We start from the raw sequence: 144179 nt of genomic DNA, 5'->3' as shown, positions 1-144179 counted from the left end.
AGAGTACTTAAAACTTGGCCCCAGCTTGACGGAACAAGACCAAGAATCACCAAAAGATTGGCAAAACCTAGGGAACCTGGCCTGAGACTGTAACAAAAGCCAAAGCCCAGAGACGTTCACATTGACAAGTTGTCAGTGTGTTTTAATGCCACCGAGACAGTGACTGCCCCCGCACCATACTTGCTTTCTATAACCGACTGTAACTTGTATACAACTGGAAAATATTAATGGAAAAGGATTGCTGAATGTTATCATAAAATGTATTGTTTATTCAAAACAGAGTAAAAACGTTCATATGATAAAAATAGGGTTTGTTGCAGTTGTGATTATTTTGGTTACAATTGAAAGTACCATTTTTGGAATGACAAGAAAACACAGCACATCTGGAATCTGAGTTAATTCTCTGTGCACAGCACTTTTAATAGAAGTTCTGGTTCTGTCAGTTCCCACAACTACTTCTGCACATGCCTCTGAGTGACAGCAAAGCCCAAAGCAGCTGCCTGCTGCAAATCAGGTGACTTGGACATGGAAATCTCGTCTTATGTAGGTGTGAATTCTGTTAATCAGGTGCTTGCATTACTAACCTATTAAGCAGGTCATGAAGACATAGTGTAGCTTTAGTAGTGACTGGGTCAGATGGTGTCTAGAGTATCTAGCAATTAAACGGCATTTTTTAATTCTTAGATTAGAAAAGAATCATAGATGAGCACACCGATTTTAGATGGATGAGAGAAAAGTAAACATGACAGAGTAATTCCAGAGTGGAAATCTAACCAGAATCTCTGAAGTTGAAGTCATGCACTAATGGAAATGGCCTGGGTGGGGATATTTTGAGAAAAGTATATATATGTAAGCAGAGATTCACTTTAAAACAGCCCAGTAGTCAGAAGACTGGCTGGCCAAAAGTCCCACTAATTTAGAAAAGGGGTGGAGTCACAGTCATTTAGCATGTGTTATTATCATAAAGGGCGTCATCATCTTCACCGCCCCATCATGACATGTTGCACAGCTTTGAACAAAGATAGGAAGTCAGTTTAACACAAGAAGAGATGACATAGTGTCTTCAGTTTGCACAGAGATAAAAAAAAAGGGAGATGTGCTAGAAGTCTATAAAAATATGAAATATGTGGAGAAACTGAATAGAGTTCACTGTTTTCCTTACTATAATAATCAGCGAGTACCCAATTTATTTAGCAGGCAGAAAGTTTAAAACAAACAAAGGAAGTCACTTTTCACACAGAATTAAATCTCGTGCAAAATTAAATTGAGAACTCACTATCACAGGATGTTGTAGAGGTCAGAAGTCCAAAAGGTTCCAAAAGGCATTAAAAAATTATCATGGAGAATAGATCCATCAGAGACTACATAGCATGACAGTCCAGATGAGAACCCACAGTTCAGAAAATGTTTATAATTGCTGATTGTCATAAACGAAGAACTCATTCCAGGGAAGTGAACAGGTAAAGCATACTCTGTTTCTTTTAAATTTGTATTGTGTCTGCTACTGGTCACCGCAAGGCACAAAATAGCAGGCATGATGGACAAATTATCTGATTCAGTATGGCATTACTTATGTTCTTGTCTGCTTGTTATTTAAATGAATGAAAAGTAAAAACTGAGTGACTGCCATTTTGACTTGGTAATGTTAAACATAAATTGAATTAGATAAAAGACAATACAAGATGTATAGTAATGATCATGTGTTCCCTGGAGCACCATGACTTGAATAGTGAAGAGTTCCAGTTTTCCTCTTAGTTCCAGTTTTCCTGTTAGTTCAGAATTCAAGAGGAAAAAGCTATGTTCCTTTAATGCTCCTCAAAAGCAGTAATGACCTTTGTACTTCTCTGCCTAATTCCACATAATCAGCTTCCAAAATTATTGTCTGTATTTTTCTCTCTGGTAGTAAGGATCTGACAAGTTATCTATATCATTATGGATTGCATCATCCAAATAATTTTCTTTAAAAGCAAGTTTTACTCAAAGATGACATTTATGAAATACTGACACATTAGAGACCACCAAAAAAATCAAAGAAACAGACTTTGCTGTGTATTGCTAGTATTTCAACTACTATATTTATATTTAGTATATTTATAATTACATGTTTAAAAAAGACCGTGTATGTGAACTTAGAGCACATCATGTCAAAATACAGCCCAAGGTTATAATTATATGCCTTAGTAAGGAAATTTCCAGTTCTCCTTACCATGTTTACAGAAAGAAGTGTTACGCTTTAACATTAGGCAGAAAAGTAAGTTTCCATAGGCAATGACCGTAGCAAGTAACAAGATGCATTTTGGTAGCCAGCACATGTGGTAGTTCTATTAGCTTAGAGTTTTCAAGTACAGATCCCCAAAGATCAGCTGTGCACAGGAGCTGCTTAATTTTGTGTCAGCTACATGTACTTTTTTCCAACTCAGCAAACTACAAATAATTTGGCTAGAAATTAGACAGTTCCTGGCAATTCTAAGTGCTTGGAAGAACATATGCTAAGCAACTTTCTAGTTTGTTTTGCCCCCAACTTATTTGAACAAGAAAAAAAAAAAAAAAGAGGAAAAGTAGGAAAGATTAGAATACGGCAATAAAATAATCTTCAATGTGATAGCTAATAAACCAATTCTGATGAGTAAGGTTATTTACAAGTTTTGAGGACTTGGATGAATATAATGGTGTTCTGAGATGTCCTTTTAATTTTCATAGACTTATGACATTGCCTTGTTCCTTCATGGTTCATTTGGAATTTCCAAGATGGAACTACACTACAATGTAAATTCTTGCAAAACAGTTAGGATTCACTTTGGTTAATAATTAAAGGTATCAAAAGAAACCCAAAAATGTTTGCTGTCATGTCACCAGGAAACAGTTTTACTATTAGGAAACTAGCTATTGGTTTGGACAACAGTAGCTATTAGTTTCAGAAGTAAAGCTGAGTATCCACTATATTTTCATGTATTTCGTGTCCTGATCTGACAACAACAAAGCTAAGGTAGAGGGGAACTAACTGTACAGAATTCAATGCAACCAAAAGCATAACTGGATCAACCAGCATCAAACATGAACATGCTCCAAATGAGTTTGTACAAGCTTACAAATTGTACATTTCTGGTGGATTGCATACCCCAAGGCTGTTTTGATGCACATTTTGTCCAGGAATGTGTGGTGTGTATGGAATCATTCTAGTTTATTTACTACTTGCCCAGGGCTAGGCTCCGTCTAGCCCTTCCTATTATCCTCTTCTCTCCCCTGCCTCAAGAATACCACAGCTAGGAAATTAGATTTGTATGAAGGAAGTGCACCCTGTAACAATGCAAAATGTCAATAAAGGGAACCTTTTCCAATCTATTGTCTCCATGACTTCTGCCTTGATTGGTGCACTGGTGATGAGTGGTTTTATAACAATAACTCAGCTTTTCTGTTCCTGCTCTTGTCTGTTGCTCCTGGGCATCTTCTCTGCTTTGGTTTCTCGTCCCTTCTACATCATGCCTTTAACATATCCAGTATTGCAGTCTCCATTAAATGACAGGAATCTGGATCTATAAAACATACATAAAAATATACTTTTTGGGTACAGAAGATTAATAGAAAGTAATAACTTCTGCCATCACATGAAATAGGAGGCATTGTCTGTAACTAGGCACTAATAAAAGTGCTGATCTTCTGGATTAGCAGCTTGATCTTTACTTCAAAGTTGGCCTTTCTTTGCCCTTTTTTGAGTAGAGAGAGCAGATGACTTCCAGAGGTCCTTTCTAATCTGAACTATTCTATATTTCTCTGTTCTGCAAAGAGATCCTAGCTACTAACATTCACTAAAACTCCAAAGGAGAGATCCTTTTATAACAACCTGTTATTTGTATGCATTTCCATAATCAGTGTCTTGTAGGAACATACTCTAGGCTCCAATGAGCATTTGCCTCTCTAAGCCACCTAAAGAACACCATGTTTTTTCCAAAGGAACGTGAAGAAGTAGCTGCAGAGGAGTTTCCTGGCAAAGTCACAGAACAGGAAAATGACAATCACAATAATATGCAAGGACAAAAATTATGCGTCCTCAATCTTTCATAGCAGGCATGCCCTTGGCAGATCTTCCATTCCTTCTGTGAAAGCTGTGTGCAAACAGGGATTCAAATAATTATGAGCATGCACTGATCAGGATTTTTTTAAAGACTGGGTCTTACATTCACTGAAAGTCAGGAAGGAAAAGAAAATGAAAAAGTCCATTACAAGAGCTGTTGTTAGTAGACACTCTCAAGAAGAGCAGGAACGTTTGAAAAGGAAGTGGGAAGGTTGAAACATGAGAAACAAATATTTCATGAAGAAGATGATCTAGAAGCATGAAAACTCAAAGTCACCTAGGGACTCTGAAGCTACTTCACCAAGAGAGAAAGAATGTGGCTGCTCCTTGGACAGGAGCTGCTTGCTTAGCCCCAGCAGCCAAGGCCAATAACAGATTGCTATATTGGTCCTAAATGTCCTAAGGACTCTGCTGCTTCTTTGTAGTGCTGCTTATACATTTCAAAGAGCAGCTCTTCTGGGACTCAGTGCTGAGGAAGCTGGAAGAATGGATCTGCTGACTTGTGAGTTATCAAAGTGCCACTGCAGAGGGCTCCAAACCCGCTACAGAAAAGCTGCCATGGTTCATCTGAATCACAGACTACACCACATTACTAACCCACATGTGCACTGATGGTTTCTTTGGGACTAAAAGTGAGCAGATCAGAAAGGACTAGAGTCAGAGGCTCAGATGAGATTCTGCTCAATTCTTTCATGTGGATGAAAAAGCTAGACATGACTGACCTCTTTTGGATAATACGATGTATACACATGCTTTCAGGATAGAAGGACAAAAGAAAAACAGCAAAGGAAACAGAAAATATACCCTGTTTATGTGCATACCTATTCTGGTAGCACTTTGTCTTCCTTTTCTATGCTGAAAAGAGACTGCTGCATAGAGATGGCATGACACCCAAAAAAGAAAGGAAAGAAACTTTTTGGATACAGTCATCTGAAAGTCTTGAAGAAATTTGAGTCATTGAGGATTATCGTTTAAGGTGGCATGAGAACCAGGAAAAAAAAAAAAAAAAAAAGTACTTTAATGAAAAACAGAAACACACATCGTGAGCCTGGACTTTGTGAAGCCCAGCCTGGACTTTATACCACACAGCACAAGGGGCTGCCTTCCCCATTAACAGCACCAGAGAGATGGAACATGTCTGACATATCAGAAAGTGCAAATCCTTGTCAAGAAGAAGATAAGCAACATGTGACTTTTAACCTCTCTAATATCCTGAGTGGACCACACGATCAGCAAAGACCTTTACACATTGCCTGGCCTCACAGGTGGGAACATGACAAAGATCCTGAAACTTTCTTTAAAGTCCTGCTGAAACTGAAAGAGAAAGACCTACCTTTTCACATGTCTGTCTTTGGAGAGGCTTTCATTGAAATTCCAGGTATCTTTTCAGAAGCCAAAAGAGTCACTTGTCAAGTTGCTAAACACCTTACATGGCTTCATCCTAAAGAAAAGTGTTAGCAAAACCTGTAAACCTTCATATCATCAAAGTTATGACCTGATCTGAATAACAGAGATTTATTGGGTACAGCTTTCACAAATTTCACTGTTCAGAACTAAAATACAGTAAGGAGAAGATTTAGATGTTACCTGTAAATCATGGCTATATGTAGGATTTAGGGTAGAGGGAAATAGTGGCCACACTCTTGGTAAGGATAACAGTGGTTGTCCATAGACACGTAAAAGAGTAAGAAGTGGAAAAAAGCTTTTGTGAGGGCATTCAGTGTAAGTATTCAAAGCACAAGAACTGGTACTAATGGGAACTCTAAAACAGAAAGGGGATATTAACACTGCTGTACTAGTAAACTAATGATTTATTAACTTTTACAGTCAAACGAGTTAGCAAATTCCCCAGGCAGCAAGGTCAACCGGTATGGAGTTGGCTATCTGACAAAGTCGCTTGGCATCTAAACCATTGTGCCTACATCTTCAGGGCTTAGTGAGAAAGTCTTGAGTGTTTTCACTTCTGAACTGTACCTGGCAATTATTTGAGAGAAAATCAGTCATCATGCCAGGGAGTTTTCCAGAAATTCCCTGACACAAAATTATTCACTGGTAGAGCTTCTCTTTCTAGTACAGATTCAGCCAGAGAGAAGGATTCATCTCTCCTGTTTTTAATATACCTCCAATGTAGATGCTGTTCCCAACATAGTAACCCTTAGTATTCAGTAAATGAAAATAAACTTTTAGAAAGGATTTAATCAAGCCTAATTTGGACATTTACTTTAAAAAGAGAAAAAAATCACAGCCTATTTTTCTCTCCTGACCATGGATTACAAGTTCAGATAAAAATATCTGCAATGTTTATTTCTAGATATGGTCAGATGAATTTCACACAGAGGAGAATTGATTGAAGTGTAATGAGCAATTCTTGGATACAAAAAAGAATGATTGATCTCTTATATCGGATTCCTAAAACAGGCAGAACCGAGTCAAGGATAAGAAGCTAGAAAGCAACCATGAAGTTACCAAGTCATCACTCGTGCTACTGTTTTCAGACTATTCTTGCAATTTAGCAATGCTAACGTGAATTGCAGTCATGTTTTCCTTAATCTGTGCCAGTTGGCTGCCTTCTGCAAACATCTTGTTTTCCTCCAGTGCCAAGTACAGGTCACACATGAAAATTTCGAAGGGCACTGTCCCCAGGGGAGGCTGGTTTCACCTCACCGATATGCCACCTTAAAATCCAGCTACCAGAAACATTTTGACTACAGGTCTTTGTACAGTTTTGTATCCACCCCAGAGCCAGCCATACTTCCTAATGCATACTTGTTCGTGACAGTCCACTGTGGGGCAGACCAAAATCCTACATAAGACAAGTTGCATCATAAATGCTGTTTCCTGCTTCCTGGAGTACTTGCTCTATCAAGGAAGGATATTGAAATTGTTTGAGAAGACGTTTTCTTGACAAGCAATGATTTGCATTTTTATCAATTTACTATTTTCTCAGAAAATAGGTCCCCCACAAAACTACTTTTCCTTCCATGTTAAATGTAATTTCTTTACCTTTTGCCATTTCTCAAGGGTTCCCTAGCCCTCCATGAGTTCCCCAAGAACAGCGCAATGATTCAGAAATGGCTTCACCTTGTTCCCTAAGTAAACTCTATAGTGTCATATCATGCTATATTAATTTATCTAAATATTCACTAGCCAACCTTTCTCCTTTCATGTCCCATACTCTTATTAACATTCATGGTAATAAGAATCATAATAAAACATCTAGTTTTACTCAAACTTTCTATTAACCTAAGTTTTCTTTTTTGTCTCTTAATAATTTTAAATCTATTTGAATCGTCACCTTTCTGATTTTACACATGCACACTCATATCTCACACTTATGACCCTTTTTAGAGCATAGAAATACATCTTCTGCTGCTTTCAGTGGAATTCCTTCAACTTTGAAGTCATTGAAGAATACTTTATATTTCTTGTATCTTACTGTATTTCCCTTTTTCCCCTGCATCAGAATATTATTAGGCATATCTTCAAAGCCCAGAGAAAACTGCTTATATTTAGAGATAAAACTGACATGCCTTAAATATATTATTTAAGGTATTACATGCTGCACATTAAAATACAGAAGAAATATGAAAGGTTTATTGTTTAAAGATGTTCTCTGAGACGCAATGCATTTGACTTGGATGCTAACATTAATACTTTATTGTACATGTGGACTGTGTAACCCAGAAGTCTCAAAGTACTCCGAGGAGAAAATCTTGTTTACTATTTTCATGCTTTCAACAAGTTTCTAGGACTTAAAGCATGTTTTGGGGAGGAAATAGAAAAAATATGAAATTTCAAGCAAAACAAGTTACGACTATGTGACTGCCAAAATCAGAAAATCCATAAAAAATAACTGTGAAGTTTCCTGGGTAATTAACAGGGCAAAAATAAAAATGCAGCTACAGAAAAATGTAACAAGCACAATGTATATTCAGCATCCTTGTAGAATGGAAAAATCCCTCTCTTCTTCCCCCACACCTCCTTCTACTTTAACTTTCTTAAGGAGAACAATTAAACAGGAGGACTCATTAAAAAATATAAAATAAATGCTTAAAAAAGTTTGCAGGTATGATGGAGACATTTCAAACACCAAGTTAGATCTTAGCAAAAGAAAAAAATATTTATAGAAAAATAGCAGAAAAAAATAAAAATACTTAAAGTAAGAGAACAGTTTAAATCATTAAATCAACTTTCAACCAGATGGGAAAATATTAAAACTGTAAATATAACACCAGGGAAAGACAATCAAAAATTAATAAGAATGCAGGTAAGGTTGATCATTAAATTGCCTGAAGATGAAAGCCACTATCCAGTAAGTGAAACACAATGTATGCGGGGGGGGGGGGGGCGGGGGGGGCGGGGGGGGGCGGGGGGGATTCTAAGCACAGATACAGGAAGGTGTGTGAATTTCTTACTTCTCAAAGACCTCAGAGTTATTTTGAATATATTTGTGAATATATTCGAAATATATTCACACTCAGCCACAGTCAAAAGTCAAATATAATTTGGAATTACTAAAATTAAAGAAGAAAATACATCAGAAAATGGTAAACATAATACAGAAAACATAAAACACTAGATCATGCCATGACATCATGCCTTTTGGGATGTCACACAAATAGGAAAAGCTCAGGGAGGAAGGCAAGAAGGATGATGTGGAAAGACTCCAGTACAAAAGACCATTAAGTAGATTAGTACCTGAAAAAGAGATCTCTGAGGAAGAACGTGGTAATGATCTACAAAATCATGAAGATTATGGAAAAGTTGAGCAATTTAACTCACAGATTTTAGAAAAGATAAGTTCAGTGAGGAATCCATATCCAGTCTGGAGGAAATCTGGAAGATGGATGAGGGAATGAAACAGCTGAGTGAGAAATCAGATACAAGTAAAACACTCTGCAGTTTCCATCATAGAAATTATGTGTTTCATTATTATATGTCTCCTGTTTTGCCAAAAAAAAAAAGGGGGGGGGGGGGAAGACAAAAAAAAGGGGGAGTGGGAAGAAAAAGGGGGGGGGGGAGTTGGAGGGAGAGAGAGAAAATAGCAACCCCATCCAACTACTAAACCCAACTGTTTTGTAGATTGATTTCATGTAGATTGTCTCATAATTAAATGATAAGTAATAATTAAGTATTTATCTATGTAATTTCTCAGCCAGTTTTTTGTGCTATCTTATTTAACAAAAATTTTTGCTGAAGCAGAAAATAGGTCTTTGGGCCTTCTAACTGCCTTTTTAAATATCTCCTGATTGAATACACATATGCATTTTATTTGTTTGATTGTAATGGGTTTATCTGCCTTGTTGGCTTTTTTCCTCCACCTTTTCTTTATCTTTTTTAAAAGCTTTGTTTGATTTTTCAGGAATGAAAAGACATACCAGGTTGTGAACCAGAGGAAACATAACAATTTAATAGTCCTTCAGGATGGAACCATAGGAGGAATTTTATAGCAGGACAGTTACAAACTTTGGGTGGAGGCTTTTGTCTTTTATATGTATAGTACTTCAGCTCATTGAGGCCCAGGCCCAGGGCTGGAACTGGCCAAACCCACAAAACTAATTGAATGTTTCAGCTGAAGCCCACAATCCTGAAATCCCCCTTAGCCAGCCCCTGCCTGCCACAGGAGCAGCCCAGCCCCGGCGCTGCCGCACCTTCTCCCTTGAAGTTACCCAGGCATTTGGACAGTGGTGATACTGCTTCTTAAAAGCAGATGTGAAGCTGGTCTGCTGCTCAAGTTCAAGCCCTACCTTCACCGTCCTTGTGTGGGCATACCAAGAAGAAGGTTTTGACACAAAACTGCCTTGTTGGCCCTGCAGCAGCATCAGTGCCTGGCCCAGCTGCCTCCAAGCACCTCTGGTGCCTCTGTGAGAGCACATGCCCCCACAGCTCCCCACTCTGCCCCAGGATGGGGACAGAAACTCCCTGCCTTGACGACATGTGCTCTCAGGTCAGATTCTGGTTGTGTGTGGGGATAAGAAGGTAGCGGGCTCAGCCCAGAAGGACTCAGCAGGCTCCAGGGAGCAGGGCAGTAGCGGCAGAGGACATGTCAGGAGCCCTCTCGCACCGGCAAAGCAGAGAAACTCAGCAACTACTGCCATCAGGTCTTTTTTCAAAACCCATTTCTGTACACAATGAACATTCAAACGTGTGTAAACTTCTCTGGGAGCAAGAGTATGCTTTCCACTTTCCCACACACAGCTCTGGGCAGCCCATAGCCTGGGCTGGACGGTAACGCTCTCCCTTCTGCTCCTTGCAACCCAATTGAACCCTTCAGTCTCAAGCAGGAACCATATTATCTCACCGATATTTTGGATGAATGATTTCAAAGCTAGCCCACTTTATAGGAAAGGGAAATCACAATCATATTGGTATGCACGAAGAGAAAATCTTCACATGCCTAACTTCAGATGTGGCTAACAGGATGGATGCTTTGTTCCTCTCCTCAGCACTGAGTGAGATGCCTCCAGGGCAGAATCCAAGGCTGATGCCTTCCTAAACCTATCCTTCTCAGCTCATTCTCAACAGATATTTACTAGTTCAGGAAATTCAGGTACCTCACCCAGGGCTCTGAAGGCAGCTGTAGAGGCCACTGGCTATTCTGGATCTGGCTCAGTTCCCTTCCACCCCTTAAACCACTTCATGTCAGCTCCCTGAGCAATTATACGCACTCTCAGAATGGCGTGGTCAGTGAGTCCAGAGAATTTTCGGTGCTGCTGTTTTCCTGAGTGCTCAGTATCATGATGAGAGGAAGTTCCAGCCTTGTCTTCAGTCAGTCTGGAAGAAGTCTGTCTCCAAAATTAAAGCCAACCCCTGCTTTGTTTTAGTTAAAGCATCTGATTCACTAATTAAGGACTGAGATTTGTACATTTGCTCTCAGCATGAAAAGATCGATTCTTATTCTAAAGAATTAGGAAATACCTGGTTATTGATTTGTGCCCTCCCCTAATTTGAAGAAAAAACAGTTAGAAAACCAGCACAACAGCTTCATCCAGAAAGGCAAGTATCCTTACAGACCTGAACTTACTCTTTCCTTAATGAACAGACACTTGTTCTAATGAGGAACACGGGAACTATGCCTGCAGTATTCCTCTAGCTGTAACTCTGGAAACACTTGGAGCTCTGCTGCTTCTGAATAGCTTTTAGCCTATGCTTTTCCTCTCCAAATTCTGGTTTATTTTTTAATATGAAAGGATACACTCAGACCTCCTAAACAACACGGAATGATAAATTGCTACTGTGTTTCAGCTCACATGATTTTGCGTGCATTGATTGGATCATCATCTTGTGTTAAAGAAGGTTTCAAATGAGAAAGATACTGCAGAGAGAACTGCCGAGAGAACTTGGTCATTCATACCAGCACTGAATATATACTTTTTAGATCTGAATGAACATTGCTGAACCGCTCAGAAATGTTTGCACTTTAAATTAATGAGCTGCATGTGGTTTCTCTCCTGAATGAAATGAACACTTAGATAAAGCACAAACACAAAATACTGTCTTTGACTTCTGTGCAGGACTGAACTTCGATTATCATAAAGAGTTTGAGAAGTAAATTTCACAGCAAAGCACATAGTTCACTGAATATTCACAAAAAGGTGAACTTTTAATAGAGTTGAAGCTGAGCTATTCGTTCACTACCTCAAGCACGGTAAAGAGGAGACAGACATGAGGTCCATCTTGTCAAATAACATTTTTAGGCAGTGTGTACAAGTGCTCTTCATGGTACCAAAGTCTCTTGAATTAAATGTTTTCTGAACATATTGTAGAACAGAATATCACGTGTTAGATTATGAAGAAATTTCTCCCACAATCAGATTGTGAGCACTGTTGGGAGAAGGGGAAAGATCTCACCTCTGTCTTGCATGGAAAATGGTTCTTTAGAAAGTTGTTCCTAGCTTTATGTAGTAATGTCATCAAACAAATTTGCAGCTCCTTCAGACAACTAAATCACTAATCACACTTACTTAACCATCCCATTTTTTTTCTTTTGCTGTGACTATTGGTCTGCAACATTAAGGCTAAGGCAGAATGAGAAAGTAAAAAAAGATGGCATTAAAATGTAGTACTAATGGCTGCATTGGAATGTTTTCCTTTGTTTTAGAAATGTTGTGGTAAAGCAAATTCAGTCCTTTAGTTTTGAGTAACTTGTCAAACACAATGTCAGCAGTTTATGAACAAAATTCTTCACAAAATCCCAAAACCAGTGCTTCCAGCAGAAAATGTATTTCCAATTTTCTAAGTTCTTTTTTTCAATTATTTTTTTGATTCTTCGTTCTAACGTACAAGATGTTATTTTTCTTTAAAAGTTAGCACGTAAGTATGGTAAGAAGTAAACGATGGTTAAAGGTGGAGGCATTCCCAAAATTGTTTGTTTCTTTTGTATTCAATACTTGTTTCAGAAACCTTGTCTGGAACCCCACCGATGTCTGATGAATTTATAGTTCTTTACCACTGAAATCCTGTTATTAAGCACCATGTGGTTTGGTTCACTAGGAATATGACAGTGACTGCTTTTTCCTCATAAAAGTTTGAATAATTTTGTCCCAGTTGTTGTTTCAAAGCAAAATTTGGGAAAAAAAACCCAAACAAAACCAACCAATAAAAAACAAACAAACAAACAAACAAACCAGTAAAAGTTTACATTAACAGTTAACAAATGAGTATATGAGATCAGCTCCTCATGTCCTAGGTCACAATTATTACCTCTGTAAAAGTTGGAAGCATTTGAAAATGCTTCATTTTCAGAATTATTTATTTTTCTGTTACTAATCTAAGTAACCTCCATATTGACCAGAAGTTCAGGATGTTAGGTTTGTTGGTTTTTCTTTCTTTCCCTTTAGAAAAGGACCTTGGACTGAGCTGCACTGTCTAAATTGATATTTTGAAAACAAATATCTTTTCATGCAAAATATGATATCTCAGCTATATCTGTAATTAAACATTTTTACATAAAGAAAGGCCTATATATGGGTAGGATATAATTTGTTAGTGAAGACTACATTAATTTTACCCCAGCACAGAAGTTTGTAAGTTTGACAAAGCTGTTATTAAACACTGCTTCCTATGTACAGCTCTTGGCAATATTTATTCTGCTACTTAGAAAGCCACAAATAAGTAAAGCACTTACGTCTAGTTTGAAGCCTACAAGTACTTCCAGGTCTAATAGTCCCTAGGAGTTTACTCATCTACTTGCCTGTACACATGTGGTTCACCAACTCAGTGGTCTGACTGGTAAGCAATAATGAAAATAAGGAAAGGGAGCTGTCCTGGTTTCAGCTGGGACAGAGTTAATTTTCCTCTTAGTAGCTGGTGCAGTGCTGTGGTTTGGATTTGGTGAGAGAGCAATGCTGACAGCACACTGATGGTTTTGGGTGTTGCTGGGTGATGTTTATACTAAGTCAAGGGCTTTTCAGTTTCTCAGGCCCTGCCAGCGAGAGGGCTGGAGGGGCACGGGAATGGGGAGGGGACACAGCCAGGACAGGTGACCTGAATGAGCCGAAGGGGTATGCCATATCAAATGATGTCATGCTGAGTATATAAGCTGGGGGAAAAAGAAGGAAGGGGGAAACATTCGAAGTGATGTCATTTGTCTTCCCCAGTAACCGCTACATGTGCTGGAGCCCGGCTTTCCTGGGGCTGGCTGAACACCTGCCGGCCAGTGGGAAGCGGTGAATGAATTCCTTGGTTTGCTTTGCTTGCGTGTGTGGCTTTTGCTTTACCTATTAAACTGTCTTTATTCCAACTCATGAGTTTTCTCACTTTTACTCTTCTGATCATCTCGGCTACCCCACTGTGGGGAGAGTGAGTGAGCAGCTGCATGGTGCTTAGGCGCCAGCCAGGGTTAAACCACAACAGAAGTAACTTCTGAGGGCTCACATATCTGAAATATCTCAGTGACAGAAGACCTTATTCCAGCTTCTCGCACAAGCTGCACACTGGCCAAGATTCAGGTATCGGCACGCCAGCCATATACCACACCCATATAGGCATTGTATGTGGGTAAGTGAATTGAGCCTCAGGTGGGTCATGGTTTACATGGCTTTCTGAATCTAAATGGATGTGAAAGACATCCTGGAGGCTGGGCTGGTGTGCTCCACACACACAAGAATTGCAAAACCGAAGTTAAGGCTGACAGAGAAGAGAGATCCACCAACCCTACTTGTAATGCAGATGTGAAAGTAGAGAAATCCTTCATTTAACTTGGAATTTCTGCCACAGTCTTAAGGCAAGTGACTCCAGAAAGACCCTGAAGAACTGGGGCAGGGGGAAAGTGAAGGAAATATCCCCTTGCTATTATATGTACAAGGCAAATTAGCAGAAAAGGTTGTCTGAAATCAATATGCCAAAGTGCACAAGCACATGTCTGTCTTTTGATGATCCACAATGGCAAACGAGATTACTGACCATCAGTGATATGCTGGTACACCTCCTATAGCTATAAAATAATTCCATTAGTATATTTGCTATAAAAATGAATTTCCACTTGCCAACACCTAGTGCCCAGGGCTCTCAGGGCACTTTACCAGATGAAAATTTGTTTAAACATTTGTTTTAAGCATTTAGATGGAGGAACATTTTGTTATGTATGTATAAAGTTCTGCAGAATCCAATTTTTTTACTGGAAATTAAAATTTTACTTCTTCCAAACACAGTGTTTCTTTACTTGGCTTATGGGCACACCAGATAGAGTAAATATAAGGAATTGCTATAACACTGAGAAAATGTTCTTCTCAATTTTGAAGAGTTTGGAACTGATGTTAAGATTTTCCTGCTTGACTTCCTTAAGTCAATGGTTTGTAAATACCGCTAATGCATACATTGCATAATCTTGCAAGAAATAGATGTTCATATCACCTCCATCGATGTATAACAGAGCACTCTCCAGACAGAATGAAAGTTTCTCCTTCCAAGGCATTTCAGAATTAGAACAAACTACTAAGCTTGACCTATAGAATTCTCTAACCTGGAACCTCCACTCAGGTTATCTATCATTCCCATGGTAATAACCTCTCCTTTTGAGTAGCTTGACACAGTGACTTTTTAATTTGAGGATAAGAAAAGGAACCACCACCCCACTGTCTCTTAGATAATCCATATTATATGCAAGGCATCTGCATAACCAGAAATAACAGCATTTTAGGATTACACTCCTAAAGATTTTTTTTAAAAGCAGCAGAACTTAAGAATAGAATTGTGTGGAAAATGTTTTTAATTTCACAGAGATGTAATATTTCAAAACCAAATCGTTTCATTTTCAGGATGACATGTTCACAAGTTGAAAGCACCAACCTTTTTCTACTGCAGCCTCATCAGTGCTACAGGAACTGGCATGGAGAAGCAGAGAAGACCTTGCACCAGCTGAATATCACCAGCCATTTCAACAACTTACATGAGAACTCAGTTCCCACACAGCTGGGAGTTGCTGGCACTCACACACACACAGAGGAACACCACCGCTCTTCATTCAACTGGTGAAGACCTTCCCATTCAGTTTCCATTTTGACAACAGATCTTATTTGAACAAACCAAAAAAAAAATGTTTCACTCAAAAATATTTGCCTACCTCTGTTGGGTGTTCACTTTGGTACAGCTGGGTTAACAAATATTAGTAGAAGAAATTCTACACATACAGAACAAAATGTGCAAGTTCTGGAGAAAAGCAGTAGAAGTATTTGTATATGTAACCACAGGACTTATTCAAAGAGCTACAAGGAATTAGTAGGAACATGACATACAGTCCTGGGTTTGTTGCAGGCATTTGTGGATCCATAAGCAGTGTTATCACAAGAACAGTTGTATATGTGGAGCTGGTGGCTGCCATAGGGTTTTCTGCCTCACAGATGAAAAGCTGTTGTCATTCTCCATTTACTTTCCATTGCAATTACCTGTGGTCAGATTATACCCAACTGCTTGTATGGTAACGTTGCCCTTTGATGTAAATATTTTTTCCCCTCCCTATTGTTTACCCCATCATATTTATAGAGGGCAACTACAGCCCTTTGCACAATCTGTTTTGTTACACTAGATAGGCAAGTCAAAGTCTTTAGATGTGAAGGGATAAAGAGACGTTTTATACATCACAATCCATTAAATGGCACCTAGTTACCTCTTTAGCCAACTAACCTGTTTAATAAAAGAAACAGCCTCAATTTTTAAGCAGTAAAGGAAGGGATACACAGTAAAGGTTTTGAGCTGCTTCTGTATGCACAATCTAGGAAGACAGGCAAGAATTTTATTCCTGAGAGTAACTATTTTTACTACCAGATTTTTCCAGCTCTGGTAACAGCTGCAAAGTGGAAAGGAGCAGTGCTCCCAGAAAGGTGATTTCCCCTGTCAATACCTCAGAGTTCCTTCCCACCACACAGTTAAAGATCCCCTACAACGCTGGACGTGTGAGTGCTTCTTGCTAGCAGATAAGTTCAGCACCTGTCACCTCTTCCAAGTAGTCCTCTCCCTCTCACGCAACTCAGCAACCCGATGAGTCACAGGGAGAACGATCAGTAGCAGTAATGGTATATGCACGCAGATCTCAACAGCCATGCCACAGCCTGCGCATCTTCAAGTAACTCATTCATACCTCAAGGCCCAAGGAGATACTTGGCTGTTGTACCTCCTATTCACAGGAGCATTGCAAGCACAGCGGCAGACTGAAAGGGAAGGAAAACATGGGTAAAGACACAGACAATACACAGCTTAAAGAAAGTGAGATTAAAAAAAACTCATTTGCAGATATAGGAAAAAACCAGAACAAGTAGAAGTACCTATCACATTAATGAAAAAATATATTGTAGGGATCCCATGAATGGGCAAATTATATGTGTGCCAAAGTAGATAGGCCATGGATGTGACCTGGGGGAGGAGAACAGAAGGGAAGAGAGAGAAAGCCGATAAAAATAATGAAAATTCTATGGATTACGCTTTGCAGGAGATCACCATACAGATACCATCTGGTTTTCAAATTGTAAAAAGCAAAAAAAACCCCAACCCCAAATGCAAACTGTATCTCCATTTTCTTAGACATCACACTGTAACAGTATTAACTGTATAAAATTTATAATTTAAGTGGAGTTTGCCTCTCATTTTAACATTGTCCCTACTGCCTTCTACTCTGCTTAAAAGCTGAGTGAATCTCTGAAAGAGATGATCTAGGTATCAGTTCTTTTATATCACAATGCTTCTTCTCTAATCATATTCCTATGCCACATGTAACGAGGAGAGGAGAGGAGAAGGCTTTGCTTATTTCTTTCTCCAGTTGATTCTGGTCAGCAGGACATACACAAGATATTTTTTCCTGGCTAGATGGCTGCACAGCACTCCCACAGATAGACAGCCTATACTGTTCCAGCTGCATGTATACATAAAATACTCTATACAAAGTCCACAGGCAGGCAGAAAGACAGCCACCATTTATTAGCTGTAAGGTCTAAATATGTATATTTATTACAGACCGTTTATTAGTCTGTAAGGTCAAGTAGTTTTCTAACAACTCCAGTGAAAACTAACTCTTCCACAAAGAGAACACTTGTTGAAGACAAACCTGTCATAAGCCAAGTATGCATCAAAATTCTCCATGCGTAGTCTTGTCTCAGAGTCGTTCTTTGTTTTCATAAGCTTTTAACATCCTGAAATGCTTTGTTCTGACACCTATTTACCAGTTTACTGCTTTCTCCCTTTTTCCACCATAGCTGTGAACTTAGTTCAGCTGCATTACATTCGACAGCAACACCCCTCAATCTGCTGGGAACTGATCTCTCACGATTCTCACCATGTGCAGGCTCGGTAGGGGCTCCAGCTCATGACAGACAGGAGCTGGAGTCTCCCTCCCAGGAGTCACCAGAACATTTACAGACATTATTGCACTCCCTTACCAAGCACAGCTCCAAGTAACTTGTCAGCTGATTACCAAGTAGACATTAAATATTTGCTTACTCACTCTTCATCCAGTTTTTAATAACAGAACAGTGGTCAGGGCTATGCTATCAACTTCTCAACCAGTAAAACTTACTATGATGATTCACTAGCGAGTTACTATCAAGCTTTTGCCAGTATGTACACAATGCAAAGGCTTCCTTAAAGCAATGATGTACTTGTGAGGAAATATATTCATCTAACTTCTATGTCAAGCGTTCTAAAATTCACCTTCTCATGGCAGACCCTGCCCAAGTTTATCCACCAAAAAAGTGAATTTTCCTAATAATTATCTACTACATCTACCTGTTACAGATCACTGATAGTAACTTTTAATAGCTATTTACTTTTGCCAGTTGGTACTTTGCAGGCACCACCAGCGGCTGCCTACATATCAGCTCAGAGGTATGTATATATGCCTGTTGGTATATAGCAGGAGCTTCCAGCAAACACTACTGTGCACAGAAGGTCTGATTCATAAACTAGCAGCAATCTGCTCACAGTGACTGCTGTCAATGAATCCTGACCTCTGTGTTTCTGTTAGCTTGCCTAAGAGTGAACTTCCTTTGAGAAAGCTGCTGGATTCCGGGGTGTAACAGACACTCTGGTGCAGGGGCAAAAAAGAAAGTATGGGGGATTTTATGAATGTCAGTTCAGCCTCTTCCTCATGATAGTAAACTAGTCTAGCACTCGCACATGGCTTTGGCTGTTCAGTACAAGATTTCTGTGACTACAGCACGCAAAGCCAGATTCTTTTTCCTCAGTTCCAGGTTTGTTTTTTCTTTTTTTCCTAAGCAGCATTGTAAAGGGACTCATTGTGTATATATATAAAAAAAAACCTCTTTAAACTTTCATAACACGAACACTGCTAAGTACTAGCATTTTCTTGCCAATTTCCAGAGCAGGAGCTAGATAATATCAGGGTGGGACAGCTGTTATAATATCTTGAGTTCTCATCCAGAACTTTGGTCCTGACTGCCAGAGATTTCTGGGTCTCAGCACTGGCGCATTTGTCTTGAGCTTTCACTTCTGGGAGGTCCGTCAAGTCATATCAAGAGGGTGTTATATCCACAGTGTACTTTCTCATAATTATTTTTTTTTTGAGGAGGACAAAGAGAAGCACAACGCATTCAAAACATATTATATTAGAATGGGTGAATAAAGTGAATGACCTTTTCTTTCTCCTTCATTTGCTACTGTGCTGCTTAAGCCAGTTTTTTTCTTCAGGCTTTCTCTTGTCTACATAAAGGTAACATTCACTCCCACATCAATAAGAGCTTCACATACCTTGAAGAATCATGCCCTTGCCAGAAGAGAGGTTTTTTTTCCCCTTCATCTCTTAGGCAGCATTATATTTTTCAACTGTTCAATAAAGTCACTTCTGTGAAACACAGTTTCTAGTCGTTATCACCTTTTTTGCATGATATTTAATATGTGATTTCAATGTGTCACAAAGATATCATGATTTTTTTTCATGCTTTAGAAAACGAAAAGCTGAAAACAACAAATGGAACACTCTGGATTTTATGAGGTTCCAACATGAGAAAGATACTTTTTGCAGGCAGTATGAACATACGGTGCCATAACAGTCACATGGCTGAACCTCCTGCTGAATTCTCACCCACCTTTTCCTTAAGTGGAAGAATACTATGTACTTTCACCAGTGACTAGAGGAAAGTTGTCAAAAAGTGTCAGAATATCAATACAGAGCACTTAAATAGTTCTTTAAGCCTATGGCAGACAACCAAGGAGCCTCCAGCCTGCCAATATACCTTCTGGAGAGCTAGCTGAGTGGCCAAACACCACTTCTGGAAAAACACCTTCTAACACTTGCATCTTTTGCCAAGAAAGGAAAGAATAACACAGAAACATACAATATACTGGAACATCACCAAAATGTTTCTTTGTTACCAAAATGCTCGTTATGCGAATATAGTAAATAATGAGAGGGATAAGATGCCTGTAAAGGAAAACTCAGGAATCAAATTAGTAATGATTTCCCCATTGTTAAACCCAGACTTGGATTCTCCAGGATACACAGATGATGTCCCTCTATGAGAAGATTTTGCTTATCAACTCAGAAATATTTTTTACATTAATTCAAGTTGTAAACATTTCAACAGCGTCTCAGAAGGCAATAGCTCTTAAAATGGTTTACTGTCTCTGCTGAATATGGATTAATAAGATGTATTTTGAGTTATCATGTGTGTTTTCCCCCTACAAGAAAATATTAGTCTCTTTTCACAGGGGTTTGATTCAATCTGTGTGAACTATAATGACAGATCCCGATAGCATGCACTGCCAGGACATTCAGATGCACTGATAAGAAATTTCTTTTTAATGCACCTTGAATTTTCTGAGAAATTAGATACTCCAGTTCTGAAATATGCATAGCTAACAATTCTCAGCTCCTCCTCCAAAAGACCAACCAGCCTTGGACTATACTGGCTACACCTGAAGCTCACAATGATGCCTTGGCTCTGAAGCAGTAGCAGGACTGTGATAGTTCAGTTCTTACAGGAAGACTAGATTTTATTCCTTTACTTTGTCATTTATAATTGGAAAACTATGATAGCTTTCAGTTAAACAAATGAAGTACTTAGAACCATACATATACACATATATATGTATAAAATATATACATATAAATACACACACACCATATATACATATATATATATATATATATAAACTCACCAAATAAATCTACACATGTGGAAGCCATCTGTGACATCTGGTCTTTTATTACATTTATGTATATATAGGCACATCACTCCGTATGTATTTACTCCAATCTCCCCTAAGCAGATCATGATTCTCAGAGGTGCAAATTGCTGAGCTCCGTGTACCACTAAGATTTCACCAAGAAATTCAGTTTCCACAGTAATACTCTGTAACTCTGCATCTTTATGTCCAAGTACGGGCCTCAGTATCTAAGAGGCAACAGCAATCCAGTTTCAATGACCATAGTAAGGTGGTAAATTTAAAATCCATTGTACACACAGAGAGTTACAAGTTGAAGCCATATTAAAAGTCTAGTATAGTGAATTGTTGTTCCTCTACTGACACCAACAGGCACTAGACCAACCAGGGAGGGTATTTTTTAGCTCAAGCTCACACAGCAAGATTCTACTAAAAAAAGTCCAGAAATTCTTTTTGCATTTTACCCTTAAAAAAAAATATGCTTAAAATTTAGACTAAGATCCAGTTTTAAAGACTACCATCAGGACAGTAAGTAAATTTTAGTTAACAGTTTCTTTACTGTTTCCAGACAATATCTGGTTGTTAGATGGTAACATGTTTGACAGTGATTTTTGTCAACAGCTTCTGATTGCAGTTCAACACCCACAAGAAACTCATATAGTTGGCATGAAAAGTAAACTTTTCCTGTGGATCGTTAATCTGATAATACTCCAGTTTATACCATTTGTTTAACCTCTTATTTTAGGATTAGCTGAAGATCTGAGAAGAATGTTCATATTCTCAGTTAAAGGCTTCAATCAAGATATGATCTTGAACATACCTACATGTACGTATATTCCCACTATATCAAATGAAGCCAGCAAATTAAATGATTGTGAAGTCAGCTCAATTCTGGCTTGATAAAATCTTACACGAAGCAATAATCTAAATCACAGGTTCCTAGGCTACAATGTATGCATTTCAATGGGATGCAAGCCACTTGCTAATAGTTTCTGGCTATTTAATCATATAGAACTAGGTTTTCAAAGTGCTTGTCTTCATTTAAAGAAACTACACTCTTATTACCTTTCAGAGGGACCTGCACAGGTTAGGTCATTAGCATTTCCTCTGGAAAATTCCAACTTGGGAAAACCACATCCTTTTTGTAGAAATGTGACAGACTCAAATTCAGAGCAAAATACCAAAGATACAGCAGTACTGAAGCTCAAAGCATCCAAACAGCTCAGCAGTTAAGGCCATCAAACAGATTCAGCTTCAAACATCCTCCTTTTACAGATTGTTTGAAGTTTGTTTAAACTTCAAAGTAAACAGTAAAGCTTCTTAATTACTTAGTTTTCAGTCAGTCTTTCTTACTGTCTTAATATACAAAGTGAAATAGCTCCAACATGAGACTTTGCTTTAAAGCTGTAACAAAGACATGCAGTAGCTGAGATTGTTCTCTTTGAGCAGCACCATATAGAAATACTCATAGTAGGCCAGACAGAGCTACCTTTGATACCAGAAGGAGTAGAGGAAAAGTAAAAGTCTCTTTCTTACTTGCATAGACAAAAAAAACCCAACCAAACAAACAAACAACAAAAAAAGACCAATGTTCCCTAGTTGCCTCCCAAGATAAGAACCAGAAGACTAAGCACCTATGGATGTGTAGGAATACCAATGCACGCAGCCTGGGGAACAAACAGGAGAAACGGGAGCTCCGCTTCACTCCAGAAAGTTATGTTTTCTGGATGCTTATGAGAGTAACTGCAACATGGTGAGACAACTCACATGTCTGGAGGATCACAATGGGTGGCTATAAGCTGTTTCATAAAGACAGGCAAAGAAGAAAAGGAGAAGGAGTTGTGTAAGTACTCTTTCTGAAATCTGTGCAGGCTTTTCCTGCTTGCTCCTGAGCCCTGGATGTGGAGATAAAGAAAAAGCTTTGCTCATTGTCAGGGTGCCAGGTTGCAGAACAATTATGCCTTAAAACGTGGTGAGGAAACAACCAGCACTAAAGTGGCTCTCTGAGCTCACCTGCAAATCTGTTCTGTGCTCACCTGTCTGCAATGAGGGGCTGCCCAAAGCCTCCCACACTTAAGTACTGGGGAAGAGGAGCCCTCCTCAGATGAGCCTGGAGGGAGCAAATGGCTTGGTGGGGTGTGAACTGGCTCAAAGGTGCTTTGCTGCACAGAGGTGTACTCCAGGGCAGAATTGGGTGGATAAGTGATTGTGTATAACTAGCACTGATGTGTGCAATAAAGGATCTCACTTGGGGTCTGTGCTTTCATATGCCACAAATGGCACCTGAACAGAGGCTTGAGGAAAGGAGAAAAAAAACAAAAAACCAAGCTGGCAGCATAGCCCAGCTGAACCAGAGATGATGGATACGTGAAGGTGGATATGTGAGTGCTCTCATCACCGAGTGGCTGGAACCATGGGACAATCATTAATGTGGGAATAGAAAAATAAGGAACAGAAAAATCATAATGATGTTTTGGACTGAAACAGCTGCAATTGCTTCTACCCACAGATTCTGCATTTTTGGGCAAAACCAAAGGAGTTGTCACATTCTGGTGAGTTGTCTGGGATTATAGTCTTTGGAAACAAACATTTCCTTAGTAATCATGTTTATCTTCTTGCAACAGTAGGATATCATGTCCAGTAGAGGCTGCATAGATTTCAGTTACGTATTTGCAGCAAGGAGCAAGAGGAAAAACCTGAATCTTTTCTGGGCTGTTTTGCAACTGTGACTAGATCTGTAGATTTAAATGGCACTATGCATTTTTTTTTTTTTTTTTTACAAAGCCCTGAAAAGAGACTTGAGCTGTAGCACTTGAGAAAGAGTATATTACAGTGCAGAAAGGAGGCTGTGCAAAAGGGAGCCATGGAATTATTCAGTGCATTCCCTGTCTGATACCAGGTAACCAGCTGTGTGAGAGCAACTCCTGTATGAAGCTGTAAAAGAACTCAGATGCTCAGTTAAAGATTTTTGGAATCGGATGGGCATTTACCATGAACTTGTACGCTGCCATTGCAGAAGGATATGTAATGACCCTATATGATTGTGAAGTGCTGTGTTGTATGATGCTTACCTCTAGGCAGTATACAGTTTGATAACGGAGTACTAGGACCAAGTTACTGCGCAGACAATGTATAATTTAATGAACATGAAAAATACAGACCGAGGGCCTCAGTGGATTCCTGCTCGGCTGGTTCAACCAGCTGATCACAGACCTCTACTTGTCTGATGAGCCAGATAAGCCAGAATAATGTGGATCTTTCTGTTGCTTCTTTCCTTGCACTTAGCCAGAATAACGTGGATATTCCTGCTGTTTCTTTCCTTACACCTCATGTTGCCACTGCACAATCTTTAACCACAGTGAATAAGTTAGGATGTGATATGAAAAATATTGATGAGTGGGTTTGTTATATTGCTAGGGTTTTGGGCTGTTCATTGTGTTTGATGAACCTGATATGAGCCATGATACAGAGGGCTGTCCATCAAGCTATGATGGTTCAGGTTTGCACAACCTTCGCCTTATTCTACTTAACAAACTAAAAAGGGTGAATTGTAAGGGCTCTTTCTGAAATCTGTGCAGGCTTTTCCTGCTCACTCCCAAGCCCTGGATGTGGAGATAAAGAAAAAGCTTTGTTCATTGTCAGGGTGCCAGGTTGCAGACTATGCCTTAGAATGTGGTGAGGAAAAAACTAGCACTAAAGTGGCCCTCTGAGCTCACCTGCAAATCCGTTCTGTGCTCACCTGTCTGCAATGAGGGGCTGCCCAAAGCCTCCCACAGCTTAAATCCTGATGTGGGAAGAAAAGACCTCCTCAGATGAGCCTGGAGGGAGTAACCAGCTTGGTGGGGTGTGAACTGGCTCCAAAGGTGCTTTGCTGTGCAGAGGCATATTCCAGGGCAGAATTGGGTGGATAAGTGATTGTGTATAACCCGCACTTACGTATACAATAAAGGGTCTCACCTGGGGTCCGTGCCTTCATATGCCACAGAGTTGCACTCTATGTTAAGGAGAACCCTGAATACATAGAAGTCAAGTATGGTGATTGTGGAAGCCCTATCAAATGCCTCTGGGTCAACATCACAGGGGTGATCTCCAAGGGGAATCATACAGTGGACATCTCCTACCAACCTCCAAACCAAGTCAATAAGGCCAACAAAGAAGTATTTGGGTCACTTAAGCTTTGTGTTGTGTCAACAGAACCTGGTTCTTATAGGTGACTTCAGCTACCCAGACATTTGTTGAAAGTACAATACAGCAGCTCACATGTCATCCGTCAAGTTTCTGGAATGCGTAGAGGACTGCTTCCACATACAAATGTTAAATGAGCCAACCAGGAATGAGGGATTGCTGGAACTGCTGCTCACAAAGCAAGAAAATCTGCTTTGTAGTATCTCAGCTAGCGTTAGCCTTGGCTGCAGTGATCACAATATCGTGGAGATTGGGATCCTGCTGAGCACACTGAAGGTTAGTACTAGGACAAAGGTTATAGAACTTAGAAAAGCAAACTCCAGCTTGCTCAGAGCTCAGTTGGGAGGGATTCGGTGGGAAGCTTCCATGGAGCATAAAGGAGCCAGCAAGTGCTGTGAGTTTTTTTCTAGAATGCCATCTGGGAAGCACAAAGCCAGTTCTTCCCCTTTAAAGGGAAGGGAAGCAGGTAGAGCAAGAGATCCCACTGGCTTAACTGCAAGTTTCTGAGCCTACTCAATACCAAAAGAAAAGAGTACCAGAGATGGAAAAGCAGATGAATACCCATTGAGAACTACAAGGGCATTGCCAGGGCATGCTGAGATCCAGTGAAAAAAGCAAAAGCTCAGCTCAAATGGAAATTGGCCAGAGATGTAAAAAAAACTACAATAAAGGGTTCTTTGGGTGTGTAAATAACAAGCAAAACCAGAAGGAACATACTGGTCCTCTGTTAGTGACTAATTCACCACTCCTGTCTAACAATACTGAAAAGGCAGAGGGTTCTCAACACTTTCTTCACCTCTGTCTTTACCACTACTGTTGAGCCCCAGGCCTTGGTAACAAAAATCCAGGTTGATGCAAACAAAGACCTGTCAGTGAAGGAGGAGTTAGTATGTGATCTGTTACAGGAGCTTGGCCCCTACAGATCAACGGGCCCTGACAATATCCTCAAAATGTGTTAAGAGAGCTGGTGACATCATTGCAAGGCTGCTCCCCATAGTCTTTGAAAAGCCATGGTGATCAGGAAACACCTCAGAAGAATGGAATAAGGCTAATGGCACCCCCATTTACCAGAAGAGCTGAAAGGAGGGTCCAGAAAATTGTAGGCTGATCAATCTTACTTCAGTTTCTGGGAAAGTTATGGAATGAATCTTCCTGGGACCTATCACAAGTCAAATGAAGCACATGATTGGGAAAAGCCACTATGGATTTACCATAGGTGAATTGTGCTTGATAAACACAACTGCCTTCTAGGACAAATTAACCTGCTCCGTTGATGTGGGGCGAGCAGCGGACATTGTCTACCTGGATTTCTCCAAGGCTTTCAATATGGTTTCCCACAGCCTCCTCCTAGAGAAACTGATGTGCTACAGCCTGGACAAGTGCTCTGGCGATGGGTGGGGAACTGGCTGGCCGGCAGTGCCCAGAGGGGGGTGGTGAACAGCTCCTTTTCAAACTGGCAGCTTGTCACAACTCGGGTCCCCAGGGATCGGTAGTGGGCCTAACACCGTTAAATATCTGCATAAGTTATTGGGTGGTGGGATCAAGTGCACCCAAATGAAGTTTGCCAATGATACCTAACCGAGTGGGCAAGTGAGAGCCACCCTGCAGGAAGACCTGCACAGGCTGGAGGAGTGAGCTAACAAGAACCTTAAGAAGTTCAACAAAGACAGATCTAAGGTCTTGCACCTGGGAAAACATAATCCAGGAGTGCAGTGCAGGCTGGGGTCTACCTGACTGGGGAGCAGCTCTGTGGAAAGGGACCTGGGGGTCCTGGGGGACAACAAGCTCCATACGAGTGAACAGTGTGCTGCCGGGGCAAAGAGAGCAACAGGATGCTGGGTTGTGTCAACAAGGGCATCACCAGCAGAGATAAAGAAGTCAGTATCCCACCCTACTCAGCACTTGCCAGGCCACACCTGGAATACCATGTTCAGTTTTGGTCCCTGCCATACAGAAAAGATGTGGACAGGCTGGAGAGGGTCCAGAGAAGGGCCACAGAGATGATCCAAGGACTGGGAAGCCTGCCGCATGAGGAAAGGCTGAAAGAACTGGGTTTGTTCAGCCTTGAGAAAAAAAGGCTTACAGGAGACCTTATCACCATGTTCAGTATTTAAAGTGTGGCTGCAAAGAAGATGGAAACTCCCTTTTTACAAGGAGTCACATGGAAGAGATGAGGGATAATGGGTACAAGTTACTCCTGGGGAGACTCTGATTGGACACAAGAATAAATTTTTTCTCAATGGAAATACACATTTCCAATTAAGGGAACAATAAAATTAATATGAAAATAAGGTGGATGAGAGGTATTAAATGAAAATATTGGCATAGGCAACTGGCTTTTGGATTAACAACACTGTTTTCTGTAGTAACCTTGACAAAAAAAGCAGGAGCATGCTAATGAAGACTGGCTCAAAAAACCACAGAATGAGAGCAGAAGAATTTGTTTGAAGCTCATACAATAAAGAACTAATAAGCACAGCTACTTAAAGTTGAGGTCCTCTCCACTCTGATTTGCCCTATCCTACAGGAGCTCATCAGCTACATGATTGGAAAAAGCCACTATGGAGTTACCACAGGTAAAAAATAGAAGAAGGAATATATCTGGATAATACTAATTCATCAGAGAAGACCTACATGACTAGTGCATAACTTACCCAAGAATTAAGAAGACGAGAAGCTGAACAGAGCTACATGCTTTGAATAAGTATCAGCACTACCAAGGTATGACTGAGGTTCCTTACCTAGAATTACGGACATATTTCTAGAATCCCCCTCAAAAAAGTGAAGCAGAGAACTATAAGGATAAACAGGGAGTGGAGAGCCTTTCAAAGAGGTGGAAAACAACAGGTTTGCTTGTCTAACCTTGCAGATGAAAGGCTGCCAGGGAACACTGGTTTTCTAAAAAACGCCAAAAGAAAAGGAGTACACAAGCCAAAGACAATGTTAGCATAAGAACAAAAGTATATAAAATGGCTATTAATAGATGCAAAGTGGAAATTACATATAGATCCTCAGAGTTATTCAGAAATGACCCTTTAGTAGGACTAATGGGGTGACAAAACCACCACTACTTTTAAAATTGAAGCTTGTGTGGATTTGATCAAATGAAATCGTAACCTAAGCTACCAATCAGACTGGCTGATAAAGCAAGACTTTTTTCCTGTCAAATGCACTACATCAAAATTTTTCTTCCTTTTGATAAAACTGAAATGTTTGGCTGTAGGAGAAAATGTTTTGCCTAAATGAATGCAAAAAAAAAAAAAAAAGAGTGGAATATTAGAAGTGTCCAACTTTTCCACCATGCTTCTGGTATGAAAGAATATATGTGTCTTATTTTAAATTATAAAGTAAACAAATACTGGGTTTTTCTACAAGTAAGGAATTTTTGTTTGTATTTGCTGCAGCTCTTTTTTTGTTTCTTTTTGCTTCCTGTGAGGCTTGCAGTCACACCATCATGTATCTTACTGAGAAAGAGGTCTTAAATGTGGATTTAAATTGGCATGCAGTGTGGACACTCGGAAAGGTTCTGCAAACATGCTGGGATCCTGATTCCTTCCTGATCTAGCGCCATATTTCACCTCCAGCTCTCAAAAAATAAGTGTGAGACTGAATGCAACAAAATAAGAGGTTTCTAGATTCTTTCTTCCACAGATTCTATCAATGCTTGTTCACATGAGCGAAGTCCTACAGTGTGTAGTGAGGAGCACTCCTCTGGGGAGAAAACTTCATGCCTAGCTTCATTTCTCAGGTCCATGTCAGTTATCTTTCAAGAATTGTCTTGGAGGTTTTTAGACTAGGTTTTATGAGATGCTAATGATTGCAGTCCGCTATAACCAAGACTGGGGTTTGGCTGAACTACTCAGTGCAAGCACCCTTCCGCAGGCCTCCGTGCTGGGTGGGCAGCAGCCACTGCGCACAGTGCAGCTGGCTGCTCCAGCACACCCTGCCCCGCAGGCGGCGGGAGCCCAGTGGGAAAGTGCTGCTCCCAGGGATGGTGCTTTCTCCAGAAGAAATGGAAGGACATTGGGGGGAAAAAAGCACAGATGTAAGGTGGAACTATCCCTCCAGGTATTACAGGCATCACTCTTTTCTGCAACGCAAGACACAGGCGACTCTTGAGATCACTCATTAAACTACCACTAGTTCTTTACAAAATTTTATTATACCTTGAATGTCAAGCATATTACCCATCTCTGATAGTAGGACAACAGAAAACCAACACATTAGAAAAAGCCACTTATAAAGCATTGGTTAAGTTCAATACAAGACTCTGCCTTAATTTAAGAAACAGGTTTTAAGTTCTTATGGGAACTGTGCCTTTCTTCCTTATGCAAAAACAAGCAATACACCTCATTAGCAAAGCATACAATGAGAATTACACATAGCTTGCTTAAAATGAAAAAAGAAACAGCATAACAAACATTGCAGCTAGTCAGCCAGCAGTTAGACCTTTCTCCTTGTAAACCTGCTTCTTCAGTTTGACAACTGCAGTCCTTGGGGAGAAACAGCAAAGGGTATATAACTTAATTACACAGAACTGTTACAATGGGGTTGTGTAAACATTTTTTAATTTTTATTTTTGTCAGATCATAGCTGCAAGCCAGCTATACCAGTTTTTTCTTATTTTTTAAATGCTATTTTCATATAAGCTGAATTGCCCACATGGAACCTTTTGACCTTCTGTAGCTGACAGTACAACCTGCAATAAAACCTTGGCTCTTCTTGAACCAGTAGTTCTACCCTTGCATTTCACGTTGGTTTTAAGCAAAGAATCACAAGGCAAAAAAGATCATATTATTTCCAGATTTTTCTCTTAATTTTATAGAAATCTGATATATGCTTTTGCTCACAGAACACTTGGAGCTATGACATATGAAATGTACACAAGCCAATGAGATTCACACACACGTGAAGTCAAAGCCAGCCACATTCTTTCAAAATCAAATATGGTATGTGTTGGCTGCATGTGAAAAATTTCACAGTAATTTATACCTGACCAATACCATTTAAGGCCTAATCCTGCTTCCAGTGGCATCTCCAGCAATTTTGCAGAAGACTTCAGTGGTAACAGGAGTATGATAGGACACTTAAATACTGAATATTGTATATTACAGTTAATCTTATTCCTATTAAAACTGATGATCTCTAAAATCACTTCAGGTTCAATCAATGCAAGTTATAAAAAAATTATTGGAGTTTCTTTTCTAAAGGAATGTGTAACCTTTGGGATCGTTATTCATAATATCAGAGGTACTTTTGTTCCTGCTTATGGGATTATTGCTGGTCACCTTCCTGAGACTTGAAAGACCACAAAAGACAAGCACCATACCTATTCCTCTAAAGAACTGTATCACAAATTAGTAATTTGGTCCCTTTCTAAATGGATCTCTCCCCACAATTACACTAAAACATAGTGATGGGTCACAAATTCCAGGGGGTCCAACCGGTCCTGGCATTCCTGGACTGCCACGATCTCCATCTTTACCAGGCTGCCCACGCTCTCCAGGACGTCCTTCCTTACTCATACCAGGTGGACCTTCAGGACCTTAATGGCACACAAGCAATAAACAAATACATTACAGAGTGTTCTTACTGAAATGAAAACAAGAGCAAGTAAGGACACACAAACTCCCTGCTCTTTGGTGAAGTATGCAGATAAAACTTCATTTTCTGAAAAAGACACTTCTTGTCTCATACTGCGTGCATATTTATATAAACCACATGGTACCTTATTAAGATTAAAAGGAAATATAAAAAATCTACTTTAGTATATTGTTTTACTTTATCATATAAACACAAACCACCATGGCATGAATCAGAGTCCTCCTCTTTCTATTCACTTCTCTTGCTTTGGATCAAGCCCTAATAGCTCTTCCAAAAGCTCAGCTTTGCGTTTTGCATGAATACGCTGCTGTTCAGAAAAATATTTTCCTTCACTAAGCAATGCTTACAAGTCACATGATTATATTAGGGCTCAGTTTTCAGTTAATGGTTGACTTGAAGATCTATCTATCAAGAAACAGCAGTCTCAGGTACCAATCTCTACAAGACCTGTCTTATAAAACAATGTATTATATGACATTTTACAAGGCATGCAAGAGACAGGCATTAGCCAGAAGACATACATGGTAATTAAGATGTGTAAAAACTATCTACATTTTTCCAAATTATATCAATATTTTTCCTAAACCACAGTTTTTTAGAAATTATTAGAATGTACTGAATCTGCATAGCTGAACCATCCCTCACCTGGAGGTCCTGGGGGGCCTTGGATGCCAGGAACCCCAATTCCTTGATTGCCTTTTGCACCATTTTTTCCTGGAAGTCCTGTGAATTAGCAAACATAAGTATATCTTTGCACACTAAGAAAAGAATATTTTCATCCAATGAATTAGGAATTCTACATCTGATAATATTTATTGAATAAAAAAATTTAATGCTTCAAAAGCAAATAATGGCATGTAAAAGAAGCATTTCCTTGTAACCTGCACAGAGTAGCAGGATTCTAAATTATCCCCATTTTTACTGAATTAAGAGCTGATGTAGCACCTGTTAAGCAGACAGCTACTATGATTTGTGGGAATAGATGATGGACAATTAAGAAATTTACTGTCATTACCTTTCCATTGGCAAAATTTTTAAGTTGTATGAAGGAAGTGTAAGTATTCACCACAGTTCCCATGTAATACAGAATAATAGACAATCTTCCGCAACATACGGCAGAACTACATCTCTACCAAAGAAATACTGAGAGGGGCAAGGTATGTGCTCTCTTACACTAGTAAAACCCAATAAATTCAGTTTCTTCATAGAAACAAGTATCTATTTTTCCAGCTCTTACAGAATAGCTGGAAAGGTTAATGTCCTCTCCAGAGTAAAACTGCACGTTCTTCTATTGGAGATGAAATTATAAAAGCACTATAGACAAATCATCATTACATCCAGAACAGATTTGATGTGCTAGGTCACAGTCAGTAAGTCACAAAGAAAATAAATATTTACCAATCGTTTGCCTACCTACCTACCCCTGGCAAGTTACCTATATTTCATACAGCTTTCCTGATTATTTTGATGCTATAGTTAACGGGCACTGCTGGAAGTAATTACCAAATTGTGGACTTCACCCAGTCTCTTGGTCTAGTTCCAGACCATATATACATACTTAGGTGTGCAAATACATCACAGAAATCAGTTGGAATGCTTAGGTGGATGAGTTACCTGAAAGCATAAATCTTAGCTTGCCTAGAATGAAACCAGAATGTTTAAGAAAAGCATAAAAAAAAGAAGAAGCAAAAATCCTTACGAGATAAAAACAAAAGGAGAAAACCCTAGGAAATCAGAGGGAGTATAGAGGTTATCACATTCCAAAAATAAGCCTAGAGGGTGGTAGATTGTAAATAGCCAGTGAATAAATACTGTTCTTCAAAACAGCAGAAACAAAGTTTGGAAGAAAAGAAACCACAAAACATATAAATACATTGAAATCCAGGCCTAAGCATATTTGATCTAAAAAAAAATAATAATAAAATGCAGTTAAAAACATTTACATGAGACTAAGAACTCTCTAAAAAGATCAAACTGAAGTTTGACTACAGTAGAACTGAACACTAGCTGTCTTGCCGTGCTCCTGTATTTTCTCTTCTTCTGACATGGATTCCTCATAAGCAGGGAAATATTCACGTTGCACCGTGTCCCCAATTACACTCTGAGATACAAACCCAGCTATTCCCTTACTCCACCTGCACTGATCCCATTCAAAACTGGAAGCAGAAAACGAAGCCATAAAAGCCATTAGCATTGTGACAAACGCACGCAGTACCTCTTGTCCCACGAGCCCCAGGGCGACCGGGGATGCCTGTCAGCCCCGGAATGCCATCATTTCCTGGTAAACCAGGAAACCCTCTTGGGCCTTCAGGGCCTCTTGGACCTGGTGGTCCTGGAAGTCCTGGGGAAGCGCTTTGGGATTGACAGTGGTTACAGTTTTGTAGCCTTCCACTCTGGAGGATGGCAGGCAACTGGGCTGGGAGAATTCAAACAAAAAATTGTTTAGAGTGTTATAACAATAAAATAGAAAAATATTGCCCCCTAGCCACTAATACAAAAACTAACAAAAAAATATTCTTTAGAGAATATTATAACCTTTAGGAAAGAAGTTGGTAAAGTATGGAACCTTTTTGATGAAAGAAATAAATAAACATGGAAATACATTTCCACACCTGTAGGTGATAAATCAGCAACATCAATCTCGCTTTCAAGAAAGCATCTTTATAACTATCAAGAAACTTCTTTAGCACTTTAAACAAGGAAAGAACAGTCTAAAGAGGCTTTCAAACTTACTTCTCAGTACATCTGAACACACCTGTCGAATAAATTCTTCTGAAAATTCTCGAGCCTGAATTGAACAGAGAACAATTAAAAGAACAGAGAACATGCATTTGTTTGGGGTTTTTAAAGTACCCAAAATGACAAGTTTGAGGTCCTATACATACAGGTTTTCCATCTGATCCAGGTGGTCCTGGGGGTCCTCTATCTCCTGGCTGACCTCTGAGACCAGGAGGTCCAACCAAACCCTGGATACCGGATTCTCCTTTTTGCCCACTGATGCCTCGAATGCCCGGATCTCCTTTCTCACCTTTCTGGAATGAAAACCAATGAAAAACCAATTGTTTCTTCACAGCCAGTTTGGAAGCTGGGTAGCACCAAGTAAACATGTTCTGAGAAAATCTTCACTGATGATTTTCATAAAATGAATAGAAGTTGTCACTGAAAATTAACTTGATACTAATGAGGCCGATTTTACTAAAATATCCTGGAATTTTCAGGATTTCTTCTTTAGTAACTGTTTCCAGATACGATTATTTACCAAATATAATTAGAAATAAATTAGCTTTTTTTTTCTCTTTTAAACTTTAAGGACCCATTTTACTTATAATTAATAAAAAACAAAATAACCTTCCTTATTAAAATATGGAAGGAAAGGCTTTATTCACTTTTTTCAGGAGAATTTAATGATCTGTTACAGTACATTAAAACCCTTAGAAGGCTGGAAAAATTAGAAGTGAAATCCTGTCATCACTGAGGTTCGTGGCAAGCTTCTTATAATAATCAAGGCTTTTACCCTGTGTCTGTAGTGTAGAACACAAAGGAAAAAAATAGTTTGATTTCAGTTAAGATTTTTTTTTGGGGGGGTGGGGGTGGGGGTGTCGTATGATTGATAAGAAGTGTATTCCATTTGTTTTACTGGAAATGGTTAAAACAATACTGGAAAATACTTTGACATATCTTCATCAAAGCAACGGTTCTTCTATGTATGGAATTATCTACTCCATTAGTTCATGTGGAACTTTTCCTATGCTGGAGCCAACAAAACATCACTACAATGCAATTTGGTGCGTGCCCAGGATTGAAGTATACTGTTTGCACCCTGATGAGCCTTTCCTTCCATTTTTGCACAGCTTCTGGATAATTTCACCAGTTGCTTCAAAATTTTCTTTTACTCTTTCCAACCGTTTTAGATGGAATTATGAAAACAAGGCAGCAGAATTACTATATATGACAAAACTTACTGGAGAAAATAATGCAAGTTTAGGAAGCACTCAGGCATACAGTCTTCATAGACTTACACTGAATTTTAAAGTATGGTTATTTATATTACTTTTTATCATTTTATATACTACTTACCAAAATTCTTTACAGCAAAAAAATTCAAAGCTGTCTGGCTTGGTCTGAAGCAGTAACACTGCCCAGAGCTCTCCACATGAATTATTAGAGTAGCAACCTTCAAATTCAGTATTGGATTACTCAGTTTGATGCAGGGGTTACTTGGTTGTATGCAGAGAGCCAGACACTAAAATGAGGCAGGTAGTTTTTCCTCTTAAAAAAGCCAGAGGAATTAGACAAAATGTGACAGATGTCTGTCAGGTGCCTAAGAGTACTGCTGGAAAGATGGTCCACCAGTAAGATGTCATGCGTGAACTGAACAGCAGTCCATACCCTCTTCCCACTTGAAAAGTTATACACCAATTCAGAACTGACTTTTTCCAAGGTTGTAATTGTATTTTATTTTCCAGATACTGTCAACTTGAACGTTGTAGACACTGAGAACTGATACTTAGTTACACCAGGTAGACTTGTACTTGTTAATTTCTATTACATAATTACAAAAGTGGGGTTTTTTTTCATTAAATAGGGTCAGCAAAGCTCAGAGATAAATATACGGAGCGTGTGTAGCTGCCTGTGGCTATACTAGCAGCTCTGTGTGCTGGGATCTGAGAATCATGCTGTTTGTTCTCATAGCTAGAAGTTATTTGTTTCAGTTTTAATTACTTTTGCAGCTATGGGCTGTGTTTACTTGTGAGTTGATTTATTTGGACTAGATGTTAAAGGGGCTAGAAAGCATTAAGAACCAGTGAAATATTGGGAAAATGGCATCTACTGTAGGAAAACATCACAGGCAAGAAGCCAGTATGAAAACACCAGGACAAAACTATGGAAGCATCAGCACAACTGCCTGCAGAACATGCCAAAAAGCAAATGAAACTGCTGATGGAACATTTTCTGCTGTATATCTTGGTTTTGTAATGCTTAGCCACATCCCATGTGTGGCCTTGTTTGTAGACACTTGCTGTTGGAAAAGAAAATAATAAAAAATAAAAAAAAAAAAAGGAAAAGAGCTTAATAAGTGCTGAGAATTACAGACTGAAAGGATTTTTTCTTGAGGACATAGTCTAACAAAAGACAACATATTTTATAAAAATAGAAAATAAACTAATTTTATAGGTCTGATAAGTGAACACAATAACATCACTATATCTTAGCATATAACAAAAATATTATTAAAAGGATTTTCCAGAAGAAATATATGATGACCATGATGTACAATATTTAAAAAGGCTAGTTCAATAGTGTACAAGGAAGCTTTTGCCAATTTTGGCAATGATTTAGGAAAACACCTATAAGCCAAACTGTAGATTTAAGTATTTCATAGAACCACAGCAGCATATAGGGTGATTTATATGCATAAATATGTAAAGTTATTTAATTATCAGAATTGAGCTTCCAACTAATATGTCCAGTTACTGATATGCAACAATGCTTTCATGAAAAAGGGCTGAACAAAGAAATCTCTAGATAAAGTTGAAATATGTTAATGGGATGGTGTATACCCTGATTTAACAAAATATTGGGATAAAAAAAATAGCTGACAAAGTTAATCTTTTAAATGCCAATTTTTAAACTACATGCAACACAAAAATTAAAAGGTTTGGTCATAAAGGTATCTACGTTTGCCAAACACAAGGGGAAAAAAAAAAAAAAAGACGGGACTTCTAAAAATATCAGAGAGTAACAAATGTGCAGCTTCTGACAGACCATGAGCAGTCCAAGCAGGCTTCCCTTTATGCCCAAGTTTCAGGCTGAGTTGAATTATTTCTGTATAAACTTAGTAGTAGAAAGAATGCTGCCTTGCATTTTCTGAGTCAGTCTCAAAGACAGAATTGTCTAACAAATTTTTTTTTATAAAGGCTTCACTACATTCCTTTTCATTAGCTTTGAACTAAAGGCACACAAAGAAATCTTACTGGTGAATGTTAAAACACACAACAGTTCAGCTGTGGAAGTCCTTCCTACAAACTTTTATGGAAGCTGAAAGTACAGTGTATCAACACAGTTCAAAAGGAATTAGGCAAATTCAAGATTGACATTAAATGTGAGGGTCTTATCTCCAGCTTAAATGCCCCTTATTTCTTGACTGCGAAAAAAAGCAAAGGATTACAAGATCAAGGATCTTTTTTGTATATCCTGTTACATTTGTATCCTACCCTGCTATTACTGGCTGCTGCTGAACAACACAAAATTTTCTTATCAAGTATTCTGTATCTTTCCATTAATATATTTTTACTTTTCAATGAACTTAGAACCTCTAGATTTCTTTTATTTGCTCTCCAACCAGTTCCTTCCTTTGTTGGTTTTTTTTTTTCTTTACTTTGGTTTGTTGTTTTTTTAAATTCTCTTAAAGTATATACTTGGCTTTAATCTTTTTTTTTAAATCTTTCATTTCATGAAATATATATTTTCCTATGTCCCTAACTAAAACCAATACTTCTTTCTCTTTTCTGATGTTTCTTAAGTAACTTCTTTTCTGTTTCTTATAGATATGCGTAGAGAAATAAGACTATAAATACACATTTTACAGATCACATAATTTGCAGAAGCAGATGGAATAATTTTGTAATACTATACTTGCCATTACAAATTACTTACCTCTCCTTGTTCTCCACTCAATCCTTCTACTCCCTTCAGAAATTAATATGAAAAAAAAATTTAAAAAAGCAAGTTGAGCCAAATTACTTGGAATCAAAAGTTAATATTTTCAACCTTTGTTTCCAATAATTAATTACAAATGTAAACATTTAAATATTCTCTGATTGCTAATTGTACAAAAAAACAAACGGCATATAAGGATGAAAATTGTGTATCACGGAGAATTAACACTTTAATAATACTTTTAATATCATATACTGAAAGGGTAAGTTGGGAATATATAATGAATATTAGAAACCTTAAATTTATTATAGACATATACACAAAACTGTATTCACTCTACAAAAGACAAAAGACATAAAATTTTATGTTCTAGCAAAAGGAAACTCCTGATTCTACCTGTTTAATACTGTCTTACTAGACAGAAATCAAGTTCAGAACCTTTGAAATACAAATTCAGTTTGTAAGCCAGACCTTGCATGTTGGCAAATGGTTTCAGTTTCATTTCTGCCAAATGGTTCAATGGTTTTATATTGATTAAGTTCCATGGCAAGATGGCAGTTCAGTGCTGCCTTTTTCGCTTTTTTGATGGACTTTTATGGGGTAGGAAATCTGTATTGTATCTTGAGAAGTCCTGGAGGCTTTAGAAACCTTGGAATGATTTAGTGCTGTCTACCATAAGTATCTGAATGACTGTTTTTTTGGTTGCTGACCAAACTAGATAAGCATAGCAAACAATTTTAGAACAAGCCTGTATTATTTCTTCAGCTTTCTCAAAAAAAAAAAAAAAAAAAAAAAAAGCAACTGCAATTCAGTTGCATCATCCTATCTGAAAAAGAAGTATTTTCTTTCACTATCACTTTATTTTATCGTATGATTAAAATAATAAATATATGAAAATTTGTCCATTATTTGAAAAACAAACAAACAGAAAACATCAAAAAACCCAAAACAAAACCAAATCAGAAAGTTTAATTCGTAAAATGTTAGAGTAAGGCATAACATTTGGTTAAAACCGATGACTGGCCTTCTAGTTTAAATTATTTCTTTTCAAAAATATCTGCTCAGCTCTACTACCAGACTCCTGCATGTCCCTGAGAGTGATAAAACTAGGCTAACATACAACCTAGATCTCCCGCCCATGCTCCACTGGAATCAGCTCCTTCTGGCTAGACAGGCAGCTGTATTGGTGTCGTAATTCTGAAAAAAGCAACTCCTTTTGCTCCTTCCAAGTCTACTTTTAGATATGTACCTCTAACAAATACTTCTCTGTTCAGACACAACATAGATTATGACTTAACAAGTATTTATAAATACTAACAGTTATTTTCTGTGGTATAACAAGATAGCCAACTATGACACAATCAGAATACATTGGCCCAGAGTTAAAGAGAAACAACTGGATCTCACTGATTTGCAGCTGAAACAGGAAACATCTGTAATTTATGAGCACAGAATATGTCAATAAAGACCCCCAGTACAGTTTAGGAGGTAATGAACTACACGAAAGTGAAGCATGGCACATGCACAATCTTAACATTTCAAGTATCACTCTTATAACCTTTACAAAAAAGCCACTTTGTGCTGTTATCTGCATTTTATATTATGTATAATTGTTTCATGAAAATTTTCCATAATTAAGGATTTAATAAAACAATCCACAAAAATGTACTTCTGTACCGTTTCTCAATATATAGTATCCCAGAACCACAGAAACATGTAGGTTGGAAGGGACCTCCACGGGTTAAACTTCCTTTTCAGAACAGATCCAGCTAGAGCAGGCTGCTCGGTGCCCTGTCATAATCTCTGTGAGCAGCCTGCTCCAGTGTTTGATCACCCTCAGCGCAAAATGCTTTTCCCATATATCAGGTTGGGATTTTCTGCATTCAAATTTGTGTCCATTTCCTCTCATCCTTCCACTGTGCACAGCTGAGAAAAGTGTGGTTCCATCTTCTCTATATGTGTTGTATTTCTTATTTTAAAAATACTAAGGTTCTTTAAGAGGTACTTTATATAACTATATAATCATGTTATACATAAATATATTTCACCTGATGCAAATAACTATCCATGTTGATGGAAGTAATCTTAAGAAACAGATATGAATCATGGCTCTCTTGAACTAGGATCACTTTATAAAAGTACCTGTAAGCCTGGATTTCCTTGTCTTCCTTTTTCTCCTTTCAGTCCCTTCAAAAAAGAAGCACATTTTCTTAAAATATACATTTATCTGGGAGATGTAATTAAGCTACTGAAAATAACACAAAGAGATAAACCCTAAAATCTCATCCCAAACCAGGCCAAATCAATCTGAAAAGTTATTCTACGAGAGTTCAGAGCAGAAACTGTGCAGAAGGATATAATTCCTACTCTGAACACAGGGGAATCAAGTTAGGATTTGAGTAGTGACATGATACTCCTCTTTTTCTTGTAAGTGTTACCATGACTTTTTGATAACAAGGAGGAAAATCCCACTTGTTATAATCTAGTAAGTAGGCAGAGGCCAGGTGGCATTACTTTGACTATGCGCATTTATGTGATCCCACAGTGCCTGGTGCAGGCAGGGACAGAAGCCACCCCTGGAAAGTGCTGGGTCATGTCCCAGTCCCCTAGGGCAGCAGCACAACCTACATCCCTGAGACCATGCCATTGCTAGGACCACACAGCTCTGCACCAAATGACAACAGCCTGCTCAGCCCCAGAAACACAGCCACAACTATGTCCTGGGCATACTGGGCAGTTTTCCTTGAAGAAGAGTTAGGGTGCACTGCTGCTAATTTTCAAGCAAACCTTCTGTGGAGCCCAGTCTTAAAAAAATCTCCTGAATTAACACCTAAGACTTGCATTAATAGTGTTGCCAGATGATCTCATTAGAAACAAAGTTGATATACCTGGATGCCACTTTCACCTTGGTTTCCTTTGTCCCCCTGTAAAAGAATTAAAGTCTCCATTGTAACATGATTAATCTCAAAGACATTTAGTCTGTCTTTTAATTCAACTCAGGAAATACAAGAGAAGCACCTTAATAGCTTTTATTTATACTGAATGAAAACAAATCACTTTATCCTCATGTACACAATCATTGAGAAAAGTACAGAAAGTTACATTAAGGAGTGAATCTGTCACAGAAAGAACTATCAAAAAGAAAAGCGGATACTTATCCAGCAAGTTAAAATTTAAAAAATGCAACATAATGAGATGGCAAATCCAGCAGGATTTTATCTACTCAGTGTATGGGAGTGGAGAAGATGTAGGTAGGTACTGGGGTAGTATTTCTGATGAGTTAAAATTCATCTGAATGCTAAGTATGCTTGCCTTCACCCACAGGGAACACAGTATAATTTCTGTAACACTATAAACCCATTGAATGTAAATAAACATCTGTGGAGTGACTGGTAAATGGTACTTAAAAGACAAGTATCTAAATTTATCAAGTTGTTTGAACACCACCTAACTGACACTGAAGAAAAACAAGCAGCTCTTGAAAATGATTCAAGCACATTAATGACAGGGGTATAAAATATGTACTCCCAGAATGTGCCTATCTCTCTTTCTTGACTGAAAAGGAAACTTAAAGTTATAGGAGATGGCTCCTGCCCTAACTTTGACCTCTTAAATCAGTGTGACTGTTTAAATAGAAATGAATCAAAGTGTTGGGCCAAGAACATAGCAACTCATTAAACAAAAGACAGATCTGTGGGGGGTTGTGCAAATCTGCATTTAATAAAGAGAAGAAAAAGGATGGATTTTTTTTTTATCTGTTTTGCCAGTTTTCTTGTAGGAGCCAAACGTGTGTGTTTGGTCATTTTTCAAAAAAGAGAATGTTTAATTAAATGCTAAACAGTAGTAAAGATGAGATTTTGACCATGGCAAATATTTGCCTGATAGAAAAACCCAGAACATAAAAGGTTATTTATGCCAGCTGTATTTGGTTATATTGTACTTGAATGTAAAATACACCGTTTGGTGTCAAGTTTTAAAATAAGTTATAGCTGAAAGGCTTCACTTTTACTGTTAGTTGCCCAAACTGCACTTTTTTTCCTGAATAGTTCAAAAATTTGTCATACTTGTAATTCCAGTTAACCAGCAATATATGTTCTGACTTGCATCTTCATATAAAATGAATAATGACAAAGCTTCTTCAGTTTAAAATTTAGAGAGGTTGCACACATTTTAACAAAATCTTCCTTCTTAAAATCAGTAGTCTCAGTACATGTACCTTACATGACCCATAGATATTGAAACAATATATGGTGATAATGAAACTAATTAAACTATTGTTATGACACTGATTCAACTCAAGTCACTCTTCCATTTGGCTTCAATACATTCTGAAAGCCTTAAGCCAGGAAATCTTTGTCCTTATGCTCTCTGGGAATCACTGTTTTGAAACTGGTCAGAAGACTGATTTTTCTACATCTTGTCTTGGAAAATGGAACTCAGGTTCCATCATCTCATTTAGCTAAGAGAATCTCATCTAAATTTGGATCATTCTCTAGCCTCCATTGACAGGGACTTGCTTCAGTTGTCTAAACATAGACCATTTAAGATGCTGTAGGCAACACAAGGCATCCCCATACATGTCTACTGACATCTGAAATACTCTAGCGTACCTAAGCCATCCATACGTGGCTGGCATATATGACACTGGACATACAGGAAACCGGTGCCCTTCTGGAGCAGAAGGTGAAGTTTAGTAGAATTCCTCTCCATGGGGTTTTAATAAAACTTTAAATATACCACCACCCTTCTAACTTACTGCTTCTTTGCCCTTCAACCTTTCTTTCCATAGTGAAGTACCTGATTCAACTCTATTTCTGTAATGTCGTTACTGGGTCTGGCCGAGATGGAGTTAACATTCCCCATGGCAGCTCTCACAGCGCTGTGCTTGTATGGGTAGCTAAAAGGTGTTGGTAACACACCAGTGTTCTGGCTGCTGCTGAGCAGCGCTCGCACAGCACCAAGCCTGTTTCTCCAACATTCCCCCCCTCACCACCAGCAGGGTGGTGGTGGGCAAGATCCTGGGAGGGAACATAGCCAGGACAGCTGGCCCAAAGTGACCAACGGGATATTCCATACCATATGGTATCTGCTCAGCAATAAAAGGTAAGAGAAAGGAGAGGGGGGTTGCACTTAGTATTAAAACATTTGTCTTCCAGATCAACTGCTACGTATATTGAAGCCCTACTTCCCAGAAAGTGGTTAGCCATCACCTGTTAATAGGAAGTAAAGAATAAATATTTTGTTTTCCTTTGTTTCTGTGTATGGCTTTTGCTTTATTAAACTACCTTTTAATATTGACTCACAATTCTTTTTACCCATTTTCTCCCCTCCCTGTCCTGCTGAGAAGGCGCTTGGTGGGCACCTGGTGTCAAGCCAAGGTCAGTTCCCACAGACTCCTTTAGATGAAGGGCTTCATCCTTCAGTGATCCTCTACATGGCTGGTAACACTGCACAGATGAATTTTGAGTTTTTACTGACTGTTTATTTCTATCTGACACCCTACCTGAGCTTCCTTTGCTTTTACAAGATTTCCTGTTTATTCTGAAATCGGTAATTTGAATATGTAATGGAGGAATTTTTGCCCTAGTTGGGACTTTAGTATTTCCCAGGAAACACTGCTAGATTTTCAACAGAAGTGTCAGATACATTACCTAAACACACTTAATTTATTTTTACATAATTTTTGCTATACATTTAAATTTTAAATTATTATTGAATCAGTTTAACTAAGATTTAAAAATTGATTTAACTTCATAATTTGTGTTAATTTAATTAAAGTAACACTGCACTTTTAAACTTAAAATTTAAATTTAAATATTGAATTTGGGCTGATAGCAAATATAGCAACATTTTTAGTCTTGACAACTTGCTCCTTGACTAAATACCTAGTTTGAATAGTTGCAGGTAAAGCTTGTTAGTTATAATAAACTATATCCTAAGGAAACAAGTCTATCTGTTACATGACATCAGATCACTTATATTGCTCCAAAGAAACAGTATAACAATTAAATAAGCTTTATGCTTGTATATGCCAATGAAGAAACTCACCGCAAAAAAAAATATCGTCATGTTTTCCCATAAAAATACAATAAAAAAATGAAACATTATCTTACAAAGCAATGAAACATTTAAATTTTCAGGATGCACATATCATTGCTTTAAAAGTGCCCAGAATAAAGAAATCTTAATTAAAATTTAGACTAAAAATGTAATGGATACAAATCAGAGCTTTAATTATAATTAGAATTCTTTGATTTACAGCAATGGAAATAATTTTACTTTAACCACTTTCGAACCATGACAGCTGATAAGTGTTCAACCCTGAAATTCTCCTCAAATCATGTTATTGAAGATTACAGTAAATAGTTTCTCCCCAGCTGTTTCAAATAAACATGTAGCATTTCCTTCACATAAATTTAACTAATAGCATATGTAAAATATAAATTCTTGGTCTTGCTCTGTTTCTTCATTAAGTTACACAGAAGAAAGGGGCTTGCTGTCCTGAAAAAACATCATCTAGAATACACAACTCTGTTAAGTCCTTTGCAGATACCCACAGGTTACGAAGAGTAATGATTTTCAGGTTCTCAAATCCCATTCTGTATTCAAACCATAGCTTATTTTTCCACAACAGACTCAGTTCACTCCAATGAATTCTGTGAGTTGTAGCAAGATAAAAATAAGTCAATATTTTAAAACAAGAAATATTCTAGGGGCTTTCCAGTTTCCAGTCAAATAAAAAGTTCTGTCTTATGGGCTGAGACAAAGCTGAGAGGTTTCAACCACACAGGAGATTTTTAGTAGAATGCTGTCATCTTATAGAAGAAAATCTCTAGGAAAGCATTTAATATAATGTTAGTTACAGGTTTAAGTTATGCAAAAAGCTGCGTTCTTCAATTTCAAAACATATCAAAGAACAATATTGCCTATAATCTTTTCAGTCTGGGACTCCTTAAAGTCATGTGACTGTCAGAAAATCCTACATACCTTCACTTTAAAAATAAGGATGACTATCCTGGTAAGTCAAACACCAATATGAAATTTTACAGTGTGTTCACAAACAGTTCTTCAGCAACCACGTCTATACCAGTGTTTGATAAACGTGAGCCTGCACTAAGAGATGCTGAGATCCTTGAAAGCAAGATCTTTATGAGAACTCAGTTTGCAAGAGGAATAAACGTGGGTTCACCTGAAAGGAAGAAATTATTTTCAACCGGTACAGTAGAAGTAGGATCCATCTAACCTGACTTTTGCCATCTAGAATGTCAACATTTAATTTAGCTGCCTAGGCTTCAGTTACAGTCAAAGAAAGGTGTAGAGATGTGAATTAATGACTCCCCAGAATGCTCAGACTCTCTCAGCTAAATATGGAGAGAACCTGGACAGCTTGGTTAGATCAGGTAACTCTTAATGGCTGAGGCCAACTAAGCTGAATCTGCCTAGGGTCAACTGCTCCACAAAAGACTTTGTACAACAGACTTTATAGATGCAGCACTTGCTATAAGATATAAGAGTAAGTAAATATAGAATCATGGATCATATCATTACACACTGCAATTCATAATGGAAATTTCATTAATACCTTTGTCTCAGTATTTTATGTTAAGTTTCTCCTTTTTGGCCATTCTCTCCTCCCTATGGAAAATGATTGTTTTTCTAAAGAATGGGCATTCCAAAATATACCAACTATTCTCTAATAATAATGATCACTTATGGGAAAAGCACTTTTAAAAGATGCAATTAATGTAAAACTGGGGAAAATACTTACCTTTATACCCTGGGTACCAGGAATGCCTGGGTAGCCTGGTTCACCTGGAGCACCTGGTACTCCTAGTTCTCCCTGAGTAATACAATAGCTCTGTGTCAGTGATGTGCTGAAAAACATATACTGCATTTTTCTCAAGGTCACATGATATGCTTTGGCTACGGCATTTTGAAATTTTATAACTGAGGATGACTGAAAAGTCTGGAGAATTTGTGAAGAGGTGTTAAACACAGAGAACACACAAAAGGAACTCCTAATTCTTAATCTCATTTTTCCAGTATCCATCTTCTTTAATTGCCCTTTAATACAGATGACGCTGATTTTTCAAAATTACACAAATAAAACTGTCTGAAGTAACGGCAATGTTTGCAGTTTTGAACTTCATGAACAGTTGATTTACACTGCTTAAAATCTGGTATAAAATTAGTAAAAATAAGCTATCAAATGGATTCTGATGCAATTTTATGTTAACTACCACTTTATTTTGAAACTGTCTTGTGACTAATCATGGAAAATCATGGAAAATCAGCAAATCATGGAAAAGTAAAGCAGTCCCTTCTTTAACTAGAATACCTCCAGATTCATACTTACCTTGGCTCCTGATGATCCTGGTTTCCCCTGTATTCCAGGTTCACCTTTATCACCCTATATAACAATATAAAAGTGTGGCTGACATATCAGTATCTTTTGTCAGATGTTGTTTGACTAGCAAATGTAAACATAAACCGCTGGGAAATCGGTCCTTACGGGAAACCTGAAGTTTCAGTTTCTCTAAGGAAAGAATAGATACTGATGACAAAGTGTGATTTGCCAGCCTCTGCTCACTTGTCCCTTCCCCACTTGCCAAATATCCCTTGCCCAGTCACACCATGTTTGTGCGTACCGATTTCATATTTCCACCATCTTACTTAATAAAACTCTGAGATTCCTTCAACCCGTCTGAGCCAATATATTTATTTATGGTTTGTTTTTTATTGTAGCCTATGGAATTAGGCATATATTCAGCATGAGGATTTTCATTAAAATTTAAGAATTATTATTTCATGGTGCTCTTCTGTAGGAATGAGCTTAAGAATGATTCTGTAAGAACCAACTTATATTCAGAATGACAGATAAATATACAAAACAACAGCACTTTTCACAAAGGAAAATAAAGCTAATTAATTTTAAGTCATTTCATAGGTATTCGATCTTCTTGACCATAGCAAACATCAACACGTTAAAAAATGTTACCTTCAGCATACAATTTTAAATCAATAGATACGTAATTTTGAATATAAAATAATGTATGGGTGGAAAAGCAGTTAAATGTACATACAAAGCTTGGGAAATGAATAAAATATTCCTAAATATTCTCTAGGACATACCATTGAGTGCTCACCGGCCAAAATTCCTCTGGGATTAAATTAAAAGGTTACACTAACAGATCTGGATTTTTAGTATCTATTTTAGTTTCTGAGAGCATGGGTCAAATTAATTCTTGCTGTAGCTGCAGTGTAATCAATAAAGTCACATCTGAAATAAATTTGGCTCCTCGGGTGGAAAAAGCAGCACGTAACATTATTTAACACAATTAAAATATAAATAAATATAACATGGGCAGAAAGTTCTGATGTATACTGAGAATTATCTGGCTCCCAGCACTGCAGAACATTTTCCAGAACTGCAAAGCTGAAACAAAGTCTCATGACTATTTCTGCAATTGTTCCAAACCTCATGGGATGACAGGCACCCTTTCCAGAGCTATATTACGCTTTATTAAGGCTGAACTATCATATAAGGTAATATAGGGAAAATGATACATCTACTCACCAATGTTCAATATATCAAAAAAATAGGTGCAAAATCCTGGCATTTTTTAATCCATAAAGCAGTCATTTAGCAAAATCACAAGGAAATAAACACAAACACTTACCTTAGGCCCAGGAGCTCCAGGCAGGCCAAATGAGCCTTCTGGTCCCATCAAACCCTATGTGTATTTGTGAAAAAGGCAGAGATATTTTTGTACTAAGCTAGAGAAATAATGGCTTCAGTATAGTGTATTAGCATTATTAGTATTATTAGTATCATATTTCTACCGTGAAATAAATAAGATAGGAAATATAATGTCTTCCATCACATTACTGTCCAGGCTGTAGCTCTGATACAGCACAGTGGGTTATTTAGATCTTCTATGGCCAAAGGAAGGGCTACTGTGCAATGGGAAAAAAAAAGATGCAGGAAAAAAGCACAATGCTGACATGAAATGCTCCTGAGAGAAAAAATTCTGCAACTCAAAACCCCATCTGTGTGATCTAATCTTAAACTTATCTTTAATATGTCCTTAGCTATAATTGAAAGTGACACAAGAGTTTCTCAGTTTCCATTTAGGTTTTCCAAAACCAGCAAAAGTATATGTGGCATTTCATAATTCTCTTCCTTCTCTTCTGACTGTGTGTCCCTCAAAGGCTTCCATGCTTTGACTCCTTTTGCAAACTTTGTGGAGATCTATGGGGAGCGGTTAACTTTGAGGCCACATCTTTGCACCTTCTGCATAATCTTCAGGATCAAACTGTTCATTCAAGAATTCAATAGCTTCTGCCATTTCAGACCATGACACTTCGGCACATGTACAAAGCCAGATCACACAATTGCCAAAACAGTCCCTTGGTTTCCTCTCATGGAAATGTGTTGATAAAGGCATGTTTAGTTGTCTTTGTTCCACATCTTAAATAAGAGCTAAAGTCTGTTAAACCATCAAATGGCTGCTTTTCTTAATTTCTGTTTAAAGCTACTCTCAAGTATACATCAGAAAAAGATCTTTTTTCAAAAGTATATTTTCCAGGAAGGAATTCCCATTTATAGTATTTTCCACATCTGTTGTTAATATATGTCTTTCTCACCACTTCATCTCATTTCTCTTTGACTGTAGAACTGCATGCATCAATAAAAACAATATATAATTATTGTTTTATTTGGACTTGCATATATACTCTGAAATCAGATCTGCTACAAGAATGTACTGAAGACAGAGCATAAAATAAAAGCATAATAATACAGAAAGTCAAACAATGAAATAAGGCCTGGAAATCTAACTTGTCAGAGATTAAGTTTTATCAATGATTCTAACTGGTAGTATTTTCAGAAACTACTGTTGTTGTTATTTAATCTTTGCTTTCATATAGATAAAAATGTCCACATTACATTTAGTACTAAATGTTAGGAACTATTCAGTTCCATGACGTTATCTCAGACCTCCTTCAAAAGTTGTATGTGATCAAAAATAAATGTATGTCTACTGTGATATTTTACCCAGACTGTAATTCAGTTTTGCCAAAGAAAATTTATAACTTTCTTTTCTAAAACTAAAAGGATGGCTTTGTTTTTGCAAATACAAGAGAAAATTCAGAATATTTGGAACAAGAAGCAATTCTCTGTACCCAGGGTTTTCAGCATTTCACCAATTTTCTGGTATTTCACCTGTGTTTTACTGTTAACCAAGGCAAGCACAGATTAACTTAGGTTTCTTTTCTGCTGTGTTGTAAGAAACTACTGGTCACCAAAACTTTCCATCAATAAATGTAACAACTTGCTCTTTAAGCCACAGACACAGGTCTATGAATACAAATACATGGTATCAGTCACAAAACTAAACCTTGAGTAACTTTGCTGCCAATTTTCCTCAGCCTCAGACTTTTGCTGTTCAGTCAGTTGCACATGAAAATTCTTCTATTAAACTTCCATTTCTCTAAAATAGCTAATAATATCATATATTCTCTTTGCTGAACTTTGAAGATTAGCTCTGCTTGTTGTTAGCTAGATAGAAAACCAGACAGTTTACCAAAGATGATGCAGTTAATCTGGTGTAATCTATTAATTGGTAAATAAAGGTTTACTGTACCCTACGACATTTTTTTCATAATTTTGGAACAGAAATTACTAATTCCTCTCCAGATGGAGTGGAGTTTCTGAGATCTGCTTCCACTCATAACATAAGAGACAATGCATTCCCATTAACCATTTGCTTATGGCCTATGTTCAGCTTTGTTACAGCAAGAGTAAGAAAATATTAATTTGGTTTTGGAACCTAGACTTGGTTATATTAAGACTGTCTTAATTCACTTACACATCAGGTCTGCTTCACTTTTTCTCTTTTTATTTACATAGCAAAATAAGGTTTTATTAATTTTCATTTAACTGTAATGCTTAATTCAATTTGGTTGGTTTAAATCAAATTTCATGTTATCTATTGACCTCCTTACTTCTGAAATACAGCTCTCTTCATTATGTGATCTCTTTTGCATTCCTTGAGGGCTACCTTCCTTTTCCAAAAACAATTGTGAAATTATTATTTTCTTCTCCTTGGATTCTTGTTCTGTGCTCATTACTAGCACGTTAATCAGTAGAGAAAAGCAAGCACAAGCTTTGGGAGGGATGGTGGGAAGGGATGAGAAATATGACTGGGGGATTTCTGGCTCCTTTCACATTGCCAGCTAAGCGTAGCCCTGTGTTTCAAGTCATGTAACATGCTGTGAGCCTACCCTCTACCAGCTCCACCCTAGATCCCTTCTAGTTTATGCCCACACCAGTCCTTGGATTGTAGAAGTGGTAATCATAAATCATCAGAAGTTCATCACAAATGTCCCTTATTCATTTTATCTTATACAAAGTGGAAATACTATGTGTACAGAAGAGCTTTTATTATTTTTTTTAATCAGGTATGTGTACATATCCACATTGATATGCAAACATATACTAGAGAAGGCAAATCAGAACATAGGTTTAGTATAACTAAAGGTCAGGAATACATCTGCAGGAAAAGGAGAAATAAAATCCAGTTGTCCTGGCTTCCTTTCTTGCACTTTCATTATTAGTCCATATTTAACATATTTCATTTAAAAATTACAGGAAGATGACTACAAGAAAGGAGTACACTGCAAGAAGAAAACTTTCAGATGCAATATAGGAAAAGCTTGAGAACATAATCTGAAAACTATGGCATGTAAAATTAAAAGTAAAAGAACAATTCAAAGACAAAATGTAGCATTACTCTCTCATTTTCCAGAGCTGACACTATTTACGTGGCAGATAAATTATAGTAAATTACTGTTGTTGGCAATGTAATAGGGATAGTTATTACTGAAGAAGAACTTGTTACTGAGGAATTTTCCCAAGGTATTAATAGACTATCCACCAGCTTTCCATCTGTTTTTTCTGGAACAAACATATTCAGTGTGACTAATACAAGGAAAATCCCACTATCTTTTCTGGTTGAAATTCCCTAGTGCCATATAACGCATTCAAATATTCCATGCATCAATTTCCTACTTATTTTATCAGGTGACAAAAGATACATTAAATGAGTTGATAGGAAACATGAATAAATTATTTTCAAGTGTATCAAGTACCAGATGTTATTTATCTAAATATAATTTGAAGAAAACATGGTAGGTGAGTTACTGCAATAAATACGTACACTTTGGAATCCCACATGGCTTTATTGTAGCTGACGTTACAGCTTTCCTGCCAGCATTTTGTTCAATTTTGCTCAGAAAGAAATGGAGAAAAAAAAATTCCATCAACAGGCACTAAAAATGATTAGAGGCACAGGTGAGAGACCAAATGTGCATGCATTACCTAGGAACAGGCACATCTGAACTTTCAGTTCAGGCAACGTTTCATCCAAATGTGATCTAAACAACTGCAGTAACTGGCTGTCAAGGAAATTTATTCTTTCCAGAGAAGATCTTTAGGTGGCTGAAAAAGTCCTTTAAGATCATGAAAAGAAAACCAACCAGTGTACTTATTTTATACAAAAGGGCGTAATGTAGTGGTCATGCCTGTGGTAGAGTCAGGCAAGGAGGAGCTGCTGGCTGGATGCAGGGTAGCTGCATATTGTGCAGGAAATTCTCAATGTATTGGGTGACAGAGTAGCCCAGAATTTGTAAAACCCAAAAACTGGTTTCAATCTTTCTCTCCAGGATCACATTGATTTTAATTGATCATATATTTTGTTAAGGAACTATAAACATGAAAAAAGATGTAAGGTCTTAAATACATTTATAGACATTCATATGCCTATATATAATCTTTATTATCTGGAAACCAGAGTAAAGGTATTTTAAACCTAACATTATTCAGAAAGCAAGACAGACACATAGCAAGCCTTGACTTACAGGGTATGTGATCATTCCTCCCTTTGGAGGTCTAAACAAATTGATTGGAGGTCTAAACTGACTGATTACAAATGAAGTCTAGCACCTGATTTAAGTGCAATTCAGGTGCAAGAATAAATAGAAAGTTGGGAGTGGTCTGCAACAGATAAGTAAAGTTAGTCTACTATTCAGCCTTAAGCATTTGAAGTTCATCTACCTTCTGACTGGAGAGAAAAGGCAACCTTCACAGAAAAACTGAGAACAAATGGCCAGTGAAAACCAAGTCTTCCCACAATGGACATAACATTCTATTAAATCAGATTATCTCACCAAATAATCAACCAAAAAATCCCATACAAAATGACAAAATCCCAATAAATTTGGGGCAGAAAAAAATACAGACATACTTTCAGGGAGAGGACGGTGGGAAGTACAGAAACTGAAAGGACTTTAACTGAACTGATGCACATAATCAAAACTTCAACACTAAGACATAATAAAAACTAGCAAGGATAGAGAGGACTCATATTTAGATATGCCTTAGGCAAAGTCCAGGCTCCATTTAGCCAGGTAGGCACATATTGTTCTTATTACCAGGAGAAACTGGAGAAGAACAGGCTCTTTCTAGAAATAAAGAGCCATCCAGCATTCACATGTGTTGTAACTGGAGCACGCAGTCTTCTCTAAATCCTTTTTTGTCAGGTCTGCTCGGTGTGAGAAAAGCATGGGACTCCTAATCACCAACCTCAGAAAATCCATAAACCAAAACTGTCTCAGCTGGCCAGATGTAGGCAAAATCTGGTAAACTACATCTGACTTTGTCTTTTGGTGGTCCTTATATAGCCATGGCAAAGACATAAAGCATTACCTCTCTGTGACTTCAACGCAAATGTGTAGAACTCTAAAGGAGAGCAGACTGTATGTCCAGTTGAAAGAAAAAGAGATATAATTTTGGAACCCCATTTACTAAAATTATAACATGAACAAATTTTCCAGTCCTGATTCGATATTCTGTGACTGAGAATGTCTGACATCATGTTCAAGACTCATATGTGACTCAGATATCTGACAAAATAACTGCTCTGTCTTCCATGAAAAGAAGAAAAACCCTTTCATTACTTTGCTTGGGGATGAAAACGATCATGTTTTCAGTCACTAGCGAGCTCTTAACCTGGGTTCCCCATAAATATACTCCTCCTAAATCTCTGAAATCCAATATGTCAATGTGTATTTTCTTTTTCTCTGGAGAAATAAAAGACTTCTGCTTTTGGGTACCCTTTCTGTCTTAGGAGGGAAACATGCACCAGTAACAATCTGGACAGAGAAGTGCCATACCCTGAGGAACATTCCATTCCAGCACTAGTATATGAATAACCCTTCGGATAGTAGTTATCTTCATACTCAGAAAGTTAATTTGGCATGCAGGAACATGCAGTTACACCAGACTGCATGAATCAAGACGTTCAGACATACTTGTTGCTAACCTCCATCTAAACAAGGATTGTCTTTAGAATGGGGAATGATACAGCGGGATGTAAGCCCCAAATAATTTTTATGCCACGTTCGCCCTTATGTACTCTAGAAGATGTTAACCTTAACTAGGATTTTAGAGGTATTCAGCAAGAAAGACAGAGGATCAAAGGGTCCACACGGAGATCCTTGGCATGCTCTTTCTTCCAAGGTTCCTGCCACCCACCAAAATGAGGCACAAGCTACCACAACAGCCTGGGTAAACGCCACTGGAGTCACTGAGAGCAGAAAAGAAAGGTCCCTTAAAAGACTATTCCTGTCCTGCAATGAGAGGTTGATACTGACAGTAAAATGGCCTTAGTGATGTGACAGTAGGCATCCTGATGACTGAGGAATGAACATCAAGCCCATTCTAGAGAGCTACTGCCTATTCTGTATTTGGCCTTGCAGATATAAGTATGGATTTCTTTAAGTTCAGAATGAGTCATCTCCTTTTCTTCCACTTTTAACACTACAAAGTGGCATTCGAAACCCCTTTGTCTTTTGGAATGGATGAAATCCAGCCTAATGGCTGGATATCAAGAGGAAGTTCACTACTGATGAAGCATTTTCATAGGGAAAGATCCTGAAAAGAGATGGGGTAGATAAATTGAGAGAGACAATTTATGAAACTGAACAATACAATCTGTTAACAATTGCCAAAATCCAAGAACCTACAGCAACGTTCTCTCACCTGCTGCCAAAATAACAAGAAGCTTAACACAACGGCAAGGGCAGCAGAGAAAACAGTTCACAGCTTTCATCCACAATTTGCACTCCTCAAATATGTCACTGGGCTGAAAACTTATATTTGCCATAGCCTCGTCTTTTGCTGCTGGTAGGAGAAATATCACAACTTCTAACCATACCTTCCCTATTTAGGAATAAAATGGTCAGCTCCAATTGTACCTACAATGCAGGCATCACTATCTAAGCTTCTTAGTCTCTTCTTCCATGTCATGAATGCCATCTGCTTGTTTCTAATGATTTTTCTGAAGCTCTATCCAGACCATTTCCTTCTTGCTGCTATTCCAATCCCTCAGCTTTGTCCCAATAATTTCATCTACTACTTCCTTTTATTCTCCCATTTCAGGCAGAATTAATTAGAAAGGGAATTATTGCTCTGAGATTATTTTTTTAAAAAAAATGTTTTTATGTTAGTCTCTTATTTATCAAAGCAATGCTATTAAAGCATTTGTAAGAATCTGATACTTCTTGTTTCAAATCTTAGAAAACTCATCCCTGTTATCAAAATCAAACTAACAGAGTTGGACTCAGTGAATATTTATCTTCAAAAATGGAGCAGTATCTTACAGTTCCCCATGTAATCATATTTATCCCAGTAGTAACACTACAGAAATGCTGAAATTTCCCAATATTTTCACTGAACTCCTTTTTGGCTTCCTGAGAAACTGAAGTTCCTTCTGTTTGGACTGGGCATGGACAAGACTGTTACACGCACAATATATAGTGAATCTCAAGATGAGGCAACAAGGCAAGAAAAAAGCATGTGATCATCTTCCCATTGTTGTCACACATTAAAAAATTTGCAAATGCCATTTAGCTACAAATCAAGAAGTATTATCTAATTTTTTCCCTAACAAGTGTTACTAATTCTGTAGCCTGAATACAATTGCATAAAATCTCTTATACTCTTATACTCTCTTATACTACCATATGTATACTTAGTATACACTAAGAATAAACAACAAATTTTTTAGAAGGTTAAAACTTTTTGGTCATGTAGCGCTCCACTGTGCATAGAGATAATAGCATCAGTCTTCATTCTGTATTTAATTCTCTACAGTATTTATTTAAATCTAGTAGTAATAGTATATATTGATCTGCTTGAGGTCAAATACAGGGTGCAACATAAGTTCTTTAACTAAATGAAAAATCACTGTAAACAGCTTATTTATGAATGCTAAGCCAATGTGTTTCTCAGGAAAGTCAGAAGCATTTTAGTGAAGAAGATAAAATATCTCATGCATTAAATGAAAATTGCAAAAAGGCATATTAACAGTGAGGATGATTAATAATGAGACCATCTAAACATTGCTGAACTTTTCAAAAGAAAAATAATATTTTTTTAAGGCAGCATTATACATCAATGTGAATATATATACACATACCTGATGAATTTCCTACTAATTAATGAAAGCTCTGTAGTTTTAAACAGCTGTCCATTTGCCTTTAAAATTTCTGTGTTTTAAAAGTCTATATATACTTGCACCAACTTACAGAACAATTATTTTTCTACTGTGATTTCTAAGGGATTATAAACAACACAGAAACCACCCTACTCACACAGCCACAAAGATGTGGTAAGGTGGACTGTCCAAAAAGAATCAATTATTTTCAGTTTTCTATATTCCAAAATAAAAATCTCTCTTTAAGTAGTCTGGGAATTCAGTAACCTCAGCTATTCTCAGAGTGTTTGTCAAAAGAGCACCACCACAAAAACAACCTGAAATTCATCTTCAGAAATCCATTGCATAGTGTGACAATATTTATGTCAGTCTTAGCTTTCAAAATAAATTTACATGAGTACTTTCAAAATTAATTCACAGTTAATTAATTCAGAGAGTAAATTCAGACTAACATATTTCCTGGATTTGTTTATCAAACATGCAGTCAGAAAATGATCAATATTAAAAGAAAAGTGGGTATATAATATTTCAGGGGGAAATCAGAGATTAGATTCAGTCTGATCATCTTCGCCAGTCTGAAAATGCTAGGTTGCTACTGTATTTGCCATTGCTTGTTTGCTTTTGAGAAGCAGAGAATGACAGTATCAGAATTATTTGTTCAAAATAACACCATTTTGCAAACTTACAGTATCCCCTGGTGACCCTTTTGCTCCTGGTTGACCCGGTGGTCCAATTTCACCCTATTTTTTACATAAAGAGAAGAATTCTGTGATTAATGTATGTTAACAATTTAAATATTCTTTATTTTTATGTTGTTAAATATCTTAAATTAAGCAGATTTATTTATTTAGGATTATTTCTCAAAGTATTATGAAGCTAACTTTGTTACTTTAAAATTATTAATTCCTTCTGGAATATTGAAATTAAACCTAATGGGAGATTTTTGAACATGACTCAAAGAATTTGGAGCATGTCTCCATTCATTTGCAGCATTATTTGATGTCCTGAATCCCCACTGTGAAAACTCTTCTCTGAGCACAGACTGAACCCTTACTTTGGAATGGGTATATATATATATACGTACAGGTTTTAACTGTGGTTTGAACTGTTAATAATACCTTTTGTCCTTTTGCTCCTTGATTTCCAGGGATTCCAGGAATTCCCTGAGGGGGGAAAAGAAAACCTTTTAAATACATGGAATAGTTTCTCCAGAAAATAATATATAACACACACACACCCTTCATGTTCTCATAAATTTAGCATTTGCCATATGATTTGTGTTCAGAAATAGTCAGGAAATAGAAAATTAAAAAAAAAAAAAACACAAGAGAAAAGAGCTTCAGCTGGAAACGAGAACTATTTGATCTGGGGATACAGTGAAACACTAATGTTCACTCACTCCCCAGTGCTTTCACGCCAGGAGTCCACGTCTGCTGCTGGGTAGGCTTACATACTCCCAGGTGCCCACCAAGGGCTTCAGTGCTTTACTGAAAACCCTGACACAGGGAAAGAAACCACTTTTCATTATCCGTAAGAATTTCCACATAAGTGAGAGCAAAAGTCCCGGTCAATAGAACTATGAGTATGACAAATTCTGTTTTCCTAAAATACAGCAATTGGAACAACACAAGAGAGAACTACGATTGTATTTGATGTATGCTAGCTTCCACCTCCATAAATACTTGAAGACCTCTTGTCATTTCCTCAGCATCACTGCACATTTAACTCTACAGTCTCCTCGGTTTTCATACAGTGATCAGTTAATTTAACACCATTCCATTTTAAAACAAAACTCCACATCTACTTGAAACTGTAGTCTACATTCAGTTAATCTATTTTTTTCTCTCAAGTAAAACTACCCAAATTTATTGGACAGACACTGTTCTTGTACCCTGATTAATCTGCAGCAAGATTGTGGCTTACAGACTTTGCGTTTTCATCTAATATTGAAATAAATATGCTGCAGTGAAAACCAGAGCACTGTTCTAGACACCACCAAAACAAATGCATTCTGTGGGAAAAAAATTTAACATGAACATAACAACCAGGAATAACCTGATAGTTTCCATATGGATTACATCTGTGCAATGCTGGCTTGGAAAAGATAGTTCCATTGTTTTGCACTTTACACCCAGCTTCTAGTTAATAATGAGCCCATCAAGCAGAAACAGTTCATTGGCCAATGGCACATGAGTTAACAATTACATCCTGAGCATTTTACAGATCATCAAAATTCCAATGTACCTATCATTAAAAGAAGAGATCAAAGAATATAACAAAAAAAACCCTGGAACACAATGCTTCACTCTGAGACTTCTACTCACATTGTATAGCATAACTCTTCTTGCTAAACTTATGTCCAAAACCACCTTAGATCTTTCGCACAAAGAGATGGGAAACAGGGATATTTATTTATCATCACATTTAGAAAATTCCAGACCTGTCCATGAGTTCTCAGTATAATTATTTAACAGTTAATTTCTGTAGCAGTAAAATATAAAACTGAATTATAAAGATCTGTATCTGTAATACAAAACAGGATTTCACACATGCTGAAAAACCTCCCACTAGGCAGCAACCCTCTTGTACTGAAGGGATATACCAAAGCCTTCCATGGTTACATTTCCATGCTATTTGCAGGGCTAAGAGAAGATGGTTTCACATAATTGTCCAACACAGCATTTGCATCCAACACAACAATTCACCATCATATAAGCATGCCTAAATGAAGAAACAATATCCCACTGCGCTGTGTTGAACTTCCTTGGCTAAAAGAAATTGTCGATACATTTAACTTTACATCAGTGGCAAAGAAAGATAAAACTCAAACAATAATTGTAAAACTAAGTCATATTTCCTTTTTTTAAAATCTGTCTTTTCTTCTGATTAACTCTGCACTACTGAAGTACATGGAACTTAGGCTCTTACTTCAGTGGAAGCTGGTCCAGACCCTTAACATCCTCTTAGAGCTCATTAACATTCACTCAGCTAAGAAAGAATCTATCACTTATGCTGATGTGAGTGATTCCCAGAGTGGAAGATTTTCAGTTATTCTCCACACGTCAGTTGGCACAAGAGGAGAAGAATGAAGTGGCTAATTTGGTCATAAAGAATGAGTTTTTCCCATGGGATTTATTTTTATGTATAGCTTCCATGGTTCAGAAATTACAAAACCTAATTTCTGTAGGATCAGCTCCAGGACACCTAAAAAAATTAAATTTGGCTTCCTTCTCATTATCTATTCCCAATCTATTATTTCCTTTTACATGGATGGTCTCTGGTTATGCCAATTAGAATTATTTGCACTTTCCCAAAAGACAAGGTTAAAAAGTAGTATAAATATCCCAAGTTTCTTCCCTAAATTCTAGGTCAAAAGTCAAGCCAAGCTTTGGAAATGTGTCATGTTCCTAAACAGAGCTTTCACATGCAGTACAAATCATCAGAATCTGACCTGTTTGTCCACTACGAGTAATAAGGCACTTTTAATAGGAAGTTATATTTAATAGGGTAACATAAAAGTAAACTATCGAAGAAACCTTACTCTAATTGTCAAAATTATCAAAAATGTATTCTTACTTTAAAGCATGAGGTGAAGCAACTAGTTTTACTCCCATTTGTACGATAAAAATGTAACTTTTGTGAAGAGTATATTGTAACTAAAGCTATCACAAATGTCTGTGTTTAATCAAAATTAATATGAAACAGATTCATCATGCAATTTTCTACCACTAAGGGAAACACAATGTTTGGAACTACTACAGATGGGAAAACTGCCACCCACTGGGAGTAATAGAATCAATGCTATGGAATAATTCATGAGTCACTGGCCTATGGAAAAAAATTTCCTTCGGGGATGTCCTTTGCAAAGCTATCAAGCAACATTTTGTTCATATTAAATAAGAAAAAAAATTGTAATTATAGATTTTCTTTGTCTTTCTAGAAACTTGTTTTAAATGGTTTGTATTTATCATATATGCAGTTATAATGCCAATGAAAAAGGATTACATTTCTAGCCAGAACAGCTAAAAATCAAAGTATCTACTGTGCTTTAGTCATTTCTGTCTTTACATGTTGGACCTTCTTACATTTCTGAATCAGTTAATTTTTTCTCCTTCTTTTATATCAAATTTCATGTAAGGTTTATTAATCATTTCTTCATATTTAAAAATGAAGTTTATTGCAAGCCTTACCATTGCCTTAGTTCTTTCAGCATCATCAGTCTGACTTTCTCAATTACCTTTATTTCATTCAAATGTCTTCCTCCTTTCACTGAAATCTTCCTTTAAACGGGAAGTTTTCCCTAACACCATAAAAGCCTGTAATACTATTTTTTTATCCTTAATCAGAAAATACTATAATCACATGAAATTTAAGGCCAGCAAGATAGCCTAGTAAACCTAATTCCTTGGTTGAAAATCATGTCTAATCTAAAGAGTCTCAACTGCAGTTTTATTACACGCTGCTGCTCTTGTGCCTAAAAACTAATGTGATCATGTATCAGTCCAGCAGCTAACCAAGATTTGTTACGTATTGAGTCCCTGCTGTCTCTGCACTTTATTCAGCCTCCTTTGCCTGTTTAATCCCTTCTCTTTCACCCTGTGTTACATATGTGTACCTAGAAGCCTGTCAGCTTTCTAAGCTCTTGCTACAGACCTGGGGAGGCTTTGCAGAGTACGCCCAAGATCTAAAGTGACACTTAAATGCCATGTAGGTAACTCAAATTGTCTCTGGCGCCACTGAAGGTGCTGTGGAATAGCTGATCTACCCTTTGAAAAAGATGGTGGTGCGCTCTAAGTACTGTGTTGTATGTGCCAGATGTTGCAGTTGCGCTCATACATCTCAAATGGCTCTCAGAGTCAATGCTTAGGCAACCAAATCCCACGTCTCATTCTCTGGAGCAAAACTTATCTCTTTTTCTTTGCTTTTCTTGTTAGTATATGCCTGGTGTGATAGACCTCTATAGGCTCATATAGCAAAAGCTTCTGACAGAGTCTTCACATTGGCTAGGAATCACAAGACGTATAGGTGTGAAGTAGGATATCCAAAGGTAAAGGGAGCTATGACTATGCTTTTCTTGCAAGAAATAGCAATGCTCAGCCATGGGTCTCACCACTTCATCACAGAATGAAGCTCATCTGGGTATGTAATTAAATCCCCCGCTGCAGTCTTCCTCAGCTGCAGCCCCCACAGCTGGGACTCCAGAACACCCAAAAGCACGACTTTGTTTCTATTGTGATGATGAGCTTCAATGATGACACTTAGAAAATTCTGTATAACTATTCTTCTTTATCCCAGTTCTAGCAATTTAAATAAATCTTCCATTCTTTGATAATATCTGGCAGATATAATGGACTTAACTATAAAAGGAACACGATTTCACAATCCCTGGAAAACCTTTCTTGTAGCTTTCATTAATCATAAAGTGTCTATTTTGTTTTGGATGATATTAAACAGCTGGATTTTTTTTCCATGCAGTCCCACAAAAAATCCATTAAGTAAATTGCCTGAGGCCTTATATACAGATCAACTAGGTGTAAGCATTTTTACTTCAGCCACAAGCTACATTTCTCAAAATATTTTTTCCCACTTTTCTAGCTAGTGTTATGGCTCATTTGTATCTCCCTCACATTTAACTTTACTCCTAAAATTAATATCTATTAGACTAATATATTCTTTATTTTCTGCTACTGTCTATAATATTCCCATCTCTTCAGTGCCTGGTAGGTCTTCATTCTTCAGTACGGGCTGATAGCCCTAGTATGGAAAGTAGGAGTTTCTAGACTACAGATATAACGGATCAGAAAACTCTGTCTCTGGAAGATGCAAAATTTCCAAAAGCTTCTCTGTTATGAGCAAACACTATTGCAGTCAATTTCCCAAGTAGATGGAGAGAACATGACTACAATTACCTTATTATCTTATTTTCTTAGGGTAGGTATACAAAATTGTACTCTTTCAACATACGGCTTTAAACAGGCTCCTCACTGAATACAGTATATCTGGATTTTTTAATGTGTCAAACATTTGATAAAAACTGTCTAGACAAATCACTACGGAAGAGTTTTTCAAACTATCCACTCTTCTTTCAACATCAAGACAAAAATAATTGAAATAATATAACATTTTTCTCTAGTAAAAATTTTAAGTTATAATAAAGCAATAGTTCCTGTTTAAAAAGTGAGACCTTCTGAAAAAATGAGAAAGTAGTAAAACATAAGATAAGCACAAACCCTTTAATTCAGAGGTCATCATCTGGGGGTGGGAAATCTACCAGCTTCTCTACTACTATTGTTGAATATTAGTAAATATTATAGTTTATTTTATGGCTTAAGATAGTATCTGCTTTTAGTTTATTTTTTTTAATGAGGATGATCGGTGAGCATATTTTGCTGTGACTCCACCTTGTTTAAATTATATTAATTTAAAAAAACTCATCCATTGAGTAAGATTTAGACAGTTTTGTTAAGAGATGGTCAACATTCTAGGCTGATGCACATTTACACAACAAAAATTCAAACTGTATCCCTAATGATTGCTTATAATTCAGACAGTGACACAAGCCTCACAAAAGGCTCCCACCAAGGCACTGAGAAATTGTTATCAGAGTTTCAGTCTTAAAAAATCCATAGGCATTTTAAGAAGATTGCTAGAATGGTGCTAATTTTTACCCTACTCTTCCTTCAACAGGGTAACAGTTAATCAGGGTCAGCTGAAGGGTCGGGTTTAAAGCAGATAACTACAGACAAAAAGATGGTTTTTCTAGTATATAAGATTTTTCTGAATTATGTTTCAATCAAATGGCTCCTTCCACTCTGAAAAAACTGCAGTTCTGATTCTAGGAAGACACTAAAGGACATTACATGAATTACAGCAACAGAAGAAGATTCACTAAAGATATCTATCTACCCAGATGTTCCCATGATCCCTTTAAACACTCAAAAAATATGACTGTTTATATATCCTTACTTGAAAAAGCATACTTGATGACACATGAGAGATTTACCAGAGGTATGTAAAAAGTACAAGTCAAGCCATAATTTGGATAAAAGTACAACAGTCAAGATACTTTTTAAAAGATTACAGCAAATCCTTGATAATCCTAATAGAATGAAAGATACAAACCAAATTTGGATAGTGGATAAAACTTTCCATTGGGGAAAATAGCAAAACATGTAAAAGAAATTCAATGAAGCTGCATCTGCCACTACAGAATAGTCAGAATTAGTGACAAAGAAAAATACAAAGAAGCATTCCCAGAGACATAATGAGCATCCACTTCACTAGAACAGCAACTTTAAATTAAATGCAAGACAAGATCTTTGTGGTTTTAAGACCAGAGTTTGCAAACTTTTTTTTTTTTTTTTTTTTTGGCAAATGAGTTATTAAAAATAAAATACACATATGTTAAATGTGGAACACAGTGACCCCTGTTGCATTGCCAACAATACAGACATTGGAAAAGTGCAACTTGAAAGCTGGAAATACTAACAGGAAACGAAAACTGTGTATATCCTTCTACAGGCTGCAACTGGTGTCACTGTTTCTTGTAAATACCCTTCAAAATAATGCATCAGACTTGTCTGATCTTTGTGGATCCAAAGCTAGCCAGAGCAAGCTCGAGCCCCCAGCCCAGCAGGTGATACTATGATGCCTTTCCTCTGCCTGACATGCCAGGCACCAGCCTTACAGACTGTGCAAACCAACATCTAATCTCTAAACTCTAAAGAGTTTACACTGACTTCTAACAGCTGACAAACTGACCCATCTTTGACACACATAAACACACTGATATTTAAGCAGTTAAATGCTTTCAAAATGTTTTAAAATTTATCCATTACTTAAATTATAGAGAAAAACTTGTGATGTGTCACACAATCTGAGTACCTTGCATATAAATAAGAGAGCAGGCTGAGGATGGCAGAGCTGCCTTGAAGGACACTGACAGCTGCTCTGCTCCTTGTACTCAACATGCCCAGCTGCCTGACGCTACAAAAATCGTAGTTCTGTTCACACAGGTCACATTGGTGTACAAGAATGCAATTTTCAGCCATCCCCCTCTCCTGTAGTAAAAAGCCACTCAGTTAATTTAGCAGTGAGTAGGTTTAACAACAAATCATGCACTTTTTTCCATATGGTGCATACTGTGAAATTTGTTACAGGATGTAGCAAATGAAAATAGTAAAACTGTGTTCCAAAAAGGATTGTAAAATTGCTAGGGAATTAGTCCATTGCTGGCTATTAAGTAGGATAAACCAGCATTCATTTTTGGCTAAGGAAGTCCCAAAAGCTCTGACAGACAGAATTTGGCAGTAAATTACAGGCAAAAAAAATCATTTTCTACATACTCCTATCCATTGTCAGAGAAAAAGTTCTGTGATAACTCTTTTAGCCTGAGTCTGCTTGGCAATTCTTATCTGTTTAAGAAAAAGCTAAGAAATCTTGGTGCAGAGACTGGGATCAAGCCCTTCCAGAGTGGAAAGAAGGAAAATCACACCTTGACTCACAAAGCAATCACTTAGACTAAATTTAATTACTAAAACCAATTTACTAAAGCAAAAATGAATTTGCACAATAAGAGTCAAAGGTTGTTTCTTAAATGGTTTAATATTTCTGTAGTACCTTTCTTTATTCTTGGTCTTAGTGGATCTAATAACCTTGATTTTGCTGGTCCTGTAGTAATTTATTCCATATTGGTCCACTATGAGTAAAATGTGTCAAAATCCTAAAGTCAGTCTTTTTTAACCATGACCTAAGAACAGGATCTGCATTCCTTCTGCTTCATCAGCCCAGAGTACTATTGATTTGTGATACATAACTTTTTTAGAACAATGGCTAAGCACAAATATACAATGTATTAACATTATCTATCTGAAAGATAAACAAATGCTGGTCATAACACACATAATAATGAAGACTTCCAATACAACATGATGTGGTACAAATGAAAAAATAAGTATTTTTGTCATATTCTTTTTTCATTTTGGGAAGGAGAGATCATGATATATTAATCTTAGCAGAAACATTAATTAAACCTTACAAATGGACTTAAATTCACTCTGATTAAATAGTTTTGGGTTTTGTTTCCTTATGGATAGCAAGCCAGCTTGTATTCTGACAAGACTTTCCATATCTTCAATTCACTGTAATTTTAATACATAAAGATTATAAAAATGAAAACATTAATTGCTCCAAATTTCTCCAAATTTGGCAGCACTGTATCCACTTGAGTGCCTGAGCCTTGAGTATCAACTTCACAATTTCAGGCTTAAAGCTCTTTGAGGACAGGGACTGTCTTTATGGTTTTCTCAGCAGAGATGAACCAATTATCTCAGTTACAAAACTATATCACAAGAATATTGAGTATAAGCAATACTAACATGGTTTCTCTGATGAAAGAACCTTTAAGACTCACGAATAGTGCAGATCTCCCTTATTTAACTTTACTACATCTTTTCCTGTTTCTAAACTATAAAGTATGTGACAATCTATATTAAGCAAAGAGCACGCTGTACAAGAATAACGCAGTGCTACTAATCATGAAGGACACATGGAAGAAGCATAACAAGAAACTAGTTACTCTGACAGTCCGGCTACCACCTGACCACAAAAATAACAAAGAAACCTCGCTTTGTTTGCTTGGTTTTTTCTTTCACATTTTGTGGAAGGTTTCAATTCAAATAACTTTAATTTAAAAATCTAAACAGTCTAAGCCAGTTAAAAGAAACAGGCAACTTCAGAAAAAAACGACCCCTTCTGTTTGAGACAAGTATTTCATGATGGGATGAATAATCCTATGCAAATATTAATTTTGTATCAGAGAAGAACCATAACAGAGAGATAGACTAAATATGTCTACTTGACTATACAAGGTGAAAACCATTCTGGATAATTATCAGAGTATAGACTGTAGATTAGATGCCCAGATACAGTACTTGGTGCCCCAAAGGAGTTATAGCTAGATTGCCTCATATCACTACCCTGACCACTGTTCTCAAGGAGGCTGTAACTCGGACCCTCTGAGGACACAGGTACAGCTCATCGTTTCTCTGGCTTGTCCCACATGTCGAAGAATGATGACTAGCAACAAAACTAGTTACCCTGGTACTACCCTGCTGAAGTTGGATCAGAAAGAGGAAAGGCAAACATCCTTTTGCTAGTCCTCTTTGTACTTGTGGTTAAGTAACTCGCCATAAACATGCTGAGAAGCACAGGATAGAACAGCAATATGTAAATGAAATCAACTGAAATAATAAATATTTATGGCTGCTACATTCTAAGTGTCTTCTCCATTGATAGCCTACTGCCTATATTTGGTTTCTAAGTATAGCAATCAGCTGAGGGAATCTGTTTGGTCTCCAGAGATAGTTACCTAAGCTGTAAATCAAAATGCAAATTTCTAGTGTTCATAGTGTATTAGAAAAGGAAGATAGAAATATAGGGGGTGTGTTAAAGGCATTCAGATGTCTCTTATTTTGATTATTCTCTGGTATGATCATTAACAGAGAAACAATTCATACCAAGAAGAGGGCACTACCCCAGAAATCTGAAACACTATGTCCCTGTGTTCTGTAGAGCAACATTTTTTTGGTGTTTTTAGGAATTTGTCCTTGAGTCATACTACCAAGATTCAAATCTAATTTTATATTACTGTTGTATCAAAATGCAATGATACAAACCAGTGACAATCAATAATGTGTATGCCTAAAAATGAAATACAAAATTGCACACACAGTCAGCAATTGCATTGCGAACCATTAGCTCCCACAGCATTGCCCGTGACTACAGCGAATTACCAATGTACAGTTTAAAAAGCTTTGTCTGAATTTTGCATTTATACACCATAATTGTGGGGGGGTGGGGGGAACCCATACTTGCTCTGCTTTTATTCACAATAAATGATAATCTTAGGGCTAAAACTTTATTGTCTGACAAATATTTAAAGATTGAAAACATTTCCATTTTGCAGCACATGTTAAAACGATGCCAAAACATCCAGATCCATCTTGGTTTTCTATAGCTGGCTTCTGAGATCAAACAAAATGAAAGACCATAGTAGTACAGTGTTCACTGACTTGCCACTTAGGACAGGCATATTTTAATTACATATTCATGCATTTTGCAGTCAAACATAGTCTAACATACATGACACTGTGTGGTTGAAGACAGTTGCTGAGCAATAATCTTGAACACAAGTACTGTGAATTACAGATGAGAGCAATGCAAAAATTACATTCTTATTTATAATCTGGTAAACGAAATTAATACGTTTTATGCCTTGTATTTTTTGCATAAAACCTACGGTCTAAATGACTGTTTATTGTTACAAAAAATATTTTTAATTCTATCAGCACAGATACTAGAAACAGGTATTTTATATACTACCTCTGCAATATGTGCGAGAGCAGAACATTAGCATAGACAAATACACAAATAATAAAGCTGGCATTGCTGCAAAATATTTGAACACAAAGAGAAAAGGGTATCTTGCCTATTATTTACTTGTAAATCCTCTGCCACAATCCACAAACGGGATCTTTACTCCAATGGCTGTCAAATATATTCTCCTTTAAAAAGGAACTTTTTTCTTTTTTCTTTTTTTTCTCTTTTTTCCCAATAAACTGCAAAAATGCTACTTCAATGAATTCAAATACTTTCTCATATCGTACTTTGGTTAAAAGGTGATGCATATACAGCTAAATCAGGCCAAAATCATGTGATGATACTGCCACCCAGTAGACACTGTTGGGTACTTTGGCCATCAGAAGTTCATCCAAATTTGTAAGTATTTCACTATGCATATATTTATTTTTCTGATCCTAGGCATAACGTGTTTGTTGAGGAATATACAAAATTAATTTTGTTAAAGATGTAATTCCTTGAAAAGTGTTCCTTGAAAGCTGTGGGAGTTAAGAAGAAAACTGGGGGAAAAATAATGGACAGATGTTGCTGCTTCAAGATTAATCAGCACATGTGAAACGTTATTTACTGGAAGTATAAACACCAACTTTCCTGGCGCTAAAATGGCAGACATCAGCCCAATACACAACATCAGTCCAACATTCTCTTCAAGCATTTCCTACTTCAGAAAATTTTTTCTTGAATGTATGAAATTAGCACACGAGTTCAGGAATGCCCTAAGTATTACTATTGACATCAAGTGGATCCAAAAGAATGCAAATGAGTCCTTTTTTAAGTATCACATGTCAAAGGGAGTGAATGTTAATCACTTAATGCATACCTATTTTATTCCAGTTCTATAGTAAAATTTTCAAGAACTTTAGTGGTTATTCTCAGCGGGGTGAATTAACCCGTTAAGCCTAGAAAGTATTAGATCAGATCAAATTACATTAAACACTTAAGGAAACACACACACACTCTATAGTTTTAATTCTTTAATCTTAGTCAGTTCAGCAACCAATCACATTTTTAACTGAGATTTGGGAGTAAAGAAACTTCTAATAAAGAATACAGGATCAATTTAAAGTTGTGTGGATTTGCCTGTTCAGGTCCTCAAAAATCTCCACCTCATTAAGTTCAGTAATTTTTTAGAATGTCTTTTTTTTTTTCAGTCCAGGCAGTAACAAGTTAGCTAATATACTTTAATTGTATCTATATATCATTTGATCAAAATAACATAATACAACTCATGGAAATGCTTCTGAATGATAATCAGTTACATTAAACTGACTTTTTCCCACTTAAAAATACATTAAAGGTCAAATTGTATAGCTATAATGGTCAAATACTGATAAACCATCTCTATAGAAAGGACTACTGCAATATGAATACTAAGACAATCTAGTTTCTAGTAGTTATGTTTGTAAGCGTGTGCATATTGCAGTCTCTGCAACTGATGTGAAGGTCTCCAGTCTCTGAAATGCATAAGCATTTAAATGGGCAAACATTTATATGTATTTTTGAGTACTATTACCATGAGACAGAATATCTGATCTGTATTGTATAAATCCATACTGCCAATTTGTTTCACTTAGTTTCATAGCAGATCTCTAGACTCCATCTTAGCCAAGCTTAGAACATGACAGCTGAAGGCTGAAGCTGCAGTACGAAGTGAGTATGATCATTCCCGCAGTGGGAAATACCACAAGTGGAACAATGTGTGTCACAGCTCTTACTCTACAGACAGTATAAGCTTATGCCAAAGCACTTCATCTGGGAATTAAAGCTCACTTTCAAGTACAGATAACTAAGAAGTATAATACCAAGTTTAAAATCTCTACATGAAAATTTCCAATATCAATGCATAGAAGAAATTACACTGTTCACAAGAGTTTGTGGGTTTGTGTATAAACAGGACTAGTTCACTGGAATCACTTACGGAATACAACAAAATAAGCACTACCACTACAACTTCCTGCTTAAAAGATAGTTACTGCAGTCTTTAATGAAGCTGCACCTTCAAGTGTTTGCTGCAGAACATTTATTTCAGAACCACACTGCTCTAACGTATTTTTTAATTTATACAAGATGGACAAATTATTAAGAAACATTTTGACAAATTACAAGGATCTGGTTATTGTAATACAGCTCAGCAAGTCCACAGGGAGATTTCAAATTGCTCAGAGGTATTTCTATCACGATGTTTACAAACCAGATGCAGTGGAGGAGGAAGGCTGGTATGGAACTTCTATCACACATGAATTAGTAAGAAAAGCGCCAGCACAGCCATAAAAAGGTCAATATAGCATACAAGCATAAAACAGAGTACTACGAGTATTGTTTATAACTATTTATAGCAGATGCCAATCATGTCCATAGCAGGCTTACAACTACAGCTCCTTTCATAATTCCTTACATCTTTTAAGAAATTGCCTTTGTTAACATTGCATCTATAAAATAGTCTTAAATAAATAGCAGCAAGGTATACCACCTATTCTCCACTTGATTTCCCAAAGTTATCTCATTGAAAATGGTAGTGACTGAAAAACCCCCAAAATAATACTTTTCTAAGTCTCTGTAGACAAAATAATAAAACAATATATACTATATAATTATAGAAAATTAATATAATTAATGTAATTGCATAGTGTGTGAAGACAGAAATTCAAAAATTAGAAATCATGAGGGACAGACAGAAAGTAAGAATTAGATGGGAAAGAACTGTTAGTTTTACAACTTAGAAAAGCAGGAATTATTTTCCAAGTTCCATTAGGTCAGTGGGTCCAAGTTTATTACAGCATCCATTGTGGCCCCAGTCCAGACTGAATTCAATGGGAATCTTTCCATATGCTTTGGATCAGCCACTATGCTGTCATGCCTTATATCATCTTTGTCAACTGGGAATAACAGAGTAGTTCGTTCAGACTAGTCTGCCTGAAGTTCCAGAAGTCTTTAATTACCTGTTTATTTATAAGACCATTCTTATATTTATCTTCTTAACAGAAATTAACTCTGCTGAAAATGTAGTATGGAATGAATTTAGTTAACTTGTCAGTCAGAATGAAGAAGATAACGCAGGTTGCAAATAAAGTCTGTTAAAAATACATACACCTAAAGTGGACATAAAATTTGTAGTTGACAGGAAAACCTGCATTCAGTCTAAAAAATATGGTTGAGCCTACAGCAAGCACTGTGTAATAAAGAATGATTATTGCAAGTCTTGTGCTGCCAAAGCTGTCATCTTCCTCTTCCTAAAGTGGGAACAAGACTAACAACATCTGTTATAGTAGCTACAGTAATCAGAAAGTCATCAGCAAGACTCTGCCCTTTCTACTCCAACTATTCAGAAATTAGAAGAAACCAAGAAACAATCACTAAAAAACTAATTCAACTAGCCAAACCTATTTGTAAAGAAATACGGATATATAGCATATGCCTACCAAAGCCTTACTGCATCAGCTGTTTATGTCGAAAAAACCACCCCACCTGAATAACCATTTCACCTTATTCATAAATTTATTTACAGGCAAAAGCCAGAATTTTCAACAAATGAATCAGGCATTCTTTTGAGACCCACAAGACATGATTTGCAGAACAAATACTAGTCCTTACTTCTCTTATGACTGTATGGTGACACCTCTGAAAAGCAGGCCATCAGTATTCAGAGTTCAGCTGCTACTATCAAGGCATCTCAGATTAGTGGAAAAGAATTAATATTAGAGTTGAAGCTAAGAGTTTTGATAGACTCACACCAACCAGTTTGCTGAGTCTCTTGATCACTTTTCTTTTAAAGAATGACGGGAAGTAATTTGTTCTAAATATATTACTTAGAAAGAGAGTGTTATTTCATAGCAGTGCCTACTTTAAGGCAATATAAAACTTGAATGAGAATGTAGTACTCGGCAACATTTTCACAAGTATTAAACCCATACAACACATGATCTTTTGAGCACTGGAAATCCAACAGGATTTTTATGCTAAGAGATTAAAAATAGAAATACAACAATAATCAGACTAGGCGCGTTAAAAAATAAACTGAAAACCACACATTTTTCAGAGAATGCATCGATCTAGATCTGGCATTCCTGATGCAGTTATAAGAGATCAACAGGCAAACCGGAAGTGTATAACAGTGGGAGTCAGGTCAGAAGCTGAAAGCCATGTTACGCTGTTATCACTGGCATAAATGAGGCCACATCTGAAGTCTTGTGATGTGACCTAAATATTAAGGACAACCTCTACCATTTTAAGTGTTTGCAGCTGTATTTCTGAAAAATAGGATTTCTGGAGAGTAAACATGAACAGTTGCAAACATTTAGACATACTACCTGTGGCAGGACAGCATATGTTAGGCCTAGAAGAGTACTATAAGCATCCTGCCAGCTTCACCCACAAGCACTCACTTCAGAGTTCCCATCTGCATAACTGTAAACACAAGAAGTCGTCTAACACAGCTTCCACTGGAACCAAACTCTGACAAAATTCTACCTATGTTAAAAAGGATAGCCAGGTTGAAACTAAGCTCAAACAAATATTGATTTATTGTATCCTTGAGACAGTTACCCCCTCAAAAAACTGTATTTATCAAAACTGTCATCAGCAAGACAGATGACTAGTCATTAAACTGCTCAAGTGACAGCATGGCCTATTTTTGTCATCAGTAAAATGAGCCTGATTAGTGGCTTTATTAAATGCTATCTAAATTATTCTGTCCATACTGTCAAACTTTATTCTTACACAGAGTGGGTAGAATTGGATGGTCTGACTATTTAGGGAAAACAACCACATCAGTTGGAATTATTTACTTAACTTTATAACCTACTTTTTCCTGTTCATAAATTTGGGGATTAATAAGAGTAACAATATACCAGAAAGTATGTTGTCCAGAAAACAACCACACCTCCCAGAGGCTGGAGGCAAAGGGAGTTTAGTTCAACTGGGCTCTTCATCCTAGACAGTTGCTGCTTCTTAGATGCTGTCTCAAGATGCATTCATTTCGCAACCATGCTCTCTTTATTTGCTAAAGCCAGAGGGATCATAAGATGGCTATTTCTAAAAAGACCAACCTAACAAATTAGGACATGCCTAATGCTATTGTGGCTGAATGGAAGAAATAAAGGCTGTTTGCATGTATGTTTGTGTGGGTGGGGTATCCTTGCGACCTGCTGAGCCGTCCCAGGGCCGCAGTTGCCTCTGGCTGGTTAATGATACAGTCACACAGTTTAAATAGTATTATCCAAGGCCTGTCTTGAGCTTAGCCAGCCTATTTGGTGATCACAGGGAGAGCACAGCAGAGTCCAGTCCCTCTGTTCCACATCACTGCCCTAACTACTAGGGTATCCCACCAGAGAAGATCACACTGAATTGCACAGAACAGGAGCAGAGAGGAGGTGTTTACACATTATACATCAAATACACATTGGAGGAACAACAGAAACAACAGAAGCAGTAAGTTGCACAAGACATCCCTCACAGCCCCCACAATCCATCTTACTTTCCAGCAGATGGAAATCCAGCTACCCTCTACGTCAATAGGGGAGCCCACATATCCCATAGCTGAGGATAGTGTTCATTTTGCACAGCCGAAGTACACTTTTACCACAAAGTTGCTGCACAGAAATGCCCTTTGCTCCTCCTCCAGGCTCTAAATAGATGGGAGTACCATGTCTGCACACACAGTCTGGTGCTACAACATTAATAGAGGTAGACAAGCAGGTATGACTAGGTGTTGTGGTTTCCAGCAACTAAGTACTACACAGCTATTCACTCACCCCCACCCCATCCCTGCCCAGTTGGATGAAGAGGAGAATTAGAAAAAGGTAAAACCTGTCAAAAGAACAGTTTAATAATTGAAATAAAGTAAATAATAACAACAACAACAATCATTGTAATGAAGAGGAGAGAAAGAGACAGAAATAAAACCCAAGGGGAAAAAAAAGGTGATACACAACACAATTGCTCACCATGCACTGACTGATATCCAGCCAGTCCTTGAGCAGTAATTGGCAGCTCCCAGCCAATTCCCCCCAGTCTATACACTGAGCGTAAGGTTCTAAGGTATGAAATATCCCTGTGGCTAGTTCAGATCAGCTGTCCTGGCTATGCTCCCTCCTGGCTTCTTGTGAACCTCCTCACAGGCAGAGCCCAGGAAACTGAAAAGTCCCTGACGTTGGGTATGCACTACTTAGCAAAACTAAAACATCAGTGTGTTATCGACATTTTTCTCACACTAAATCCAAAACACAGCACTGTACCTGCTACTAAGAAAAGTAATCCTATCCCAGCTGAACTCAGGACACTAGATGTCTGACACTTCCTACTGGTTACCTTGAGGCAATTTCCTGGTCAGCATGTAGACTTTCAGATCTTCAGAAGAATTTCCTCTGATTATAAACAAAGCATATAGTGCAGTCTGGTTTGCCCTTGTTAGGATTGTGTAAATCTTTTGTAGTTGTTTATATATTGGAAGTCTTCCTCTATATTATGTTGTGGTGATTTTAAAAGACTTAGTGATTTTAATGTCTTACATCTGCCACTTCATTTCTTTTTAAAGCAAAAGTATGGGACTTAAGTGATGGGTTTAAATTGCTGTTTAAGTTGTTATATTGTGAAGCATTTACATTAATTTTAAACAAAATTATATTTCTTTAGTAGGTACAGGTCAGACTTAACCAAAGCTATCAGATCAGAAAGACAGCTATTAAAGTATTAAATACTTAGTTTTCCCTAAGTCAGAAAGACCCTCTCCTTGTTATTTTTTAGATTATTTTTTAAGAAAATCACGACTAGCTAACATTTTTTTCTAAAAATGAAAAGAGATAAAAAAAGGCTAGAGACAACAGAAGAAGTCTTTTTACTATCTCAACACATTTGTTATGGCATACTAATAATATACCAAAACCTTTTCACTTTTATTTTATGTTTTTTAATTAATATGCACTTTCAGCCTTTCTTACATATGAAGATACCATAGATCATAAAAGGTTAATACATCTCACAGTTATCTGCAGCAGAAAAAGAGGAAAAAATAAAGCCAAGTAAGGAATTATGTGCGTTCTTCACTTAAGCCAGCCAAGTAGGAAAAAAGTCTCTTGGGAGTGATTGTCCAGCTTTTTTCAGTCTAGTCACAAAGTTTTATGAGGTTTTGGTGAATATATAAAACACTTAAATGAAAAAGCTTGAGAACTTTTCAGCCGGGAGTGTTATTTCCATCTCCTAGATGTCAAAACTCTCTACCAAATTTCAGTACCACGTAACACATACTGCCTCTCATTATATTCAATACCACAAAATTTTCAGAATTTATAAATCTGTACCTCCTTATCTTACAATTGAAAAGGTAATTCAAAATGTAATTCATCTGGAAGGCAGCATTCCACCAACTGAGCTCCATTTACTGATCTTGGCCTACAGAAGAATTACTGATGGTTTGAAGACAGCTGTCTCTCTCTCGGCACTCAAGGCTTTCAGCTGTTTCTACAGATATCTTGGCTCCTCTGCTTCAAGCAAAGTCTGGTGGCCTTCAAGAGCCAAACAAGGAAACAAGGAGGAGAAAGCCTAGCTATCACATATAAAAAGAAGTAAAAATCAGCTGCCCTGAGGAGTTGCCCAAATGTCAGTAGAGGAACAATGTCTTTGGGAACAAGCAAAGCAAAAATGCAGCAGCATGTACCCCAGCTAAGCAAGAAGAAGAGAGATACAGATAACATGGACAGTGTCACAAGATGCAAGGAATTAAAAGGCCAATAAAACTTAACAAAGGAGAGGGGGAGACAGTGAAAAATAAACCTTTAAAAGCACAATTAACAAATATATGAAAAAACATATAACATTTGCAGAAATTAGAGTTAAAAACACCCAAAATCTTTCCTTATATAAGTAACTATCAATATTTAACCACACCATTCTAATAATAGGAAAGAAGTCAATAATAAGACCATTTTATAAAATATATACAAATTGGCATATAACAGCAAAATAGTTAAGGTATCTTTGACTTTAAAGGCTTCTTTATTTCTTTTACTAAATCCAAATTTAAAGATGAACACCAGAAAATAAAAAAGCACTTTTTCAAAAATGTATGTATCAACCAATTCAAATCAACATGGATGAAACATGATGTACAGCATCTATTAACTAAAAAAAACCCACAAACCAAACAAATCAGTACATAAGGATATGTCAGCTATTTAACCACTTACGGGCTCTCCCCGATGTCCTTCTAGGCCTGGAGATCCAGGCTGTCCGGCTTCTCCCTTTAAAATAAAAAAGGCTGTTAAATACTTTATTATTAAAAAAAAAAATCTTCCTTAGGATAATAAAAATAATCATTACAAATAGTATATTATAAGTAAAATGTAAACCCAATAAAAATGATCAGGCTTCATCAACAAACATCTCTTAAAAACAGCCTCAAATACATGAGTGTTGTCAATCTGATATTCCCTCATGCTGCATCCTACAGACAGCTGTCAGTTTGCAAAAGGAGAGACAATTGTCTTTTGAATCAGAATAGCAATTACTGGTTGAAGAAGCACATAAAACAGTAATAAATTGCTGTTGTCTAATTGTTAGTACAATAGTCTGAAAACTATTTCAAAGCACTTCAGAACACAACAGTACCAGACGTGATCAAACCTTTATGTCCTTACTCAAAACATGTATAACAGTAAAAATATTGTGAAAAACTGAAAAATAATTCCAGAAATAAAAGCACATAAAACAAATTCAAAGATAATTGCATATATATATATATAAATAATATGGTAATAATTAACTTAAAATTACAAGAACTGGACTTGACATAACAATGGGTAGCATCTGGGTTTAAGCTATGCTTTTTTTCCACATTCTTTCCCAGAATGAATATTGTAAGAAAACAGGAAAGCTCCAGCAGAAATTTCCTTCAAAGACAGCCTGTTTGGTAAGGCTCTGAATTTGATTACAGACATAGAATAAAACATTGTTTTATAGCAAGCAGATGGTGACGTCAAGCTGACAAAATGTTTGAATGAAGACTATGGCTTCTGTTAACTACTATAACATAAAATTAATAAATCTAATGAGTATGTCATATTTCTGTACTATAATACTTAAGAAAATAGTCAAGAAAATGTCTTTCAGTTTAAATGTACACAGGTTGACACAACTAATATACCGAATTATCTGTATACTGTTTACAAGTGTAAAACCAGATTAAAATACTCTCCAAATTCATGCTTTATTAACATAATACTTCACTTCAAAGGGCCACCAGTGACACTTAAAATTTTATGTTAAACAACTGCAACTATTACTTGTCCATGTTATTAAATACCAGAGAGGAAAAAAATCTATTTTTTTTTCTACTTTCTATAGCACCAGAAAAGGAATTTCTCCACCAACTCATCAGAGAGAGAGGGGTGGGGGTGGGGGTGGGGGTGGGGGTGGGGGGGGGATGTCTGTGTGTCTGTGTGTCTGTCTGTCTGTGTGTCTGTGTGTGTGTTTTAATAAATTCATGTAGGCAACTAAGCTCCTATCACAGAAGTCAAGACAATTGATGAAGACTTGATTCAGCTGACCAGCCATCAGGAGCTCAATTTCATTGCCTGCACACAGAGATTTGCTCATATTTCAGATACCCAAGGGTGTCTTGTTTGGATTCCTACTCCCACTCCAGAAAGGCATTTGCTTTCCATACAATCTATGACATATTTGTCAGCTCCCTTAGGATGCTTTGTACACTAATGCATCTCAAATGCACCAGACACTTTTATATACACAACTAAACTGGCGGTGCCTACAAGTTTGCCTTGTTTGATCTGTATTACTCTCCAGGCTCCACTGGCATTACATTGACATTAATGGCAACACAAGTAGCTACTACATCCATAGACGCAAACTCAGCTGAGTGTTTTCAGAATGTCTGTTAAATTCTCTTTGCTTGATATATTGCAAATGTCAGTGATAAATGCTCTTGTAGATATATATTAATAATGACAATTTGTAGGCAGGTACCAATGAGATTTGAAGATCAAAATGGAATTAATCTAGCAGTAGTTAAAACTAAATCAAGTAACACATAAAGAAGTCCTCCAGGATCATAAAAATAATCTGCTGACGGTTGCTGAAGGTAACTTCAGAAAAATGAGCAATAAGAAAATATTTTTTTCCATAATTAAGATTTACAACTTCTTTTGCTAACATATTTTAAGGGTGTAAACTTCAGGGCAGTTAAAAAAAAACAGTACACCAATTTGACATAAAATAAAGTTATGCCATTACCTTTAAGCACAGTCTCATTTGGCCTTCCAAAGAGAACAAATAAAACAAGAAATATTCAGTTTACCTACATTAAAAGGTAAAATTTTATACATACTTTTAAAGGCTGTTATTTTAGATGAGTTTTCCTAATAAATTTTTCAATTGCTTAGTTATACATTGAAGTTGGGCAATTTTTAGAATAACAGTGCTGTAGTGTTGCATGTAAGTTTTAAGTTCCCCCTGTAATTTCAAATTAAGATACCTATGTGTGTTTTTCTACCTGAAGTTGTCTAGAGATATGTTAGGGATCTAAGATCCCATTACAGTGAACAGGGCCTTGATTCAGATACCTAATCACAAATGCCTGGTGCTGTCTGAGGTGCTCTAGGGCAGCCAAGGCTTTCACATTCAGCTGGCAGGTACCACCTACAGGAAACCTGTGTCCTTCTGAAATGGCACTTACAGGTCACCTGGGGTACCCAAAACCAGCAAATAGGACTGCAAACTTATGAGTGGTCTCGCAAAAGTTATAGCAGCTAACAGTCAGCAACTGAATTACTTTAGAGGCTCCATTTATTATATTTACTAAAAGCTTGGTTCAGTTGTTGACACATGGATGTGTAGAGTTATTTGCTGCTGCAAATTAGGGTGAAAAATTCTTCACCATGAAGACAGTCAAGGATGGAACGAGCTGCCCAGTTGTGCAGCCTCCATCCTTGGAGGTTTCAAGACCCAGCTGAGCAACCTGGTATGGATTTAGTGCTGTCCTGTCTGTGAGATGCCCCAAAGTCCCCTCCAGCCTGAGTGAGGCTGGGATACTTCTGGATCCACCTTGTTGTCAGCTGCTGCCTGGAAGGGTTTAGGTCTCATAGGTCTTGTGTCATATCTCCTTGCTGCAGCAGGTGTCACAGATATGCCATGGTATCCCCAACTGCTCCAGACAAGCATAGTCACAAAATGGAAGACCCAGATCTCCAACAGCAGCAATAGGAATTCAGACAAATGCACTTAAAAGTACACTTGCATTTTTGGACACTGAAGCAACGTTTATCTTGAGCAGCCCTACATAATTTATTATTATTGTTGTTGTTGTTAAAATATTATAGGAACAAAGCTGCTGTTGAAAAGCTTCTTTAGAACAATTCAACTGAACATTTACATCTCATATTAATATTTTTTTTCTGTGAACTTAAAACTCATACTGTTAAAGTCCATCTTTTCACAGATTAGAACAGTGCAAACAACTGGGTACACAAAAAAATACCTGATCCTGTAGTCTTTTCTACAGTAGAAAGACACTTAGAACACTTCAAAACTGTTCTAAATTAAATATAAAGGGCACTGCACCGTGAAGAGAATACAAACATAAATATGAATGCAACACTGAAGATGTTTTCCCCTATCTTTCATCCAGCTCCCTTCAAAAGCAATAATAATAATTAGATTACTTCCTTCTTAACTTTCCGCAGCGTATGCTTGTATATAAATCTCATTAACAGATTCACAGAGCTAAACACAAACAGGCTAAGGGACATGAAGTATAAACAATCTCTGATAATCACTAATACACTCTTAATAAAAGCTTTGCACCTATGCACAATCCAACAGAAGTCTGCCTATGGAGGGCAGTAACCTTTGGCGTTGCCCAGTAACACACATTATTTTAACCTCACAGAATAAAGTGGGTATATTTAGACCAATAGAGATGCTATTGAAGACTTTGCCAAGATATGAATATACATTGTACATACCTTGAAACCAGGACTTCCCGGTAATCCATCTTTCCCACTTCTGCCAGGGTCTCCCTGTGGGAACAGTTAACAGTCATCAGTAGGTGAATTAACAAGCAAAAGTTAAAGCTAAATTGTCTTTGCAAAACTTACGGATCGCCCAGGCATTCCTGGAAACCCCGTATCACCTTTCTCTCCTTTTGAACCCTGAGAAATACAGCAAACAAAAACTAAGTAGTGCTGCAAATTCAGTGTATTTAACCTATTAATCATGTATATTATTTCTTATTTTGAAAATGTATGGAAGATCTGTTTCTTTTTCAATTCAGGCAGTGGTCAATTAATAACTACACCCTGTTACAGAAACGTAAATGTGCTCTAAAATTACAGAAATGTGAAGACAGACCCTCTACCAAATTGCTTAAAACTCTAGACCAATAAATAGATGAAGAAAACATAAGGATAGGTGAAAACTGTTAACATTGGATGACCAAAATATGCTCTCTGAAACACAAACATTTACATACAAGCACACCCTGCTTTATATAAATTACAGGTTAAAACAACATCTCTCTTCCAGGCCACTATCTGTCTCAATCCATTCGTGTGCTCCTCTCCTCACTCCCCATACTCCTCTCCCTCTTCCCCTTTGGTTAAGTGGTTCATGTACATTTCTACGTATTAAAAAGCACAGGCTTCTTTTCAATGTAAGTATTACATATACCCCATATTAAAAGCACAGACACATTTGCAAATAATATAAGCATTTTGTATTCTGTTAAAATGAATTACATCGATCCATTAACAGAAGGATGAACAGAGTTCTCAGAATATCCAAATAAGCAGAGCATGAGCTGAATGTTACTAGACATAAGTATATCCAGCAAACTTCAGTGGAAATTTTTCTGAGTTAGGACTGCAGAATTAAGTTCTTTGTGAATACACATATTAAAAAAATATAAATAATATTGTATGAGGTGCAGGCACCCTGCACTGGCGGGGGCTGCAGGGCCCTGTGAGGGGTGGCCAGGGCTGCCCCGGGCCAGGCACAACCGGTTCCAGCCGGCTCCAACCAGCCCCCGCAGGGCTGGGTGGTGGTGCCTCGAGGGGAATGTATTTAAGAAAGGGCAAAACCATGACACAGGCAAAGTAAGGAGTGAGGGGAAAAGTGAGAAACACAGCCCTGCAGACACCCAGGTCAGTGCAGAAGGACAGGAGGAGGTGCTCCAGGTGCTGGAGCAGAGATTCTCCTGCAGCCCGTGGGGAGAACCATGGTGGAGCTGTGGTAATCGAGCTGCAGCCCTCAGGGGCCCCACGCAGGAGCATGTTTATCCTGAAGGACTGCAGCCTGCGGGAAGGACCCATGCTGGAGCAGGGGAGAAGTGCGAGGAGGAAGGAAAGCAGAGAGGAACTGTTATGGGCTGGCCATCCCACCTTGCTGCCTGTTCCCCACCCCATCAAGGAGTGAAGTTGAGCCTGGGAAAAAGCAGGGTGGAGGCGAAGGTGTTTTAGTCTTTGTCCTTTGTTTCTCACTATCCAAACCTATTTTAGTTGGCAATAAATTTAACTTTTCCCCAAGTCAAGTCTGTTTTGCCTAAGACTGTAATCAGTAGGTGATCTCCCTGTCCTTATCTGGACCCACAAGCTTTTCCATCTTATTTTCTCCCCCATACTGTGGACGAGGGGGAATGAGAGAGTGGCTGGGAGGGCATGAGCTGGCCAGCCAAGGTCACTGCACAACAGATACCAATAATATTTTGCTTTATTTTATGATTATAAATTGACTTGCCTTTTTGCCATATATCCCTGGCACTCCTTGATCTCCTTTAGGACCCCTTTCTCCCTAGACAAAATGTGTGTGAATAAATTAATTTTTAAAATAGAAGTCGTTACATACAGATATGTATACAAAGTGTACACGTATAGCAGACACCAAATGAGGAAGGCAAAGAGCTCCATCTGATATATAAAAGAATATGCTTAAGACAGTAAATGCAAATCTTGAATTTCCCAATCTCTCCTAGGGGAGAAGCCCAGAATGTCCAACACTGCTGATGAGACAATCCACACTTTGCAGGCTTAATGCTTCTGTTTTCAATGGAGAAGGCACTTTGACTTTCTTATCGCGTCAATATAGGTATGTACCTACATGAAAATTCAGCTCTTTCAAAAGTGCTGCACTCTTCTGAAGACCTTATTTGAAAAGTTTAAAACACAGATTTGGAAAAACTAAGAAGTAAATTCAGTTGTGTACTAACACAGAAGAGCAAAAGATATTGTTGATATTTTAGGAAACATACAAGTGGAATAAACTCATTGGGTTAGACCAGAACTATCCATCAAGATACTGTCACTTGAATGGCTTCAAGAAAATTATATATTTTTTGACATATTATTTGCCATGAAGAGGATTCTAAGTAGTAGTAAAATCAAAGTTCAAAGTTAATATAGAATCCCATAGAACAGAACAAAAATGAAAAAACCAGGCAGCTTCCATTGCTTAATATGTATGTAATGAAGTCCCATGGCCTATATCTTCCTTCAATTTCAGCATCACATCTATTCATTTTATGTAGTTTATCAAATGCACTGGCATAATATTGCATATAAACTTGTTTTCCCTCTAAACTATAGAGCAAGCTGAAACACATGAGTATTGTAACAAGAAATATTTAATTGGAACCTTTGGTGCTGGCATCCCATGTAATCCAGGAAAACCAGGTAGTCCACGGTCACCCTAGAAGAGCAAACATATTTTAATTCCTTATATCTAAAACAGTAGTAATATACTATAATAGAACTCATCTTTTCAATGATCAACAAATACTTGAAAGACATTTATACATCAACATATCAGCTACCTAACATCAGTATGCTGACTGATGAGTTTGTTGATCTTTAAAAAAGATTCAACATATAAAAGCAAAAAAATACACAATCACTAAATTTTTTAGAATACATTTTACTGTAATCTCTCAATAAGGCTTTATGGAGGTTCAAAAGTTGCAATTTAGCTCTGACAAGAGGAAAAAAAAAACTTTGAAAGGAGCTTTTAAAATCTCTGTAGGACCTGTAATAATTCTACCATCCATTCCTAATTCCCAAAGAATAAGGAAATTCCCTAAATCTGCGAAGGCTTTGCTCCTACATTTTACTGAAAAGATCAAAGACCTGCTGACCTTGTCAAATTTCTCACCAGCTTACTTTGGATGAGTGGAGTACTGAAAAATAAGGTATTAAGTACTTTTTCTAAACAAACAAAGTTAAACCAAAACACGCTGATAAAACAACTCCGGCACTTTGACAAATGAGTTCTTATTTCGCAGTTAGCAATTAAAAGCAAAAGCCAAAACATCAGTTCTTTTTTTTTTCCTCACAGGTGTCAGATACCAGGAATTCAAAAACTTTTGCTATTGATACTCAAGTAATTTGTCTGACAATTTGTCTGCAAGCTCCCTTGAGCAACTACAACAAAAGGCTAAATTATAATTTGGTACTATCTGATTTGAAACAATAAAATCAAGATTGAGTTATTGTCTCAGTAGACGAGATCTACTTCACTCATGACAAAAAGCCTACCACCAAACACTTTTTGGACCATCATAGTATTTTCTCTCTGTCAATATCTAACTTTATATTGAGCAATATATTTCCATTTGTTTAATAAATTATATAATAAGTAATTATTTATATCAGTATTATTTAATAAGTAATATATTCTTTGTAAGCAAATTATGCTCAGGAAGTTAGGTCTTGGTACTCTCCAAGACAAAGGGTAAAAAAAACATGTCTCAGTTGTATTTATCAAAACCATTCATCTCTAATCAGATTTGGAGAGGTCTGTCACATATTCACAGAAGACAGGAACATGACCACAGTAACGACAGCTTGTGGGTTAATGCTATCAAAATATCTCTCAACAAATAAGTATTCAAAACAGGCAATGGAATGGGGTTCAAAAAATCAGCAAAACTTGTAAAATAAATTCATACATCCATCGCTCCTTGATGAAAAAAAACCACAGCCTCAATTTCTGCTCGTAAGCAGTGATTCAATTATTGGATAACCTAAAACATTTGGCAATGGAAACAGTTTTAAATTAGTTGCTACAGAAACATTACAAGTAATGGGATGAAATTAAGAGATGAAAATTTGGGCTGAATCATCAGGAAAATAATTCTAATTGCAAGACCTATTTTACAATGGAAGAAGTTTTAGAAAATGGTGGTGGAAGCCCTATTTTTTGGCACATTTTAAACAAGGCTGGACTGAGCATTAGGAAATATTCTGTCTGTCACAACCCTGCACTGCCAGGAGAATAGTTTTTCATCATCAGTATCTCACTTTCTGCACATGATCCAATATCGACTGATCAATTAGATTAACATCTAAGATCTATTAGATTAAGATGCCTAAAGCACAGAACACATAAGCACATTTTTGAGTTCTAATCGTGCATTTGAGAATTCTGCTGAATAGTGATGAATTTAAGGACCTGCTTTTAATATTGGAAACTTGAAAAGAAGGAAATTCTACAGTAAAATCTATTTATAAAACAAGTGTTTGTTTTACAGGAAAGGCCTTGAAGTTTTAATAACCCCAAACCAAAACACTTTTTTGTCACAATAAACTTAGAACTTTTCTAAACACAGGGCAAAATTATGACAGAAGGGTGGACACAGATGTTTACAGATCAATTGGATCTGCCAATAGCCAATGGCTAGTTTATTCATGGTATGTATAGGAGATCCAGATTCAAGATTACCCTGATTACCAAAAGGGAATTATATACAAGCTTCCACATTTGTCTGGAGCTCCAAGCTACTAGCTACACCTCGGACAGAATTTTTCCACAAAAATCTTTGGTTTCAATTAGTCAGTGTTTTTTGATAAAAAGTGCCATCCAAAAATTCCTACCTAGCTCATCTGGTTGCTTGCTAAAGGGCAAAAAGGTTGAAGAGACAGAAAGAAATCATTCTGGCAGGTGTCTGTATTATGCTTTCAGGTATGTATATTTAGATATGCTTTCCAAATATAAATTATTCAGTGCAATAAAGTTGTTACTGGCAGTGGTAAAGCATATATAAACTTTATTAAATAAAGCAGACCAGATTCAGAAATGAACTAACATTCTAAATTTAGGATTCCTATTCCTCCTTTATTACCTTTTTAGTAAACAATTCTCACAGAAGCTTCATGTGAAAATATTGATACTATTAACTGTACAACCAAAAATGAGAAATGCTAATAGTAAAATCTTCTTATCTATTACATTTATTATTTTTTTTTTACCTTAGCCCCATTTTTCCCTGGCTCTCCCTTGATACCTGGTAAGCCACGTGGTCCCTAAGAGAGAAAAAATGAAAACCAGCTTAAATAGTAATACAATCTGATACAGAATGAGACACAGAAATGTAATACAATGTGACCTGGGGACTGATGAGTCAGCTGGCTGACCATAACATTTTAGTAACTGGATAGAAAACCAGAACCAAGCATAAAATATATTAACATGTACAAATAAGGCACACTACCATAACTCATGACTGGGAACAACAAAACAATTCTTTGCTTTAACCAAGGACCACCCCAGGAAAAAAGGACATCACACAGCCTGTACTAGTCCAGAGATATCCCCTTCCTTTCAAATGTCCATCAGACAAGCCTTCACATATGCCATGTTGGAGGCTCACTCTTCACCCCAGCACGCTCTCAGATATTTAATTCAACAAATTACTAAGTCCTCAACTATCCAGCCAGACTGGATAAAGCAAAATACAGCACTGGTTTCCAGTAACTGTCCCAGGAAGGGCTACTAAATTAATAAAGTGAAGACAGAAAAATAATTCTCCTCCATCAGTCTGGGATTTATCTGAAACCTACTTTTGGATGTGTGAATTGTAGGTAATCAATCACCATGACAAGATCACTGTTACTAATACATAGAAAAATGGAAGAAACTACTGTTTGGCTTCTGGATCAGGATGAAAATGTCTAAGCCCCAGGTGAATTCTGCTCCTACAGGCCTTACCTAGGAATGATTAGGTTTGGGAGCCTAATTGTCAGCCTAACTGCAAACCTCAAAGCCGCGTGAGTTCCAAAGAAATTCACCCAAGCATGGCCCCTGACTTCATGCCATCCACTAAGCCCTTTTCATTCCCCAGATCTCAACTCTCAGTGACAAACAATGGATATTGGGAGAGAGTTGGTGGGATTTGTCTCAGATTTTAAAATTCTAGGAATGAAACAGAAACTTACTTGAACCCCCGGAGTTCCTGGAATACCTGGAGTTCCTGCTGATCCCTGATATCCCTAAGGAAAAGAAACTAAGACTTGTGACTTTTCCTAAGTTACATTTACAAATTTCCAAACAGCTATTTAAGGAAAAAACAATCTTCCTGGTTACTAGAAAACTGCTGTCACATCTCTGTCATTTTAGGTCACAAATTTTAGTAACTGCTGTAAAAATCACACATTTGAGATTTAGATAGCAGCTTTCAGAAGCTTTCACCTCTGCATGTGAAGTTTGTGGCCACCAGACTTTATGCTAAAATCTGTTATTTTAGAATTGTTACATGAGAATGTAACAAATATATTGTTTTGTTCCCCACTGGGGAAAAAAAAAACAAAACAACAACAAATGAACCCATATACATAGACATTTTCTCTCTCTCTAAAGAAAAATAGCTCAAAGATGCCAGGACTTTTAAAGGCTTATTTCCAGTTACAGGAATAAGCTTTAACAAACAAGGCATGTTCTAATACATTATGCAGCTAGTTTTATAATATCTCTAAATAATAAAAATTCCATTCTCAATACTAAGCACTCCACTGTGAGCTCCAAGGTATATAACAGGCTATGCAAGTAAAAGAATAATTTGAATGACTGGAACTACGAAAAGAAATACTAAATAATTCATGAGTTGAAAAGAGAATTTCAGGAATGCTTTACTAGAAATCAACATTGGCAGAACAAGAGAACCTTTGCAGAACCCCAAATATATGCCTGAGGTGTTTTGGTAGATTGGATTCAATGAGTACAGCAAAGTTAGCCATTTTTAATGCAAAATTAAAAAGTGCTTTAGAAGAATCCTTTAACAGAGGCAAGTAACTGAAGAATAGGACTTTTACTTAGCTCCATTAAACCCAAGTCATTCCAACGGACAAAATTAGTTACAAAGAAGTTTGGGTTTGTTTTTTTTGAAAACATACAAAACAAGAAGAGAAATTGTCCTATAAAACTGTGAGGCTATTTGGCTCAGACCTTTTAACAGGCATCCCAAATTAAACTTGATAAATCCTATAATATGGGCTATCCAATTTCAAATACCCAAAATTTGATCTTGATTTGAACTGAAAGGACTAATAATCCTATTTCTAAATGAGTTTCAGTCTTAAAAACTTAGGACAAAATTTAATGAGGGGATTTTGACACTGGTAAAAAGGAGCTAATAAAACCTTTTCAATACAAGGAAGGCAATGTGTATGTCTGATTTCTTCTTTCAATCAGTGAGAATTTCCTAACAGAGCTAAAATTATTTGCTGGGTTAGATACAAGAGAGTACTTGCTGTGCCCTCTTCTCAAAAGACATTTGAGCAGATGCCCGACGAGCCAGCTGGTAATGTTTAGTGTAGAAGTAAACAGAATTCTAGGTCTCTGTCATACATGGATCCTTTATCAAGCATTTCACTTTTAGTGCTCAAGGCAGTTCTAGCAATATCAGCTTTAACTGTAAATGGTGTAGCATTCCCAGATTGCTTATAGGCCTCCTGGGCAGCTGAAACAATTCACCAAGTCAAAAAATGCCTTTAAAAGTTTATCATTTTAGTTCTTCCCCATAAAAAGCAAAGTTTGTATGACTTCCTGCAGGATGTAATTCTATATCAATAAAACTTACTTTCATATTTTAGATGTCTGAAATGCAATTTCCCTTCCTTCTCCTTCTAACTGAGTAGGGGAAGCATTAGAGGAGGACAATTTCCTGGATGAACTGAATTTCAAAATTCACGAGATGAGTTCAGGATGACAAAAATATTTTCAGCTCACAAAACTGTATTTAGCTCAGAGCTAGATCTTGTAATGTGATTTCCAAGCAAATCAAATGCTTTGACGTGTTTTTTTAATGGAAAGACAGAACACAGAAGATTCAAAAGGACATTCACAGAAAGTCAGAAAAATGAGAATCACTGCCTGGTACAAATAACATAGCAATTGTTTGAACAAGTTTAAAATGCCTTCTATAAATTATGAAAAACAGCCTTCATAAAAACTGAGCATGTATTTGTATCATTACTCCTTCTGCAGTATGGATCATCAGTCTGCATCCCATAATCATAGAATCATAGAATGGTTGGGGTTGGAAGGGACCTTAAAGGTCTTCTGGTTCCAACCCCCCTGCCAGGGGCAGGGACACTTTCCACCAGACCAGGCTGCTCAAAGCCCCATCCAGCCTGGCCTTGAACACTTCCAGGGATGGGGCATCCACAGCTTCTCTGAGCAACCTGTGCCAGTGTCTCACCACCCTCACAGTAAAGAATTTCTTCCTAATATCTAACCTAAATCTACCCTCTTTCAGCTTAAAATAATTCCCCCTTGTCCTATCACTACATGGCCTAGTAAAAAGTCCCTCTCCAGCTTTCTTGCAGGCCTCCTTTAGGTACTGTATGCTACCTCTATATACATAGTACCCTTATATCTATATTTATATATAATATTGTGTGTATATATATACAGTACCTTTAGGTATTATATGCAAACATATACAATTTTTTTTTTGCACTAAAGTCAGCACAAGCCCTCTTTTCCTAACCTCAAAGCCCTCAATAAGAGTAGGTATGTGACATACATACATACGCTCCAAGAACTGCTGTGCAATAGCTGACATCTTATGTAAAAGGGACAGAAGAGAAAATTCCCTTTTCAATTGACACAGACAAGTTCAGGACTGACGGTTCACTTTCAAATAAGGTGAAAACGCTAATTTTGCCACCAAAAAGAATTTCTCACAAACTTTACAGAAGACACACAAATGCTGTAGAAAGTATTCTAGCTAACCCTGAATTTGATACTGTTTTGAATCCAGTTGCCTAAACATAGGCAGCTCCTGCCTTTTGACATTTCCTAGATACCCACCCAGTGCACAAAAATGTTTGGGAGGCATTCATCCTTTTGAAGCAGCAGCATGGGCTAGACAAAATACCTTACAGCATAGGAATCCCATACCTCTTGAAGTATATTAGTTCAATATCTGTTGACTAATATGGAAATTTAGACATCCAGTGTCTCTGTACACATGTAAGCACTAAATGTAGGTGTCTTAAACCCCACCTATAATGTTTCATGAATGTTGTCCATCAGCACTCCTCCACAGCACTTTGTTTATATTCTCATTCATTATTTTACATCAGTGCAACTGAAATCAGGATTGTACAAAATCTCTCTCTCAATTTGTTGTGGGTGGGAACAGTATTGATAAATTTATAGTGCCTGAAAAATCTGTAAAGGCAAAGTGATAAGCAGAAAGATACTGAGATGCTTAGTTTTGTACCGGATGGCTGGGTATTTACAATAATCACAGATAAACTGTAACTTTGGAATTTAAGGAAAACAGCAATAATTTACAAATAATTCTAAGGGAAAATGTTGAACAGACTTCTTAGGCCAAATGACTTACATAAAGGACACAGACAAATTAGCTATACTGTCATTATCAGTGAATTAAGAGCCTTGCTGGAAAATGAATGTTAGTTTACCTGTAAGGAAAAAAAAAATGTGCAAGAAGGACTTATGACAAGCATTAATTCCAAAGAACTTTTAGATGCAATAGCAGAGTAAACCTCAGAAGTATATCTTCAATGCACTTGCACGCCTAAAGGACAAAAGTTCAGACAGCATTCACAGGTGTATCACATCAGACAAACATAAAATAAAAATAAAAGTAAATAAAAGTACATACTGATAAGGCAATGACAACTGCAGTGCCTGCCTCCTCATTGAAAAACTTTTGGAGTGACCGAACAACATAAATGTCAAAAGCATGACAACAGGACTACTTCGGAAAGACAAGGGAGAAGTAAACAAGCTCAATTTGGCTGAGAAATACGCAAGTATCAACAGTAATGGTCTAAAGATATTTAAGGACTGTAAACACTAAGTAAACAGAACTATTTAGAGTGATGTAGCTAACCATAATGGAATTCAACTGCAAAATAAGAATTTGACTTGGTGTTAAGAAAACCTCCTGACAGAGAGGTCTGCAGACCTCTTGTGGAAGTCTCTTGCAAGAATCTTTAGTACATCTAAAGCACAAACATCTAAAGCATTACAAAAGAAGTTTTCAAAACCTTTTTCATAAAATATATTACATCTTAAAGGACAGAAATTCTCATAGCTATTCAGACATGTATCCACACCAACACTCAAATTCGCAGTAATGCTATGACCTCCCTCACCGTCAGTATCAGTAACTAAAAACCTGCAAGGTAACAGAAATGTTAGAAAGTACTTGATGTTTTTGAATTCAGTGGTTTAGTCTTTCTCTGAGAAGTTGTTTATCACCTAATGTTTTTGCCTCAGGTCCTTCTTCCTCCTTTTCTTAAGATGCTTTTTTTCCCATCCCACTCCCACCTAACCTTCTCTAACACCTCACTATGCATGTACTCATCTGCCCCCTGCTTTTCTTTTTCCTGCCCCTTTGGACATGTCCTCTCCAGCAGGTTTGTGTATAGCCTGTGCCTTACACCTTTCTCTGGAACTTTCTTGAGCAGTGGTAACTCCAGAGCTAGAACAAGTGTAATCTCCTCTCTCCTCCCTCTGTTAAATAGCAAGGCCCTGGCAGAAGGACTTTTCATGACATCTGTTTCTGCAGGCTACCAAGCTGTCTGCAGTGAAGCCCCTGTGTCTACACATACCAAAACATGAAAATGAAGGGCAGATACAGCATTAGATCACAAAGGTAACTAAATGCAGCTTTTACCCTCCAACATAGACTTGGGGATGACCCCTGATCAAAGATTTGTAATCACATGAGCATTATTATGGGAGAAGTACAGAAAAGAGTTTTTGTTGCCTGGTCTGTTGCCTTTTTTTGCTTTGTTTTGTTTTGGCTTGTTTAAGCCTTTCTCCATTTTTTTAACACTTCCTTCCACTGGCTACTCCATCATCTTCCAAGGCTTTCATAGCTCAGAGCCCCTAGCAATATATTTTAACAGAGCATGATGTTCTGGGCTCAAATACCACAGAGGGGAAAAAAAAATATCCATCAAGATTATTAAATACAAGGTCATGAATCCAGCTTTAAAAGTTCCAGAACCTCAGACTTCTGGGATACAGGATGATGTACCAAGGGAGTACAACTTCCTGCTTTCTGGTTAGATGGTCGTCCTTATCATCTGCCCTTAGCCACTGCTGAAGATAGTCATATGGTTTTCTGTCTAAAATGTTCAGCTGTATTCAACACAAGTCAGCATCAGGCATCACCCTGATATCAAAGTAGGAGGTCTCACTGAAGCTATTACATGACTCCATTAGTCAGAACGGAGCAAACATACTTCCTCTAAGAATAACAAGCTCACAGTGTTACTGAGCAATATGTATTTTTCTGGAATTGAGAGCAGCATTTTACAGCTGAATTATGAACTATGTCTTTGAAAGTTTCCTGAGAAAATTATCTGCAAAGTTCATATGAACTTAAGCCCCCAGGAAAACCATCCGATAGCACAGGTAATCCTATGTATACATGAAACTATTATCCATTTTTATTCCAAAAGTACTGTTGAAATAGCTGGCCATTGCCATTATACGAAGTTCATCATAAAAGATTAGGCCTTAAGTTGGTCACAAATTATTATTATACTCTAGGTAATATTACAGCTGTAAAAACGTTCTGTAGGGGTTTTTTTTAAATAAATATTGGAATGATCAGAAATTACCTATTATGTGAGGTTTTTGATACCTTATGAACTCTGTATCTGGGTATATCAGTAGAGACAGTCCCATCAGATTATTTTTAAACTGCTTATTTCTTGTGGACACTGTAAAGACAAGGCAAATGGTTCCAAACTTCCATGAATGAAACTAGATGGAATACTGGAAAATTGTCCAAATTTGCCAGCTGTGTGGTTCAAGGTTCAAAATTGACAAATAATTGTATTTTTAAATTTCTTTCAGCAGACCAATAACTTAACACCTCTGTTAGCCACAAGTGATCACCACACAGAGTCCGTTCATTTATTTTTCCTCTGAATTTGAGTTTTTCCCCAGTATGTGTAAAATGTCCTCTGGAATAAAAAATGGCTTTGTGATTGCACAGTCAGGCCAATGAGCATTCTCAGGGCCAGGAACCACTCCAGCTGCTTCGTTCTGATGACTAATGCCCAATAAAATGAGTTCCAGTTGAGATTCAAATACTATTTTTACCCTTGTACTTATTTACCAGTGCTATTTCTCCTGACAAGACAATTAAATCATTTCAGGTCCCAAATGACATTTTTTATTGAAAAAAATGTTGGGGTTTTTTATTTTTCTTTATTATTATGCTTCTTTTGTGCTTTTCTTCAGTTACTTCACTTGCTTCTTTCTGTATGTAGCCGAGTATGGAAAATAAACAGAGGTGTCAATTAAAGGGAAAAAACAAAGAACCTATAAAAAAAGCTGTTTTAAAAAAAAAAAACAAAAGAATGATTGAAAATGAGTCATGTTTATATTCCCTTCCCCAAATATTACAGCAAACAATTCTACTGGGCAACACCAGGTTAACAATTATTTTTGAGTAATACTGAAGATATTCATGGGAATTGTTTTGAATTTTTCTGCACTAAAAATAACTTTGCATATTACAACAGTCCAGCTAGCCCACAACTAATAAACTAAACTTTCTTCAATGTTTTACTTTAAAAATCAGTTACACATATTAATATAAATGCACGCCTAAAACCTTTCTGAGAGGAAGAAACATTTTGTTGATCAGTTGTACTGTTCAAAGAAAATGAATACCAGATAGGCAAATTGGAATAACTTTAGAGAAGAACATAAAAATGTGTTTGGGAACAGAAAAGACTGACTTTCCAGGAAAAGCTTTTCATGCAAAATCCATTTGATTAAACACTGACTGCACAACTACCTGTAAGCCTATTGTGCTGCTTGAATTAAGAGCTTGCTTTTCAGAGTTCCCCACGGTATACAGCTAAAAGATTCATATGAGCAAAGATATCTCAAACAAGGAAAACCACTGACAGCACAGAAAATATGCAAGTTTTGTTAGCAAATAAATAAATAAAATGAAAAGAAAAAGACAGAGACAGGAATCTGTTGTCATGCATAGTGTATGTAAAGGGTCTCCCATTTTTCGTGGCTAAAAGCTAGCCTGGAAAGCACTCAATAATCCACTGTAAGGAACAATAATGTACTGGCCAGAGCTGCAGATGATCTAATAGGTTTGCAATTATATCCTTACAAAGAACAAGTGCAAAAAGCTACAGCTGATATTTCAAAAAAATTAGTCAGTTAATAAAGCTATAGGATTTAACTGTAAGCACTTCCAATAACACATGAACTTCAATTCAGCAAAATGGTAAAATTTCTCCTTTAGCAAGGCTTTTTGATTCTCTTTGGATTGTCTGAGATACTTTTATTAATCTTTTTTGTGTTCAGACAATGCCCATCTACTATCTATGTATGTTATGACTCACTCTCAGGAAAAAACTGTTGCAGAAACAAAGTCTCAGGAACAAAGTTGCAGAAAGACACAGTACCAATTTATTTTTCCTTCATGATTCACAGTTACAAATTTCAGTACTGGAAAGATACATAACACTGAAGTAGAAATCTGTTAATAAAAGTATGAAAAAGTCATAACAAATTGTTTCTAAAACAATACTGTTGAAATTGACTGGACACTTTAGAAATAGTGTCTTAATCTATTTTCTAAAAGAGAGAATGGAAACTGACGGTTCCCTACCAATTTCCAGTCCATTCTGGCTTCTCTAAAGCTTACACAATATCACTTTATTTTTCGAAATATCAGAGTTATCTGGATTAAAGACAGCTCTGCTATGTTTATCCGTACTGCAAGTCTACTTCTAGCAATTGGCATGGTCAAACTGTGATGGACAACTCCAGGTTGAGACAGTTTGTGTACCTTTGTATAGAACAGGCCTGCTCTTCAGAAGCTTAAGCACCATCAAAAATTAACTGAAAACTTATTCTGACTCGATCACACTTCCCCAGCTCAGAATCCACCTATTCCTATTTTAAAACTCGTATTTCCACCATTGTCTGGAACCAAAATCTATTTTATAGCACTGAATTTCCATTCAGATTGTTTTCTCTATTCCTAGTTCAAAAAAACTCCAAAGATAATAGCTATCAAAAACTGCTTAAGACAAAAGCAAAAGGATAAATTTTTTTCTTATATCACAAAAGAAATGAGGATCTTTGCTTTTGGAACTAATGAAAAATTCCTGTACTCAGTGCTCTGCTGGGTCATCAGGGCTACCACGGCCAGGTCTTAATATCCCAAGTGCCACATTTTAAAGCTGCCATTTTCAATTGTTAGAAACAATTGCTTTTCTTGTTTTCAGTGCCAATTTTTCTTCTATCAAAGTAAATCTGCTTCCAAAAGGAATCACCACAGTTGATGCACACAAATGAACCATATGCTATCCCTACGAAAAGGCCAACACACAACTAAGCAACAACATTTTGTAATGTGTGTAGCACAGAGCTTTCTCTTTGTAACTGGTAGTATTTATTACTGTTACAACATACGCACTTCCAAGTAAGTATCAATCTCACTGTTTCCATCTTTAGCTGACATAGAAATGAAATATATTACCAGTATTAAAAATTATTAACAAAAATTGAACATTAGGTGTTTTTATAAAGCTATCCTTTGTAGGATGCGCCTCTTCAATAGGAGTAAGATTCTAGAGGTACTAAATTTAATAAGCAAGAGTAGATTTGGGAAAGACCTTTGATAAGTCACAATATCCTCATGAATCTTTCCATAGGACAGTAGATTACTAAAAAGGTGAAGTTGAAAGGTCCAGTCCAGCCCTTCTCTTAAGTCTCTCTAGTTTGTCAAGTGTGGAACAAAGTGGTCCAAAATAACTTAATATCCTTCTAAGTCTTAACCAAACCCATATATTATTAGTTCCCCAGTCCATAATCCAATGTTTCTTTCATAAACCATTTTGTCTTCTCTGCACTCATCGACCTGTATTTTCAAAAGTTTTGGGACACGTTCTTATATTTTTATTCTCAATAGTATTTGGGACTCCTCCCTAATTGTATTTCCTGTGATTTCAAGACATGATGCTTACCTCCTCTTCTGCTTCACCACGGAGACTTCAAAATAACACTACAACCTAGGTACTCAACCATAAAACTCAGTCCTCACAATAAGAATGAAAAACTACAATGAATTAATTTCCGGTATGTGCATGCACTTTATTTTCCTGCTTTTGGTATCCAAGCAGAGAAATAATCTTCTTTTCAGAAGCAGATTATTTGTAATGCTCCCAGCTGCCTTTTACCTTTTTTTTTTTCTTATTTTATTTTTAAATATAAATAAAACAGCTTCTAGTGAATAGTAAGAAACATCAGAGGCCACGTTCTTAGAAAGGAAACATGGGTGGTCGAGTCTCCCAGCTTTTGGCCTGCTCTCTCTTAACACAAGAGGCACAGGACCACCACCACTTTGGTGATACAGAGACTGCAGGCTGTTAACAAAACCTTGCTCAACAGATAAGCTTGGCCGTCAATATCTTAGAAGCTTCTAATTACATTCAAAGTTGTAATATATTTTTTCAATGAAACCTTAAACTATTTTTATATATTTATTTGCTTTCATTACAATAAAAAATGTTAACCATGAAGGCCAGACAAGCCATTGCCAAACCCGTCATTTTTATTTTAGGGATGTATATTATTAATATACTTTCTTTCAGTCTTTACCATCCATATTAATGGAATGCCAGATTAAAAAGTAAAATGTAGAGTAAGAGAAAAATGCAGGTATTTTTTATGATGTAACGATTAGGACTGCACAATATTTGTACATTTAACATTCTATACACATATCTACTTGTATATCTGTGTATATGTATATGTATTTTCTAGAACTATATATGCATATCTACTATTTGGTGGACTACTTGAGGCATCCTAAAAAGAAATTAAATTAACTAAGCTTAAACGTGAGAAGCAATCCCTAAAACAAAATAGACAAAATAGAATTTTAGCTCCCTAAAGTGCTTTCTAATGCAAAAAGTTCTTAAGCAGTAAAGACTGAAGGTCAGAAGGTGTTAACTGATGCAAACTGATGCAAAGACCAACAGGAGCAGTCATAGCCTGCTTATTATTATTATATACATATAATAGTGCCTAACTCATGCTATCATATATACAATATTTTAGCCTGAAACAAAAATACTATGATTAACATATATGAACATTCAGATAGCACTTAAGTGACATTCACATTTTCAAAGAATGGAGACAAAATCATCTAAATTTGAAAATCTGATCTCAGTAGTATGTGTTTTTTCTCCTGTTAGTTTTGCATTTACAATATATGACTAAGTTTTCAGTACTCACAGGCTTACCATCTGGACCAGGCTGACCAGGATAACCATGATTCCCAGGCTGACCAGGGTCACCCTATAGAGAAGCAACATGTTAACACACAAAAGATATGAAAGAGCATTTTAATATTAGCACAGAGCAACCTTAAGCCTAACACATTCCATGAAACAGTGGCTGCAAGCCCAGATACCTGCTATTGAGGAATAATTCCTATAGCAAAAAAGAAATTATCTTGTAACTCCCTCCCCAGGAAAATTCTCCCCAACTTCTTGTGCAGAACTTGGAGAAGTGAGCCCACACTCAGTTACAGCACAAGTTTAACCCGTCATCTCAAAAGCTTTCAAGCTTTTCAATACCTTAATCACAGAAAAAAAAACCCCACCCAAAACAAACCTTTCTTTTCATCAAATAGATGAATAAAAATCTTTATGAAAACCTTCTTAACCTAGTAGTACTACTCTGAAGAAAACTCTCACCTGCTTTGGCTGAGTCTACTTCTTAAAACAAAAGGACCAAAAAGGCAGGAGCCAGGATTAAAACCTACTAAATACTAAACTCCTCTCCACACACTGCTGTTTAAAGAAGATATTATTTTAGATTTCTTCTTATAAGGCCTTTGCAATTATTCTGACAATTTCTGTTACAACCATAACATTGAAGGGAAAATTGGTTCCCTGGGCTTCATGTTTATGGTAAGAAAGCAGGAAATTAACTTCCTAATCAATATATCCTTACTACTGGATTTGATTTGAGCCCAGCAAAATCCTGTAAGACTTGATCTATAAAATCGTTTTACTTTTACAAGACCTTTAAGCAGGTACCACTTTCTTCAGCCTGAACCATCAACAGACCTGTGGGTCAGTTACAGCTGCAGAATTGTTAATAAACTGGGAGGACATTAGGAGGGAAATAGGAAACTAGCTTTCAATGTGACTTTAAAAAAACATCTTTTCATATATCAACCATAGAAATGTGATGCTGAACTAAATGGGAAAAGATATAGGATAATATCTCTAGAAAAGCATAACTGTCATAATTTGCTAAATTCATAATAGGTTTATCCAGAATTATTATTGTCCAAATTAAGAAGTCCAGGTTTGAGATCTGAGTGAAAATAAATTTGTTTTCAAATATGCTATCTAAACTATGAAATTTTACACCTTTAACTTGAAAAGGCTAAAACATGTTACCTCTATTTTTAAATTGGTTTAATTTAATTAATTTTATTGTACTCCATTAATATCATAAACACACAAATTACATTTAAATTTATATGGTTCCGAAGCCCAATATTCAAAAATTAAGAAATACCATAATTAAGATAACCTATACAATCTTAACTTGGCTTCCTTTTCACTCTTTCTGCAATCTTTTGTGTTAGGCATCATCTTGTTACCTGTATTATTCAATTACCCCCAAACAAATATTATACTGCAATATAATGGAAAGACTGCACATGAAGCCAGGATCTAAATAAAATCCTGTAAGTCACCCTAATTCTGACATTTCATACTCTTTCATACTTTACAGGATATGGCTTTCCATTTTTACAAATTATAAATACTTTCTTCTCTTTTTTTTTTTTCCTAATATGCTAAAGAGAAAAAAAAAAAAGACCAGAAAAATTCTATTACATGAAATAATAATGATCTCCTACTTGTGGATTCCAATTCCCTGATTAGAAACCTTTACCACAGTAGCAAAAATGCCCTTTGACTTGAGGTAGCTGCAGCATGCTGTTAACCCGTTATATGATGACAGTAGAGTTTTTTTAATCATCTGCTTAATGAAAGACAAAAGATTTGGGCTTTTCTTGTCTACCCTTATAAGGCAAGCTAGTAACTAGAAGCACTGCTCAGCACAATTATTGAGAAAGGTACTACAGCAAAACATTAGGGATTTGAATTTGCCATATTTAGACATCTGAGACTCAAGTCTGCTTCTCATATTAATCTTTCACCAACACTGGGTGGAGGCCATCGGAACAGCTAAGGTGGAACTCTCCCCGTAAGCATCTTGTCCATTCTTTAACAAAAAAAAAAAAAAAAAATCTCTCCATTAAAAGACTTCCATTATCAAAGCAATTCACTCTCAAAAAATTAACAGTGCGAGATCATTTGCTGAAGAGTAGCAAGGAAACATAGTTTTATATCCATGAGCATTTTTCTTAAAAAAATAAAAGCTATTTTAGTGTCATTAGGAGTTGTGGCACCAAAATCTGGCCTTGAAGATCCTATCACTGCATTAATGCACTGGAAACCAGAACTAGGAAAACTTGTCTCCTACTTTTTTAATCTGCTTGACTATGACTGGAGAACATAAGATCTGCAAAAAAAAGAAAAATGAAAAAAGGAAGTCGTATACACTCAATAAGACAGAATGGAAACTTACTTTGGGGCCTGGAGGTCCTTGCTTTCCTGGTGGGCAAATGCAGGGGGCAGGTGTTGAGCCAACATCACTAGGACCATTCATGCACTACCAAGAGTAAAACCAGCCATCAATGCACATGCTAAAAGCATTCAACAAACATATCATAGCATTATATGAATCTGATTTTCCTTAGATTGCATAGGTCCTGGCTTTCACTCTCTTGTTCAGCTGGAACTTCTGCTTACCTGAACATTGCCCTCCAGCTACTTTGCATGCATGAGTTCATCATTTTACCCAGAAGAAAAATAAATAAAAAATTAAATACCAATACTGGGCTGATACATGAAACTATTTGCTTTTCCACAAATATTTCGTCATATAGTTTGATAATTTTAAACAATTTTAATATAATTTTAAATAATTTCAAATCTGGCAATATGCAAAACTCTTCTTAAAAACTAACTGATATTCACTATTTGAAGTGTGATCAGTTATCAAATATAACTATTTAATTGAAGTTTGTGAAAAGAATGTAATAAATATTATGTTTAGTATAATAACCACAACTCATGGGCATGCTATCATGTGTAGCAAGCCTGAAAAGAACATAAAGCCCAAGCCTCCTACCTCCTGGGCATGTGTCCCAACTACGAAGATACTTGAGGAAAGATGGGGCATGGCTGCTACCACCGACTCCTACAAGTCACTAGTCCTGACCCCCAGGGTGCCCATCCTGGAAAACCATCAGGTGTCATCTTCCAACCTGTGCTCTCTATACAAAGAGCTGTAAATACTAAACCTTGGCAGTCCACATCACCCTCTAGAGATATATGGGTTTTTTTAGAGGCATTTACTTCTCACCATTGAGAACATATGAAAACCCAGCAATTTCTTAGAGCTATGGAAAAGGCAAAAACTTAAGAATCCAAGATACAAAAAAGCAGAATTTGTATTTATTATCTAAAACACTTTCTATAACATTTTATACATATTTCCTAAAATAATGCAGACTTCTTACAATGTTCTCCGAATGTAATTCTTTCTCAGGGTCAAATGACTGATCAAAACACAAATCCACATTTCCTTTGCAATGGTACCAAGTGTAGTTACAAGGATGGTTAGGGAAGCTATCGTATTAAGCCTTCAAACAAGCTCCTCCTTAGGGAGCTCCCATTAGCATGATGCAGGTAACAGGCACGTGACTGTGCATATCCCCATACACTTTGCAACAGCAGCCAACCCTGCAAATAATAGTAATTGAATTGAAACGGGGGGGAAATCGGGCCTTTTATTCCAATAAATACGGGTTTCTTCAGAAAACTGATTTTTAATTCGTCTATTGACTAGAGTTCAATTAATGGAAATCCAGCACTTTTACACTTAGCAAACCTCTGTCCACTTTTCAAAACAAAGTGTATACTCCCTAGAGTAATAAGAAATGTATATAAAGTCAAATACTACCTTAAACTGAGTTTGAGCAGTTTAGGATTGAGCCTACCTCTCCATTCTGAAACAAGATGAAACACAATTTAAGAATACAGCAATATTTGTAATAAGCAAAATCCATTCATTTGTAAATGTTTCACCAAAACCAATCATAAATTTAGGGCTGTAACTGTCAAGGAACTGTAATTAAAAACTTTTATTTTTTCTCAGACTTATGTGCAGCTGCTATCGATGAAGATGAATTTTTTGTTCATTTCTTTAAAGGTCTTTCAACAGCAGCTAGCAGTAGCAATTTTTAAAAGGCAATGACAAAACTAGAATTAATACTGAACAATCTAAATATTTACACACTAATGCTTAGATTTGTGTCAAACCTTTTGCCAGGAGTACTTTTCATAAAAAAAATTTCTCTGCTTACTCATTCATGTCAGAGAATGTACCAAAATATTTCTAAAATCTCTGATCTCTGCCTGAATCCAGCATCTGGGAAAACATACAGCAGCACAGAGGGAAGGCTGGCTATTCTCACTTTCCTGTATGACTGCATTAGACTCTGCTGTCAACTCACTTGAGTTTTCCAGTATCTGCAACACCACAGAACAATCCATCCCCAAATATTTCAGCATACTAACGGTGAAATTGTCTGTCTTAATGGTTTAGTAGCCGCCATTAGCTAAGCACCATGTACAAGTTTTCTAACATACAGAGTCACCACAGACTTTGTACACAGTCTGTGGAGAGAGGCAGCTTCCTCTGTATTGAAATTCCATCTTAGGCAACCTCTAGAGGAGGTTGTCCTTCTCTATGGATCATAGAGGGAGCTTAAAATTACATGCAGATAATTATCTCAGGAAAGGGGACTAATTCAGGCTGTAATTAGTACATATAGCACCTGCTTAGTGCAGGAGCTCTGACACAACCACACTCTTGACACAATACAACCACAAATCACATATTCCTACTTGGAGATCATCCAACGTTTTTATTTTCTGACAGAGTCCAGAATCACATGTGTAACATCCAAATTTAATTTATAACAGCAAGTGAAACTAAACTAGCAAAAAGCAATCTTTTTGCTAGGACTTCTTGCCAAATTGCAGACAACACAAGATACAATGGACTTTTTAGTGCTTGCTTTCTTTAAGCAATCTTTTTTTCATTTGTTTACTTTTCATATCCTCCTTCCAATTTGTAAAAAGCAAAAAGGTACGTGCTGCAGTTAAATAGCCAAATACTACATTTACTTCAGGCTTTAAAGCTAACTTTAAAAAGGTGTTCCTGACCCCATTAGTTCTTGCCACACACAGTTAGATTTCAGAACAGCTAACAATCCAGCCACCTACTCATTGCTTAAATGAAAGCTGTGAGTTCTGAAAAAGCCTAATAAGGGTGCTGTCTGTAATGAACACATTGGCCCCAAATAAACAGCAGAAAAACAGACTAGCTGGGCCTCTGTGCAAGTCTGATAAAAAATAAAATATCTGGATGTTGAAAATTCACAGGTTCTATTATCGAACTGGCAAAATGGTCCTAACACTAAAGCAAATCACAACATGAAGAATATGGCTTCACATAGTAAAGACACTGTTGTCTGATTATCTTTAGCTCAGTTTGTTTCAGACACCAAAGGAGGATATTTTGAAGGAAATTGTATGTATAAAACAATCTCTTGCTTATATTTTGAGATGGGAGCTGAATGCTTTTAAAATCTGGCTCCACCTGTGTGTCATGAATTGTTTCCAAATCTGTTTGCATGTGATTTACATTTCATTGCATAATTAACTGTAAGTAAGAGGGCAAAGAGAGGGTCAAAGGATCCCCATAAGCTTCCTAAATCATAAAATCCTGAACGGGATTATATTTTTGTCTTATCCGTAATATATTTAATGAAAACTTAGCAACATTTCAGTTAACAGGGCATTTAACACAGACATCGCTATAGCTATATCTGATAGGAAAAGGCAATTTAAAAATATAGGGTTATGAATAAAAATTCCAGAGATTAAATGACCTGACATGTAGCAAGAAGTGTATCAGATAAGTTAAAAAGTAATATTTAAAGTATTTTACACAATTGTAACCTAGTAGTTTCATTAAATTGTAACAGAAGATCCTGAGATTCTTCCAGACCGCTGTCAAATTTCCACCATCAAATATCTAAACTAAAGCCAACTTTCAAAATATGTTAGTGCAAAAGTAAGGCTGATAACAGACAAGTTCTTGTCACTTGATACTGTACAGATAACAAGCACTTGTTTGCACTAGCTGAATCAATGTACCATTTACTTATTTTAAGAGTTAAGTCAGCTTTAAACAGTCATTTGTAAAAAATGCCAAGTAGTCCTCAAAAGTTCATCTATCATACTCACAAATCCTGGGATCTCACAGACTGTTTCTCGATTATTTTGCTCCGGGTCACAGTAGATTCGCAGTTTTTGTATATCAAACTACAATTCAAAACATAAAATACCTTTTTAGAGAAAGTGTTATTAGCCTGACATTGTTAATTTTAACTATACACTTCTTAAATTGCATCATCCACAAGTTCAAAAAAAATGAACAAAACATTAAAAAGTGAGAGAAACTGGAAGCTCTGTGTGTCCACGATGGTTAACAACCAATTCTAGATGTAGAAATATTTTTAGTCAGGCTAATCATGATGATTAATATGTGCAACTAATTCAGTTTAAAGAATCCAAGGTTTTCTTTTCTAAAATAAAAGAAATCACCACCCTTAATCCTTGACAACAAATCAAAACACGCACAGCACAAATTACACTGGCTGCCGTTATCATTGGGAAACAAGTTACAACCGCACAGGCAAAACCAACCTTTTCCTTTTTACCTTAACAGTCCTACAAAGAAGTTTCTACACTGGCCTGTCGCTACTAGACGTAAGATTTGTAAGTTTTGGTGAAGCATTAGAAGGCATCCCCAACACCTAAAAGAATTTGGTTTAGAGTTTAGCTGTATAACATAAAGCTTTAAAAAGCAACCAATGAAAACACTGGCACCGGGTAAGCAAAAGTTTGTGCCATTCTGCTCTGTTGTGATACTCCAGAAAAATAAGACCACTGAAGTCAGTTTTTCTAGCATAAACTATCATGACTGCAAAGAGAAAAAAGGCCTGTAACACTTATTTGAAATCACGGACTATAAGTTGGACTAGTGGACTAGCTGGACTATATATAGTCAATACCATGCCTAGTAATACAAGCTTTCAAATTTAAAATGTCTACAATTCACAACAATGAAGTATGTACAGAATTTATCATCACTATACTGGAAAGCACTTCAGTCAGCAAGATCCTAATTAATTCAAGAACACTTGCAAAATATCACCAGAAAACATCTGAATCAGAGCACAAAAAGATAATGAAAATTCACCAAAGAATCTCTGAAGAAGATTCTTGTATCATACTTTGTATCCAGCTCCAACTGATTTCTTTTAAGGATTTCACAATACCTTTTCACTGAAAGGCAGTATGCAATTTCATCAAAATATTTCTCCATAATCATAGTTTAAAGAGAAATGTCCTTGCAAAGTTTGACTCTTAGTGCTTTGCAGAATGCATCACCATCTGACAAAGTGGAGAAAGGCAACACTTTTCTTAGATTACAGAAATCATCTGGAAATATAAAATTGCAACGTGTGGCAGATTTTCTACTTTTGTTCTAGTCCACTATCAGAATAGGATCTTGTACAATCTGACATTCCTTAAATATTTTCATCTCTATTTTAGACAACATGTCTTGCTACTAACATTGTTTAACTCAGAAACTGAATTACTGGGAACCTATAAATGTCCCATTTCTGCAGTGACTTAAGAGAAAAAACAAGGCACAACAACAATAAGCAAGCAACCCTCTAAACCTAGAATGCACAAAACTATAAAAATAGGATAATCCTGCACAGACAGAGAAAATGCATGAGACGATTACAATTCTGCAATCTCTACTTTCATTGCAGTAAGTGCTTGAAATACTATCAGAAATCTGTGGGAAACATTCAGTAGATTTTGCAAAGGGGGACTTCAGTATACAGACCATGTTGCAACCAGAAATGCTGAGTCACACACACACACTGCCTCATCCAAGTTTCCATGTACACTTTTAGAATACGGTAATAGAGCTGAAGCCTGGCTATAAATAGAATTCAGGAGTAACTGAGTAAAGACAACTGAAGAGAGTTAGCAAAGATGATGCAAGACACATTAATGTATTTTAGTAGGAGCAGTAAAAATCGTGAAATTAGAGTACAAAAAAAGCATAGCTTTCAAAATAACTAAAAATAATGTCTACTTATGTCATTCAGTATTTCTTAGTATTATTGCCATTACTATCAGTTTAATTAGTAATGTCATTACCGCATTGCTATAAAGATAAGGAAATAATCTATTCAGCCAACATCTGGAACAGTCAACATAATAGTCTTCACCACTGGTCTACTCAGCCTTTACCTATACAGCCTGAGTTATAACCAGCTTTTTGGTGTCTGCAAAGAGCTGAAGGCAGGACTTTAACATTCCTCAGAACAGAGGAGAACCTTGGCACAGGGTTCTTAAGTGGGGGGGCTTCCAGCATAGAAGAATCAAACTGTGGCAGTCTTGACTATGAAATATTTGCAGTACAACAGAAACAGAGTTGATACACCTTGCACTTTTCATGACAGCTAGTGATTAGAAAGAAACATTTTGTTCTCTCCCTCTTTTACCCCCATAACCGATACACAGAAGGAAGGAAAGGAAATCATATGCAAGTGTCCAGCACGTAGGAAAACCCCTGCTTTGAGACGGTTTCCCAGATTTGGGTGACCACATTGCATCAGATTTGTGTTTCAGCAAAAATGAATGCCCCTTGAAATCAGTGACACCAATTAAGCATCCATCACACAGGATATATCAGTTGTGCTGTGTCCTCCTGAATACTTATGTTCCCTCTTAATTATTACAAAACTTTACACATATTAAAAATTAAAAACCTACAAATATTAAATGTTAGGGTAGTGTAAATTAGAAGATTAAGTTCAATAAAAACAGAAAACACCAATGCAATGTTATCCTGCAGTATTAGCCTATGCTTACCTGTACAGTTTCCTCCTTTCCAGAATACTTTCCTATTTGGGTTAGGCCACTGATGTAAATACCTAAAACAGGATGTAATGGCTTCGTTTCAATTTCTTGGTCATCTATATACAAAGTTACAAAGTCTTCAGTTACTAAGAGACGAATTTGATGCCAGCCTTCATCAAACAATGTCTAAGAAAATGGAAGAAAATATAATTGTTTAAAATAAATTGTCTTCAATTTAAATAACAATAAGACTAATTTCAACATTTAAACTGCTGTTAATGGCTGAGATGATCCAGGTCCCAGATTCTGTCATACAGAAAATTGTGAACTGTATAGGTAAAAAAGTATTTGCCAAGCAATATTAGAATTAAGAACATGGTATCTGGTAATAATTAATGCCTATTTCAGAATTATTTCATAACTCACACAGATTTTTTTCAGTCTATGATCTGCAACATGCTCAAACCTGTATTTGTTGAAAACATGAAGCCAGAGGCCTTTTTTTTAGCAGTGGCATGTCTCAAACACTTCAGATATTAATTCAAGGTGAAAAGAAATAGATACTTGAAAAGTCCTTCTACTTATTCTCTTACAAAAAAAAATCTTAAAGACAACATGATACTGGCAGAAATAGTCACACTATTGCAATGAATAAACCAAATATTACATTCATCATCTCACAAAACCTCAGGTTTCTAAAGCTTAAGATTTAGTTTCAACAAATGGCATAGTTCTACTAGTAATAGAAAACGAGAGATACCTTTAAAGAAGTATTGATCTCACCTACCTTAGAAATTAAATTCAACATGGGAAGATATACCTTCTTCTTGAGCCTACCCATTAATTTCAAAAACAATTCAGCTCTTTAGCCTAGACTAGACTAGATGCTTATCTTTTATACAGCTAAATCCCATACTAAATTAAATCATTAAGGTTAATTAAATGAAAGAGTTAATTAAAAGCAGTAGCATTTATAGTGTGTTTAGAGACATACAGATCTAAAAAGGTCATAAACCCTTGTAGTCCATAATAGCAATACAAGCATGAGAAACACAAAAGTAAAAAAAGCAAAAGTCTTCTTTTCAAAGTGAAGTTCATGGATATCTGGGACTGCAGGAATAAGACTGATTTGCCACTATAGCTACCAGAAACAATTAAATACAAATTTTCAGATTTACTTGAAACTGAATTTGCTAGCTGCCTTTTAAAAAAGAAAAAAAATATTATTTCACCTACAAATAAATATAAAAGTGCAGAGGAAATTTGGAAAGAAAAAGAAAAATTCTCTATCCAATTACAGAAGAATGAAAAACCTCTTTCTAGCAAAAGCTTAGTAGTTAAGACCTTCTTTCAGATAGGAGTCCTTCCTTCTCTGAGGATTTATATTTCAAATACCTTCAGCCTGATTTGGAGTAAGGTTTTGAATGCAGGCCACCACTTCCCAGAAAAGTTGAACCCACTTGGCCATTAAGTGCTCCAGCAATAAATCTTTCCCACTCTTTGTCTGCTGAAGCATCCCTCTTTGTTCACTTAAATAATACTGCAGTAGGTATGGGAATCTCTGGGCTGCATACTCCTATACTGCCCCAACTGCAAAAGTAGAGGCATTCAGCCTCCTTCCGTCTGTCTCGCCTGCAACCGAGACAATCTCTCTTAGAAGAGCTGAATACTTCACTGGAAATTACTGAAGACAGATTGAAAGGAAACCTTCAGGTTACACTAGAAGAAAATAAAAACGGTTTGCACAAAGAGGGGAATGCCTTCAATGAGAAAAATAAGTAGCTGAAAGGAATTTTTATTCAACAGAGAACTAGACAAATCCAAACTGAACTCTCAATTTCTAAGCTGCTATTTACTGTTTTGGAGAAGAAAGTAACTTCTTTCATTATGTATTTTCAAGGAATTTAGACACTTAACAAAAACTCTCTCTAAAAACGAACTGTTTTCATTCAAATTTTCCAGTCTCCATATCAAAGGCAGAAAATACTTTCCAGCACATATTAAGTAAAGATCTGTGTGAAAAAATGCCTCTGTGATCTTCACAATTACCTGCCAGAAACTACTGAGCAGAAAGCACCTGCAAAGCATTTACAGCAATGATCACTGTGGCCCTCTGGAAACATGGGTAAAGTACCCCCCCATCTATTTTTAAATGCCTAAGTGGGCAAAAATAATATCATGAATTTTTAAAAAAACAGAAAGGACAAAGGAATAATGTGTACTTAAATGAGTATTCCAGCATGATGATGACTTATTCCTTACCTTTACACGAGGTACAGCAAAAGTAATAACTTGTGTGCCATTTATTAAACTTGTTGTAGTGAATGATAATGTTTTCTCTTCTCCATTAATAGTGACTGCTATCTGTGGTCTCTTATCCAGACTTAGAATTCTCCACAAATCCCATGTCTTTTTTACTTTAAATCTTTGAGTGGAAACAAACACATAGGATGGAGGCAGACCTTCTGGAAACACATTCCTAAATAAGGGGAAAGAGGGGAAAATAAGGACTGTACTTCATAAATCGTACAAATCTTAAAATCTTAATATAAATCTTAAATAAGTCTCTCTCACTTTAAGCAAACAAAATAATCTTACTAAACTTACAAGTGTATTTATAAATTTAAATACCTTGTCAATTCTGACAGGTCAACACGTGAGGTTACTTCATAAGCTTTTGCATTGGTGGTTGGTATTTGAATTCTCTTTTTGACCTTTTTCTTCACACCTAATCCTACAAGAATGTCAAATCCTTTTTCATCTCGAGCTGCCACTGGAATTCTTGTCGGACAAACAGATTCTGCAAAGTAATAAATGCAAGCATAGTTCAAAATACGACTTAAAACTTTCAAAAAGTAACTTCTCACCTTCCTAATTTTTTGAAGCTGCCTTTCAAGAAATAATAGAGTTGAGAACAGGCAGCTAAGTATAACAAGAGAAGTGACATGCAGAATCCTCAGACATGAAGCAAGAATACGGAGATGTATTTTACTGCAATTACATTCACAAACTATTTTGAATTGTCACTAACTGTAGTTAAAAGGTATTACAATATCTGAATAATAAAATATTTAATTTAATTTCCACAATTATATGGTTTCGAAATGCTACAAAATTATAGAAGTTAATTTCCAAAGTGCCTTAACAATTTGGATTAATCCAGCATCCCTCCCAACTAGAAAATCAGGCTGAAAATGGACAAAGTAGAATTATCTACAATTTTTTCATCTTCTTTTGCTCAAAATGGACTCCGATCTACTTTGTGTTACACTGAAATCTGTTTGAACCTATTCTCACTGGACAAATATTGTGTGATATATTTTCTGTGAAAACTAAAGTTAGCTGAATGCTATCTCTGTTTAATGCTCTTTACACAAAACCAATACTAGGCAGTGGACCTAAATTGTCTCAAAAAAAAAAAAAAAAAAAGAAAAGAAAAAGAGATAGTAGAGTGAAATTTAATGCTAAAGCAACATTGTAGTAGAGTAATAAATCAATGAAAAGAGAGCAAACAATTTTTTAGTTATTAAAATTATGGTAAACTATTTACAATAAATATATTTTCATCATTCATTTCCCATTGTTTCTTCAGAAAAGCATCAGTTCATAGAAAAGGAAGAGGTTAGCAACACCTTCCAAAGAAGAGATGGAGAGTTTTGGGTTGGAAAACTCGTGTTTCAGTGCCAGGGAATTACCAGTTCAAATATATAGACTGGCTTCTCTTTATAATATGAGCAATGAGCAATGCTGCACAGCTGCTCTTTCTAACTAACCCAAGGGGTCAGAAGCTACCCTGTTCTGGTGAGGGAGGTAGGATATAAAACCTCTAAGAAAATTCAGTTAAGTGCATGCACAAACTGTCTATGGTGGAAAAGGGCAATGCATCCTAAAGGGACATGCCACAGGTACTTGGAGCAGCAGCAAGAAACATACATTCCCCTTAGTTTTCTTTTCCTCGCCACAGCAAAATGTCACCTGACTCCCAAATTTAAAATGTATTAAAAGTTATCCATCTGGTTCTACAAGAAAGAATTGCAAAAACTCTCTGTGTACATTTTGGAAACAAAAATGTCTACCTTCTGAATGCTCACCCCAAAAAAAAACCCAAAAAAGGAAATATAAAGTCCAACACAGCTTTCCTTCTCACTCATCTCAAAACACAGATGAAGAATTTAAGTCAACATACTTATGATATTGAGTCAGAGTAATAACAATTTTTTTTCAGGTTTCTTCACTGTTTTTTTTATCATGGAAACATTTCTAAACTCATTTATTTCAAGGCTGAATAATGGTCATAATGCCATTAATACAGATTACAAGTAGTCATACACACTGACAAGAAAATGAATGCAAGAATCTCTGACCAGTTACAGTATTAGAAATTCGGTGTAAAATCAAAAGAAATAGGATTACTTTATGTGAGAGGGCCATTATTCTGGATCAATGCCAAAGTAACCATGCCAAACCAATATAATACAAATTAAGCATGCATAAAATTATATATTAAGAAAATATTTTTTATTTCCAATGGCACGTTGCAGAATTACATAAAGACATTCCCAGTAAGGTAGTTCTTTTTTGGGCCTTCTGGATCATCTTCTTGCAGGACTATTTTGATAACTAACTAAGCCATTATACAGGATGCAGAAGTCAGTGGCAAAATTAAGAACTGTCTTCCATGGGAAACGGCGTTGTGTTTCCAGCCCATAGTACCAGTCACAGAAACTCTCTCGCCCTCTAGCCCATACTGAAAACTAGTTCCCTTTCAGTTTTTTAATATAGTTTTCAGATGGGCTTTTTTTTCTGTCCTGAAGCATGAAATAGCTTTTTGATTTTAAATGTCATTATCTAGCGCAAAGGAACTTTTCTCAGCATCCTCCAGACATACTTTGAGGTCTGCGTTGAGCATTGTTTTTAAATGCATTCCTGACACACAATCTTCTCTGTATTTTTGCTAGAGAAAACGAATACTACAGGAACGTTCAGCTTCCAGAATAAATATTAAATATTCCTTAAATATTTGCAGATTCTTTTAGACACATTGTTCTTTCTGGATGACAGGCTCAGCAGGTTTTTTCACCTTGCCATACTCTGAAACAAACACTAGAGTTGCCAAACGGCACATGAGAGCCCTCCATCTGCAAGGCTGTAATAGCACTGCTTGCTACACGAACCACCAAACCTCTGCCTACTTCTTCCAGAAAAGAAATACTGTCCCTATGCTTTTATATCTATGTTCACATAATAACATAGTTTAAAATGGCCATAAAGACAGGCTAGCTTTCTTCTAGACATTAAAACTAAGACAACCAAGAGAGAACTGCAAAATTTTCAGGCAATTTCACATGGCTGACCACAGCCAAATCATTACTGCTTTGCCCTCATGGAACTTCCTCCCCTGCAGTCAATGAATCTTAACAATATGTATAAATTAATCCACCACTCAGATCTAAAATTTCCAGTTTACTAGCCTTTCACTTCACCTGCTAAAGACATTGTGGCTAGAAATAAAGCTGCCAACTAGGTCTGATTGCTCTTTGAGAGAGGCATCTCAACACTAACGCAAGAGAAGAGTGCATCGTAAGAGAGTGGAACCAAAGGGTCACTAAAATAAAGCAGTAAGTACACTTTTGTATACATAGGCAACGTTTGCAGATTACTGCTATAAAAGTCATGTCAAATGTCACAGTTGAATTTTAAAGGATACTAGTTAACTTAATTCTGAAAGCAGAAAATCCATCTTGATGAAATATGATGTCACTTCTAAACTGTATTTAAAGGAAACATTGTATTTATTTGGGGAAATTTCTCCCTGTGTGAAGTTTTATTAAAGAATTTAGCTGCACTTAGCTGATTTAATTTTTGGACTGATCACCTTACTACATCAGGATTTATTATGATTTTCATAAGTGTATCAAGAAATACACACCATTATCCTCAACATAAGTATCACCATATTATTTCAATGGAGTCCATAGTCAAAGTGAGTGCAAATGAAAATTATTTTTCATTCTTACTAAGTGCAGAAATATGGTACAACTGAAATAGGACTTACATCAATTCCTGATAATAAAACATGTACAAAATAGCACTGAAAAACATTCACTGTATAATACAGTCCTTTTGAGTAATACGTTTTAGAAGCATTTTGCTATCTTTTGTATATATATGGGAAAGCCATTGCATTACAAAGTTATTGGAAAACTCAATGCAGTACTGCTGCTAGCACTGTAAAGATAAAAAGTCATTTTACAATGTTGGTCTTGGCTAACTCTTCTATAAAATCCTTCTAAAAAAGATTGTAACAAGATTGTCACAATTCCAGGCACTTTTGCCAAGAGTCTTTCTTCTGCGATTTTCAACACATAGTAGCGGAAGAACTCCTGTTTGTCATGACAGGCTGTCCTCTCAGCTGTCATGAAGAAATGCTAGATTGTGGATGAGTAGCAGCCACACCTAGGAAAAGGATAAAGCAAACCCTAAATTCTCAGCGCCATGAGAATTGCTCAGCTATTTTAGGGTTTCTAAACTTCACCAACACACAAAAATTGGGGCTTACAGAAAAATAGTACATACAGAAATTAAACACACATTGTGTTAAAGCATCATACTTTTCCCAAATATACCTCTTTGTTTAACAGAGAAAATAACATTTTGGGACCGACTTCCACAAGCAAGATGAAAATGAAAGAAGATCAGAGTGAAGATTATCTGATGCCTTAGGTTACATTATTCATGCATTCTGCTTCTGAAATAAAGAAATTGGGTACAGAACTACATTTTGCACACCTGAAATATTTTATAATTAATTACTTACCTTCACAGAGTTTCTGCTTTATAACTTCTTTAATTCTTGATATTGCAATATAATCTTCAACATAAAATACATAAGTTGATGAAGGCTTGTTGGCAATAGCTTTAAGTTCATCCTCCTCAATTTCTGAGCCAACACCAATAGCAAACAAAGTGATTTTATTTTTTCTTGCTTCTGCTGCTACATCTTTGACTTCATCTTGTGACTTTCCATCAGTGAGAACAACTGCTATTTTTGTTAAAAATCTTGAAGATTTTGCAAAAAGATGGTCAAAGGCAAACTGAATAGCTCTTCCTGTTCTTGTATTTCCCCCCAAGTAGTGTATGGACTCCATTTCCCTGATGAGATTCTCAGTGGATTCATGAGTTCCAAGGGGTATTTCAAGTACAGGGTAATCGCTGTACTGGACAACTCCAACTTGAATAAATTTTGGCCCTATGTCAAAATTTCTTGTAATATTGACAAGCCAGCTTTTGATTATTTCGAAGTTTTCTGGGCCAACACTGTAAGAGCCATCTAAGATAAAAACTAAATCTGCTGGAGCAGTTCTGCAACCTAACAAAAAAAAAACCAACAAAAGTCAAACAAATATTTTAATGAATCCTTCTACTTTTTTTCTTCCACCGGAAATAGTTTTCATATCAATTACTGTTAGCATTAGAATCTATACTGACAAATATATTTCATTTTTTAAAAAATCGGCTGAGTTTTCCAGACAACACAAGATTGTGTCTGTAAGCCACACGATCCAACTTGGTATCTGAAAACGATACCATTTTCTGTTTTATACATTATTACCAGAAATTACTATTAAAAAATCTGGAATTCAGTTCCTTAGCTGGCAATTGCATTTCATACAATCAGCAAAGAGGAATACATTTTGGGTTTTTTTCCATATCTCTTTGTCTGCAAAAATGATAAACATAAAACCTCATTTTTGCTAGCAAAGCAAGCGCATTGCAGACAAAGGTTATAGTCTCGACACTCCAGAATTCAGCAGTAATAGCCAATCCTTTTACAAATACATTTTGATTGACTTCTGACACTGCTGTATGGCACTTACAGAACAAGTTACTACAAAATCAATTGAATGTTGCTGGTACCATAATCTGATTTTAATAGAATCAAAATATTCAGTGAATTATCTCAACCTCCAGAATATAAGATCACGTAAGCATGCAACACATACAACGTAACTGCATAAGGACTTAGGTATGGATTCAGCTCTACTAGCTATAGTCACTTATAAATGGAGCTTTTAGACTAAATGCCCAACTACAGGCCATGGACTGACACAAGCATTTCTATAGGACAGTCCTATTCACCTTATATGCACATCCTCATATGGAGAGCATAACCCTCTAGAGGAGAGAATCACCTTCCATCGACTGTGAAAGGATCTCAGTTAGATAACTGACACATGAGATGGCCAAAACCAGCAGAGATTATTCTGATCCCACGGCACACAGGGTCATGGGGGTTGCTGCGTATTACTGTGCTTCCTGTTCTGTGGAAGGCTGCAGCTCCACCACAGGAAGGAGGGCTCTACCTTGTCCTGCTATCTGCCTATGGACACTTCTGGTCAGGTCAGCATTTTTCCTTCCTTGAAAGCAAGTGCCCACAGTCTGTCTGCTGGAGAGATGCTTTTGCAATGGTGGTGGTGGGGAAGAGAAAAGATATTGGGAGAAGGAGCATGGAGCGAGCAAAGTGTGTCACTCTGTGGTCCACAGATATGAATCACGGAGTAATTTCGGTTGCAGGGGACTTTGAACATCATTGGACTCTGCTGAAAGCAGGTTCAGCTTACAGCAGGTAGACTGGAAAAAATATATCTTTCTAGAGACCAAAAAGAATTTTATGGAGTTTGTTGTTACATACTGAAAATTGCTAGATTGAGAGCAAAACTGGAGTGAAAAGACCTACCCTGAAAGTTATCATTGTGGCCAGGGGAAATTTTTCCACACGCTTTTTATTCAGCCACTTTATCATTCAAAAAGGCACCCTGCTTTAACTTTTTCTTTACCATAAACCAGCTTTAGAGTATAAAACTTGGTTTGATGGGGTTTGAGATGCTGTTTTGGAGAATACGCAAGAAGGTCTGTCCAAAACCTGGGGTTATCTCAGCTTCCTCTCATAGAACCTCTATTTTTCTTATTTAGTTTCTCACATAACATTAAGCTATTCAAAACATGACTTAGGAAGAAATGAAAATATAAATACGCAAGACACAAGTTTAAAGCTTTACCGTTCTATCTGCCCCCCTTGGGTATTTACAAGACACAAAAAGAAATTAAGTATTCCTTTCCTTAACGAGAAAAAAGATATTTAAGTTACTTATAATTTCCTGCATTTTCACCAGGAAAATTATACTGGAAAAAAATCACCATCAACAGAAGTGCATGTGGCCCGAAATTGGATACAATAAATTCAAGGCATGCTTTGAAGTTGCCCTTATCTAAAATATAAAAATTAAGACTTACTTGCTCTTGTTTCCCCATCTTCAGCTGAGATGTAATCATGAAGTAGCAGAATTAATAGCGTCTGAAAAAATTTTACAATCTGTGCCATGTGTATTCTATTTTCAAAGTCTTGAGATTAAACTAGATGGGGAAGAAATGAAAATACAGTGTTATATTACAAAACAAACCCAAGCTTCTGTGTTTTAAAACCTGTGCATGATGAACTTTGAATCAAACCTGCAAGCCCAGATGCGAGGCCAGCCTGCAATGGACCACAGACTCAAAAAATGTCAGTCAGGCACATAAGCTCAAAATTGAGATTCTAAACTCAGCAGCACCCACCACCTTTTCTATGGAAGCTCAGTTTTCAGCCAAGTATATTTATACATTGCTCCTGCTAAGTACATACATAAGTAGGTTGTATTCCCCATCCCAGTCACACTTGTCCAACTGCTATTCCACTCCGCAGCCATTATCCAAATACTTGACAGCTACTGTTCCAAAATATGGCAAGTGATTATGTATAAGATACTGGTGGGGAGACGCTGCTTCAGTCTCAACTCACGCACCTGTCTACTTCAGGGAGTCTGGGACACTTCCCACTCCTCTGTCCCAGGGCTGAGACTGTCACCAAGGGTCAGGGTCTCAGCAAGCCCCAGACCTCTCCCAGAAAAGCCAAGCCCTGCAGATTACATAATTATATGCATTTTCAATTTCTGATTTTTAACTCCGTTTGTCTCCTTTATTATCATGGTCTCTGAATTATGTCCCCTAAAGGGTCCTGAACCAAGTTTGCTTTGGTATCATGTTGCTGTCATAAATATTATTTACAAATTTACTTAAATTAAGCCATATTTATTACTTATGTTTATTGCAAAAAAAAAGCATTATAATGGGACAAGATACATTTTTGGAGTACTGTATTAGAGATCCATTAATTTCAAGACTCTGAAAAAGAAAAAAACTATACTGAATCTCTTTTGTATTCTGTCTTCTTATCCTCCAGTGCAAAATGCAAATTTTCTAACTACATTTTATTCTCCATTACAAAACATGAACACCCTGATAGAAAAAGGGAGAATTAACTGCTGATTTGAGTAAGTGCATGCACTGGTGACTGAGAACTGGCACAGGTTTCCCAGGGAGACTGTGGAGCCTCCATCCCTGGAGATACTCAGAAGCCTTGTGGACATAGCCCTTGGCAACTGGCTTTAGGATTTGGACCAGATGACCTCCAGAGGTCCCTTTCAACCTCAACCATTTTGTGATCCTTTGACTTCTACTAAACTATGTGAAGTGGTACTTGTTCATCTAAGCAGAGGTTTCCTCAATCAAATGTAATGAATGTAACAGAGGACAGAATTTTACAATAATTTATATCTATCTTTGCATATTTTAACAGAATTTTTTTTCCCAATTGAGATATTTGGTTTGCATTCAGATCAACATTGTGTTTGTGCTGCCTAGTAACCAGCCAACCAACCTATTGCTTTTAAATTTTCCCATATTTATGGGAAGATCTGTAACCCATAAAAAAAGCTAAATTCAGGACAAATTTTCAGTAGCAGTTCAGGGTCAATTCATCGCACTACCCTTCAACGTCACTGAATTAAGCATTTTACATCTAGCTACAAGACTAATTCGTCTTTACAGGCTTTGCTTTGTCAGTCATGTTAGTCTTTATCTATTACATGTTAGTTTATCTCTAACAGTCTTGCTGCTTTTTTCAGCCCATTTCCTGGAATTGAAATGCCTTCCTTGAATAAGGCCAAGACTCCTTTCCTTTTCATGTTTTTTTCTTCTAGTCATAAACCTTTACTTATGCCCACACCAAAACAGCCTACACACACAAAGGTCAAATATAAATGAAAATATTTATTACACAACAAAATTAAAATTTAATATATGGGGGTGGGTGGGTGAAAACTATGTGTATTTTTCCTTTTTATATTGCTAATCTTTAATTCTGAATTCTTCAGGGTAGACAAGGTGTCCACCACGCTACCACTAATAAGGTATTGGCACATGTTCTGAAACTTCTGTAGTGCTGGAAAATACTGTTCTCCAAAAATAACAGCAAAACACAATTCAGCATGCCTATTGCAAGTGTCCCTTAGGAGAATAAATAAGTAAATGGAAATAAGTAACCATTTCCTTTACCAAGACTAGTCGTCAAGGGAGCAAACCAAAGAGATTGCCATTTAATCACTACAACATACTGAGCAGCAATCAAGCAGCCAGTAAACTGTTATCTGCAACAAAATTCTACAGTAATTAAACACAGATCTTACTCTCAAAAGATGTATATACCTAGCGTAATGTGTTTAGGAAAAATGACATGGGAAAAAGGGATTACAGAGTTGTGGGGTGAAGACAGTAACTAGAGAGGTAGCAATTTCAATGTCAGGTTTCTTTCTGGTAGATTCATTATCTGTATTTGCCAGACAGAAGATGTGCCACAAAATCAGTAACCTGATTCACCCTGGCTTTTCAGTCAGCTGCTTTGCTTTTTCCGCTGCTTATAAAGCACTCATCCCATTAAGACAAAAAAAAAAAAAAAAAAAAAAAAAAAAACCACAAACCCACAACCAAAAATATCTCCACAACCTCAAGAAATGCACAAAAGTAAATTTCCAGGAAATGATACTCCTACCTAATATAATCTCTCAAAGTTAATAGTGCAAAAATATAATTACATTATTAAATATCACTTCCAGATTACAGGTAATTGCAAGGCAACACCATACTTTATTATTATACTACCTTGTGTCAGAATGGGTGCGAAACGACATGAAGCACTTTGGAGTCTATGGGATAGGACGTAAGATGCACTGTTCCAATGATCCTACACAAATACTGGGATGTCAACTTCATTTAAATAGATTAAGTGGCAGTTTCTTGTCCCAGCCTTTTGAAAAAGGATCTGTTTAAACTATGAAATTAAGTGTGTAAGTAATAAGCACGTAATATATGAAAAAATCTTACCATAGTAGAAGTGGATAATTTACACTGATTATTTCAGACTTGATGGTTTGCAAGATTCATCATTTCAGCCTTTTCCATGGCAAGTGTTTACTGAAGGGTAAAACACATCTCTCACAAGGCCAAATTGAGCAATACCAAAAAAGAACATATGAAATTAAATCTATGTGGGAATTTAAATAGCAGGTAATTAAAGAAGGACAACGGCATTCTTTGAGAATATCAGAAAAATGTCAGCCTGTAACTGGAAAAGAAGACAGGGTACTGTACAGAGAGCTGACATACATCAGAAAACCACAATGCTGGCCCCAACAAACTATGAATTCCTATAGACTCCTCTCACCAACAGCCCCAAAAGAGAAAGGCTGAAAAAAATGATAAGGAATGGTTGTGAAAAAGACAACTGAGGAAAATATCACAACAGTACATTAACTAATTTTTGGTGTTTGTTATCGCTGTGGTTGTCTAAACGGTTATTTCTGTAAAATCCACAGAATTTATGTAAAAGGAAAATAAAACCCAAGCAACTTAGTGACTTCACTGTATCAGTCTTCACTAACAAGATTACAGGGACTGCTACCATTAACATCACACCTTTTTTTTTGAAAACAAAACAGCAGACTAAATCTACAAAATTATATTAACAGCACTCTCCCTGCACAAAACTTGTATGTGCTGTATGCCGTAAGCACAGGCATTTCAGGTCAGGCAGGGACACAGGGATCCTGCTCTCTGGTGCAGCTCTCCTTTCACCAACCCCTGCAGAAACCATTACAGTCTTCCTTAAACTGCACCACCCCCTTTCACCTCTGCTCACCCTTCTGCTAACATTTATCCACTGGTACCTCCAGGGATGAGCTCCCCAGATCAGTAGGAATGACCGAAGCTACAGGGAAGAGGAAGATGCTGAGAGCTGGCTGGGTGGGAAGGGGAGAGCAGGATGCTGCAAGGAAGCCATGTGCCTCCAAGGAAGGAGGGGCTCAACAGAAACACTACCGACTTCACTGACTTCACCGTTGGAGAGGTACATGTGACAGCACTTACTGGCTGTCCTGCAGAGAGTGCAGGGAGCCTGGTTTAGGAGCCGAAGCGAAAGGTCGTCTCAAAACCACAGCAAAGAGGAGATGAGGGGTGTTACAGGGGAACTATTAGTGAGGAAAGGAAAACTCACAGGATCATAGAATCATTTGGGTTGGAAGAGACCCTAAAGATCAACTAGTTCCAACTCCCCTGCCATGGGCAGGGACACCTTCCACTAGACCAGGTTGCTCACAGTCCCATCCATTCCCTGGGCAACCTGTTCCAGTGCCTTACCATACCCCTCACAGTAAAGAAATCATAGGGATACGCTATGCTGTCTGCACTCATACACCCAGCAGGGATGCGCTGTCCTCTGCATTTTTCAGTTTTGTGTTCTCCTATCATTAATTTGCATTCATCTCATCTATGCATATATTTTAAACAATGGCATACCCCTCACATGACCCCACTGATCAGCTGTCATCAAGCTGTCTTAAAACTCTGCAAAACAGGAGTCCAAACAGAAAAAAGGTAGAACAAGAAAGAAACATTTGCAAGTTCCTCCTGGCCCCAGCCCCACTGACCCAACCCGAGAGAACTGCCATTCCCCATGCAGCCCTGGCCTCGCAGGAGGCGCATATCTAAATCCACTTTCACTCCACCAGTAAAAGAAATAATACTGGAAATACTGTCACAAGCTATCAGGCATCAGTGTGTGGGGGCACAGGAGGGAATCACAGGACAAGAATCATACATATCTCATTTCCATTCTTTACTACTGAATGCTACAGCAGTCTTCAGTGTATATCTTTAATCTTGAAAGACATTAAAGTAAAGAAACTCACGTCAGAGCAAGATTTCTTTTGGTGAAAACCATGCTCCAACTTATATTTTTTAAAAAGAATCAGTAAAATAATTGGTAAAACAAGCTTATCTGATTTGCAGTATCAAATTGTATTCCCTCAATGGACCAATTTTTCCATATATTTATGAGTCCTTCTGCATTTCATTTACAGCAAAGCCTGAAAAATATGAGATACAGAACTTGAGAACTTCATTATAAGAATAAAGCCAAATAACTATTTAGTAGTCCAAAATGGACTTATTAATAGAAACCAAAATTAAAAGGATAAACCCAAGACTTAAGCAACCATCCAATGATGATTTCAGGAATTATGCAGTGTTCAATTTATCTGAAAGAAAATAATAATATAGCACTGGACTTTTAACAGTCAAAAGAGATGCCAAACCAACAACTCCCAAGACCAAACTGCTCGGTCTTGACGATATAGTAATTATAGCACAGGCAACAGAAATGTACTTGAAATTACAGAAAATATTTGCCCAAGCGCCTTATTGCTACCATGGAGAGACCACTGTTAATATCAGCCCAGGACCTCCCCGTTGGCATCACCAAAAGCCAAAATTCATCACTGCTGATCATGTCCTTTCTATCTCCAGTTTTTTTAAGAGAAACAGAGAAAGTTGTCTCTGTAAGTTCTCACTGCTCTCTTCTCTGCCCTTGAGAGCTCTGCTGGCGTCTACAAGAAGTCAGGGTCCTTGTGCCAAACTTCTGCTGCTAGAGCTGCAGGATCTGGGTCTGATTGTGCAGGGAAGCACTAAGGGATAGTAAATCTGTCCCAGCACCACACAGGCAGAGGGACACGGGATTTATGCTTGCTCCTAATGACTGCATCTGCAAACAGTAGCCAGGGCTCAATGATCCTTATGGGTTGGGTCCCTTTTAACTTGAGATATTCTATAAATCTATGACATTATGTTAAGCTATGTGAAAAGTAAAATAAATAAAAAACCCAGAAAATAATATTTTAAATAAAACTTTTACACCCTGTATTTTTGCAAGTTAATTGTTGTGAGTAGTTTGTGGGTTTACCAGATGTAACCAGGAAAATAAATTTATCAAACTGCCTTCCCATCTCTCAGTTAAACCAAAACACTTTTAGTATACGGAAGGTCATTGAAGATAAATCCATACAGGGTTCCTAAATAAATACACAGATGTTGCATCCAGCTTAAGTAAAGGGCTGCGGACTGACGGAGTATTAGTGGAGAAACAGCTTATGTGATACTGTATTTTTCAAGGCATTCCCCATGGCTATTTCATTTTTCCACCTTAAATGGAACAGTTCACTTCATGCACAGGCTTTGCAATTCTGGTGATGCACAGGGTGGCAGGAGCAAGGCTTTGGCTATCTCCCAACTCCACAAAACTGTTTAAATTAAAACTGCAAGAGCCTATCAGACATTAACTGATACAGGATACTGGGCTGGGTGGACCTTCAGTGTGACTTATTATGGCCATTCTTCTGCTCTTCGGTGTATGCTTTTTATCTTGTTCTTTTACATGTTACTGATAGCAAAGGGGATGTTTAGAGTGAATGGAAACAGTCCCCTGGGGTAAAATGATCTATCTTGCACAGAGGGCTCCCAAACAGCTTACAAAAAGACCTCTACTCTGAGCGCCTAAAATGAAGAGTTGTAGAGTACACCACATACATTTTAGCACTTTTGAGACTTGTATCAAGACTCAGACAAGCTTCTGTGCATCTCACAGTAAATGAAAGGTAAAACCATAGCATGCTGCTAAGCATCAGCCCCTGAACCATGACCCACAGGGCAGCAGCGTAACACCCTGTTCTCCACCAAAGCAGAGTTATCAGAGTATTATTTCTTCACCAAAGGCAGGAGAGAAAGCAGGTACAATAAACCTTGGCTGCATCAGCCCATGCCCTATGTGTGCATGGTCAGAGACAGCTAAATCACAGTCTCTCCAATGCACATTCAGTTTTTGTGACATATAGGAAGAAAACTCAGTGAAGTTTGGAAATTGGTGACGTAGTGACTCACCTTCATGCTGTATAATTTTAGGCAGCTTTATCCAATTGCACAGTTTCTGCAACATATTTCTTGCTTTCTTCTGGGTGCTGCAATTTTGCTGTGCAGCAGCATTTGCATGGACAGGGCCTCTGAAAACCTCCGACTGTGATGGAAATTGAACAGTGGACATATGGTACAGCCATTACTGAAACCAACAGCCTCTACTCCATTTTTGAATGAATTCAAGGCTGCCAGTGTGTTAGAGATGGCAAAGGCATGCAACTCCCAGAAGAGCTCTGCTACACAGAAGTGCACATAGGTTCAAATGACAGCACCTCTTATATGCATGCACAGCAGAAGAATTTCACATCAAAATTAAGTTTCCAGTACTTAGGAAACGTAGGTGCTTAAGCAGTTTGAGCAGTATTTCTACTTTGCATACAAGATGCCTAAAAGCATCACCTTCTGTATCTCAAAGGTGGTTTACTGATGCTGCCTTTCTACATCCAGCTTTCAAGTGCCTAGATAAGTAGATAACTTTACTTTTCCCAGGAATACTGTCTGAAGAAACTTTCCATTTAGAGCAATTTGGAACCTTCCAGAATCAAAAATAGTTGCTCTTCAGTGCAGTTTTTTCACTATTCAAGCTGGGGAATGGAGAGAGAGGGAGAGAGATTTTCCTCTCTCTGAAAATCCTGGCTTCTTTGCTGCATGAAGATTTCTTGCTGAAGAACTACACTAAAGACATATACTGAAAGGAGGAATTCCTTCCTTCACTTCTTCCCATTCCAGTTACAGCCTAAGAAGGAAGCCGGGAAGGGTATGATCTTAACCTTTTCCAGCATTCCAAGAAAATAACGAGACTAAAAGTTACATATCTACTATCTTGCCTTCCAAGTATAAATTAACACTTCTCTCATATTACCTCACTGTATAAACATCTCTTAATTCAACTATAGATCATTAGGTTTGACCTACAAAGGAACAAATATTAAAACATTACAAAAATAATGATTGAAAGGACATAATGGAGAATCTTTGTATTTCCAAAACTTACGCAACACTACAGAAACTGTACAGCAAGAGAAAAGCAACCCTGAAAATCCTGATTTATTTGCATTAAATAATGTGGAAAAGTAATGCAATATTACATCACCTTTTTATATTTGTTCTGTCTGTTCTCAAAATTAATGGGTTTTGCAAATAAAATGTTAGGACAATTTATCCCTAACTCTACCTTATACTACCAGTTCTAAGCATCCAAAAAGTCTGTAAGGTTACTCCAAGACAGTTACTTTTATTAAGTAATACAACTGAATCTGTATTTATTTCCACTTGGATTTCAGTACCATTCTGCATTCATGTTTTCCCCATATTGTTCCTCCTCATTTATTTTTCTTGGTGGGCCCAACTGATGAGGTGGTTATGCTTGCAAACATTTAAAAGAATAACAGCATTTCCTAGGAAGGGTGAGGCTGTGAACACATCATTAATTTAGTCTCAGTTTACACATACATGTACGTACATAAATGCAAGTTTGTATATAGATAGATAAAATCTCCTACAGCGATGAATACAATACTATTCCACATACTATTTCTATTTCTACGTTGGAATGAACCATTTTGGCACAATCACCAGTATAATTACATTCATACCAGAAGTGTTCTACAACATTAAATGTATGATTACAGAGTAGTTCAGATGAGTTTTTATTAAGAGGGGTCAAGAAAGAAAATCATGTGTTTAAGTTACACATATTGCAAATTTCTTTTTTTACTTTTTTTTTATAGTTACTCCTAGTGCAACAAGAATGAAAAGTAGTTGTAAAATGGTTCCATTCTGGCTAAGCAGTATCTGTACCCAGCCTGTCTAAGAATACATGGCTAGACAAAGTACACAGTTTGAGACAGTTTATATCCTAACCCTGAAATCGAGCAGAAACATGGCCTGGACTCCCTAAAAAGAAAAGGCTAATGGGGCTTTTGCTTGGGCCCTCCTCCCCTCTGCTGTCTTTCTTTTTACAACAGTGGCAAGGGTAAGAGGCACAGCTTTGTTTCTCCTCCCTCTAAAAGTCTAAAAGCCTACCTGATAGGCAGACTGAAAAACAGATCTCCAGACAGAGCTGGAGAAACACATGAAAGAAGTGAGGAGAGATGCAGGCAAAGACCTGTTGCAGTTGAATAAGCAAGTATATCAAGTCCACAGCTGCAACAATGGGAGCTGTGCAGTGTCAACAGCAAAGTGACCTGGGTTAGCTGAAGGTGAATGTCCAAGCGCCAAGAAAGTAAATGAACATTGGAGACCTCAGAGAAACAGTAGCATCACATCTTGCTGGCACTTTCAGAAATAATCTCACCTGTCTCTGCATAGGTATCTGTGGTCCCTCAAGTATACACCAGCATGGTCTGTTCCTGCCACTCAAACTCCCCAAAATGGTTTTCTCTCCCAAAGCTCAGCGAAGGCACTAACAACTAACTACTTTGTTTATGTTTGATACTTCATTCCTTTGTGCCACAGCCACAGTTTAAATCCCTCATTAAAAATGTTTAACTTAACAAGTCAAAAAAAGCATTTCCCAAACAACTGACAAAGCAAACCATTTCAATGTTCACTCCAAGAGACATTTCAGGAATGGGTAAGAAAAAAAAAAGATAAATGGACCAGTAGTTTAAATGAAACTATTCTGCAACGTGATTACAATTTGAATTATAATATGAATATATTATATTCAATATAAACAAAATAAGACCACGGGGATTAGGACTACATAGTAAGATTATACTCCATATTTACAGCTCTCATATATATACTGTTCAAAGTATTATGCAGATTATATAAAGGAGCATAGTATTAAAGACATTATTACATTTTCAGCAGATTTCAAAAAGAAGGTTTTCTATCAACTGTATAAAGGCTTTATACTAACTCCAATGCTGTACTTCGAAAACCAAAGCAAGCAGTTGATATATAGTATAACCCAAGCAAGAAGATAAATGTTTCTGAAAGCAAAGAATCCTCTTAAGTGGGATGGGCTGACTGTTTATTTTTCATATGGTTCAGTGAAGCACAGCAAACCCACAGACTCCTCCAGTCTACGGCAGAAAAAGTTTGTATTCATGCTCCAATCTCTGAAGTCACAGAAGGCTTGTATTTTTAAATCCAATTTATTCTGGAACTTTGCACTTTGTTGGATTTATTCCCACTCCAAGAGGATGCTGTGCCAGGTGCCAGCAATTACTTATTACAGGTTAAAGAAAAAGAAGGCTTACCACAGCACTTGAGCTGCTGGACTGATACATGACTGATTGGAAAACAATATAGGATGGGCAACTTATGCAAGCAACCACAGTTGGCAGCTCAGCGTTCTGGCTGCAACAAATGAATCTGAGGTCTCCCTGGAAACCATGATTTCATCCCGCCTGTGAAAAGCCCATGCTGTAATTTCTCTCTTTATCAAGCAACTTGAGATTCCACAGAATTTTCTCTCCTTGGACAGACCCAAGGAAAACAAAACAGCTAATCAATGGGATAAAATCTGACACTTAAATTGTACAGTTGAAATTAGGTAATAGGATTCTGCATAAGAAACGTTTGAACCTATTCCCACAGGATATCCAAAAGTTCAAGTTTTGAGTGTGCACACATATATGTATCTACGTTACCAAACAGGGCAACAGAAAACAATTTAATACAAATGAATGCCTGGAGTAATAGTTTGGGAGATCATTTTGTCTGAGCTAAAGAATGTAGACTTCAGTTGGGCTAGTGATAATTGTTGGTAAACAGAAGGAAAACAGTCACTGGGGCACATAATGCAATAACTAGAAATTATATACAATTATTATACATAATTACATATAAATATATTTAATTTAGCAATGAAACCACTATAGAAATCGGCTCAAGTCTGAGAGAAAGGTACAACAATCTCTAACAATGAACATTGATATAAAGAGGCATAAAGGCAACAAGCCAAGTATGAACTTCCAATGCAATTTAAAGACTCTGTTAGGATCATGCCTAGCTGACAAGAGAGACGCAAGAACTGCTCATCCATTACTGCTGTGGTCTCAGTGTCCTCAGAAAAGCAAACCAGCTGAGGATTCAGAAACATTGCCAGTGCTACCAAATTCAGCTAAGTGCTGATATCTCACCTACACATTTCTGCCAGTACCTCCTCACTCCTTTCTTTTCCCCTAACATCTATTTTCTTTCCATCTTTTTATTTTTGTTCTCCACCTAGAAAAAGGGAGAGTAGGGCTGGCTTAGACAAGATGTTATTTGCAATGCCATGACTGCAACATTTGCTGTGAAAACAAGAGAGAAGCAGTAAGAAATACACAAGTGATTTAAAGCAAGTTTGGTATCTGGAGCAAAGAGCAAGCCTATGGGCTCTGTCTGCCTCCTGCAATTATGGGCCATCATCAGAAACAGAAGTTATATTTTCTGTCTTGCTAATTTCTTCTTCTATTCATTTGTCTTGTATAGCCCTAAGACAGGTTTGGATTCCAGCATCAAGCACAACAGATCAAGCCCACTTGTGTTATTCACTGACTTCTTCCACAAATGTACTTAATGTTATTCTCATTGTTAATTTAAGTACCATCAAATGCTGGAGGGAATAAGAATGACAGCACAGACCGCTGCTTTAGCTGAAGGTTTCAGAACTTTGTTTGAAAGCTTTGTCCTTCAAAATTCTTTACCTGTCCTCCCTCTTCTTCCTTCATTTCCAGAAACATCCAATGAAAGGCAAAACAGATATTTTTTTTTTTAAATAGCAATCCATAGCCATGGGAAAAACTGGTTAAAATCTCTGTTGAAGATTCAAAACCTGATTTTTTTTACACTATAGAATGAAAGGACATTTATTCCATTTAACTTAGTACAACAGCCTTCAGACTACATATAAAGGTATCATGAAGTAGACTGACCTTTAAATATGTGATTATATGTTAGCATTTTAACAATGATATATCACAGGGGTCCTCAAACTTTCTAACCAGGGGGCCGGCACGCAGATGAAGTGGCAGGCAGTCATCTGCGGCTGCTTGGTTTCCCCCCCAACCCCCGGCAGGGGGGTCTGTAAATACCGGGGGCCAGATTGAGGACCCTGGGGGCTGTATCTGGCCTGCAGGCCTTAGTTTGAGGACCCCTGATATATAAACTCACTGACATCAAACAAAGAAGAGTAGTATCAGATAAACAAACAAAAAACACTTACAGGTTTTCCAAATTATGTTTTTTTAAATGATAGGATTTTTTTACTTATTTGTAAAATAAGTAATTTTTTACTAAAATATTGACAAATCATTCAAAGGAGGCTGTGATTGCTGAAGGAATGGCAACAGAAGTTCTAGAGGAATTTAGGACGTGAACTAGTGAAAACTTTGAAAGAACCCCAGTTGTCTTCAGTGGAGACAAATCAGACCCTTAGTATTTTAAACAGGCCTTTAAAGGAAGAAAACAGAAATTTAGCACATTCGTGCTCAAAGAGGAAAACACAAATATTTGCTGTTTCAATTATATCCAAAATCTATCCAATTTATATATCCAAATTCTCATACTTTGAGAAACACTCGCAGTTCCAGATATGATATGATCCCAAGCCGAATTTAAAGCCATGCAAGATTTACAGACTTAGCTGCTTTTCTCCTGCAAGACTAAAGATATTCCAGCAAGTATTCAAGCTCACTTTCTTTACAATGTGATGACTCTTACAGCCCGTTATATGAAGACAATTACTTTTACTACATTCATAAAGTAAAAAATTTGTTCCTGGTCCGTGTCGTATATTTTCCCTTCAGTCCACCAAGCAACTAAGGACACAGTAGCGGCAGAGTAGAGTAACTAATGAACAGACAAATCACATCAAGAAGGTTTTGCAAAGATGCAGCATGGGGAGAAGGCCAGGATTGTCCAGCACTACGCAACCCATGTCTCTAGGTATTCCCTCCCAAAAAACTTCCTGTGTATTCCTCTGCTTTCCCTCCCAAAAAACTTCCTGTGTATTCCTCTGCTTTCAGCTTTGTTTCACACAGGTAAACACAATTAAGAAAAAATATGAAGTAAGCCAGCAGATACCATACAAACCTCACCCTGGATGTTGTAAATCACTTGCTGACATAGGAAAAACATCAGCATTTCCCAATCCCCCAGATGGGTGTCTGAACAAAGAGCTGGTTTAAGTTGTACATGGAAGAGAAATGCCATTTCAACATCCATACAGTTGTCTCTGCCACTCCTTCATCCTCAGGAGGCGGACTCCTCACACTCCTCCCCTGCTCCAGCGAGGGGTCCCTCCCATGGGAGACAGTCCTCCATGAACTTCTACAACGTGAGCACTTCCTACAGAATACAGTTCTTCACGAACTGCTCCAGCGTGGGTCCCTTCCATGTGGTGCAGCTCTTCAGGCACAGGCTGCTCCAGTGTGGGTCCCCCAAGGGGTCACAAGTGCTGCCAGCAAACCTGCTCCAGCCTGGGCTCCTCTCTCCATGGGGTCACAGCTCCCACCAGGAGCCTGCTCCAGCACAAGCTTCCCACTGGGTCACAGCGTCCTTTGGCCATCCACCTGCTCCAGTGCAGGGTCCTCCATAAGTGCCAGCGTTAACCTCCATGGCTGCAGGGCACAGCCTGCCTCACCGTGGGTCTTCACCACGGGCTGCAGGGGAATCTCTGCTCCGGCACCTGCAGCCCCTCCTGCCCCTCCTTCTGCACCGACCTGGGGGGCTGCAGGGCTGCTCCTCTCACATAGTCTCACTCCTCTCTCCAGATGCAGTTGCCATTGTGCAGTTTCTTTCCCTGTCTTACTTACGTTATCCCAGAGGCACCACCACTCTCCCTGATAAGCTCGGTCTTGGCCAGCGGTGGGTCCATCCTGGAGCCCTCTGGGCATGGGCTCTATTAGACACAGGAGAAGCTTCTGGCAGCTTCTCACAGAAGCCACCCCTAGCCTCCCCACTGCCAAAACCTGGCCGCGCAAACCCAGTACAGCTTCACACATCCAAACACACTGGTCTGTTTTGTCCCAGCCCTGGAGCAACAGCACATATTGAGGCGATTACCTGCTGAATAGTGACACCAAAAGAAACCAACATCTCCGAAGTAACCTACAAAGAACAAACTGATGACTGATTATTCAGGATGATTCCAGAAGCACTGCTGTTTTAAGGTATCCCTCAGTGTCTGCTAATGAACCTGTTTCTAATTTTTTAAAGAATGGTCTTTACTGAAGCAATTCAGCTCCTTGCCAGGCGTGCATTGCTACAAGTCACTAACTGAGAACCAAGAGGAAGGTCAGATGTCTTGGAGGACTCCGGGAATGTGGGAAGCAAGGATGGGGAAACTACATGCAGTCCTGGCCAACATTGTTCTGAGGCTGTGGGATTCTAGTAGGAGACAGGAATAAAATCAATAAAATAGGAGTCTCTTCCTCTCTCCCCCATACCCAGCCTCCCTACCTAAAAGCAGAGAAAGCTGCAGGGAGATCTCAGTGCAGTCCACAACTACCTGGAGGGAAGGTGTAGAGGAGATGGAAGCAGACACTCCCCACAGCCGTAGGGGAAATGGGCCCACGTGGGAACAGAGGAAATGCCACCTCAATGCAAGGGAAACACTTTCTACCAGCAAGATGGCCAGACACTAGAAGAGATAGCGAAGTCTCCATCTTTGCAGTTATTCGAATCTGATCTGAACAAGACCCTAGCCAGCCTATGCTAACTGGGTCTGCTTTGAGCAAAAGCCAGACCAGATGATCCCAGGAGGTCCCTTCCAACCTCCATGTTTCTGTATCTCTGCAGTTCTTTTCCAGCATCCCTCCTTCTCACTCTTCAGAGTACAATTTCCAGGGCACTTGCCCTCAAGGTGTACAGCCTCCATCCTGCAGGTGTATCACCCTCTTCCAAGCTGCTTTTCTGAGCTATTCTGTTGCAGAACAGGGCCTATAAAGGTAAGAGGAAGAGCAGACAGGAGGAAGAGGTGGGACAGGGTGAGGAGAGGAAGCCCAGACATCCCTGCCCTCCTGCTGCCCCGGAGAGCAGTATGGGGCTTCAGAAGCAGCCAGTGCCACCCCTTGTATCTTGACCTCTCCTCTTGGCAACAAGACCAGCAGACAGCTGAGTAACCAGGAGACAAAGTTTAGGTATTCAGAGTACACCCCACACTGTGGGTATTCAGAGTAAACCCAGCAGCTACTCTCTATCTCCCCCATCACAGGCACAGAATACACAGCCATATTCCTTCATGTGAGAGGTCTACCCAACAACTTCCAGTTTGAAGTCAGCAATGACAAACCAGTATTTTTTGATGATGATGATGATGATGATTGATGATGATGATGATGATTGATGATGATGATGATGATTGATGATGATGATGATGATGATGATGATACCTCAGAGGTCCTTAGGAAGGAATTCATCTTGTGGGCAGAGGCAATAGGAACCTTTGTAGGTGACATTCACCAGCTCTTCAGCTTTCAACTTTCAAAGTGGTCTTTTACTGCCTGTGATTCTTTAACAAGTAGTGGTGGCTTTCCTCCTTTCATGAGTAACTCCAGCTCTTCTCTTTTGTTGCTTAGGGGTCAACGTTTGTATTAACATGTTAAAAATGTTCCCTACAGGTGTCTGTGTGCTTGAATTTTCACATATGGTACTTCATCATTGGATACATAGCTCCATATCTGTATCATAACTGTCTAGCTACCACATTCTTGGTTTACGATGAGCCATACCCTTGGTAATGCTGGTAAGTGATTTCCCTCTACTAAGCTTGCAGAAGTACTCTCTCATCTCTGCCTATGAAAACGTCCCTGAATCCTGTAATACCACTATAACCATTTACTTCCAGTATCTTTGCCTCTTCTTTTCCCTCACTGCAAACAACTGTGATATCAGCCACTATTTTAATCTTCAGACATTCACTGATCAGGATTTAATACTACGACAGGATTACAACTCCAAATCTGCACGATACCATGAGGAGTACCCCTCTCCATTCTGAGAGGTGTTTGCTTTTCCAATTAGAACAGTTGGGGCCATGCAGGTTTGCTATGCATTTGGAAATTCTCAGAAATCTCCATGTACGAAACTGCAGCCATTGCAGACAATTCCCCGCAAGCTGGCACTGCAAGGATGGAGTGGGGGTGGAAGGCAGTGCAGCATCCTGTTCCATCTTGCCAGGTTACAGCACATGGAAAGAAGGCAAATTCTTTCCTCCCACTCTTATGTCTATGAAGAAATCTTCAGTATATGGGTCAGAGAGTCATCTGGGCCCCAGGGATGAGATTTGCTACTATACTCATCAGTGATCCCAAACAGTCATAAGCACTCGTCACCCACACACCTCTTAGGTTTTCACCAGGAAACCAGAAGAAATAAGGCACTTCTTTTTTCCCCTCTTTTGAGCAATAATTAAATATTATTTAGCATAAAAAGCATACTACCTCAGACTACTCTGACATTATACCTTTTACAATATTATAGTCCATACAGTAAATAGCTGAAGACTTCCTCATTCTGCCTCCTTTGTGCCATTCCACTTGCAACTTTTCTGTCCAGCTTCTGCCCTTTGCTCCTTTTTGACATTATGGGGCCTAGAATTTGTTAATAATTCAGGACTATCACATTTCTGAATCAGACAACTCGATTTAAATTAGCAATAGGTGAATTAAATGGCCATTAGAAGTTACAGCAGTTTAGGCAACATTTTTTCTTTCAAAAGCACAGATCAACTTTTCCAAAGCAGTTCCCATATCTCAAAACACACAAAACATTTGTAACTTATTTTCCATATAATCCATTAAGAAATATCTACTGTCACCAAGGTAGGTTGCAAAAGAAAGAATAAAACAACATGGTGCACTTGCTAGGACCTATGACAAGTTGCTTATGCTGTATATTGATGGTATCAGAAAGGTAATGCTTTCTTGCATAAACAGGTATATAACCTACCTTTCAGAGGAATCCCACAAATTAAAAAAGCCGATTTTATAATGTCATAAATCTTAATTCATGGTGTTTAAAAACAAAAAAGTTAAAGAAATACAATATGTTATTATTCATGCCAGAAATTTGACATTTCTAAAGATGCCAGATGCATTTTCAGACATATTCCAGAGTTATTCAAGTTGAGATGTTTGGGGGTTTTTAAATGTCAAACCGGTGCCCTTAGAAAAATGGGTAAACTTGGGGTTCAATTGTTTGTTTTAAAAAGCTGAATTTATATACAAAAGAGAATTCTAACATACTCTGTGTTCCCAAGAACACTAAATCTTGAGCATCACTTACACTATTTCAGAGCAAACACAGTGTTTCCAGGGTTTAGTCTGGCACTTAAAGCTAAGGATTATACAGCTGGACACAAGCACCATGCATGAAGTCTTAGTGACTTCATATAAAGAAGGCTTGTGGAGATAAATTAATCTGTTAAATGTCAGTTCCAATTTGTATTTCTTACAGTAAATGAAAAGCCATGGTCAAAAAGTATAAACAGCACAGGTTTTTCAGACCATGGTGTTCTGCAGCCTCCCTTTTGGAAGCGACCCTTTTTAATTATATCCAATCCTTAACCTTCTGCAAGCACTCCTAAGAGTTTGACCATTTATCACCAGAACACTGAAGATGCTGGAGGTAATATCAGGTTTTTACATTTTTTGTTCCAGTTAATTTTTAAATATTTGATGCAAAGTAGGTACTTATAAAATGAGGTGGTGCTAGTGCTTGTCACAATGCAAACCAAAACCTTCAGATTAATCTGAGTTCAATGCCTGCATTTATGCTTTTATTATATTTTTTATTATTTATTATATTTATTATATTATATTTTTATATTTGCTCTCCACGATGCATAAGACTTGTGTTCATTTCTATAGAGTTATTGGAAAATATCTCTTAGCTTTTAAATTGTGGGATTCATAAACAGTCAAAAATATAGTAAGCCAGCAGCATGAACAACCATTAAACAAATACAGAACAAGATAAAGTAAAAAAGTTCTATACCCAAATTATCCAACATATAGCAATAAACAATTTATGTTAGACAACATACACAAAAAGAGATCAAAATGGATCCAGGTGAAGAGTTTCCAAACATAGTCCCTTTTATATGATGTTCCCTATCAATGAGGTTTGTTTCTGAGACAAAGTTTTAGTAGACTTAATTAACATGAATTTAAAAAGACAGGTTCAAAAATGCATTAAAGCTTGAATTCTATATTTCAGTCCTCTACTAAGGTAAGAGGTAAGAACATGGTATGACTCACAGGGGTTAAAACCTCTGTACCAGAAGGCAACCTCCTGGTGGTGAAGGATAGTCTGGAGTCAGGCACAGCCTTTGCTGAGTAAGTCTTGTCTCTCAGTGCTACAGAGCATTGCTGAGGGGCAGAGAGACACTTCTTCAGTTCTGCTCAGAGTCATCTTGAATAGGAAAACCCTGAAGAAGCTATGGAGTGTGCTACTGCTCAAAGCAGTATGAACAATGAATTTGAGTGCTTTAGTCTTGCAGCTTTCTTTCTAATACAGCAACACACACACACAATGTTTGCCATTACCCTTGACTGAATAAATCAGACTTTTCACGCAGCTTTCCTCTTCATCTAGTAAGAAGCCTAATCTCCACCATAGCTGACACATACGTATCTCACTTCAGTCCACTGTAAACAACAAATGCTTCCTGAGTGATGTGGCTTGCTTTTAGAGACCTAACACCCAAAACAAATCAGAGATCTCTAGCGTTGATGAACATCAGTTAAGCCGCAAGGATCACTTTAGAAACTGAAAATGTGATACCTACCTGAAGGCTCTTTGCAGTGCTGGCAAAAAAGGGCTTGAAACACATAATACCACCCATAGTTACACCATACCTCATACTTCTTCCCTCTCCTCTATCTAGAAGCTTACTGTTTAAACATTTACTAGAAATGTAAGGTAAATGGTTCAAACTGCTTCAGATTGAGGAAGGAACTAAACCTCAGTCTTCTTTTCTGACTAATTTTCTAACCACATGATATAAAGAGTAAAACATACTGCTTTTCATGGAGCTTGTTCAAAAAACATGTCTTAAAAATTCCTGCTGGATCAGGATCCACAGACAAGAGAAGAATTTCTACTCTGTAAACCCTTCTAGGAATCAGGCTTGTGCTAGCTACCTACTGGGAGACACGGTTCTAGACATGCCTAGCATCAGACATACAGGTGTGTAGGAACTTTTATTGACAGAAACGGAGGCATAATGACTTCCATTACCCCTGGGGTTGAGTGGAAGCAAAAGTCTCTATGGCATTTAAGTGTCAGACTTAGGCATCTAAAGTAAAAGTTACAGACTAAAGTCCTTAGGCCTTTGAGGAATGATACAGTCAAGACTCATTTCTTTATCAGAGAGCAGCCCTAAAGAAGCCAGAATGTACTAGTAATGCAGAACGCAGATGCTCTGCAGTAGATTCTGTGCTTTGAAACAGAGATGCAAAATTTAACTTAGGTGCTGTTTGCTGAAAGCTGCATTCACAGAAACCAGTGGTCTCTGCTTCTCAGTTTCATTCTTCCCATTTTTCTGTGTTCCCATGTGTCCCATGGAAGCCTGAAAATCAAGTTTCTTTATTGTGACTTGGAAATATCACTCATTTAACTTCAGCTGCATCACTGTGCTCCTTACTGTCTGCCCACAAGTAAGACCAAAGAAATTTGTCATCTCTCACCCAAAGCACTTCACTGGTTTCAGTTCCACACAGATTTTGATCGTCCATTCATTAACAGTTCACTTGTTAGCACAAGCCAATAGCAATATTACCTGATCAGAACCAAAGTACATAGAAAATTTTGTACAGAATTTAATACTAAGGGAGATCGACAATTTTGTTTTCAGTAAAGTTCAACATATTTTTCTATAGTAAAATATATTACAGCCTACGTTCTGTGCTGAAGTATAAAAAATATGTAAACTATAAAATAAAAATGTAAAATAAATACAGTATTTACCTGCAAGATGTAAAACAAGCACCTATGGGTTTAGACAAAACCAATCATTGTACAGGTACAGTGTCACTCCTTCAACTTAAAATGACTAGGTGGACTTCTGTTTCCACTCAAAAAAAGGCCCAAATAAATTAATAGCCATCTGAACTTTCACAAAATTTGCACCTGGACTGTAATCAGCTGCATTCAGGCCTAAATAAACACTGCATGTTCTGTAGGACTGGGCCTCCAAACAAAACAAGTCAGGATGTCATCAAAATAAATAAGCATACATGTTACATTGTAACTTTAACTAACAGCTGTTCTATTTCCAGTTACAGAATTACATGCTGTGCTCTAACCACCACGTAACATTGCTTTTCACGTAAAAGAAACAACCACAGTTCAAAAAGTATTCTTTGAAATTCTAGTCCCTTAATTTTGATACTTTATTCACCAAATACTAAACTACTGAAATACTGAATAAAATGTTAATATGTTCAGGCACATTTTATAGAAGCTACATTTGCCAGTGCAACAGCGGTGGTATTTGCAGGTCCTTTAAGACCACAATAGTTATATAAGCAATCTGTGAAATCTAGACACTCCACACAATGAAATAATTAATTTCATACATTTACTTACCATGTTAGAAAGATTTTGTATAAAAATGTAATCTCCTTAAACAAAAAGGTCTAATCGGAGGAATCACTGGGATGTAGCATCAACATCCAAAGATGGTGTGCATAATATCATATATTGTTCTCTTACATCTGTAAGATATTGATCCACTGTTTAACTAAAACAGATTTTCTTGGTTCTAAGCCTGATTCCAAAATGTGTGATTATATTCTCTGTTCTTATACAGGCTGTACAATTAATCAGCATTCACAATCAATTTGCAAGTAACAGAATTTAGCTATCATTTAGTCATAATAACTAGCAACTATTTCATGATCCACAAGCATTGCTTTATAGTTTAGATCCTTAAAATCAAATGCTGTCATGTGTATTTTGGATCGACCTTGTTAAAGATGAAGTCTGTACCTAGACACATGATTATTGGTTGTCAGATACTAAAAGGTGAAAAGAGCATATATACAAACACAGAAAGTCAATTACTTTTCAGCCATATTGTAAAATACGCTTTCATAACAATGAAACTAAGTTTAAAATATCAACCAGTGGCAATATATAAGCAAACAAGACTAGAAAATGATCACTTTGGGGAAAAGGTGGCAAAATGTCTATGTCACAAAAAATGTAATAGGATTATTTCATAATAATTGTCATAATACTTATGAGTATTTTCCATAGTATCAAAATACTCTCTCCATCTTGGCCTAATCGTTTTCAGGAGAGAAAAGCTGCCTACTGCTTATTCAAACAAGTAAACAGGCTAATGATTTAAAGTGATTATATAGTTACTTCAGGTGTCAATCATCTGTGCTTGAGTTCTATTTCGGTGTTAGTGTAGTGTAGTTTTCAGGATGAAATCACCATATAATGAAATTTTCATATCACTTTGATTTCTGAACTGGATTTCATTCCCTGCATTTGCCCAACTCTCCAAAGGCATCCTACAAATAATTCTGCCGGAGCAGAAGACATACGTTACCCCAGCTCTGCTTAAAAATCCAAAACTGCATGTAGTCAAGTGCTGAGGAGCAGAGAGAATCAGGTCCTCTGCAAAGCACCGAAACTTTTGACGAAACAAAATGCTCTGTATTGGACAGCTCCAGGACAGTTTTGTTGAATGACTTTTTCTTGCTATTATCAGGCACCATCAAACCACGAACTACTGATTACCTATAGTGAGTACTTCACATAAGGAGGCACACTTATGCATACACAAAGAAGAAAGTCTCCTTTGACAGAAACACCTCTTCTCAGGGCAGATGCCTCATTTAAACCCATACTGGAAAAGAAAATAAGAGACAAAATAAATGGAATTACTTTACTCTTTAGGAACTAAAAATTAAGCTTTTTTTCTTGGTACTGCTTGGCTTCCTCGAAGACAACTATGCGCTTCTGAAAATTAGGTGCAGCTGTCCTCTCTTTAGAGCTCCTTAATGGAATCCTCTGCATCCTCGCTTCCTTCTCCCTTTTGGCAAAAGTTGTTAATGATGGTTTCAGCTGAGTCATTGAGCATGCCATGACCATTCGGGCCTCTTTGCACAGCAAATGGACTTAATCACAGGGGCATACAATTACATTCCTTTCTCCTCATTGCAAATTCATCAGGGAATAACAAACATAAAACTCCATTGTCTGGGTCTTCAAGAAAACAAAACCACTGTTACTCCTATTCAGCAAATCTTCCTCCCGTTCCCCACCCCTCATTTTTTCCATGGTGGTAAAAAGGCAAAAAACTCCTTTATCACTTTATCATCTATTATACTGCAACAGTACATTTTTCACAGTTTAATATATTGCCAGCATTTAGATACATTTTATCTTCAGTGATTTCTCATGATTTGTGCAATTCTACATAGGACCTGAAGGACTCTCAATTTTGCTTTTCAGGAACAGAAAGAATCTCCTCCAGGTGCCTTACTTGCCATTATTTTCCCATTTTTTTTTCTCTCAACTTGCAGCCACAGCTATTAAAAAAGCCATTTAATTGATTGGGTTGGTTTGCTTGGGGTTGACATTTGATTCTCACTTTCTCTGCAAGTGACAAGGAGTTCCTGAAAGACAAAGATGACTTCTTTTCAGCAGGTGAGGGTTTCAGTTTCCCTTAAGTAAGATAATTAGGGGGGTCGTCTCTGAAAATTCCCCTCGACATGTTAACACCTTTTATTTTTGCATTTCCACCTAAAGCTTCCTTTGTTTTAAGTTGCTATGAAGGGCTCCAGTTTTTACATAGTCCCAATGTTCTTGGCTGTGCTTTTCCACATTGTTCTATCTCATGGAGTATCTCAAAAATTGTCTCACTTCTGCCCACCCAGTTCTGCTCCCTCCTAATGGAAACCTTTTAAACAAAATGTGGTGGCTACACAGATACCATTCCACTTGGGAAAGGAGGGCACACCGTTCCTCACCAAGACACTGACATTCAGGTCAGTGATATCCTGCCAGGAGTCATCTACTTTATCTTTCAGTCCTGTGCTATCAAGGCTAAGATTTTAAGAGCTGCAGACTCCCATGTCCACTTCCCATAAGCAATCAATCCTCCAATTGTATGGAAATTCAGCATTATATAAATTCACCTGGGTTTTTGATTTGGGCATACAGCCTAATCTCAGAGAGCTATTTCCCACAGAGTGGCTTTTTGTTTGGAAACATTTGCCACAGCTCAGAAAGGAATGAATTCATGACCCAAACAGTCCAGCAATGGTCCACTCCTTCTTCTTCCATCTTCAAGTCATATTCTACATAACTCACCCACCCTCTGAGTTTTTGCACAGATATGCCTGCCTCCTCCACATAGGACACTGCAGCTACACTTCTAGTGTTTATTTTCTCCTCTGCCTTTTTATTTAACTGTTAATATTATTCTAACTTCCCTACTTGCAATAAGGAAAGGGGAAATAGAAAATCAGGGTCAGGCCCCATGTGCAAGTAAGTAGGAACATGCTGATCTGGTCAAAGAGAGCCGCAATTAAAGGAAGAGACGTTTATTTAAACAGCCTTGCTTGGATCTCTAATGGAGTCTGTCTGGGTAAGAGCTCCAAGAGAGCCACCCAGGAGATCCCAGGTGGTTAAAAGACTAAGAAAAAGAAATTATCACATCTGAGGACACTGAAGGCAGTAGGTACTTTTCTAATTGCACCTCTAATTTGAACCTTTTTAAGCGTCTGATATGAAGAAAAGAATTAAAGTGCTGCTTCATACATCTTCCCTCAAGTGTACACATTACATGGATAGTCTAGAAAGCTCATCATGGGACTGTGTGGTCCCTGGCAGCTCCCCTGCTAGTCTGGCAAAAGTTCACACAATTTTGCACACTTTAGTGAAGATAAGGTTATACCACAAGATTTTAAACTGAGCTCAATAATCTGGTATGTTAATAAATTGTACTGTTGATACAACTATGTAATGTTATCTCAAGCTCTCCACATAAGATACTGCAAGCTGTTGTGGAATTAGGGAACTCATAAGGGGACAAAGCTTGGAATTACCTATTGAGACCAAAAGAAGCACAAGGTACTCTTGACAACAAAGGCTTCCCAAGTGTCTGTTAAAGGCTGAGCCTAGACATACTCCTGCTGTTATACCAACTACAGTACTCTTATGTGTCTTCAAATCACCTTAATCGGTCTCATTTTTATATGCTGCAACAGTTTCGTCTAAAAAGAAAACTTTTGGAAATCATTAACTCTGCTTAATGAAGAAAGTACAGATTGTTATAAAACATTTTGGAAAATACAAGCTGGCATGCTTTAAAAACTGTTGGATTAATCTCAAACTAGAGCTCCGGGGTTTTTTTTCCACTTCCTGTTGATGTAGGATATAAATGAGTTCAGGCAAGTTATAACATGTTTTATCATCACCATGGCTCTGAAGACTTACAGAAAAGAAAGGGGATAAGAATTGACAGTTTGGATAATGCAAATCAATACTGTACATTTGATAAGTTGGACAAAATATTAAAAATATAGAAAGCTTCGGGTAGAGTAAATGGTTTTTAAAATATACAAAAATGTTCTGAGCTACCAGTTATCAGTGTTAATGTACACTCCAACCACAGAAGTTGGGACACTCTTCATTTCAACAGCTCATTTTCTCCCTTTCAACAACAGCTTGGATAAAGATGCTTTTCTAGTATATTCCAAAGGTAAAACCTTTACAAAAATCCTGCAAGTTTTGTCACATCAGCAAATATACAGTGTACTACAGCTGCTTCAGATGTGAATATGCCATGTCCAGACCAACAATTTTAGAGCCATCCCAGATAATCTTAACTTCCCAACTAGAACATACAAAACCCAACAATCACTTCTTTGTTCAAGGTCTTTTACACCCAACAAACCTGCACACTTGTAAGCAAGTAGTCCACTTCTACCAGCAGATTTTACCTATGCAAAAGAAGACGGGGATGACAGACCTACATCCCAAACCGTTGATTAGCACCTCCTAATTTATACAGTACTTCAAGAGGAGTGTAAATGAGGCAGCAGCAGGATCTGCTGTACATCTCTCTCATGTCACACAGGTCAGCAGGAGAAGCAAACCTTGCTCTTCAAGGTCACTGGGGTGGTGTCTTCACCTCTGCACAGTCCCCTCATTTCTCTTCGTATAGCCCTTTATCACCTTCCCAACAGCCAGAACAAATGATACTGAGACCCCAGCTCTTTTCCCAAACCTGAGAGGGGGAGGAGAGTTGGCAGTGGCCAATGAAGAGGGAAAGGAAAACTGTTAGCTTGAGAAAAAATGGATGGCCACAAAGGTGACAAGAGGCACCCACAACATGGGACAGTGGAGAAGACAATGAGGAGACACGGTTTGGGTGGAAAGCGTGAAGGAATAAGAGAGATCTTGCTGCCACAAACCTCCTCAAACCTTCCCTGTCCTAAAAATACCCTGAGCCTTCCTCATACCTCTGTCCCCATGTCTATTCCCAGCAGACCCCCGCCCCTAGTGCCACAGCCAAAGGCAGATGGTCCTTACATCTCAAACCCCTCCTGCCCCAGAAGAGTTGCGATTGATCCCAACCTCTCGTCTTCCCCCTGTGATCTGCAGAACCCGCTCATTTTGCCACAAAGCTATTTATTTCTGTCTACACTGCTAAGAAGCCTCCAGCCACTCTTTGTTATTAGCTCAGTGTCTCATGCCTCAAACCAGAGCTTCAGAGCAAGCTACTGGAACTAATCATGGGAAAGAGAAAAATCTTGGAATATAGAAGTCTGAATTATGAAGAGGCCTTAAAGTACCAATATATGAGACAGAAATTTAGATTTCCTATGTGCTAATGCGGCACTCTTAACAGGCTTACTTTGAACTGACAGAGAATTCAAGGAAGAATGTAAATCTTTCACTGGCTTGAACAATAGTTTTATTTTTCACCACATCAAGTTCAAACAAACTTCCCTGCAATTTTTGCATGTTCTTGGTTATAGAGAATGTGTCTCATTCCAGTGCCTGTGTGTTTTACTTATAGCAGCTATTAACTTCTCACTATTTAGATCCAGTTTCATTACAGCATAAAACACACCAATAAAAAGATCAATTACTCAATCCAACACTGAAACGATATAAATCACACAAAATTCCAAAAGGTTGACATGTATTTACTTTGTACTCTTATTTCCATTCATAACATTATTCAGTATGATCAACATTGCTCATCTCCCTGGTTTCTATCTGCTGTTAATCACGAATAGCGTGCCTGACATCTACCCTAGAAGGCTAAATCAATCAGCGCTGCTTTAAAACAATGTCTGTGCACATTAGTGGTAACTTAGAAAAGTTTATTTTGTAAGTTTCACAGTACCCCAGTACCACAGAAACTAGAAAGAGGCAAAAAACCTCTCAAGCAATTTTGCCTATGCCCCCACGGGTCTTAAGTTTTCTTCTACCATATACTGCTTTTTTCCACAGCCAGTCCAGTTCTAAATGAAGGAACACAGAAACCTTGCAGGGCTCAGCCTGTTTTTCATGGGCAAAAGCAGGGAAGAAATGCCAAACCCCGATTATATTTTTTATTTAACAAAGCAGGATGTATTGCTATGGTGCAGCAACCTCCTGAACAATTTGCTGCTTACCCCAGAATTTTACTTTGGACTAGTGGAGTTGGCTATTTACAGGCAGTCCCTGGCTGATGGAGCCATCTCCAATGCATAGATCTGTGCATGGTGGCTGCACTGGATCCTCCAGGCAGAGGGTGCCCTGGGGGCATCAAAGCCTGCGCCACTACATGCTCCAGCGCAGCCAAGCCAAGGACCTGCTGCAGGACAGGGTGCTGAACCACACACACCTCTAAAACACTCTTCTAGAGACCTTGCTGTTTTGAGTATCTGGGGGAGATAAACTCTCTGGCAATCTCCTTGTGTCCTGTCAGCCTGGGATACATGGCAAAGTTTGCCTTCTAGTCTCTGCAGGCTCATGCTTCCCAAAACCCACATCTTTGGATACTTCAGATACCCTCCACTGTGCTAATGGGTAATTGCACACATCTTCAACACAAAGTTTGGATCAGTGAAGCTTTGAAATGTGTCAGAGCACTCACAGCACTAACAGGCCTTTACTGGTCCCTTCCCACATCCCAGGCCCCACGTCAGCCCCCAGGGCCACCAGGCCCTGCCCCAGTGACACCACAGCAGGGCCACTCTCCAGCTCCCCACAGCCCAGCCACCGGCCCTGGCGAAGGTCCACGGCCTGGGTGGCCGCAGCCTGTGCCCAGGGAGGTGCCCGATGCCCGGGGCTGGGGCTGCCCCATTGCTGCTGGGGCAGTGGGACAGGCCCTGGCTGTGGGCCCTTCCCTGCCGCCCCGCCATGGGCAGCCCCCACTGCTGTGCCCTGACAAAACGCATCCTTTCAGATGATTCAGGGAAACTCTGAGGGCGTACAGGGCAACAAACCCACATCAGAAAAACGGAATGCAAGACAGTGCATTTCATAAGGTGCATTTTTGTCTCTTCGAGCACTCCAGACTGCTGTGCCACCGCGAGCATGCTGGGAAGCAAGGGAAGCAGCCGAGGAGGAAGCAGCAGAAGATGCCTCAGGAACAGCGCGTTTTTGGCAGGATTACTGGGCTCAGCTCTGGTCATGTCAGCTCAAGGAAGAGAAAAAAGGCAGAAACAAAGACATCTTAATAATAGAGATGACTAAGAGCATTAAAAAGGCCTGTCCTATAAAGAGACACTGGAAAGACTGAATCAGCTTTATTCAATGCCTTTCTAAAGTAGTAAGGGCAGAACACAGGGACACGAAATAATAACAAATCACCTAGAGAGGTTAGGCCTTGTCTGTTCCCACTCTTATAAAACAGGGATGTTCAAAAAACTTAAGTGATCCTATTTTGGACTGTAAGATAATTTCACAACCACTCACTGGAAGCGAAGAATGTGGTAGAATTTTTAAAATAAATAATATGTAAATTGATAATAATAACGCAAAGAATAACATAATAAAAGAATAAAACTTGAGCTAAAGAGTAAAAGCTTCTAGGTAACGGAGGCAAGGGAAGAAAAGCACCAAGTCTCATTCCAGGCCTAATAACTGGAGTGTACAAAAACCATGTTTAATGCAGTAGGACAAACTACACTTTTCAAAATATGATTAAAAACTGAATTATAATCGAAGTAATTTCAAAGATGATGATCACAGCCAAGATAGCTATAAATTAAACTGAAGCAGTTTTGCCTCAGGGACTGCCTGAGACACACCTGTAATATGGAGGACCTGAAGGGAGCAGTGTGATACAGCTTACAGAACTGCACTTTGAAACTAACCTCAAATCTCCTAACCTTTACCCGTAAGCTGATTCACTGGTTGTGATGGTGCAAAACCAAGGTGTGATGTTCTTCAGCAGATCATCCACTGCGGCTCTTAGAACAACTGTAAATGCAGTCTGAGCAGAAGGAAGAAGAATCACAAGATCTAGCATAAAAGTCAGGCTGTGAGTTAAATATTATAAATAGATTACTGAGCTGTGTTTACCTTACAAACCTGCTTCTTTGATATGCATTATCATCACCAAGAGTGTGAGTTCACAGGCTGGTGTCCTGGTAGGCTCTGGCACCCCAGGAGCCTGTAAGGGACCTGGAGAGGTCATGTAGTGGCTCTCACTGTTAACAGAAAGGCAGGGTCACCTTTGCCCTAAGCATTTCTAGTAAATGTTTGTTAGATCTGATCTTAAAAAGCTCCAGCAAAGGAGATTCCACACCCTACCTGGTCAACCCAATGCTCAATTACCTGTACAGTCAGACAGGACTTTCCCTACCATTTAACCTAACGCCTCCTGCTGCAGTTCAGCATGCTGGTGCTTGTTACATCTCCACTGGATGTGGAGAACAGCTTGGTTCCCGCCACTCTGCAGCAACCACTTACACAGTTGAAGATTATTATCACATCTCTCATCAGTCTTTGCTTCCTAGACTGTAACATTCCAGTCCATTCACTATTTTCTCATAGGTTATGTTTTCTAGATCTCTGATCACCTCTGATTACCTTTGCTACTCATCTCCTGCCGAACTGGTAAGACTCTGCTGGAACCATAATGTCCAAAATCCCAGACAGTACCGTTACCTGACACAGACCCCAAAGTCACAGCTACCAAAAGATGCCATCACACATCTGCAACACTCCTGTTATGCAACCCAGAATGATGTTTGCCTTAATTTTGTGCATCTTTAATACACTGTATCCTATCAAAGTCTTCATGATGAAAACTGAATTTCCTAAGGAAAATACTTATCATAGCTCTTCAAATAAATGTTTTATGCCCATTACTTACTTCAGTATTATGTATCTGTATAAATATTTGAGATATATACAATAAGCACCCCCACAATCAATAAGGTTTGGAGAGAACTTCCAACTAAGTCTGCTAAGTCTAATAAACCCACAAGGCTTTCTCAGGTGCCTGAAAGCCAGAAAACTTTCAGAATCAACCAGTGGACTGGTTTCCCAGCCTGTAAAACCCTTGAATGGAAGACCAGACCCCTTCAGCACAGTAAGTCCCCCGTGCACACCTAAGCATTACCCAGCTGAAGAGTATCATCACAAGTGGCCCACAGAGCAAATTTTTCTTCCCAGGTATGGAAACAAGTATAATTGCAGTTACTACAAACTCTTCTACTTTATTTACTAAGCGTAAATTCCCATGCCAGAAACTATCAAAGAAGTTAATACACGAAGTCAGTAGCTCACTTCAGCCGTGGTACGAGAACGCAGCGGATCTCTGTACAGTGCTGAAGGACATGCCGTGCCATAAAGGATTTCACCCCGTGCCAACAAACTAAGCGAGGATTCCAAGCCAGTACAACCGGCCGGCACGCACCGCAATCGCATTGCAAAAAAAACCCGCATCGGCGGCAGCTCCCTGCTCAAAAGCGGGGCACAACCCTCGGCACCTCAGACCCACGGCTTTCCGGCGCCCCCCGCCCGGGCTCCCGCGGAGGCAGCCGAGGCCGCCCCGGTGCCGCACCTGCCCGCTGCCCCCGCTCCCCCGCCCCGGCCGCCCCCCGGCCGCGCCCCCTCGAGCGACGGGAGCCCCGCAGGGGTGACGCGCGCCGGGGAGCCCGCACCTCCCCCCGCTCGCCCCGCGGAGCCCCCGCTGACCTGCAGGCGGCCGCACGCCCTCCCGCCGCCAGCCGCCGCGCCCCACCTGCCGCAGGGCTCTGCTCGCTGCGGCGCGGCTCTGCCCCACGCCAGCGCGGCGGCGGCGGCCCCGGCCCCGCGCCCGCCAGCGGGAGCCCGCCCCGCCGGCAGCACCGCCCCCCGCCCGCCTCTCCGCCGGCTGCCCCCCGCCCGGCCCCGCGTCCTGCCACGGCCCTGCCGCGGCCGGGGCCGCCGCTTTGCCGCTGCCCTGCTGCCCCGCGAGGTGCGCGTCCCCGCCACCCCCCGCTCCCCGGCAAGGGGTCGGGCGGGCGCGCCTTCCCCCGTCTGGAAGGGCACCCCTGCGCCGGGCTGCATCTGCGGTTGGCCGGTTGTTTCCTGCAAGAGGGGCGGACCCGTAGCTCGAAGTAACTTGGTGACAGGCACCTTCGTCTCAGAAGTACTTGGTTTGGGGCGCTTACTGCAAGAGTAGCAATTATTTGGCCACACGCCTCAGCACTCCTGTTGCTCGTGTGGTTTCACACTTTCTGTAGCGAGGCTGTCCCGCAAAGCTCCAGCAATCACGGCATGTCCCCCGCAGCCGTGTCCGCAGTACCACCAGAGCTCGGATGCAGAAGCCCTTCAGCTGTCCATGCAAAACTACCGGCACTTGCTGCCCAAATGCCTCCCTCCCATTCACCCCTCTGGACAACACATGCTGCAAGGTGTTGTGACGGATTGATCAAATAGTGCAAAAGCAATGCCCGGGTGGACACCTGGAAAAAATTCCTGCCCATCTTCCAGCAGTTCTTTTTCCAGGTGAAGGGACAGGATGACTTCTGCAAGCCCTGGCCACAGTGACTGCTGTGTCCAGGAGACGAGCTGGTGGGAATACTCTCTGCCTTTGGGAATTGGATCACCAGCCAGTGAGCACATGACTCTCTTATGTGGAGAGGTGTTACCAAAGCCAGGAGCTGGTGTCCTTCACTCTAGCTTCAAGAACCCCCACACTTGAGAGAGGTGTGGCAAGCCTGGCACAGGGAAAGCAGTATCAAAGACCTCTGGGGCCTTTCCCTAATTGCTCTTTATTCACAGGTTGTACCTAGATAATGCTCCTCATATCTACCCCTGCGTGTCCATGAAGGTCCTGGAGAAACCTGAGAGCTGTGCCACACGGGCCCTGTCCTCCTGTGAAGGAATGCATAGCGTATGGAGAAAAACATCAATTAAATAACACAGAAGTGCCTGGCTAACACAGGTCCAAGGCTGGCAGGTAGGAAGCGGAATGCAGTTTCACTGATTCTCTGTGAATAATATATATGTTCTTCCAAATATAACAGACACCTACGTTAGAAAGCAGTATGGGTTACGGATGCCAGCAGT

The 144179-nt window shown here is 37.8% G+C and overlaps 1 protein-coding gene across 1 annotated transcript; it reads right to left on the bottom strand.

Moving 5' to 3' along the window:
* Nucleotides 1-29011: 29011 nt before the first annotated feature.
* COL21A1 (collagen type XXI alpha 1 chain) lies at nt 29012-142934 on the bottom strand. The gene is made up of 30 exons (XM_056344645.1): nt 142821-142934; nt 112827-112946; nt 110350-110901; nt 106164-106332; nt 105795-106011; nt 103545-103718; nt 100830-100907; nt 98513-98521; nt 97036-97119; nt 94657-94719; nt 84318-84371; nt 83352-83405; nt 80743-80796; nt 79849-79902; nt 78213-78266; nt 78081-78134; nt 74289-74342; nt 55809-55853; nt 55377-55430; nt 46813-46866; nt 45489-45542; nt 44901-44972; nt 40021-40056; nt 39275-39319; nt 37130-37162; nt 33358-33504; nt 33206-33260; nt 32688-32888; nt 31118-31195; nt 29012-30413 (listed from the first exon to the last, which is right to left on the bottom strand). The coding sequence occupies exons 2-30, from the start codon at nt 112912-112914 to the stop codon at nt 30226-30228; spliced, it is 2874 nt and encodes a 957-aa protein (XP_056200620.1). The 5' UTR covers nt 112915-112946; nt 142821-142934; the 3' UTR covers nt 29012-30225.
* Between the last annotated feature and the right edge of the window lie 1245 nt (nt 142935-144179).

Source organism: Falco biarmicus, chromosome 6 (genome assembly GCF_023638135.1).
Source record: "Falco biarmicus isolate bFalBia1 chromosome 6, bFalBia1.pri, whole genome shotgun sequence".
Classification (NCBI taxonomy): Eukaryota; Metazoa; Chordata; class Aves; order Falconiformes; family Falconidae; genus Falco; species Falco biarmicus.
This window is presented reverse-complemented; position numbering and strand designations above follow the sequence as displayed.

Coding starts and splice junctions, on each gene's coding strand:
- COL21A1 (XM_056344645.1), bottom strand. CDS start 112,914: ATGGCACAGATTGTAAAATTTTTTCAGACGCTATTAATTCTGCTACTT. Junction 106,012..106,163: donor GACCTGTCAGAATTGACAAG/GTATTTAAATTT, acceptor CCCCTTATTTAG/GAATGTGTTTCCAGAAGGTC. Junction 55,431..55,808: donor AAGGAGCAAAAGGACAAAAG/GTATTATTAACA, acceptor TGTAAAAAATAG/GGTGAAATTGGACCACCGGG.